The sequence below is a fragment of the Desmodus rotundus genome, chromosome 6 (assembly GCF_022682495.2).
Source record: "Desmodus rotundus isolate HL8 chromosome 6, HLdesRot8A.1, whole genome shotgun sequence".
Lineage (NCBI taxonomy): Eukaryota > Metazoa > Chordata > Mammalia > Chiroptera > Phyllostomidae > Desmodus > Desmodus rotundus.
The window spans coordinates 158695075-158796455 of NC_071392.1; the positions used below are offsets into that span (position 1 = coordinate 158695075).

The 101381-nt window shown below is 58.5% G+C and overlaps 1 protein-coding gene and 1 long non-coding RNA gene across 5 annotated transcripts; one reads left to right on the forward strand and one right to left on the reverse strand.

Moving 5' to 3' along the window:
- Nucleotides 1-6569: 6569 nt before the first annotated feature.
- On the forward strand, nt 6570-77715 carry CARD11 (caspase recruitment domain family member 11). Of its 4 annotated transcripts, none has more exons than XM_053927115.2 (25): nt 6570-6785; nt 46334-46464; nt 49565-49777; nt 51356-51493; nt 52462-52787; nt 55515-55694; nt 56508-56660; nt 56979-57104; nt 57596-57793; nt 59116-59292; nt 60121-60172; nt 61124-61206; nt 62232-62332; nt 63308-63360; nt 64985-65117; nt 65533-65734; nt 66105-66231; nt 68303-68543; nt 69106-69202; nt 69332-69427; nt 70858-70993; nt 71961-72140; nt 73049-73173; nt 74511-74626; nt 75836-77715. In XM_053927115.2, exons 2-25 carry the CDS (start codon nt 46458-46460, stop codon nt 76038-76040), a joined length of 3465 nt encoding a protein of 1154 aa, XP_053783090.1. In that variant the 5' UTR covers nt 6570-6785; nt 46334-46457; the 3' UTR covers nt 76041-77715. The 4 variants fall into 4 exon arrangements, with proteins under 4 accessions (XP_053783090.1, XP_053783093.1, XP_053783091.1 ...); XM_053927118.2 differs by having other exon boundaries at nt 62235-62332; XM_053927116.1 differs by lacking the exon at nt 6570-6785 and adding an exon at nt 34960-35089.
- LOC123478354 (uncharacterized) lies at nt 65725-66956 on the reverse strand. Its single transcript, XR_006653534.3, has 3 exons — nt 66623-66956; nt 66431-66531; nt 65725-65770 (listed from the first exon to the last, which is right to left on the reverse strand). It is a non-coding gene; the product is annotated as an uncharacterized lncRNA (long non-coding RNA).
- Nucleotides 77716-101381: the final 23666 nt, after the last annotated feature.

Below are 101381 nucleotides of genomic sequence, written 5' to 3' on the forward strand. Positions count from 1 at the left end.
GCTCTTACTTCCCATAACCCTTCAACGCTCTCCCTTCAACGCTCACCGTGCGATTTCCCGCTTCCTTCCCCTTTGCTCCCTCAGCTCACCGGTTCTTGCAGCTGTGAAGTTTCTCCACGTTCTTACACACTGAGCTCAGCCGTGTTCATGTGAGCACTTCACACGGACACGGTTCTTTGATTAAGAAACTCAAAGGTCAGAATCACAAATTCTGCCAAAACCTCTATGCATTGTCAAGCTCAAAGCAGATAACAGTGCCCCTAATTTTATACAATGCAAAATATTCAAAGGCTTCGGCCAACAGAATTAGCTAAGTGCACGCTCAGAGAGGCATGTACTTCCAAATAGTCAGACACAACTGTCAAGCCCTGGTGTCCACACAGGCAGTGACCGGTGTGTCCCACGCTGGCGGCAGGGGGGCTGACTTCCCCTCCGGCTGCCGTGGTCTCAGGAACGCGGTGCGGAGCTGGACCTCGGGAAGCAGACGGAAGCGCGTGGCACAAACACACACCCAGAGGGCCTCATAAAGCCCTGACTCTACAGCAGCTTGGGAAGCACTGGTGTGGAGACGACGTGTTTAAAGTGGCTAATTCGATAAGCTGCAACATTCGTGCTTTTAATGAGCCCTGACTTTGCTGCTCAGACATTGTGTGCTGAGAGCAGACATAACTCAGAGCCTTTTGTATGGCTCGGGTGTTTCCCGTTGCTTTCTCGAGAAGCCAGGGGGCGAGGGACGAGCAATTGGCAGGCACGGGGTTGATGAACTGGGATGAATGTGTTCCATTTTTGAGCAGGGGGCCAAAAGCAAGTATCCGGCCACCCTGAAGCTCTGTGCAGAGAGGAAGGAACTCGGAGGTGATGGAGCACCTTTCAGGCCTCAGGGAACCCAGAGCGCTTTACGGCCTCATCGGTTCCATGCTGGTAACACAGTTTCCAGAGACAAACAGAGCATCCATTATGTTCTCGCTGCAACCCCTGTGCAGACTGCCGGCTCTGCTCATTACTTGTGGAGAGCCCCGAGCGCGCACCGCCCTGTAGTAGGGATGCAACATGCCGGTTACCCAGATGCCGACTAACTGAGAATCTGGTGGTCAGGCTGCCACCCCCCGCTGGTGAGGAAAGGGGCAGAGCCCAGCGAGTGGCGAGTGGGCCAATGCCACTATTTCTCGACATCTGCCTGCCACACGAGGTGGCGCCTGACGGCCTTTTGTGGGCCCCCTCCTGGGCCTGGCCCCGAAGGCCTTAGTCCAGGGCACCGGTGGCCCCAGCCCCAGCCCACCACCGCTCCACCTGGTCTGTGCAGGAACACCTCCCCCTCAGTGCCGTGACGGAGTGAGTGAATTTCAGGATCTCTCCTCCCCCTGAGATAATAGAAATGGCCGTCATCATATTTCATAGCTCGAGCCATTGAAAACTGTTGAATGTACATTACCAACCTACAGATGGGAACATTTTCCTCTTGGAGCAAAGCCATGCTTTCTGCAAGAATTAAAAAAAAAAAAAGTCAAGGGCCGTTTGAGGTGTTCAGCACACGGGAAAGGAACTGGGCCTTTCCATGGGTAGTTTTTCGTCGGTGTGGGGAGATGCAGACGCCTCGATGCTATTCTGGAATCATCTCCGCACAGGCAGGTGGCGTGGAAACAACCTGGAATCAAGAGGAATGAGCTGGAAGGGGCAGAGACAGCAATAATAGCATAAAAGCATAAAGTTCGTAAAACTTAATTAAGGGCCTGGAAAGCTCTGGTTTGCTCTCGATGCTATTTTGGGGGTACTAATATATACAATGGCAGTGAGGTGTGGCATCTGGGGAAAAAGCAATATATTAATTCTCAGATCAATAGTTTGTGAAATGCCTTTTTGCTGTCCCAAGTGTGTGACTGTTCCGCTGATAAGGAATGATTTTCCCGGAGTCGGAGGCAGCAGGCAAGATGAGATTGCTCTCCGGAGGGAAGGGTGGAGGGAGGGGGAGCAGAGGAGGGGCCGTTTAAGAGACACAACCACAAGGCCCTCCGAGCCCCCTCTCTCATTCCATCCTGCTCTCAGCCCCGCCCAGCGCTGTCTCAGAGCACAGCGCTGTGACTGGGGCTGGTGAAGCCAGCCGCTCGCTTCTCCGCTGTCTCTGACCTTTCGCCGGGGCACAGACAACTCAGTCTGCTGTCTGTAGCTGAAATTTTGGCGGCGGTGGCGGGGGAGGAAAATTGAAGTCGGGGAGTGTTGGTAAACATATCAGGGCCTCTTTGGAACACAACAGAGGGAAGGGGGCGTAGCAAACAGCTGACGGTCTCGGGAATGGAGCTGATTTTGTGAACCCCGCCTGGCTCTGCAGGCACGATGCAGAGCCTGGCATTCACGTCCCTCCCGTCTCTAAGGTGCCAGTTTGGGGTGGACCTGTCCTGAGAGGAGGCTTGTTCTGCGCGCCTCCCCCAGGCAGCCTGCAGCCCAGGGGCAGCTCCCTCTGTGGGGCAGCTGTCGCTCCAGACTCCAGCTGGGTCCGCATCCTCCCTGTCCCTCTGCTCGCCCGGCTCTCCCCTGCCAAGAGCCCGAAGCTCGGTCTGCTTCTCCTTGTCTCTGCTCAGATGGGAAGAAGGCGGGCAGACATGTGTGCGTGGATGTGCGAGCCCCAGGGAGACACGGAGGGCACTGGGGCCCCTCCCAACATTTGGGCAAAGGGGACAAAGAGAGGATGCCCAGGGCCCCAGACGCGAGTTTTGGGCCGTCCCTGCAGAAGCCGCGCCCTGCCGTATGCCCTACAGACAGGCCTGAACCCTGGGCTTTCCCAGGCTGGTCCCGAATTCCCTGGTGACGTGGACCGCGAGCAAGAGCCTACAAGGGCACACAGGATGGCCCCCACAGCAGAGGCTGCAGGTGGCCCTCCTGGGTGAGGCTGGGGCGGACACTCACCCACACCAAGAGAGAGCTTGGTGTCACCCATGAACTCCAGCAGGGTGGGGGGCAACCAGGCCAGGACGACGTTGTCCTGGACCCCCAGGTGTCAGAGGTCAGAGGCTTGGGGCTCCACGAGTCCCTCTCAACCCTCCAGGTCCCACTCTTCTCCGCCCCCTCCCCTTGGACCCACTGTTGCAGGGGGAGCAACAACGGTTGAACATAGAACTCGATGTTTGAAGTCCACTTGCCCGAGAACGTGGAGGTGCCACTTCACTCCGTCCTTGCCAGGGGACAAGCCAGCGCTGCCAGTGACAGCCCAGATCCCACCTGACCCTCGGCAGGGTTCTCCCCTGTCTCACAGATGTCGGGGTCTTCTCGTCACCCGTCGCTGCTGCTTCTTCCCTGAGCTGTCCCGGGGACACGTCTGGGAGCCGCTCCCTCGCTATCCATCACATGGGCTCTCCTGGGCCCCCCACTATGGAGAATCACGTCACTCTTTGGCTCCGACAAACACCATTCTGCTTTCATGATGGATTCCTCCTTCTAGGCTGTCTTTTCCTGCCCAGAATGAGTTGTCAACGTACACTGGTCTTTCTGAATTGGTCACTTACGTCTCAACTTGTCTCCCCGACTTTCTGTCTCGCTGGGGGTTTTATCCTACTTCGGCTTTCCAGCCTAGGAGACAAAGGCGACAGACCTCTTACTCTGGCCCTTCTTTGAATTGTATTTATTTAATCTATTATCTTGGGGATCCATTTGGAATTTCCACCGCCTGCTCCTCTTTTCGGGCTGCCCATTTCAGAGCAATCTGCACTTCTGTGGATGTGGTTTCGAGGACACTCGTCAGGGGAGTGTGGGGTCGTGTCCCACTCCCTTCCCAGCACTGCCACCCCCTCTGCCCCGTGGGAGACGGTGGTTCTGCACTCACACTCTTCCCGGCGCTGGATGCTGCCCGTGCGTGCGAAGGTCCAAGGTCGATGGCTGGGCTCTCGGAGCACACGTGGCGTCTCAGCAGGCCACCCAGACTCCAGGACAGCGCTACGCAAACCCTGGCCTGCGGCCCATGTCCTTCCAACGCCCGTCCTCGACGAGATGAGAACGAAAGTCGAGACCGAGCGTTGAGAAACCTATACAGCATTTTGACGTCGCCCCAATAACCAGGCGTGATCAGCGGGCTATAATCTTGCGTATCTTCTTTAAAAATCCCATTTTCTAGTAATTCACTTTTATTATATGTCATAAAAGTACGCATATCACCAGTCCGTAACAGATTAGAAATTTGGTGAAAGGTGGGGGTATCGGGGATGGATGTCCTTCGGCACGGCTGCTCCAGGGGGCACTGCTTTGGGGGCCAGGAGGAGGGGCCCTCAGAGGCTGCTCCTCTGCTGAAGGTCCCACCAGGCGTGGTGTCCCTGGGTCTCTGTGGAGTGTCGGTCATCTGCCCACGTGAACGCGCGGTGGGTGGCAAGCCGTGGCTCACAGAGAACGTCACACCGGGTGCCGCTGGCCCAGGAGAGGATCTTCATTCAAACGCTGCAGTACAGCTCCTTCTGAACACCTGTGGCTTTCATGCCGTCAGAAAGCGAACAGTTGTAGGTCCCTACCCATCCTACGTCAGAGACCGTCTGTGCTCAAAGTGCTCCCAACCACCTACCTAAGTGTTCCAGTAACACAGTGAAGAATCGGTGTTTAGGTCTAAATTAATTAAAATTAAACGAAATTTAAAATTTGGTTCCTTATCACCCCAGTCTCCCGTCACCTGCAAGCGCTCGGCAGCGGGATGTTGCCCACGTCTGCCCCGCTGGACCACACCATTCCCTGTCTTCACCGGGCCTCGGTGAGGCAGAGCGAGCTTACAGCTCGCAAAACTCATGTCAGGGCACAGTTTAAACCCCTGCGTGCGTTTCACCCCCTGAAACTCTCCGGTTAACGATGCACGCGAGGCGGGGCTGGCAGGTGCAGTGTGCCGATGTGTCCCCGGTCCCTGGGAAACGCGGGCAGGCTCGAGGACCAGTGACAAGAGGAACAGGCGAGTACGTCTGTGGTGAAGCGAATCTAGCAAACGTCCACCGTGGCGTCATCGGTGGGACATACGGGTGTTCACTCTACCACCCTCTTCCGAATGTTTAAAATCCTAATTCTAAGGTGTTCGGGGAGGAAGAGGCACGGCTCCAGGGAACTAAACCTGCACGGAATCCCCTCGCTAAGTCTCAAGAGCAGACTGTCGCTTGAAAGAAGCCAGACCCCGAGGAGAACCTGTGTGTGGCTCCATTTAATGAGTGTCTCAGTTCTGCAGGTGATAGCTCAGGTCTGCGTGAACACAGAGGTCAGCTGTGGCCCTCTGGGTGGGCGGTGGCAGAAGGGGCCAGAGGAGGGATTTGTGGGGAGCAAAGCTGCTTTTTGATACAAGTGTGGTTTCACAAGGGTGTGTTAGCTTTGTGAGAATTCCTCAAGCTTTCGGCAGAGTTTGTGTGCTTCACGGCAGGGCACACCTATCCTCCCTGCTTCGTGAAGGAGGCCAGCATTCCCTTCCAAAGCCACACTGCCTGGCGGACAAGCCTCGAGAGCCCGGGGTCGCACCCGGGCCCCGGGACACCTAGGGATGAGGACCCGCAGGCTGTGGCCCTTGGCGTTCACCTTGGACCTTTCTCTGCCTGTGGCTCTTGGTTCCGGTGTCCGATAGTCTGGGCAGAACGCAAACGTGGGTCCCCCTGCTTGCCGGCCCGTGTGCGTCCACACAACGGGCCCCTCAGACCAGCCGAGGTCTCAGAGCCACCAGTGCTGCTGGGCATCAGTCTTCCTGCTTAGCTGTTCAATGGATGCAACGGCTTTTCTTGAGGACTTAAACCAGGAGTCAAGAGGGTGTGTCCTCTGGCAGATGGGGGCAGGGGTGGGGGGAGAAGGGGGAGAATGGAGAGGTAAACTGAGGCAGAGTAGGCCAGGAGGTAATAGACAGTGGAGCCCAAGATTCTCTGGTGCCAGTTCATCCACATTTTTTCCTTGACCCATGTGAACCCCTGGCCCCAGCTCCCCGCATTGTCTGTGACAGAGTGGCTCAGCCTGGGTCCCTGCCCTGGCTGCCGGAGGAACAGTATTAAAATGTCAGCACGCAGAAATCAGTTTCTCCTGCAGGCCCAGGGCCCTGGGACTGGGTGCGCGCCCCCCCCCCCCCCCCCCCCCCGGCTCTGGGTGAGGAAGGGAACAGCCTTGGTCACCAGGAAGTTTCCGGGAGAAGCCCTTGGAGGCCTGCTGATCCCAGGCCATTCCCAGGAAGCTTCCAGAACAAAGGCTTAGGCAGGCAAGAGGCCTGGGCTGTTCAAGGCTGCAGGATTCATTGCTCCCCACAATTCTATGGGACCCCCCCCAGAAGGGGTGTCCCCTCCCAAGGCCACATCTGAGCTCTGGCAGGTTTTCAGAGCTGGGTGGGGGCAGATGGCCCCAGGCGGGAGTCCCCCACCTGGGGCAGTACCTTACCTGAGTCTCCCCCACCTCCCTCTGGGTCCACCAATCCCGGCCCCGTATCAGAAATCCCACCCCCGCCCCACCCCCACCACACCCACCTGGTTACCGCCCTCCTCCCAGGCCTGGGACCCAAACTCCTCCCTCCCCCTCTTCCTTATCTCTTTTTCTAACCTTTTGCATTTTTTTAGTCTCATTTCCTGTCGGGTTTTGCATTTCCCTCCCCCACCCCTCCCAGTGTGTGACACACTTTCTCTCCTTTTCTCTCTCTTTTGCCTCTACCGGTCTCCTGTCTGACTCCTGCCTGGGCAGTGCGCTGCCCGCTCCCGGCCCTGCAGCCCCCCGGCGGGCAGGCAGGACTGAGGGCTGGGCTCCCGGGAGGAAGCCGGCAGCCTGCACGGAGGAGGCGCCCCGCGGTTGACAGAGCATGAGCACCCCAGGTAGGCGCGGCGCCGAGCGCGGGGGTGGGGGGACAGGGTGGGAGTGGGGGGAGGTGCTGGGGGAAAGCTCAGTCGTGGCTGGGGAAGTGACAGGGGTGGGGGAGAGGAGACTCGAGGTTACAGGGCTCCCGGCGGGGGGATGCCTGGGGGCGACAGGGCTGTGAGGGGTGGCGGAGGGTGTCGGGGAGTGGCTGGCTGGGCTTGCCCAGTGCTGGGCCCCCAGACCTCTCTCCCATCTCTTTCCCCCTCTCTCCGCTGTCTATCCCCTTCCAAACGTTCTCTCTTACACTTCCACCTCCCCGTGTCTCTCCTCCGGTTCCTCTCAGACCCTCTCCAAGCATCTCCATCTGGCAAAGTCCCCAGCCCCTTGGAGAGGAAAGGGATGAATAAGGGCCCAGCCACAGAGGCCGGGCAGGGCTCCCTCCCGCGCACCTGCCCCAGAGGGAGGAAAAGAATCTTTTCTAACACCTGAGAGGACAGGAAGTTTCCAGACCACAACCAGGCCTGACTCAGAGGCTCCTGAGAGCTGGGGCCCCTGGTGGGGAGGGAGGAAAGGACAGCCCCTCTCACAGAGAGTGGATGGGAGGCCTCAGCAGGGCCCACGTCCCCACCGAAGCGAGACTGAGGGTGAGGTCACCTCCCCAGGACACTGCCCAGGCTGTGGGCTGTGTGCAGAGCAGGGGATGGGACTCTCCCAGGGCCACAGGGCCGCAGCTGTGCTGAGGGGGCAGCCTGCCCCATAGGAAAGGGTTTGTGGGGGCTGCAGCATCTGTCTGGGCTCCTGAGTGTCAGCCGGGGGCCCCCTGCACATGCTCGGTCTTGGACCAGACAGACCTGCATGCCCAGCCTTCTCTCAAAGCCGCAGGTTTACCGTTGATAAAACTTCTCCCAAAGAGTAAAGGCCACCATCCTGGCAGGGAGGAGGGGTCCCTGGTGCCTGCTCTGTGCACAGCAGGCACCAGAGTTCTCTCCACGTCACGCTCTGTCCTTTCCAAATCTCCGCTTCTGTCCACCTGGCGGCAGCTGCAGAGTGACGGCTCCTCGTGGGCTGGGGTGACCTGAGGGCAGGGGGCGGCGCCTGGCACCCCGCCTGTCATCCCAGCAGAGCAGTTTGGTAGGTGTTATCAGCACCAGTTCAAACCAAAGGCTGGGGGCCCACCTGTCCAGCCTGAGGCCGCAGGGGACTGTCCTGCGTGTGATTTTTCAGATTATGGTAGAACACACACCACATAAACGTGGCATCTGCACCTCTGACCAGTGTCCAGTTCAGGGACATCACGCACATTTGCACTGTTGTGCGAGCGCCCCCACCGTCACTACTTCCACCTTCCCACACGGAGACTCTGTCCCCAGAAGCACTCACTCCCCAAGCCCCTCCCCCAGCCCCCGGCCCCACCCTCTGCTTTCCGTGTACACATCGGCCCACTCTAGGTCCCTCCTTTCAGTGGGATCATACCTCCCTTGTCCTTCTGCGTCTGGGCGATGTCACTGAGCATAATGACTTCAGGGTCCATCACCATCATAGCAGGTGGCCGAGTGTCCTTCCTTTTCAAGGCTGAGTGACCGTCCACTGTCCAGGTGGACCCTACGTTTCTGCCCATTTATCCTCTACGTGATCTTCTAAAATGACCTGCAAACCTAACTCTTCTCTAAAGCTGGTGGCCCACGTGAGAGTCAGTCCATGTGCACCCTCTAGGGGACGCTGTGGGGGACGCGGAAGGAGTGTGAGACCCAGACGTCCCTAAGCAGGTTGTGCTGTGCAGGCTGTGTGTGCCCTGGCCAGCGGGTGGCTCAGACCCACACTGGGTGGAAGAGAAGTTCGGGCAGAGAGGATGGTGGCGGGAGGCCAGCTGAGAGACGCTGGGACCCCGAGGCCCTGGAGAGTGACAGATGCTTCCAGGCTGGGATGGTGCTGTCAGGGCCGCCTCCTAACGTCCTCCTCCGCTCTCCCACGTGGTGTGTGTCCACCTCCAGAAGCAAGCCTTGCTTCAGGTTTGGCGGGGGGGGGGGGGGGGGGGGGGGGGGCGGGGAATGGTGGAGGCTGAGGGCGCCTCGAACGACAGCTCCTTGTGCCACCCCACGCAGCAGGCCAGAGGGACTACTGACTCTCAGATGATGGGGAGGGAAAGGAGCATCGAACGCTGAGGCCTGGAGCGTCCTCACATCAGTTTAAAAACAGCCTCTGTTCGGTTTGGCCTGGCCCTGTGCTCAGCGTTGGAGCCGGCGCCCCCTGGGAGCGGGGCCGGGGTTAAGTCCCCTCGGGCCAGTGTTCTGGAGGACCACCGCCCCGACACAGCCTGGCTGCCGTTGTTTCTCACGACCAGGTCGTGGAGACTCGAGTTTAAAACGAAAGTCAGGTCAAGGGGAGAGGGCGGTAGGAGGTCCGTGTGCCACCTTCTGTGTCTGAGGCCGTGGGGAGAGTTGAAGGTGCATCGCGCTGTGGCCGCAGGCGTGGGTCCCAGTGGCCACTGCTGGCCTGTGCTCATCCTGTGACCTTGGACAGGCCTGCAGCCACTCCAGCTCTCGGAGAGTCGTTTCTCCCCAGTGCAGCCGGGACGCTAATGTTGATTATTTTCAGGCTCGTCAGTTACAGGAAGCACAAAATGAGAGGACACGAGATGTGACATATCGTTGCCTTTGCTGTCATTCCCGAGGCCCCGCCGGGGGCTGGCAGGCGGCCTCCCCGCTCCGGCACGCTGGGCTCCGTCACCTAGCTTCCTGGTCTGCGAGCCCAGCCCCCCGGCACGGGGCAAAGGGAAGCCTGCCCTGCGGGCTCACCACATGGTCCCCTGGGTCTGGAACCCGTGGGTAGTGGCGTCCATACTGGAACAGAAAGAAAAGGAAAAAGCAACTTCCGTGGAAGTCCCTTAAAACCACTTTTCTGCTAAAGAAAGCTTCAACAGACACATTCCCAGATGCCAGTCCCCTCCCCGCGCCACACCACTTGGGCAGAGCACGCTGGTGGGGCGTCCCCAGCCTCCCCGAGCTGCTCCTGCTCTGGGCCAGTGGTTCTGATGGGGTGGTGAGTTTCAGGGGTAATCGTTTGGGCTGTGATCTGCTCAGGCCTCAGAGGTTTCAATGCTCGCTGTCTGGTTTGTGGAACGGGTGTTGGTGGCCCCATGGCTTGGGCTCTCTCTCCCCTGCTCTGGTCCTGGGGTCCGGCTCCCCCAGGCACGTCGGTTGTGTTGCAGTGCTCCCCCACCCCCCGCCAGCCTGTAGTGTGGAAGCAGCTGCAGACATGTGGGTCAGCCAGACTTGTCCAGAGGCAGACAATGAGCACAAGAGCAGGGGTCCCCCGACCAACGACAGCTGGGTCTCCAGAGTCAGGAATTCTATCTAAAGACAAATGCATCTTAAAAGGTCTGAGCAAAGAGAACGCGAACCCACCAACCCATACGCCTCGTTTACGGTGAAATAGGTGGGAGGTCATACAACAGGGACTTGCCATCTTCACCTGTCAGACGGGCAAAGATCAGAAAATTTGATAAAACCGACCGGCGGCAGGGAGAGGGGCGGCAGGCGCTCTCGTGCATCGAGGGGGAGGGAGGTGCACCTGTACGATGGACGAATGAGCCCCGTACTCCGAGAAACCGGGGGCACAGCCGGGCCTGGCCTCCTCGCCGGTGGTAACTGTTGCGTCATCGTTTGCTGTGGGGAGAAGCCTGAAGCCACACAGAGACCCCTGAAGGGCAGCGTGGTCCCTACAGTGGAATTCTGTGAGGCCGTTAACAAGGTGCAGACGGGTCTGGCTGGGCTGCGACGTGTGGGTGTTTCTAGAAGGAAACAGCAGCTCTTAGAAGAAGAAACTGCTTCTGGTCGGATGTCTGGGGGACGGGGCTCGGGGGCCCCATCCAAGGGGAAGAATCTCGGTATTTATGTTGTATCCTTCTCTCTGGTTTGTTTTTACTATGAGCGTCTACCATCTTTATGAGTAAGAAGCAAGCAGGAGAAGCAAGGTTAAGAAAAGAGGGGCCAGTGTGGGTGCCCCGACTCCGAGTTTTCTGCCGCCAGCCCAGTTCTAGCTTCCCTGTTTCCCGCCAGAAGGACACGATTTCCTGCGTAGCATCTTCCAGCTCCAGGCAGGTGCCAGTAAGCGAAATCCCAGGGCCCCCCGCTCCCACTGAACAGCAAACCTGACTGGTGAAGGGTTCCCAGCATCGAGGCACGGCGCACAGCACGCTCCCCGAACCCAGTGGGTTCCGTGGATGAGGCCCTCCTCCTCCCCGCCCCCCGCCTGCCTTTGAACCTCACAGAAGTGGAATCACACACAGGCGTCTCCTGTCTCCAGCTCGGGTTTCCTTCATGTTCTGTGTGGCGGTCACGGGAGGTGGGGCGGGGGTTTTCCATCGCTGCGGGATTGCGGGATCGCGTTGTGCAGATCTGCCACAATGTATCACCCTTCCTTCTGCTGAAGAGCATCGTGCTGTTTGCAGTTGGGGGCTGTTCTGGCAGAGCTGCCGTGACCGTGCCCACAGGAGCCTCGGTGGCCAGGACCTGTGCTTTTGATCAGAGGGCGGACAGAAGCCCCGAGCCAGCGTCGTCCGAGGACTGGTACACAGTTGTTTCAGTGGGTGAATGTTGGTGTGAAGTGAAACCACCTTTTACCAACATCGGTGCTTTGTTCCCTGCCTCTGAGTAAGGTTTATGTGATTCAGTGACGTTTCCTAAGAAGAAATGTCCTTTTTCAAAAAGGGATTCAAGTACGGTTGGTTCAAGGGGAAACATTCAGTTGAATAATAACGATACCTCGCACTTGTCTTCGAGCCTCCTGTCTTCAATGCTCAGATGCTGCTTGAAAACCAACTTGTTAACCTCCATGGGGCCTGGGGAGCGGGGCCCAAGGTCATCCTTTCTCGCCGGTGAAAGATGGAGGACATGGAGGTCCTCCCTCCTTGTGGGAGTTCTCCGTCTTTGAAATGCGTGGCCTCCCCCACACTCGGGGGAGGCTCTTCCCAGGGCCCCTGGAGACACGTGGGTGTTGAGTCCAGGGAGGTGGAAGGGCGCAGAGGAAACTGGCTTCGGCAGGAGGGGTGGATTCCTGTAACTGCCCCGAGTCGGGGGACCACCACCAACAGCAGAAACTGAGGGCGCGCCCAGCCAATAGAACTATTGCTTTTCCTTCTCAAGTCTGAGTGTCCCAGTCCAAGGTCCCGGGGTCAGGGCTCAACGTTGAACTTGGGAGACACCGTTCGGTCCGTGACTGCGTTCCGGCTGATCTCTTTGAAAGTGCCGTCTGCCCTCTCTGTCCCCCACATGAGGGCCTCCATAGCCAAGTCCAACGGTCCAGTCTCAGTCCTTAGAGGGCCTGACCTCGCAGCACCCCTGGACACAGCCAGCTCCCCCTTCCTGCTGGAACCGGGGCTCCCTCACGCTTCTGATTCTCCCCATGTCTGTGGACACCCCCTCCTTGTCCCTCTTCCGATTCCCACATGTCCTCGACCTCTCGGGCCAGAGTGCCTTGCGCCTCCTCTTTCTTCGCTCTCCTTCCCAGGAGACACCGTCTGGTCTCACTGCTTTGAAAGTCACCCCTGCACTCACGACCCCCAAGTGCGCGCGTCCCCTGCCTGAGGCCCCTCTTGAGCTCGAGGCTTTAATAGCCAACTGCCTCGACGTGTCTACCTGGACTCACAGGAGGTCCAGAATCAAACTCCTGATTTTCCACCCCACGTCCTCTCTTCCATCCTACCCGGTGCTCCACGCAACACCTCGGCCGGTCCCGTGATTCCGCTCCCAGAGACAAAGCCGCATCACAGAAAGCCCGGGGGCCCTGGCTCAGTGGGGAGGCGTGTGGTCCTCAGGCTCCTCAGGCCGGCGGGGACTTGCTTACCCTGCACGTGGGGCACAGAGCGAGCTGTGGGCCGACGGGCTGAGTCCCTTCTCCCCTCTGATCTCAGCTTCCTCGTACGCGAGGTGTGACGAAGAGTCGAGGCAAAGGGCAGGTGGCACATGGGTTTTGTCTTGAGGGCCGGAGCCAGGCCGGCGGAGAAGAGCCCGAGCTCCGTGAAGAGAGTCCATGATCGATTGCCCATGTCTGCTGTGGGCGTGAAACTGAAAATTGAAGCCTGGTGCCTCCTATTAGTCATCTCCGCCCTCGCTCGGCGGGGCCGAGAACCCTCCAGCTTTAAAAATCCATGATTGCGCCGTGACCTTGAGCAAATCACTGTCCGAGGCTCCGTTTCTTCCCCAGCGAGAGGGAGATAGATAATCCCCGCCTCCCTACCGCTCGAAACTGCTCTGAGGAGCACGGGAGACGGTGGGGGGAAAACTGCTTTGGAAATAACAAAATGTTCTATAGATGGGAGGTTTTATTGTTATTAATTGACCTCTCTAGTCATGAATTCCTGTTAGTCACGCCTTCCTCTGCACCGTCTTATGGGGCTGGGCAGAAGCCGAGCTTTCTCTCTGCCCTCCCTCTGGTGAGACAGTGGCGTTCGGATGCTCTGGGGACATCGAGGAGGGGGGTCACCATGGACACTGGGTGTGTGGGGTGCATTTCTTTTAACGACCCCCAACTGGGCAGGGGAAAGCCCAGCACCGCCTCCAGCACCTCCCACCTGCCAGCCTCGTGCTCCCTGCAGCCTAGGCCGCAGTCCCCACCACGTCCCTGTGCTTCTGCACAGAGGGGGGGGGGGGGGAGCTCTTCCCAAAGCGGGTTTTCGTGTCCCCTTCAGGGTCGTCCTTATTCCCCCAATCTGCGGAGTTCGAAAGTGTTCCGGGTGAGCAGTGGGAGCGGCAGGTGCCCCGGGGTGTTGCCCAGCACACCTCGGGTTCATTTCTGCCACGGGTGCCTGGGCCTCCCGTGGAGACAGCCAGGCATCTCTGCTTTTGTTACCTAATGACAAAAAAAAAAAAAAAAAAAAAGTGCCTAAATCGACAAGTCTCCCTTCTTCCACTGCGAATGCCACAAACGCCCCGTGTTTTCCGCCAAAATCCCAAACACGGTCTCTGTTTGCAGCCCCCTCTGGGTGTGAACTGTTCCCAGGGGAGCCATCTGCCCTCCCATTACTCTGTGTGAGCAAAGCTTGGGGCATTTCTTCTTGCCAAGGGTGTGTTCTGCGCGGGATACATTGCCTGGGCTCCTATTTATTAGCAGGTATGTTTCACTGTGATGTGTTTCATTTCCTCCTGCCTGTTCCTCTGGCTTTATTCCGAGGCCTTCGTCGTGAACGATGTTTGGTGCGGTATGAAATGAGAAGCATTCAAAACTCTTCTAAGACATAAAGGGTTTTTTTCTGGTTTGATTTTTTTTTCTAGTGGCAGAAGAATAAAGGACTTGAGTTTCCTGTAGGACTGGAAACAGTGAATCAGATTTTTGTTTTGCTTCGAACCTGAAAATCTCAGGCAGGAGCTGAGGGGCTCCGGACAGAACGGATGGCTGTGTTTCGGGGTTGGGGGCGCGGCTCTTTCCAGGCAGGCCGTTCCATGGCAGAGGGGGTGGCCACCCACGGTGCCCGCTCTGAGAGGGACAGAAAGGCTGCCTGAGTCACCGTGCCGCGCAGGGCCGAGTGGGCCCCGACACCTCCCCGTCGCCTTTCCTGTTCCTTCCGTGGGCCTTTCAGCAATTCAACACCTGGTGTTATTCGCAGAACAACAGGCGGAATGGGCGTGGGCTCGGCCGCCCACCAGCCGTGCGACCTGGGATGAGCCCTTGACCATCTCTGTTCCCTTCTCCTCACCTGCGAAGCGGAGACAGCAGGGCCCTTCTCACAGGAAGTTAAACTAGCTACCGTCCAGCGAGTGCCCAGCCAGTGCGGTGCGCACCTCACTCAGGGACACATGCAATGGTGCACACTTGTCAGCGGAGGTGGGGCGCCCTAGAGCAAGCTCTGAAGGGTCCCCTCCAAATCCGAAATCCGGTGTGAGCCGTCTGCCAAGCCTTTGCTTACATCCCTCTGTCTGGTCCTCGTACATTAACATCCATTACCACCATTGTCCACTCACTCGTGGTCCCAGTGTCTGCCGGTCACGGGCGCTCTGCTTGGTGCTCAGGCAGGAGGATGGAAAACTGGGCTCCCCCTACCCAACAAGGCTGTAGTCCAGTGAGGAGGTAGTCATCGGCAAGAGAAAGCATTTGTGACGAAACTAAGGCAGTCTGCCGGGGGCCTCCCAGAGGCTGGCAGCTGGAAAGGGGTTCCTCGCAGGCAGAGAAGAGCAGAGGCCTCCCAAGCAGAGAAGCAGCACAGTGCACGGCCGTGGAGGTGGGCTACGTCCTGGTTGGAAAAAAGTCCTGAAGATGTGGGGCCAGGGGCAGGAGAGGCCACCGAGAGCCCCCAGAGGCTGTCCCAAGGAGGCAGAGGCTGTCCCGAGAGTGAGGGCCAGCCACTGGGGGCTGGGGCAGGAGCCACCAGCCAGGGTAGGGGTGCAGGGTCAGAGGGCAGCGAGGAGAGCAGATGGGAGGCCCGAGGCAGGGCCTGGCAGGGCCTCTCAGGGCCCACAGGCCAGGGTCAGTTTTATTATGTCAAACAAACTTCGCACTGAGGTGTCCCACATACAGGGCACACACACGTCCCAAGTGGGAAGCTCAGGGGGTGTCCACAGTGCGACCTGCACCCAGATCGAGAAATACGACGGGACCGCTTAAGAAAGGACGGTGCTCAGCCACCGTGATGACTTTGCCGTCGTATTGATTTGTGGTGTAAGGGTGTCCCCAGTATCGCTCGGGACACTCATGTGTTTAAGCAACATCGGTTGTGTGTGCAAAGTGCCAGTCGGAGTGGGCGCCCTGCACACCCGGCCCTGTCCCTGTGGTCGCCTGTAGCGGTAGTTCTCTCTCTCTCTCTCTCTCTCTCTCTCTCTCTCTCTCGTGCTTTCATTGCCAAGAAGTCTGCTTTTAAATACTTCACATTCTGTCGGCACGACTGCTGATGGCTGGTGAGCTGGCGAACCGGTCTGGGCCATTGCGAATGAGGCTGCCGTGAGTGTTCTCATTCTCTCCTTTGGGAGACACTTGTTTGCGTTCCCACCCAGGAGGGTCTCAGAGGACACTTGCGCTCAGCGCTGCCGACCCGAGGGTCCCAAGAGCCTGGTAGCAGCTGCGCCCCCATCCGCAGCCGGGCATCCCACGTCTGTGCTCACATCCAGTATTGTCTGTCTCTCCGTTTTAGCCACTCTGGTGGGTGTGCTGTCAAAACAAATAACTCTAAGGTTTAAATTTGCGTTTCACTGATGACTAAGCCGGGTACCTTCGCGCATGGTTGTTGGCCACTGGGATCCCCTTCGGGAAGTGCCTGGTTTTCTCTCCGGTAGCCGGGTTGTCATGGAATTGTTGTAGCTCATACATGACAGGTGGGAGTCCTTTGTCAGGGAAGTGGGTCGGAGGTACTTTTCTTCAGTTTATGGCTTGCCCTTGAACTTTCTTAATGGAGTCTGCTGATGAGCAGAAGGTCTCGTTTTAATACGGGTTTTTGTCCTTACGGCGAACTCTGGTCTGAGTCTAAGAAAGATACGCTGACCCCAAGGTTTGTGTTTCCTTCTGAAGGCTTCTGTGTTTCATTTTCCTCATTCAGATCCGTGATTCCTCTAGAACGGGTGTTTCCTTTTAAGTCTGCTTTGTCGAAGTATAATTTACATACGATACACTGTACCCACTTTCAGTACGCAGTGCAGTGAGTTTGGATGAAGGTAGGCACCCACGTAACCACAACCCCCATGGCGATGCGGGCTGTTCCCATCGCCCCGCCACGTGGCCTTCCCCCCACTGCTGCGCAGGGTGTGGTCCGAAGGCCAGCGGCATCGCCTCGCCTGGGAGCTGGTTAAACACACGGGGTCTGGGGCCCCCGGCCTGGACCCACTGAATCAGAATCTGTGCGGCCTCCCAGGTACTTTCTACGCACACGAAAGGCACGGCTGCAGTCCGAATTCCGTGGGAGAAAGGTGAGAAGCCACAAACGCTGTTTCTGGTGTTATGGGTAGCATAGCCTGAAGCAAGGCCAAGGAAGCCATAGATTACCCAGTTTGGGATGAGAGAAGGACTGAACCGGGAGGAGCGGTGAAGTCATCCCAGGAGCACCTACCATCCCCAGCGGCGTGCAGCCCAGAGGAGCCCCCAGTCTGCCCCTCCCCGGCATCCCCGCCCCGCGCTTTGTTTGCCTGTGAGTCACGAGTCTCAGCCAGGAGGGCGTGCTGTGTCCCCGGTGTGAGCCCGCTGAGGATTCCTACATCTCCGCCAGGCGGACTCGGCGGAAGTGCCTTCTAGCTCTAAGAACCCATGACGGCTTCTTTCCCACGAGGTGAAATCCTCACGACGTGAGACTGACCATTTCCAGCGCGCAGTGGGGAAGCATTTAATGCTGTCACGATGTGCCGCCATCGCCTGTGCCTGGCTGCAAACCGGCGTCCCGCAGCCTCAGCAACCGCTGACCTGCTCTCCGTCTCTGGACGCCGTGTTCTGGGGTTTCACGGGAGCGGCACGTGTTCTGGGCGCAGGCTCCCGCCCCCAGAGCCCGGGTTTCCCGGGTCTCCCCGCTGCGGCCTGTTAGCCCCGCTGCCTCCTTGTGGCCTCAGACCAGCCCACCGTGTGGATTCAGCACAGTTCGCTCACCCAGTCACCTGTTGACAGACGTCTGGTCGTTTCCACCTGCCGGCTGCTGTGAGTGGCCTTGTTGTGCCCATCCCAGTCCAGGAGCTGTCAGACCATCTGGTGCTGGGTCCCCCGGGGACCGACTCAGGAGGGGAACGGCGGGGTCACTCTGTGTTTGACCTTCGGAGGACTGCCAGGCCCTTCCCAGAGCTGCTGCGGCATTTTGCATTCCCACCACGACTTCGCCCTTCGTCACAAAGTGCAGCAGAAGTTCAGAAGGGAGGCGGCGCACCGAGGGGAGCACGGGGCTTTGGGGGGATGGCAGGACCTGTGAGTGCTGCGGCGAAGTGGGGGAGGGCAGCCAGGCGCCTCGGGTGGGAGTAGGTCGCCTGGGTCCCGCGACAGCCCAGCTGAGAACCACTCTCACAGGAGGTTTACATGGCTGGCAGTGTGAGGGCCCTTTAGCGGAGGGCGGCCTCGGGCCCGGGCCGCAATCCCTGACCCCCCCGTGCGGCTCCTCCGCCTCTAAGTGGTAACTGGAAGGCTGCCTTGAGAGGCAGACAGGGCGGGCGGAGGGCAGGGCACCTCGTAATGAGGTCATTCTTTCATCCTGACCCCTCCACGCGGAGGCGGGGCACCCAAGCTGTCATCCGTCTGCTTCCAACGGTCTTAAAAGATGTGTGCCCAGCGGGGGGACAGGAAGCTGGAGACTGAGTGCAGTTGGAGTGGCAGCCGGCCAGCTCCCGCTTCCTCTCTCTCTGGCTTTAAAACGAACTCCGGCCTTTCCCACGGCGGGTTGGGCACGGCCAGTCCTCACCAAGTGAGCTCGGCGCCCACGTGGCACTCTGCAGTGGCGGGAAGGGGCAAGGAAGGGAGGGACAGCACGAAGCTTCTGTGGGCAGCTCTCCAGCTCTGGACCCAAGGGCCAGTGGCAGGACTTAGTACCTCACCACAACTTTGGGGGCGGGGGGCAGTGTCCGGCCCAGGTTGGGGGTGGGTGCCATCAAATGGGGGAGGGTCTACAGGGCCTTATGTTAGCCCCTCCGCTGCCACACCCAGCACAACAGTCTGGGCAGCGTCAACTACTGAAATTTATTTTTTCTCAGTCCCAGGGCTGGGGTTCCGAGCTCAAGGCATCGGCCAGGCTGACTGCTCCTGAGGCCTCTCTCCTTGACATCCAGGTGACCTTGACTTCTAGAGGACTTGCTCCCTTGTCCTCACACGGCCATCCCTCTGTGCCTGTCTGTGTTCTAATCTCTTGTTCTTACTGACACCAGCCCCGTGGGATTAGACCCCAATCCAGTGATCTCGTTCTAGCTCAACGCCTCCTCAAAGACACGGTCTCCAAGCACGGTCACATCTTAAGTTCCGGGAGTCAGGACATCCACAGGTGAATTTGGGGGGAAATAATTCAGCCCGTTAACGCCTCCTGAGGGGCCTCGGGTCTGGAGTGGCTCCCACGCCAGCTCCCACCTTCGCAGGCGAGGCAGGTCCCCAGGGCTGACACAGCTTCCAGACTCTGATTCCAGAGCCCACCCGGGGAAGTCAGCCAGTGCACCGAGACTCTGAGACTTAAGACAGCACCCTTAGGTGCGGATTGCCGGGCCGCATCCAGGAACCACCGTGGCGGTCCCTTTAATTAAAACTCACACCGTCCCTGGACACGTGGGTGACTCCTCCAGTCCGTAGAGGAGAAAGGGATGGCCCTAGCCAATCGAGCTCTGAGAGCACCCACCTTCCCAGTGTGGGGTGTCCTGTCCTGATGAGCCTGGTAGGTGGGTGAGGAGGAGGGGCCCGGGCAGGTGAGGTCTGTTCCCATGTGACAAGGGACAGGTCTGGAGGGGGCCTTGCCCTGCCCTCCCCGACTCCGCCCTTCTTTCCTTCTTGCCGTTGTTCACCGTGCACAGAGCTTTTACTCCTCAGGTCGGCCTTTCGTGGTCCAGCACCGCACCACAGGGAGGCAGCTCAGCTCATGGGGAAGTTTCTGGACATTGGAGCAGTCGGCTGGGGTTCCCAGCTGGCCTCTGCCAGTAGGCGCTCTGGGAATGTGGGCAAACTCCCAGCTTCCCTGAGCTCCTCCCCTTCTGTGGTGCCTCATTGGTGTCTACAGGACACGGTCCACGAAATACCAGCCTTGCGTGGCTTCCGGTGCGCTGGGCGCCGATCTCGCTAACAGCTAGGTCCGTCATTGTCTGCGGCCCCAGCTCCCTCCTCAGCCCTCTTTTGGGTTTCACATTAGTCACCAGCCCAGTCTTCTCCCTGGGTAGCCGGGGACACCACACAACTCATAGTCCCAACCAGGACACTTGGTCTGCTGAACACACAGAAGATCGGCTCCCTCTGGCGCACAGTCCTTTGGATTTTGGTGCAAAAGTGGATTCAAGTGACCACCACAGTCTGGATGCAGAAACAGCCCCATCCCCCCAACAACAGCCCCCTCCCTCTGCTCCTTCGTGGCGCCCTCCCCTCACCCCCACCCTGGCACCACTGATGTGTCCGACACTGGCATCTTCTGTTTTCAAGCATCTCATGGCAGCAGAATCCCCGCCCCGTGGAGCCCTTTGGGACCGGCTTCCTGTGCCCAGCGCACTGTCTCTGAGGTTCATCCATGTCCTTGTGTGTCCCAGCCGCCTGCTCCGTTGATGGCCCCGCGGCATCCGTGGCGTGGTGCACCATGCTGGTCACGCGTGGGGGACGTTGGGTTGTTTCCAGGTGTGGGCGGTTAGGCACGGAGCTGTCATAAACATCCACGTACCGGCTTTTGGGGGAACATCCACGTACAGGCTTTTGAGGGAACATCCGTTTTCATTTTTCCGGGGCAAGTGCCTGCGCGTGGCATTGGTGCAGAAGTTTGTCTTTAAGTCTGTAAGAAACCACCAAAGCTGCTTTCCAGGGCAGCGCGCTGCATGGCCGTCGCGCCAGCAGCCGTGCGCGTGTGAGCGGCCTGGCGGCCCCCCCACCACCAACCAGTGTCAGAGCCGGCAGGGTGTTTGATGTTGGGGTGTCCCCAGGAGCATCGGGGTGTCACGGGTGCCCCGTCTCATCACGGCCTCACTCTGCCTGTCCCCCAGGGCTAACGAGGGTGATGCACTCATACATCCTTCTGGTAAAGCGTCTGTCCAAGTCTTTCGTTCATTTTTAAACTGGGTTTCTTCCCCCTTAGTGCTCACTTTGGAGTCCCTTTCGTGTTCCGATACAAGCTCTTTGTCAGGCGGGCGATGTGTAGGCCTTTCCCCCGTCTGCAGCGGGCCTTCTCCTGTCTTTATCCGGCTCTTCCGCACAACAGCTTTATTTAATTTTCACGAGGAAGTCCAGTTTGTCCATTTTCCCTCCCGGGAGCTGTGTTCTGCTTGTCTTGTCCAAGAACTCTTTGTCTAAGCCATTGGTGCAAACGTTTCCTGTTTCCTCCTAAAAGTCGTAGCGTTGTATGTTCTATACTTAAACACACGATCGCCTTGGAGTCTGTCTCTACACGACGGGGAAGGTATAGGTTACAGTCGTTTTGTGCATATGGATTTACAGCTAGCCCGTCACAAGGCATTGAAAAGACTGCCCTTCTTCTACAAGCAGCGCTTGAACCTTTGTCAAAAACAAGTCGGCGGGCCGCACTTGTGTGGGCTCATCTCTGGCGATCGTCTGTCTGTCCCTTCTCCAGCGCTGTCCTCTGTCGACGCTGCAGCCCCGGAGTGGTTTCGAAAGCCGGTTGTCCAAGCTGTTCTGACTATTCCAGTGCCTGTGCCTTTCCGTGCGAGTTTCAGGCTGGCTTGTCCCTGTTACAAGCCCTGCTGTGACTTTTACCGGACCGGGGTCAAATGCAGAGCGAGGTCAGCACGGGCCACGTCCTCGCCGTGCGGAGTTTTCAGGTCCTGAACACAGTGTGCCCCCCGCTCACTCCGGCCTCTGACGGGTCCGCCCGTGTTTGTTCGGTACGCGGACGCTGCGCCGGTTTGGGGAGACTTGCGCCTGAGTGTTGCGTTTTGTTTTCTCAGAGCTCCTTTCAAACAAACCAGGGCGCTGGAGAGAGTAAGAGGCAGTGCTCTGCGCCGACTGCGCAGGGTGGTCCCGGGCGAGGCGGGGAGGGGCGGCGGGGAGGGCCCTTGGCCCCGGGTGTCTTCCTTGACGCACGAGGCTCAGGCTGGACACAGAACGCCCGAGGGCACCTGACCCTCTCCGTGCACAGTAGGGCCCTTGCCTGCTAGGGACTGGACACTGTACTCTCAGAATCACGAAGTAGCCAGAGATTGTACTGCTGTTTGGGTCTTATACTTCATTTATTCCTTTTTTTATCCTCACCCAAAGACGTTTTGTCGTTGCTTTGAGAGACAGAGAGAAGAAGGGGGTAGGGGTGGAGACAGAGAGAGAAAAAAACATCTATGTAAGAGAGAAACATCCATTTGTTGCCTTCCATACGAACCCCAACGGGAGCTCGAACCCACAACACAGGCATGTGCCCTGACTGGGAATCGAACCTGTGACTTTTCAGTCTGCGGGATGACACCCAACCCACTGGGCCACCCAGCCAGGCCAATGTTTTATTTATTCTTCTTTCTAAAACTTCGTGCCTGAAAACATTCTTTTAAATTCTCGAGGACTATAGCTAGAGCCACCGTCTCTGACGAGCGTGTCATCGCCCCGGGTGCCTCCTATGGAGAGCAGTGCTGACAGTCTGGTGTCGCCCACCAGACCTCTCTCGAGGTGCGTGAAATCAGCTGCAGGAAAATGCACTGTAGTTTGGGGGCACCACACACCTTTTTCCTTCACTTGAAAGTATGTCTTGGAGCTCTTTCTGCATCCGTACAAACCCCACCCCATTCGTGACACCTTCAATGTCTTCCCGGTAGGAAAGCACCGAGTTTCACGTGGTCGTTCCCGTGTTGATGGGCATTTAGGATTCCTTCCGGTCCTGCTCTTCCTCGGTGGCACACGCCTCCGTGCAGAGAGGTGGCTGCGTCTCCCGGCGAGGCGCCCACGTGGAATTGCCCAGTGTAGGGTGCGTGCGCTGCGTCACAAGGGATATTGTTAGATTTCCCCCAAAAATTGGCTGGACGGTTTATATTCTCTCCAAGACAGTATGAGAGTATTTTTTTCCCCTGCACCTGGGCCAAAACTTTGTACCTGCCAAGACTGAAAAGAGTCGCCACTGAGATTGCCAGAAGACGCTGGAGGTAACGACAGCTGCGCTTACAGACGGCTGACAATGTCCAGGGCTCACACAGCCCCACGGCGACCCCGCGGGGTGGGGTCCCTTGTTGTTCCTGCTCCACAGCGGAGGGAACTCAGGTGCAGAGTGGACTCTCATCGTCGTCTGGGCTGTGCCCTTGATTCCGGAGCCTGATGGGGGCATCACAGTCACGGTCACAGAGGCCCCTATGGCCCACAGGTCGTCTTCCTTCTTTCCTTTCCTACCACGTTCCTTGCCTTCTTTGTTGGTGCTCTGCACAATGTCACGGGTGTGTTCCTAGCCCACAGCTCACACTCCCAACTTGGCCGCATGGTGTCCCGCAGTCCACTGTAATTATGTTGGACCCCAAGGCATGCAGGGTCTCCCTAAGGACACTAGTGGACTGCGCCCCACTTAGGAAAGCTTTCCTGTCCCGAGACTTGGGGCATGTTTTAAATTCTTTTCTTCTAATGCTTTTGGAGTTCGTTACTTACTTTCTAAGTCGTTCATCTGTGTTGAACTTATTTTTGCAAAGGGGCCTGATAGGAATATCAGTTTCTGCAAATTGTTAGCAAATCATCCCAACGGTCACTGCATACTGCTTTTAGTGCTCACGCTGACCTGCCGTGCACCCTGGTCACGCACCCCATTTTCACACGCAGTCGAGCTGTTCCCTAGATTGTGTCCATCGATCTGGGTGCCTGCTTGTGCACCTCGACGGCCTACAGCTGCACAGTGACTTGATACCCAGAGGGGTAGACGCTGTCTTGGGCTTACCCACCTTGCTGAACTCTCGCTCGTTGTGGCAGTTTATGGTCTCGCGGTTGTTCCTTTTTAAATAATTTTTAATGTAGGTTTTGACAGTATTTTTGGTGCGTAGGTTGGAGATGGTATTCTTTCGTAATTTTTTTTACTTTGTATTATTATCAGCAGATTTGCCACATGTTATTTCTGCTTCCCATTACTGCGTGAAATTTCTCCTGTGGCTAATACATACATAGTGGTAAAATCCCTGAGCGCACTTGAAACCAGCCCGTCCTCTCCGCGATCGGGTGCAGAGATCTGTTGATCCATTAGAGCAAACGTTGATTATTTTCACTCCTCTGACCGTACACATTTGTCGCCTTCCTGGGGGCTTTAGGAAGTCTCTCACTGTGGCAGAGACTTTGCCGGTTTCTTCTTGCCTCTCTCGTGGTTCTGCTTCACGAGCGTCGGAGCCGGGCTGTGAGGCACGGGGACATTCGTGGGGGCGCTGACTACTCTTCGCAGCGTAAAACTCCCCTTTGCCCCTTCTAGTGTTTTCCCCGTCAGGCCATTTTCTTGTTAGTCCCTCTCTATTTGCTGTAATTTTTGATACAATGGACTTACGTTTACAATCCCGATCATCGTGACTTGTGTTTAGCATCACTTTTTTAGCTTCCTGCCTTTTGTGGAATTGATCACGTCTCCTTGTTCTGTTTTTCCTGCAATGGTTTGCTCTCCGCTGTTTCTTATCGATCTTCCGCCTGGTCGTAGTTTTCCTCATTGACAGGGGTGACTGCAGTCTCCGCCTATTACGGCAGAGCGATTTCTCCCTCTGATTCAGTCTGTGGCTGCGTCTGGTATCTTGGAGGCTCTGTCATGCGGTGTGTGTATATGTCTGTAATTGTCATATCCGATCGATTTTTTGACCCTTTGAGCAACGTAAAATGTCCCTCTTTGTGCCATAACAATTCCTACTTAAAATCTTTAAATCTATTTTGGCTGGTGTTCCTGTAGCCACCCAGCTCTCTTTGGCTGCCATGTGCCTGGAATATCCGTCTCCCGTCGTTACTAAGACCCCCTACCAATGACCGCATCGTAACTTAAACACCCCACTGAAGACCTTACCTTCAAGCACACTTCCGTTCTGAGGGACAGGGGGTTGGGGCGGCAACATGGGTTTGGGGGACACAGTTCAGATCCCTGCAGGCAGGCACCATCGTTTCTTACATCCTGCATCTTCCCCTCGGGACGTTTTCCGTTCTGCTGATGGGCATTGTCTGGTGGTGGTTTCATTGTAGGTCTGTGGAAGAGAAACATTTTGAGTCCTTGCGTGTGTAAATGTGTGTGTGTGTGTGTGTGTGTGTTTCCCTTCTTCCCTGGGGTCCCTGTTTAGCTGAACGTAGAATTTTAGTTTGCAAATTATGTTTCCCTGGAGCTCTGGCGATGCCGCCCCACGGCCTTCTCCGTCCGGGGTTGCACTGGCTGGCCTGACCCTGTTTCTTGTGGGCAGCACGCGTGGCATCGGCCAGCCCTCGGGATTCCTCCCGTAGCCTGGCGTTCCCACATCCATCACCACGGGCTCCCTCCTCCTGCCGCCTCCTGGCGCTCCGCACGCCCTTTTCAGCTGAACACTCTCGACTTTTTCCAGTTCAGGAACTTTTTCCTAGAATTTCTCTGACTTTGTCTCCCTCTCCATCCTCTGTGTCTTCTCCTCCTGGGTTGCCTGCTAGAGGAATGCTGGGACATCTGGCCCTCTCTCCGAGTCTCCTGACCCTCCTTTTGTCCTGCCCAGCCCTTTTCTCTGGGTCCTGGGAGGACCGCCCAGTTCAGCCTCCTAGCCCAGTAACCCAGTCGCGCGCTCTGTCTGTCCTGCGCACTCAGTCCACCCGCTGGTTTTTGCTCCGGGGACATTTTGGATCTCGGTTGGGGGGGAGGAGGGGCAGGGTCTCTCGCACCTTTCCGAGGACATTCCGTGTGCCTGTTGTTCAAGTGACTTGTTCTGCTGCTCCCTCCGTGAACAGATCCCTGGTGGGAGTTCTGTTGGTCACACTTTGCTGTTTCTCTCCAATGTCGTGTCTCTTGCTGAGGGGACGGTACCCACACCAGGCGTTCTCCACGGCCCGTCTGCCATGGCTGCCTCTCTTCCTGGCAGCCTTTTTTGTGAGGGAAAGAAAGGACCCCGGGCTTGTTGCGGAGAAAGGTACTTTTCTTGGCTCAGAGTCCCCCTGTTCCTCCCCGCAGACACCGCCCCGGCTCTCAGACCACCAGGCCTGTGGGGAAACAGCACCATGGTTTGCAAGGCGTCAGCCGGCCCAGCTGCGCCCGTCCCTGGCAGGATTCTGTCGCCTCAGGGTCCCTCCTGTGTCTGGCACTTTCAAGCTTGGAATTGGCCCTTTCTGTTCGGACTTAGGTTTGCTCTTTCAGTCTTAACAAAAGACTCCCCTGGGTAGGGGAGGGAGGGAGGGGAGCACTGCGTGGTACACGCTTGTCCTCCCTCATCCAACCCTACGTTACTTTTTCCCGTGCCTGTGTTACATCGTCGGGTCACCTTGAAGACACAGTTAATCAGAAACCCAAGGCTTTTTTCCCTTTTCCTTTTGTTTTTCCCACAAGCCCCGGCCATGCCAATTCTCCCCTCTCCTGTCCTTGTATACTTTTTTTTTTAAGGCGCATTTCAAGCACTTTGCTCCCATCTTTACTGAATTCCATCTGCGGTTTGGGCCTCACATTCTTGCCTGTCGGGTCCCTTTGAATAACGATGAGTGCATTTATCATGTTCACTGCCTCCTCCGACTCTGCGGGACGTGACGCTCTGCAAAGATTCCTCTTTCTGTCTCCGCTGACCTCGCTGCCGCCGGAACCGGGGCCAACGCAGGGCCCAGCGGCGAGCCCTTGGCCTCTTGCAGGAGGCCCAGCCCCGGCTTCGTCTCTTTATTCCGCCAGCACGGGTGCAGCCAGAGCTGCCGCCGCTGCCCTGTAGATGACGCTGTTCAACAGCGGTGAGCTCTCCCGCCAGCAGAGACCGTCTGCCCACGAGCATTGTCTTAGCCGCAAGGGTACCATAGAAAGTTAGCCGGAAGCTCACGCAGGATGTGCTGTTGAGCCTGGCAGGTCAGCGTGAGTTGCCAGCAAGCTGGAGTTTCTCGGGGGAGGGACTCAAGGCGACACCCTGGGGGAGGGTGTGGAGTTCTGCACACACACTCCCCCTGACAAGGAAGCGTTTTGAGTCAACGCTTTGCCTGTCTGACTCAGCCCACCACCATGCAGCAGAGGGCGGGAGTTTGGTCTCGCAGGTCGAGAAAGGCCTTGCCCAGTACCCAGCTGCTGATGGGGCTTCATAAAACGGTCAGGCCCAAGCCCCGGCCCCTGCATCGCCCATGCTCCCTGCCCAAGCCCAGCACCAACCCCCACCACCATCTGGGAAGGGCCCAGAAAACGCCATCCTCTAAAATTCCACCTGAGAGGAAATGAGGGAAGTGGCCCCCAGCACGGGCCACCCACCCTGAAAGATGAACGGAGCTTGGTTGCCTGGGGGATGGGGTCCCCCCTGCACCCCCTCTACAGACACCGAGCCAACGTGGAGCCGGATGCACCACTCCGCCTGTCGGTCACAGCAATGGCTCCGTGGCAGACGAGGGCATTCTTCGATGAGCAAGGTTTGGCCACGTGCTTCCCGCCTGCGCCATCCTGGGAGAGTGTGGCATGGTGAGACACTACAGACGGGTCCCCGCTTCCAGAACAAGCACGGGAAGTCCTGGCATGAACACGAGGTCATCGGCCTTTGCCAGGTCGATGGACACGGGCCCTGAGATGGGGCTTCTCACAGTGTTGGGCTGGCCAAGTGGTCCGTATGATTTTTCCATAAAATAGGAGACACATTTTTCATGTCCACCAGTAACTTCACTGATTTGGATGTTCTGAGGATGTCGATTGTCTCCTGCATAGTAGAACGTTGATTGTTCTCAATGAATGTCTCGATTTGATCGCTGTCAACTTCAACTGGTCTGCCCAACCCAGGAGCATGGTCCAGCGAGAAACCTCGCAAACCACTTCTGACACGTTCGCTCAGTCACAGCACCTTCTCCACGCACTGCACCAATCCTTGTTTGGTTTCAGTGATGTTTTTACCTTTCTTGAAATAATAAATCATAATATGCCAAAAATGCTTATTTCCTTCCATCTTCAATATTCACAGAGGCTACCCAAAAATTCAGCAATTTTGATAATCTTTTTTTAAATGCACGCTGATAGGACAGCTGTCACCATACAATCTAACAAGAGTGTTTCAACTCAAGTTAAAGGCAATTAAGCGCTACTAGGGCCATCGTATGGAAAAAACCAAACAAGCTTTCTGGCCGACCCCATATACACCTGCGAGTTGCTTCACGAAACGGGTTCGGCGCTCAGACGCACCGGGAGAGGCCGCCGGCTGCACCTGCCCTGGGGCAGTCAGGCGGGAGGCGCTGAGAGCCCTGCAGGTTTTACACTGCGTCACACGGCCCACTCTGCGCCTTTTTTTTTTTTTCTTTCTTTTCTTTTCTTTTCTTTTTTTTTTTTTTTTGCTAACCGCACTTAGAGGGAAATGCTGACCGTGGGAACCCAACTTCCCTTACTCTCTTTCGAACTCGTCCGGTGGGCAGGTAGCCCGTCCTTCACTCTGTCAGAACACTCAACGCAGTGCCGCCGAATCTCGTGCCACAATTTCTCAATTCAGCGTCCGTTTCACACTGACATCCCCCACCGCCCCGCAGGCTCCTTGCTGGCAGGGTCACACCTACTTCATTCTCCTCTCCGAAGTCAGTGCCGAGCCACGCCCGGCACACAGTAGGTGCTCTGCCGCCTTTACTTCGGTCTCCCAGGGGCAGAAGTCTGTGCAACGCGCAGGATCTTTACTGAGTGCCCTGCGCAGGCCTCCCGCCAGACAGCGCTCTGCACAGCCGCAGGCCTGTCCCTTCCACACCTCTGTGCTGGCCGCTCTCCCTGCCAGGGCCCCTGGCCCCCGGCCCTGATTCAGGTGGCTTCTCATCATTCGGGCCTTGAATGGAGACTGACAGGCCTTCCCTGACCGCCTCACCTACGGGCCGCTCCTCCGCACGACCGGCATGTCGGCACCTGGCTGAGTCTCCCCCAGCACCAACCCCACCTGGCGTCGGAGTGATTTATGGGCTCTGTCCTCCAACCACACGTACTCTGTGACAAGCACTGGGCTCTCACGTCTGTTCACTAAAGCCTCCCCACAGCCCTGGAGGCAGATGTTCCCTCCATTTTACAGACGGGGAGACCGAGGGGTCCCGACCTGGGGTCAGCCTCAGCGCCTGCTGGTCTGGCAGAGCGGGGGCAGGGGCCGTGCTCGCCTGGAGTCCCCACTGGGCCCGTGTCGGTGCCAGATTAGTACTTGTCAATAGTCCGAATATCCATCAACAGAAGAACACGCAGTTTAACGTGGGCTGTCTGTGCCAGGGACACTCTGCAGCCGTGAGGGGCAGCGAAGAGCTGATGCGTGTGGACCAGCCAGGGACCACGACGCTGAGTGAGAGAAGCCGGACACGAAGGGCCGTGAATCGTGTGACTCCACTGACACGGACTGTCCAAGGGGGGATCCACAGAGACAGAAAGCAGGTCAGGGGTGGCGGGGCCTGGCAGGGAGGGCAACGCCCGCGTTCTGGAATCTCACGGTCGCACAACCTGTGAACACGCTGAAACACACGGAGTCGCACACTTGGAACGGTGAGTCTTATGATGTGGTCTCTGTTACATACGCATGCAAATGCGGTGCTGAGGGGGCGGATCCACGCGGAGGCAACCGTGAATGCCCAGCGCTCCCCGCCTCTCTCGGGGACCCACGGGAAGTGCCGCCCGCGTCCATTGCACGTTTTCGCACACTTGCAAACATGCCGGGCAGTTTGCCAGCTGTCATGTGGCTGCGCCGAGCACCACGGGGGGGGGGGGGGGGGGCCTGACCCCTGGGGGCCTGCGGGGCAGACAGGCGGCTGCACGAGGAAATGGCAAGGCTATGATCCGGGGGCAGGGCCTCCTCGCTGTGAACTCGGATAGAAGCAATTGCATCTTTATTCTCATGGGCTCTGACGCGTATTTGGCATCTCCTTCCAATCGTGCGGCGTCTGCGGCGTTGGAACTCCGCCGCCCGCAGAAAGCGCAGCCATTTTCACCGTGGGGGGCATCTCCACGTGCTGTCCGCTCTGCCCCGGTCCAGCCCAGGGAGGTGTCCACCCGGTGCCAGGCACGGGGGGCTGCGTTAGAGAGGAAGCACGTAGAGTGTCGCCATTTTAAACGACCGGATGACTCGTCTCAGCCTCGTGGGTCCCTTGTCACCTTCCGTGTGTCCCTTCATGTATTTAGAAACATGATTCTGGAAATGGTCCCAGACACCGAGTGGATTTGGAAAAGTTAGGAAGCACTACCCCCGGGGGAAGGGCGCCCTGCACCGGAAACATCCCAGGTGGTTCCTGCAGGGGCGATTAAGGGCAGGAGCAGGTGGAGGCCCAGGTGACCGTGAAGGGAGCATGGGGGCCCTGCTCGTGCAGAGCCACCACTGGGCAGGATGGAGCTCGTCGTGGCCGGCCCTAAGCCGGCCCAAACCAGCGTGCGTTGCCGTGCGTTGGGCGGAGGGCAGGCGGGCAGAGTTCTGCGGTTCTGGGAACAAGGACAATGTCTTCCGAAGGAAAAGATCCTTCTAACCAGCTCTGGACGGTTGTGCCGGCCTAGGAGGACAAGCAGATGCAGGAAGCTCCAAGACACTTTCCGAAATGCACAGCGGGGGCTGGCGAGCCCTCCTCAGCCCATCTGGAGTAGGGGCGCGCTTGGCGGCGTGGGGGCGCACTCGGCGGTGTGGGGGTGACAAGTGGCTCCCCGCTCCTGCGGAGGACACAGGCGAAGGAAGGCACGTGGCAAGCCGTGTGTCAGCCGGAACTGTAAGGTTCTGGTTTTATTGGCCTGTGTCACAACCTTAATGTTACTTAAATGTAGTTGGTGGTGTTTTTATTATGGTTTTCCCTTCTTTCCCCCACGGCTGCTAATATTTCGTGTCTCGGCTCCCCACTCTCTGTTGCCACCCATTATCCATTACTGTCACTGCCGTGCCAGGATGTCCTTGGAGGGGACTCTTAATGGAGCTGTCCCGGTTAAAGAAATTCAATGTGATTGAACTGCAGCAAAGAATCAAAATCCAGATCCCTGAAAGGGATGAATAATAACGAGGTATTAGAGCATATTGGTTATTTATTACTGGCAGAAGGCAGGAAAACATTAGCATGGAAAACGCTAGAAATTAATCACAGCTGGTGATAGGAAACCTGAAAAAGTCACCTCCGTCTTGTTATTCCCCATGTGTCCCCCGGTCCCCACCGTCCTTCCCTGAGAGGTTTGCCTCCCAGCTGGCCCCCTGCAGGCACAGAGGGGACAGATTTCACCAGGAAAGTGGCAACTGTCATGTCGCCTGGTGTTTAAAAGAGGGTGGCGGAGGACGAGTGTCTGAGAGCTGCCCTAGGTTCCAGCCCTGGGTCTCCAGGCTGTCCGGTGCGCTGATTCTGAAACCTCCCTCACAGAGTCGTCCCGGGGGTTAAACGAGATGCTGCGTGTCCCTGTCTAGTCCAGTGGCTCATGGTGGCTATTGGGGACCGACAAGGGGCACAAGGCTGTGTCACTCAACATGCTATTGGTGGGCCAGCATCACATGAAAACTGCGGAGTCCCAGGCCCCGCGTCTGACCCCCCCCCCACCATGTGTTGGAGTCTGCCATCAGCAGGATCCCTGGGAAGACAATGGACATAACGTTTGAGAAGCCCATATGCACGTCCTTGTACGCACAGGGAGGTTTTCAGTGAGCGGGAGAGAGGGCGCTCTTGTGTTACACCAAAGCCGGGAAAGAGGCTCATTCATGGAGAACAAATTCATGGAATATTTGCGAGGGAAGGTGCCCGGGAAGTCCTTGAATCCTCCTCTTTACAGACGAGGAAACCGAGGTCCCGACAGGTGAAGCATTTGCACAAGGCCACGGAGCAGGTGTGGGGCTGTGGTATAAAACCACCCACAACATCATGACCTAGAGCCACGGCGGCAAACGGTTCAGCTCACCAATCTGCGATCTGAGCAGAGCTCAGCAGCAAAAGCGCGTCTCTGCTCCAGTGCCGCCAGCTAGGCCAGACCCCCCCCACCGCCGGGGCTCCAGGGTCCCCTCCCGAGAGGGCACACGGGCATGGCAGCAATGTCCCAGGGGACAGGCAGTGGATCCACCCGTGTCTGTGGACCAAATAGTTGCACAGACTCCAGAGGGGGAGACGTAGGTCCCGCCTCCCGAGGAGAGGGGCAGCAGAGAACGTGGGGTCAGATATTTAAACCTCCACGCGTAGTCTTCAAGAGAATTGGGACTTAAGCATAGATTTTCTAGCACAGAGCTCTCTCTACAATTCCAAATTCGAACTTCTGTCTTGATCTGTCCTTGGGGAAAAATTAGACCCTGTCAGCTTCATTCTGCATAGAATAAAAATAACCCCCTCTTTTTGTTTGATGGTGCTCGCAGAGTGCGGGGCCTAGACCCGCCTCCCACCCCAGAGAGAGTCCCCCGGGGCTGTCACCCGGGAAGCTGGGTTTTCAGAGTGGGGGGGGGCAGCAGGGGGCAGCGGCCCAGCCTGCCACTGCGTTTGTCTCAGGACTGTCTCTCAGCGAACGCAATTCCGCAATAAGACCTGGCTGGCACCCAACTTCTCCGGGTCCTGCTCCCTGCTCACCTGCCCCCACCCCCCTGCCCCCCAGCCTTGCCCCGCCGGCGCATCGGCAGCTGCGGGAGCTCCGAGGCTCCCTGGCTTTCTTCTGCCAGAGAGATGCTTTTAACCCTCCCAGAAACCCCACCAGCACGGCGTTATCAGTCCTATTTTACAGACACACCATTCACAGACTATGCACAGATTCCTAGCGTGGAGAAGCCAAGGCAGGGTTCGCCGCAGAAACAGGGTGGGTCCTGATTGTGGAGAAGCATTCACCCGCCAACGTCTGGCTCTTTCAGTGGCTTTTCCTTCAACTTCTTTGCAGAGGCTCTGGGCCCCTCCACCCTCCGTTCTGCCGAGGAGAAGGGCAGTTGTTGAGAGAAGACAGAGCTGGCCTCCGACCAGGCCAGAGCGCCCAGCACCTTCCCACAGACCCTAGGGGGGCAGGGGCAGGGGGTGGGCCGGGGGGAGCTAACAGGGCAGCATGTTCTGCTTTATACAGTGGGCCTTCTCCTCCGAGCTGCCTCTCCAGGCTGGCTTCCATGGCGACTTCATTAGCAGCAAGCTGCTAATTGAATTTCCTATTTATGATCAGAAAATAAAACCATTGGACCTCTTTGAACGAGGGTCTTATGAGTTTTGACTCCAGCAGCTGTGTCAGCAGTCAAGGGCCTGGGCTGCTCAGGCCCGGGGTTTCCAGGCGAAGATAAATAAAGCAAACAGCGAGGGAGGAGGGGGCTCCAGGGGCCTGGGGGTGGGGGGCAGACCCGGCCCCCTCTCCCGGGAGCAGCAGTGGACAAGGGCTTGCAGGGGCTGGGGCTTGGGGCTCACACAGCACACCCCCAGTCCCAGTCGGGTATGCTTTGTCTCCGGGGTGTCCAGGCTCCCGTGGGGCTGCTCTAGAAAAGCCACCCCTCGCCCACTGCCTCCAGCTCCAGCCTCCCTCACTGGGTGGGCATGCAGGAGGCGCTGGGAAGCCACAGCCTTTGACATGTGAGTTGGCCACTGCTGCCTTCTCTAAGGGGTCTCGGAGCACCCTTTCCTCCCGGGCCCAAAGTGGCCCCCTCTTCTTGGCGGCTGCCCGTGAGAACCAGCCCGTTCTGCCCTTCCATGGTGGCATCGTCCCTTGTGTGTCTCTGTGGGCCAGCCCGGCGGGAATCTCCTCACCTGTCACGGAAAGCTGGGCGCTCAGTCTCTCCCATAGGGGACGTTTAGAACCCCAGAGTCAGAAGGGACGTCAAACCTTCCTGGGTCTGGCACCCCTTGCCCCACTCCCGTCCCCGGTGCATGGTTGGGCATCTTGGCCCTGAAATCTTCCCGTGAGTGGGCAGCTCCACTCAGCTTGCTTTTGGAGAGTTTAAGCTTCCTAATGTCTTCACTGCTGCCTCTCCCGTCTGAGCTGGGGAGGACGGACCAGCTTGCTCTGTGGGAAGGAGGGAAAAGGGGGCAGGGAGAAGGCCAGGTGCTGGGGTGTAAAAGGATGGTCCCCACTCTGCCCCTACCCCTGTCCGGGCCTCTGCATTCAACGCCTCCTCCTCCAGACCCTCTTCTGCACCGTGGAGACGATGTGACCTCTCCCACAGGGTGGCCACAGTGGCCACGACAGGAGAGGAGGCGGAAAAAGGGCCCACGAGGACACAGAGCAGGCACAGGGACACTCAGGAGAGCTGCGATCCTACCAGGCGTGCGTGGTACCTCCCGGCACTTCTGTGACAAGTCCCCTCAGCTGGCAGCCGTGGTGAGGGTGGTGACGTGGCACCCAGGCCTGAGAGGCCACCACCTTGTGCTCTGACCGTGTAAGCCTGCGTCTTCCCGCCGCGCTTCCTCCCATTCATTCACTTTGGAGCACTGTGTGGTGGCTTCCTACCAGGCTAAGCGCAGACCAACCCCAGCACCCAGCGGTCCCACTCCCAGGTGTGCACTCGGAAGAAGGACTTGGGCTCAGGCAAAGATGTGAACGAGAATGTCCCAGTGAAGGAATCTGGGACACCACCCAAGTGTCCATCAGCAGGGGACAGGTGAACAGACTGGGGCAGGAGGAGCCAAGGGGCGGGCTGCGGCACCCCGGGCTGCGGCACTGGCTGTGCGCACTGACAGAAAGCATAGTCGTGGCACCTCGGGTGGGGGGCGGGGGAAAGAGCCCAGAGGGAACTTTCTAGGGTTGTGGCCGTGCTGATTCCTTGATGGGGGTCTCGTTTCAGGGGTGTCTTCTTTCTCAAAACTCATTGAACCGTATGCTAAGATGCACGCAGCTTACTGACCATACCGAAATTTTTTTAGAAAAGACAAGGGACCAGTACGCTCCCTCGGGACCGCTGCAGGCTGGGGAACAGAGGGGAGTCAGGCTGACGTGGCTGATTTGGGCTGGGCGCGTAGGGCCGTGGCACAGGGGGTGAGAAACTTGTGTCTGGCTCAGTGAGGATGGAGGGGCCTGGCCAGCTTCTAGGCAAGGGGCGGGGCTAGTCTCTGGACCACCTGGATGTGCAGGGCGCTCCGCCTGCCCGAGGCTCCCTCCCTCTCTGTCCCTGACAGCGTGCAGACTGCCGGCCGCCAAGGGATGGGGTGCCCGCCCTCCCTGCAGACGGGGGGGTGTCCGGAGGAGAAGCACATGGTGCTGTGCTCGGCTCTGAGCACCTCAGTGGGAGGCTTTCAGAAGAATCTTCCAGGGATGTGCTAGGCTCCCCACTTCCCACCAACCAGCTGCCTCTGGGTGCAGTTTGGTCAGGGGAGCATGCTCTCCCGGGCGAGATCTGGCACAGCAACACTGCCGGCAGGACGGGCAGATCTGGGGTGAGGCTGGGCTCCTGACCTTCCCTCCCTCCCTGCCACCCCTAGTGACAGTCAGAGGCCCCAGTTCTCTGCCGCCCCTTGTGGTCCCCATCTCTTCTCCCGACCTCTGCTCTCCATGGAAACTCACCCACAGCCTCTGCTCAGAACCAAAATAAAAAGGGAAGTAGAGCAGCCCACCCCAGCCCCCACCTCTGCCCCTGCTAAAAATAGAGGCGGCCTCTGAGTGGGGCGTGTGGGCTTCTGGGGAGGCCGCAGCTCTGCAGCCTGGCGTCTTCTGGGGCCTCGCAGGCACCGCGCTGGAGGAGAGGGGGTCTGAGAGGAGCTCAGAGGGACCCCGCTGGCCCGGGCAGAGCTAGTTTGCAAACCCGTGAGTACATTTCCCAGGAAGCCAGTGCTCTTGCTGTGGGGCAAGTGTGTGCCGAGCTAGAGGAGACACGTCCTTGAGCACAGGGACCCGTCTGCAGCAGGTCGGACGGCTGTGGGGACCCCCCCCCCCGCCACCAATCTCTCTGCTGTCGTCCACACCACGCGCTCTCCTGGCTTCACGCATGTTCCTTTTCATTCCGTAATTTCTTCAACAACATGGGGCCCCTCCCCCGGGGGCTGGGCATCCAGGTGGCGCTGAGACTTGGCCGGCACAGGGTCCGCAGCTGAGCCCGAGGGGGCTCTCAGCAAATGCCTGATCGTCGGTTTGGACAGAACGCTCCTGTTCTGCTGGCTGGTTTTGCTAACTTTCTCCCAGTGAGGATGGTGCCAAGGCCGAGCCTCAGGCTGAGGGCACAGGGGTGTTCCTGGGGGAAGGAGTGAGATTCCTGTGGCCTCAGCTGCGTGGAGAGGAAGTAGGTGCAGCGTCTGGTTCCAGAAGCCGGGCCCCTGGCCTTTACATGAGGCCCGTAGCCCTGCTCTGTCCCAGATTCCTGCCCTCCCCGGGGAGCACCTTTCAGTCAGGTCCCCAGGGGTTTGGTAAGATTCCGTCGGCGAAGAAATAAGCCAGTTGTGAACCATCCAATAGTCCGACCCAGGCCAGCCCTGCCTCCCAGCACAGCCGCAGGAAAGCCGATCCAGCAGGGAGCCCCAGATCCCTGGTCTGGGAAGACAGGCCCAGCGTGAGGCCAGCAACCCACCCCGGAGGCAGAAGGACCATGCCCCAGAGGGAAGCTCACCCCCACCCAGGATCCCTGGCAGGCACCTAGGGAGGAGCCCGGTTTCCTAATGAAACGCTTCAGCCAGTCCTGTGGGCTTGAAGAACCCTTTGCAGCCCTGGGCGGGGGTGGGAAGGGGGAGTGTTGCTCCTTAGGGACCAAGTCTCTTTTCGGAGTCAGACTGACGTCACGGGTTTGAGGAAGTGCACTGGGGCATGGCTCTGTCCTTTAACACAAGAAGCACTGGTTAATTCCTGGTGTCTCAAGGTCACTCAGCAGATTAGCATTCCTGGAGGCAGAAGTCTCACTGAGGGTCGGAGGATGCCCTGGCCTGGTCTGTAACACCCATGAGTGACCCCGGGCGGCCAGCCTCCAAGCCGGGCTTCCTACGGGAGTCCTCGATCGCAGGCAAGAGCAGAGCGGTGACCATAAGGGCAGCCAGGTTGTTCCAAACAACCCCCCCCCAGCCAACTGCTCTCGGGTGCCTGGGGGCAGTTTGGATGGTGCCTTATTTAATTGCTGGGGGTTTTATCATTTGGCAACCCCCCCCCCAACCCCCAGGCTTCCTGGTGTGCATTCGATGCCTGAGCTTTCGTGGCAAAGGAGCCGCGGACTGTCTGTGAGCAGGCAGCTTCCCGGCTTCCTCTCTGCTACTTTTGGAGACGCGGTAAAGTGTTTCCATCGTGACTGTGGAGGAAGCGTGAAAACAGCGGAAAAACACGGTCTCGAATTTTGGGTGCCCGGTCATAGAGAAAGTGAAAGGCAACACCCACCAGCCTCCAACCCCGGCAAATTCACTAAACACGCTTCCACACAAAGAGAGGGTTAAGAGGGAGGCAAGCTACGGAGCCCTCCTTAGAAGGGACGCTGGTGTATTTTGAGATGTTTTGCGACACTCTCCTGTTACGTGGAAAATGTGAGTCCTCGTATTGTTTTGCATCTCGAGCTCGCTCACGGCGTTGGAACAGGTGAGCCAGCCGGCCTTCGGGAAATCAGTCAAGTTCATGGGCAAGTTGCTAAGCTCTCGGGAGTTGTCGGGAGGAGGGGCAACTGACACCCGGATGCTGAGACAGGCAGGAGCCTGCCTTCTCTTTCACACCCCTGCGCCACCGCCTCCCGCCCTTTGCTGTGACTTGCTTCACTTCTCTGCTCTGGGCCGTGCACCTGTGCGAGCTAAATCAAACCTCAGTTCCTGTTCCCTTTTCTCTGCCCTCTCGCCTACCCCTCGCCCCACCTGCCCTTGCTGCCTCTGTGGAGCCGTGTCCTTGACCGAGCAGCCCGCAGAAGTCCCTCTCCTGACGCCCACGGCTTCCAGAACCTCAGGTTTGAAAGCCACCAGAAGGCCACGGTGATGTGGGTGAGGCTGCCCTGGGGCTCTGGTCCCCCCTCGCCCCACGTTGTCCTCTCCCAGGCCTGGATCTTCTAGTTCTCCATCCCCACAGGGCTGCTTGCTGGCCGGGGTTAGAGCTGGTTCCGAACCTGACACCACAGGTGCACTCAAGAAATCGCAGCTGTTTTCGTGTATTTTATTTTACTGATCGAGGTGACAGTCTCGTAACAAAGTTCACCGCTGTAAGTGGACCATCGGTGGCTCTTCGCACCTTCAGAGTGTTGTGCCAACGCCCCCCTACCTCGTTCCCAAGCATGTGCGCACCCCAAAGCGAAGCCCTGCACACCCGAGCGGTCGCCCCCACCCCCTCTCCGCGAGCCCCTGGCCATCGCCAGCCTGCGTCCTGTGTCCGTGGAGTCACCTTTTCTGGACATTCCACCTACACGCAGTCTGCCCTGTATGCCTCTGGGGTCTGGCCTCTCCCTCCGCAGTCCGCGATGGACGCAGGGTGTACCAGGGCTTCGCTCCTTTTTACAGCCGCGTAGCGTTCCGTTGCGTGGATGAGACGTCTCTATTTTAAGGTCACTGGTGTGGCAGGTTCAGGGCTGCCGGACTGGGACGGGAAGCTGGGCGGCAGGGGGAGCACCTAGCTCAGCGCCAAGATGCAGCAGAGATGCTAGAAGCGACCACGAGGTCTCTGCCCATCGCAGGTGTCCTCTGTCCACCTCTGTCCAGGCAGGTGTCCTCTGAAGACGAGCTGGTGACAAAGCGTCTGTCCCCTTCCTGTTACCTTCCACCTTGAGGGAGCGGCATGCAGTGCTCCCTCCCAAGGACTCTGGCTCATGCCAGGCTGACAATATCCAGAATGCTGCTTTCTCGTGAGCCAGACGGAGCCCCAGTGCCAAGAGCAGGCTCCCCTTGGTGATGCCAAGGCCTTCGGGTCCTGGCAGTGACCCCGGGAAGGAGTACACAGCCCAAGTCCATCATTGCCCCAACACGGAGGCGATGTTGGGGGGCAGCGCCCAGCAGCACCCAGAGCAGCTGGCCTTTCTGCACGGCGCCCGGGTTGGGTGGCTCTGTCCCTGCAGGTCAGAAATCGCAGGGACGTGGATTCCAGCCTCTGGTCCGTGACTGATTGAGAGAGCAAGACAGACTGGCGCCCACTCCCGAAATGCAGGCGCAGCACAACGAGCCGGGGACACACGAAGGGCAGGTGGCCCCGTCCTCGGGCTGTCACAGGAAACGCTCAGCACACCTGGAGGTGACGGTCTCACCCGCAAAGGGAGGATGCTGCAAAACAGGGAGGGGAGCCAGCGCGTATCCATCGGAAGTCACTGTATAAATATTAAACGCCTGTTTGTACAAAAGTCTTGCATCTCGACCAGACCTGAAGGCCTTCGGAGAAAGAGGCGCTGCCTCCCTGTGCCGCTGGGGAAGCCAGAAGGGCACACAGAACAAGCACCCTCCTCGAGCCGTCCCCCTGCGCGGGCACCTCCCCGATGCCACCCGTCACCTCGGAGAATTCGAAAGCTGGAGGCAGAAACACTCCACCCCCACACGGCCACCCTGTTCCCGTATAAGGAAACCTGAGTCTGCATTTTCTGGATACTCACCTTCGGGCCGGTTGGAACCTAACGTTAGCAGAGTTATTTGCAGATGCACAAAAATGTATGTGGAAGTGTTGCTACGTCTGCCAGTCCCCACGACATCTGATGAAGCGGGCAGCCCCGCGGCTGGAAATGCAGTTTAAATTGATCCCCACGTCGATCCTAAGTATATTTTTGGTGTGTCTTATACATGCAGAAGGGCGAGACCAGGGCTTGTTCCCTACGCAGCTCGCCAACAGGACCAGCTCTGGCCCCGGAGGGAACTTCATCTGAGCTGCAGGGGCGGCCCGAGCGTGGCTCTGCGTCCCCCAGCTCACTCTGCGTCGTCTGAGTGAAGGCCGACCTTTAAACTACGGGCCGGGCCGGGCATCTGGGGCTTGCCTCTCCCTGCCTCCTCTCCTCTGCTCCGAGCGCCCTAAAGTCGCCGCTGTGCCTGGTCCTCACTCGTTCTTCTCTTTTGTCTCCTGAACCTCATTTCTGGGAGTGGAAATAAGAAATGGCAAAGGGTGGCGGCCAAACACGACTTCGCAGAGCGCCAGCTGGCACATCGTGTGCCCTCCCTTCGCTGAGTTCTTCCTGGCTGACTGACAACCGAACCATGGGATGCTTTTACATAAAACCTTAGGTCATTAGAGCATTCCGTTCAGAAAACGCTTATTGAAAACGCACCACAGGCTGCAGCGCCCGGTCGCGAAGCATCCGGAGACTGGCAGGACGAACTCACAGAGGGACCGTGGACTCTCCGGCCCAAGTGACCACACGGTGGCCAAGGCTGTGAAGAACAGGCTGATGGAAAGGGATCTCAGGCCCACAGATGAGGCGAAAGGCTGTTTTTGAAAGCCCAGAGAGCCCCTGAATCAGAACCAGCTAGCGCCCGTGGTGATGTCATGGTCCCCATGGCGAAGGCGCAGGTGCTGACCAGGCTTCTGAGGCAGCCGCAGGAGAGAAGAACGTTTCCTGTGGGTCAAGGCCCGGGTTCTCCCAGGCCAGCCACAGCCCCGCCCTGCACCACGGGAGGGAGACGGCCTCACACAAGGGCCTGGGCTTAGCCGGAGACCTTGGGTACTATCGGCATGCTGTGTGCGCAGCTCTGGAAGGCAGACAGGGCAAAGGCTCCTAGGAAGCCAGTGTGATAAATTGATATACATTTCAGGACAATATAAACCCGTCATTCCTAATTGTGCTTTTTTTAAAAGCTCTCTGCAGGAGCGGTGGAAAGAATGAGACCCGCAGGGGGAAAGCCGTCTCCTTGGGTGACGCAAGAGGTGTGCACCTTCCTGGAAATCCTCCATCTGGGTGCAAGTCGGAAACCGCTAGGGAATAATCATGGCCATGGGGCAGGGCTGGGGGGCAGGGAGTGGGGTTGATGTGGCCCAGCCCTTGGTCTCTGGGTTCCCACCCCCACCCCTGGATCCTCCTGACTTCCTGCTGATGCTGCCTCTTTTCCTAAAATGTAGTGAGTCAAGACATTGTTATTCCACAGAAACTACTGGTCCTCTGCCCGAGGCACTGAAAGTAGTGGATGGAGCCCCTTGAGGAGTTCTGGGTATAAACACTGTGGGGGCCTGGAGCCTGGGGAGACGGCAGGGAAGCTGGGCGGAGCCCTGGGCTGCCAGGAGGACATGCCTGGGATGCTGGCCGAGCAGCTTGGCTGTAACCGGAGATGGGGGGCTTGGGGGACACTGGGAAGAACAGGGGCTAAGAGAGAAGAGGCCGATGCCAGTGGACGTGGGGAAGCCGGGGACGTGAGCTGAGACGAAAACCGAGGGTGCGCACTCAGGAGTAGAGGCCGGGCCGTGGCAGGAGGGGGGGATACGTCCTCCAGCCTGTGCGCCGCAAGCCAGGAATGGCGGCGCGCACTGGCGCCGTGTCGTCTGCTAGTCACCGTTTCCTGGGCTCTGCCTTCCTGCCTCGGAGCGTCGAAAGCCCCCGGAGTCCCACCATTTGTTCCTGTCCCCACAGCGCTCCATTCACTGGCCACGCTTGGTCTGTATTGACCACCCGCTCACCCTGGTTTTGTGTCTAGGAAAAGGAACAAGGACGAATGGACACACAGGGCAGCAGCTGCTCAGGCCGAAGGGCCGAGATTCCTGCAGCTGGACTCAGATGACCTTCTTAGGCACCTTGGGTCTTATTTGTCACAACATATCTGTTCGGATGGTTTTCCTAACAGCAAAAAATTAGAATGAAAACCAGAATTTCATCCGTATGAGGGATTCTATTCTTCTGTGGACCAAGGGCTTGAAGGTTAGCTCAGACCCAAAGTCCTGGCAGCATCCCAGGCAGCTGTGCCTTTGTCTTCGCGGTCACAACATAGCTGCTGTGCTTCAGAGCATTGCATCCACATCCCAGGTAGGAAGACAGGGACAAATAAGAGGCTCTTCTCACCTGATTCTGCCCCCAACCTAGATGTCTTACCAGAATCTTCCACTTGCATCTCATTGGCCAGGATCATGTCACACAGCTGCCCTAGCTGCAAGGGAGGCTGGAAAGTGTTTCAGATTGGCTCTGTTATGAAGTAAGAGAGAATGGGTATGGGGTCGGCAGCTGGCAGTGCCTGCCACTCCGCTGTGATTTAAAATGGTAATTGCTGTTTTCAAAATATGTATCAGTGAAGCTCTACTGATTGCTGTACACATGGTAATTGATGGGAAATATTATCATCTCAATATTTCGGTTGAATGAGCTGAGCTAGACAGAGGTGAAAAAGTTAACGGGCTGTCAGGGAAGAATCCTGCCGGGGAGTTTTCCAGCTGCTTCTCCAAGTGTCCTTTAGTAGCAACGAAGGGGAGAGGAGGCGGGACACGAGGAAGGGACGCCTCTGATTCTTTTCCATAAAATTTTACTTCCCGGACTGTAACCCCAGAATGGCTGGGGTGCTGGGGTGTCCCCACACTTCCTCAGTCCTTCCTCACAGGCACCAGATCGTTCTTTTAAATAATCGTTTTCCCTTCTTTTCTTTTTTTTTTTGTTTTTTGCTAGAACTCCTTTCAATTAACTGGAGGTTTCATTGGAATAATTAAATCTTCGATCTCAAGCCGCTCCCCCCAGTCGCGAAGGCAAATCAATTAACCGCAATGTGTTCATCTAACCAAATGCTGGGTCCGCTCTGGCCCCACAGCTTGCACAGCAGGGACACCTCTTGAGAGAAGAGGAGTCTGTCCCTCAAGGGCAGTTTGTTTGCGAAGGGCTTGGCAGTCCCTGGATTCGAAGTAAGAGCAGCCTCCTTGTTTGTTTTATGCAGGGTTTACCTTTTATTTATTCACCCAACAAACACAAACCGAACAGCTGCTATGAGGAAGGCCCCGTGCTAGGCTCTGTAGGGAGGCCGAGATGAGACGGACGTGGGGCGGGTAGCTGGGCCGCTCGGAACCTGTTTTCTCTTCTGTAAGATGGGGTGGTTCTGTCACATGAGAGGATCCATGGGGTGTCTGCCTACCGCACCTGCCATGCACCATCCCCTAGAGAGCTGTTAGAGGGTATGCCCCAGCACAACAAGGGGAGAAGGCAGTAAAGAGGAAGCTGTGGAACCCGGGAAGCACGGAATCTAGTCAGTTGGATTAGATGCTGTGCTTTATACATGTTATCTGTGACAATGGCTGGTCGCCTTAGGGTCAGATGACATGGGGTCAGTGAGGGCTGAGTGGGCATCTCTGCTCGGCCACCCAGTGGCTGTGGGATCCCCCCCGACTCTCTGATCCAACCGCCTCGTCACAAAATGGGAACGATGAAACCTGCCTTACCGTGCTGCTGGGAGGGGCCACCGCTGCCCTGCCCCAAGTACAGCGAGCGCTTCTGGCTTATGGAGGGTGAGCTGTCACAGAAGGCAGAGCGCGGTGCGTGTGCAAAGAAGGGAGGGGACTGGCCCTTCAGACTTTCATGCATTGTTTCTATTTCCAGGTACCGGCATGTTATTTTTTATTAATTTTTTTTACCAAGATAATACACAAGTCATGCAAAGTTAAACAGTAGAGTAGGCTTGTAATGAAGCCATCGGTTCCCGACCTGCCCGTCAGCGCCCCCCGTCCTGATCCCCGGAGGTGACCTCCTCTACCTCTTCTCCTCACTGCTTTCCTCTGTGACTTGCCGCCTTACTCCTGCTTTGCGTGGACACGTAGTGATACACCTGTTCTAAGACACTATCTGTCGGCACGCCGCCAGGTAGACAAGCACTTAGCTGTCTCGGACACCCCCCTGCGTGCTCTCCGCTCCTCCATTCTCCCAGTGCCTTTAGGTCCATTTTTGTGTTACGGTTTTTTTATCCTCACTCAGGGACACGCTCATTGATTTATGGGGGAGGAGAGGGGGGGGAGAGGGAGAGAAACACTGATGGGCTGCCTCCCACACGTGCCCCAACTGGGGACCGAACCTGCAACCTAGGCATGCGCCCTGACCGGGAATCGAACCCATGACCTTCTAGTTTACGAGATGACACTCCAACCAACTGAGCCACGCCGGCCGGGGCTGTGTTACATTTCTGTGACTGGGTAAATATTGTTTATATTGAGGCAAGTTGTGTGCTGTAGTTATATTTCCTTTCTTATCTTTTTATTCTTTCCTGGAGTTAATATTGCCTCTCTTTTTTCATTTCCTAAGATTTTTTTTTTATGTACCTGTCCTTAATTTTTTTCCCTCTGACTCTCAGACCCGTCCTTTGCTTAACAATTATTTCCTATGCTCTCAAACATGTGAGATAATCATTCCATGTTTTCACCCGGCAGCCTCCCTCTAGCGGGCCCTCGATGGTCCTGCCAGAAGCTTGCAGCCACTTTTTGCTGCCTCCCTCTCATCCTGGAACTTTCCTTGACGCTTCATCCCCTTAGAGCCTCTGTTTCCTGGGCTCCACACCTTCCTCTTTATTGTTTGATTCCCTCATTTTGCTGGAGAACATCCTCAAGTAGCTTCCTAAGAAGGGCTACCAGGAAATAAATGTTTAGAGTGCTTGCCTTTCTGAAAATAATATTGTATTTTCACACATAATAGTTCCGGTGGCTTTACACATTTGGGTTTAAAGGCATTTTTCATCAAAAACGTGAAGGTATTTATTACCTTACTGCCTCCAAGATTCTGGTGTTGCTGTTGAAAAGGCCAGAGGCCAAACTCACTTCCAGTCCCTTGCAGGTGACCTGATGCTTTCTCTCTGAAGTTCTGGGGTCTCTTACCCACTGGTGGCCTGAAATCCCGTAACGATGTTCGAGAAGGTGCTTTTCCGCGGACTGTACTGAGTGCCCAAAGACTCATTATAACTGAAGATTCGTACCCTTACATTTGGAGAATCCTCTAATATTATTTCTCTGATAATTTTATCCCTTCATTTACATTATATCCTCAAAAGATACACAAGAAAGGGAATCTCTAGGATTCTCTAGGATTCACAGAGAATCTCTGTGATCTCTAGGATTTCTGTTTCTTGGATATTAGACTTTATAACTCAACCTCATCCCTCCTGATCTTCCTTCTCTTAACTTTTTATTAACTTTTTGGGCGATTTCTTCAACTTCATCTTCCAGACCTTCTGTTGATGATACATTTCTGCTACCTCGTTTTAATGGCCAAGAGTTCCTTCTTTGTTCCCTTTTTACAGTGTTATTTTATGGATGCAATATCTTACCTCTTAATGGATTTTAATTATCGAACTGTGATTTCCCAAGTCTTGTCTCACCCCGTGCACTCTGCTCTCTGCGGTTCCTCGCACTCACTGGGTCTCTCCCTTTCTCCTGGACACTGTCCTCAAACCTCCCGTGAGGATGTTTGTTCTCCGGGGGGCGGGGGGGGGGCGGCCGAGGCAGCGTGGGCCAGTTCTGCGTGTCAGCTCCTGTGCCTCCCGCAGGATGAATGGGCTTCCCCGACGGCGCCCGGGCCCCACACGAATCACTCACTGAGCGATCGATTCCTGGTTTGAGAAGCTATAGTTCTTTTTAACCCCGAGCCAATATCTGCCGTGTTAGAACTTGGTTTTACTTCTGTCTTAAGCTGGTGCATTAAAGTGATGTTTCAGGGAGTTCTGTGCATACACGTTCTGGTGAGAGACAAGCAAACGGCAGGCTTTTCGAGGATCTGTATGGGAGTGATTAAGAGGAAGTCAGAGAAGCTTGAGTCTCAGTCCCGCCTTCTTCCTTGCTAATGCCGGGACTTGGCCGTCTGCCAGGCTTGGTGTCCCTGGCGGTAGGGGTGACAAAAGCCATCAGAAGAATGCTGCGTATCTCTGACAGCCCTTGAGCTTCGTTAGTTATGCTTAGCAAGGTGCTTGGAACACACACGAGGACCTGTGAGCACCAGGGACACTCTTCTAGCCGGCTGACCGTTAAATACCTGTAAGCGAGCTTCTCGGGAGACGTAGCCTGTACATTTTTCCTGACCTCAAGTTCTTGGGGGTGTAATCAATATTCTGAGGGCAGGAATTCTGCGGCCTCGTGCCTGGCCGTCCTGTGCCCCAGATTTCCCAGCCTATGTTGGTATGTCCGGGTGGTGCTAACCTTTACAAACCCGTTTTCCCTCTGTTGCAGTTAAAACCCATCACAGTCACATTTTCAAAAGCCTTTTCTTCTGATTGTGAAAGAAACACATGTTCCCTCTTTTTAAAAAATGCAAATGCAGGAAAGTATTGGGGACGGCCCTGCTGGTATCATCTGGGCACTTGGCCTGGAGACCAGTCCCCAGCCCTCCCCGCAGCACCCACAGCAGGCGGCTGCTCCATCCCAGCCCAGCACAGGGAGGCCATGGGGACGCCAAGGAGACGGTGCCCTCCAGAGAAGCGTGTCACTGCCACTTCCCGGGGCGAGAGCCTGTGACAGCTCACTCTGATCCAAGCTGACACCCGACAAGAACAGCTGCTGTCAGCTCTGGGGGGGCTAGTGTCACCTGCAATTAATCCTCAAAGCCCAAATCAAGTTCTTGATTAAACAGTTGCATCCCAGGGTCCCCATTGTGGGGCACCTGCCTAAGGCCCCCAGCACAGGGACCCGGCAGCTGTCAGGACAGGTGTCAGGCCTGGCCTCACCTTCCCAGGTTTGAGCCTCACCTGTCCCTCCCCTGGGAGCCCACAACCCCACCGAGGTCCTGGAGCTGCCAAGAGGACATCGACAGCCTCACTGAACGCCGTGAGGCACGCCACCTCGGGGAAATTGCCAAGTGCGCCACGGCGCGTTCCTGCCCAAACCCGCAGCAAACCAGGGGCTGAAGGCACAGTTCTCAGTGAAGGGAGCTCTTCCAGCCTCAGGGACGTGGTTACTGCCTTTGACCTTGTGCATTAGGTGCTGATTAGGACATCTCCCCTTGGCGCGTGCTCCTCCTGGTGCTGCAGGGAGAGATCCTCCTGCCGTGAAGGACCCCCAAGGGGACCTCTGCCCTTCTCTCTGTGCCAGAGGTCTCGGACCTGGAACCAAGGCCCTTCCCCCCGCAGCTGCTGGGCACAGTCCACCACACGCATCACGCGGAGAGACGCGCTCCTCGGGGTCACTGTGACCCTTGCAGGGCTGCCTGGCTCTCCGACCCCCACCTCTGCACCAGTCAGATTACCTTTCCTTCTCCAGACCCCGGCCACCGCCACCCCCGGTCCAGGAGGAGACCAGCTCAGGGAGGGACGGACCCCAGCCAGGAGGTGTGATGCCCAGACCTCAGTAACAGGAGAGAGCTGCCGTCTGGAGTGCCGACTACATGCCAGGTACATCACTACACCCTTCCTGCACGCTGAACACGGGCCAAGTGGGGTTGCCTAAGTCGTGGTGGCGAGGGGAGACCCCAGCAGAAGGGCACGGGGAGCAGGATCTGAGGCTAGTGGGCGCTCGGTGGACAGTCAGAGAAGGTCAGCACGCTGGGGCACAGTCAGGGTGAGACCGTGGGGGCTGGCAGGAGGCAAGCCACACGGGGCCTTGGGGTCGAGGTGAGGATTTGGAACTTTCTGGTAACAGCAATAGGGAGCCACACAGTGGATGTTTCTAATGAACAAGTGACGAGTGATACCAGCAGCTCCCACAGAGGGTGTCCCTGGGCGGCTCGTCTCCTTGTCCTGTGAACAGATGGCTCTGCCTGCAAGGCCCGGCCCAGAACCTTGAACTTGCTTTTGCTTGAACTTGTTTATAAAAGACCAGTGTGGTCTAGGGTTTGACCCAAGCACACGCCAGACCGTGCCAAGGGTGGAGCCCGATTGCCACCAGCTCTGGCTAAGCCCCGGGGAAGGAAGGACCGTCCAACACGGATGTTGCCACTTTGGAAACGGCAAAGGTGGGCACGTTTTCCTCATGAGTGGAAGTGAGCGGTCTGCTCACTACCGGGTGAGTGCTGGAGGCAGGCGCATCCTCGTGGCGCGAACTGCAGACCCCCGAGCAGCCCAGGTGGCCAGCGGTGTGGTTGCAAAAGGGCTCGAGGAGGCTGGAGCCTGTTTGTGAAGCCAGGTTGTTGTCTATGCAAAGTCTGCTGGACTGAATGGGACGAAAGCCTCACTTTTAACCCCTTGAAATCAGTTGTTGCCCGAAACAGCAAATCCTCACGGCCAATTGGCCACATGTAGCACAGGATCCAGCCAAACAGCTCAGGTTAACCGGGAGGTAACTGAAGGTCAACAGCAAGAACCAGGCACCACGTGCTAGGACCAGCGCCCACCCATGGACAAGGTTAACGGGGACAGGAACTGGAGGTAGAGACCCGGAGAGATGACCCTGCCACTTCCCACAGCCCCGGGTCTCTCACACAGCATCACCCAGCTGAGTGATGGACCCAGCCATGGCCCAGCTCTAACCCCCCTGCTGTCCAGGCGCCAGCCTCCAGCTTGGCTCTCCACAGCACACCCTCAGACCACATGAACCCCCAGGCGGAGGTGCAGCCCGGTGTGTGGGCCGGCCCCCCTTGGGCAGGTCAGCCAGCAGGGGCCGGAGGGTTTATCTGGTTCGAAAGAGATGTCGGGGCTGCGGCTTGCTGAGAGGGAGTGAGGAGGAGGCAGGAGCCGGGGTCGGCAGACCCACTTCCCGAGGCCTGGCTTCCATCTGAATCTTCTCAAGCCTGGGCCCCCGGCTGTTGCCATGTCCCTGGGGCCACCCACGCTCTCCCCGGGGGGGGGGGCGGGGGGGGGCTGTGGATCAGGCGTTCTCCCAGCCCCTCAGCAGGTTCCCTAATTTGCTAGAACAATTCCCACAACTCAGCAGAACACCACACTTCTCGTTGCACCTTAGTTTAAAGGACACAAAGGAAAAGCCACGTGGGCCGTTACGTGGGACAAGGTCTGAAGGGTCCCGAGTGTGGGAGCCCCTGTCCCCAGGGAGTGGAGGTGCCCCCTCCAAGCACATGTGTGTATTCACCAACTTGGAATCTCCCGGAACCCCACTGTGTAGGGGTTCTTACTGAGGTCTCATGACATGAGCTGATTAAATCACTCTCCATCAATGACTGAACTCAATTTCTAGCCTCTGTCGCCTCCCCAGAGGTCGAGTGTGGGACTGAAAGTCACTTCCAATCACACGCTTGGAGTTCCGGGCCACCAGCCCCCATCCAGAAGCTCTGTAGGGGCCCCTTAGCGAAGAGTCGTCTCAGTACCACACAGAAGACACGCTCTTACCCCACGGAGCTTCCGTCGGCGCTGGGAGCTCTGCGCTGGGAACCAGGGCGGAGACCGAGCGTGTTTTTATTAAACTGACGTCTGTATGCTGAAAGCCTGAGTCCTGCAGGGAAAGGGGGAGACCACGAGAGGGCACGGGGTTTCCTGGGGGGTGATGCGAAGGTTCTGCAGCTAATTGGGCTGATCGCTGGGCAGCTCGTGAACGCACCACGGACCCTGCGCCGTGCACTTTAGAAAGGGGACTGTCTGGCACGTAAATTATATCTTGCGAGAGCTGTTTTCAAACGAACAAATTAAATCCATACATATCAACCTAAATGCATCTCAGAAAAAAGCAGAGAGAAAAAAGCGAGCTGAAGAAGGAAATGAGGAAGCCTACCACATGGCATCATGGACGTGAGATTGTCAAAAATAAATAGTAACGGCAGGAGATGTATTTGGGAAGGTGAATTCTTTGCAAGGTGTGAAAACGTGGATTGGAGGGATGAGCTCCAACTGCCCCACTTCCTCTCCCGTAGTTTTTTAGATGCTGTGGCTTGTCCACCCATTGTCTGTGGTTAACAAGTATACAAAAGAGTATGTGCGGGACTGGGCCAGCGCAGCTTTACAGCTGTGGTGCGTGAAGCACGGGGCCAGCAGAGCTGCTGTAAGTCCTAACCCGCACGTCCTTCTCCATGCGGACGACGCTCAGCCTGCTCTGCCCACCCCGGCCGGCCTGCCGTGCGCCCTCCCTTCCTCAGGGGGTGGACGCCATCATACCGCATTTTGCTGTGTACGGTGCGCTCCCGTGGATAATGCTCACCTACATTTTTGGTCCAAACTTTCAGGGGGAAAAAAATCTTTCATTTTAATTTTTTAATTCATTTTTTTATTTATTCGTATTTAGGAACAAAACCAATTATCGTGATCCAGGGTATTATTTTGTTTATGGGTATCACTGTTGCTTTCTAGAGTGACATTTTTAACACACAAGCATAAATAAAAGAATTAAAAACATTTATACAGATATGGAATTAGCACTACCCATGTACAATGCACATCCTTATTTTTCCCTCAAAAATTTGGGCAAAAAAAGTACGCGTTATACACAGCAAAATACGGTACTTTCTCTACTGCACTTTTTTAACCCGATGTGCTCTCGAGGCCGGCCCTGCAGCCTCCACAAGGCCACCCCAGGGAGGCCGCTGGTGACCCCGCGGGCTTCTGTGCGCAGGAGGAGGGCCCGAGATGGACGACTACATGGAGACGCTGAAGGACGAGGAGGACGCGCTGTGGGAGAACGTGGAGTGCAACCGGCACATGCTGAGCCGCTACATCAACCCCGCCAAGCTCACCCCCTACCTGCGCCAGTGCAAGGTCATCGACGAGCAGGACGAGGACGAAGTGCTCAACGCCCCCACGCTGCCGTCCAAGATCAACCGGGCAGGTAACCTCGGGGCCACGCTGGGGGCGAGGGCAGCGGCAGCAAACCCCTCCAGGTAGCGGTACCCGGGTGAAGTGTCTTGGCATCGCGCAGTATTCAGCCGGGGTCCGCGGACCTCGGTCCGGCCCTGTCCCCACCCAAGCTATGTACAGAACTGAGAGTGAGAGGGTCCCCGCACTTGGGTAGGGGGAAATGACGTTCATTTCACTAACCCCACCTGAGACGCAGCATCCCCTTCAGTTGTGAGTGCAGGTAGGTGACACATGAAGCGACTAGCCCTTCCTGTGACTTTGTCAACAATGAAAGTCAGAGACATCTTCACATCACTTGCCGCTGTCTCAGAGCTCCCCGAGCACCATTCACACCCATCTCTCCCCGAAGTTAGAGTAGTTATTAGATTTGCCGAGAGATTGTGTTATTTAACGCATAAACAAAGAAGCACTTTTATTACTGAATCGTAAATTTAATATTTGGTCACTGTATTCGATTATAATTGATTCATTCCCTTGTCACCCAATGCATTTTATCTGTTTAAAAATGTTACTCTGCGAAGGGGTCAGACGGCCCTGGGGACCCGTGACACTGTTACATTCGTGAAAGGCAACACGTCCGGTGTGTGAAGCTTGTCCTGGTTTTCTGTACGTGTGTGCGTACACACACTTGTGCATTTGTCTCTGTGTGTGGGCACCAGGTCGCAGCATAAAATAGCTTTCTGTGGCTCCATGTAAAAGGTTTGAGAATCCCTTTCCCACCACGTGGCCGGCAATAAGCAGCCTGTCCGCTGTGACCCCTCTTTGTGCACACGACAGACGTCCCTAATCACAGCACGCTCTCCCACCGAGCTCGGCTAGACGGGCACACGCCTCTCGACACCGCACTCCGAGCCGCGCTGCCAAGCCATCCGCTGACACAAGATGAAACTCATCTTATTACGTCTATCCCAGGGAAAAGGCAGAGTGTTAGGGCCTCCAGGGAAGAAGTGTCTGAAAATAAAATGTTTAAGGAAGAGTCAAGAAATGTAAACATTAAGTGGAACCAGTCGGGTAGAAAAGAAAACTGCTGGGCAAATTACATTTAGGTTAAAGATGTTTCCAGACCATCTGATAATCCCAAAGAAGAACAGGGAGCTAGGCTGCTTCCTGTGACTTCTCCAAGCTCGCCACGCAAATATTTGTCTTTCCGCTCTGAATCCCAGAGAACCACATTTCACCCGTAATGGCTCTTGCGCTTGGAGCCTCCTTCAATCACGGGAGAGCTGACGTCAAGTACGGTTCATTTTAAAACCCTGGTCAATTGGGAAGCTCTTTGAAACTGTGGGTTTCCTGAGGCGTAATTTCATTTATCCCGGTTCTACCGATTTCCGAGAGCGAGGAAACCAACACCCGCTGACCCTCTGCTGAGGCCTGGCGTTTTGATTTGCACTGTCTGGGCTCCGCGCTACAACTCAGGCGTGACAGCATGGGGTGACACTGTCTTCATAGAGTTTGTTGAGGGATATGAGTCCAGGATGAGACTAGACACGGAGATGTGGGTCCAGCGACACACGGGTCTTCTCACTGAGGGACGTGGCCTCTTCCCTAGGCCGACTGCTGGACATCCTGCACACCAAGGGCCAAAGGGGCTACGTGGTCTTCCTGGAGAGCCTGGAGTTCTATTACCCAGAACTGTACAAGCTGGTGACCGGGAAGGAGCCCACCCGGAGGTTCTCCACCATTGTGGGTGAGTGGCTGTGCAGTCCGGGGCATCCGGGCTCTGGTAGGAGGCGGGGTGTCTGTGTCCACCGGTGGGACAGTTCTAAGACAAGAATCTGGGCCATTAGGACAGTGCCCCGTGCCACATGTAGGCATTCAGCCACTTAGCTCTGCCCAGTGATGAACAGGGCAAAGTGAGGCAAGAGGCAAGAGAAGGGGGGTGCTCCTGGAACACCCCCGTGAGCACTGGTGGGGTAACAGATGCTCTTGTGGCCCTCTGGCTCTTGTTCTCGCCTACTCGCTTGCCAGCATCCCTGAGCCAGAGCCCTTGGTCATCTTGTCTTGACTTTCCTTCCTCAGTATCCTCGCATCCATCTTCTCTCCGTCTCCACCACCAGCCCCGCCCCCTGCAGCCCATCAGCCCTGCACACTAGCTCCTGCTCTGCTCCGGTGCTTTCTCCTCGCCTCCCACAAACCCCCTGGGGGTGAAACCTCTCAGTGCTTTCCCACGACTTCGTCTGAAGACCCCGGTCTTTAACGCAGCCCACAGGACTCCCATGGACCAGCCCCTGGGCCTCTCCCCGGGCTCCCCACACTTTCGTCTGCCTTTAGTTCCCGAAATGGGCCAAGTCCCTCCCTCCTCCCACGGCCCTGTGGCAATGTCCCACCTCTCTGGAAGTGTTCCCTCTGACACAACCTTTCAGCTCAACTCTCAGGAGCCCCTCCGAGCATCTGCCCACCAGGCTGCATCTGGCACCCCTCTTACACACTCTCACTGCCCCCTATACCTGTAACTCCGTGGCATCCACTCATCTGCAGGTGTTTTTGTGTGAGATCGTTTGCTTTCATCACGGCTGTCTCCCTTACCAGGCCATAAGCTCTGCTGGGACCGAGGATGCTTCGGTCACCCTGAGTCCGGGTGCCTCGTGGGTGGGAAGGGCTCAGGAGGAAGCTGCTGGGTGAAGGAGTGCACACCTGACCCCCCCTTCCCCGCAGTGGAGGAGGGCCACGAGGGCCTCACGCACTTCCTCATGAACGAGGTCATCAAGCTGCAGCAGCAGATGAAAGCCAAGGACCTACAGCGCTGCGAGCTCCTGGCCAAGTCGCGGCAGCTAGAGGACGAGAAGAAGCAGCTGACGCTGACACAGGTGGAGCTGCTGACCTTCCAGGACCGGTACTACAAGATGAAGGAGGAGCGCGACAGCTACAACGACGAGCTGGTCAAGGTGAAGGACGACAACTACAACCTGGCCATGCGCTACGCCCAGCTCAGTGAGGAGAAGAACATGGCGGTCATTCGGAGCCGAGACCTGCAACTGGAGGTGAGAGCCGCCAGGGCACAGGGCCAACAGGCGGGCGAGTGCAGCCAGGTGTTGCCGGAGCCTCGCACCTGGCTGGCAGAGCTCTGGAAGGCCTAGATCCAGCAAGCGGATGCACACACCCGCCCCCTGGGGCTTAGCGCAAGTCTAGAGCCCAGCCGCACCTTGCGCGTGTATGCGCATGCGCACACTGAACGGCAGCTGAAGGGGGGGCCTTCCACCCAAGGCCCCAGGCACGTGTGCAGACGGGCGCAGATGAACCCAGTGCAGCTTCCCTTCTGCTCAGGAGCCCAGATCCGCCACATGCGAGTGCAGACATACACACATGCACCCACTGGGGCTTCCCTCGTGCTCGGGGCCCTCCCCCCCGCCCCTCGCGCTGCTGCTACGCGCATGTGCAGACGGGGCACCCCGCCGGTGGACCAGGCAGTGAGAGGGAAGGTGGAGGAGCCAGAGGCCCAATGAGGGCGGGCTCCCAGGAAAGTCAGCCAAGAGCTGCGCACAGCACCTGCTCCATGGAAGCGTGAGGGCCTTGGGCAGGACGCCCTTCCCATCTATATGCGCAAAGCTCGGCGTCATGCAGTGGGGGAGCCAGTCACTTACCCTCGAACAATCCGCCGGCCAAATAATCGATGTCATTAATGAGATCATTGCCCCGTGGAGACAGGGAAGGATATTTGCTTAACTCATTCATTCCCTGTTGTATTGAGCACCCCGGTCCCAGCCTGTCTCCCAGGGATACCTCTTACGGGTCGGCGCTGCCATCGGCAGCTCATGGTCCAACCAGAAGACAAGGAGAGAGAGGCCTGGAGGGACTGAGTGCTGTCACCAAGAGGAAAACAAAGGGTGTGAGGACAGGGAGCGGGGCACGCTGTCTCCAGGCAGATGGCCGGGAAGGCCAATGACAAGGGGACGTCTGAGCGGAGACCTGAGGAAAGGGAGAGGAGGGCCCTGCCAGTCTCAGGCGCAGAGCTCAGAGCAGATGCAAAGGCCCCAGGCAGGGGGCAGGCTCGTGTTCTTCCGGAGCCAGATGAGCAAGTGGCACAAGAGGAGGTGGGGGAGCCCAGGTCCTGGGGACACGGTGAGAACTTTGCGATTTATTCCAGGTGTGATGGGAAGCCCCTGAGGGATTGAGAGCTGGGCAGTGACAACTGATTTATCTCTAGAAGGATCACTCTGGCTGCTGGGTGGAAAATAGACGCTCAGAACAATTTATTAAGCGCCTGCCCTGTGTAAGGCACTGTGCTAAGTGCTGTGGGGACACAGGGATAAATATCCTGATTTCTGGTCGGACCACGTGCAATCCAGTTAAAGCAGACAGACCAGGGAACACTCCGCCAGAATTCAAGTGAACTGAGTGGGTGGCCTAGGCGGGCTGTAGAGTGTTTTTGTTAAGAGCAGGAGTTTTTAAATCCTGTAGATACGAGTTCAGATGTGGCCTCGGGCTTCAGGCTTTCCCACGTTGACTCGGCCTCAGTTTCCTCACTTGTCAATGGCAGGAATGAAAAGAGCACCCACGTCCTCACAGTGCAGAGATGAGGCCCCCAGAGCAGTGGCTGACCCAGCAAGCACCCGCCGCACCCACTTGGGGGCGACTGGGGCCTGGACCCAGCCCTGGGTGTGGGGTTGATCTTCCAAGGCCTTTTTTTCCACGATCACTAAGGAGGAGCGATTTCTCTGCTGTTCTCCCCAGCATTTGGGGGCGTTGACCTGTGGTGGGGACTGAGAAGTTTCAGTCCTAGAACTTTCTCTCATATGGCATTTCCACGTCGATGCGCTAATAGTGAGAAAGCACGTCTAGAACGGAAAGGTCCGCCTGGCCGGCATGGTCCCTAGGTCATTTTTCAGCCCCAGGCTGCTCCCCTGCCTGCCTTGTCCCATCTCCCCCCAGGCCGTGGGGCCACTGTGGCCCTTCCCTCACTAAAGCCACCGCCCTCGACGTGTGATGTATCTTGAGAGCAGTCTCTCCATGAGCCTGGACTGGAAAAAGGACACCCGCCCCCTTGGTGCCTCCTGTCCTTGCAGCCCTCGTTTTGGGTGTCTTCCCAAGGCCGATCGGTCTTGCACTCAGGGACAAAGGTCAATGGCACCTCCTGGCCCCAGCTCCTGACACTCACCCCTTTGTGGGGTAGGCCCAGCACATCTCCACCTGTCCTGGGTTCTGATGTCCTACCCACCTCCTGCAGGTGCTTTAAACCAGAGAGCCTATCAGCTTAGACTCCAGCGGGTCTCAAGGTGACCTTTTAGCAAGAACGTCGTGGGCTTAAATAAAGCCTGGTGTGAAACCCAGGAGGACAAGCCTGCATAAGCAGCGCCGCTCTGGGGGGCAGAGTCAGGTGGGCCCAGGGACCCTTGAGTTCGGAGGACCAGAGTTTAAAACCCATCATATAGGGGCATCGCAAGGGATGACACACCTCGGGGGTACCAGCTGGGGATCTTGTATCCCTCTCCACAACCTGCTTCACCCCACAAAGTTAGCTGGGAGTTTTCTAGGGGACATAGAGAGCCTTTGCGACTGTTCTCAGTGAACGAATCAGGAGCCTGTCACCAACCTGGAGGTGGTGGCTTGTCTTACTGGAGCAGGTTTCTTTGAGCCCTTCTCTGCCACCACCTGGAAGGAGAGAAGGGGCAGGCTGCACCCACAGCTCCGGGGGACTCGGCGGGGGGGGCGTTCCTCTTCTGGGTGTACCCTGCCGACCGCCTTCTCCCCGGCACCCTCGGGTGCTCCAGATCGACCAGCTGAAGCACCGACTGAACAAGATGGAGGAGGAGTGCAAGCTGGAGAGGAACCAGTCCCTGAAGCTGAAGAACGACATCGAGAACCGGCCCAAGAAGGAGCAGGTGCTAGAGCTGGAGCGGGAGAACGAGATGCTGAAGACCAAGATCCAGGAGCTGCAGTCGATCATACAGGTGAGGGCAGGGGGCGGCAGGGGACTGCAGGACCGCAGTGCTTCCGGGCACCCTGGGCCACCCCAGCGCCCTCCTCTGCACAGGGCGGGCGACCACACCACCCGCTTCTCGGACACGTGACATAATACTTGTGCGGGGCTTCCTTAACCGACACACTCCACGGAAATCACTCACAGGGACAACGGCGCCCGGGCGCCGTGACGGGGACAGCACCGGGAAGGCCGCTTGTCCTTAAAGATCCCAACAAACCCAGGGACCAGCTCCCCGTGGTTTTAGTAAAACTTCCGGTGCCTCCCTGCCTTTGTCATCACAGTCGCGGTGGGGACAGAGGAAGCCACTGTGGAGTGACATGCTAGAGTACAGACATTAAGGGAAAGAAAAAAGGCAGCTGTACCCTTCCTCCAGGGTTGGGCCTGGCAGCCCGGTCCCGGAGCCTCTGATGCAGAGTGCAGGCTGAACCCCAGGCTAACAGGAGCCGATCCGTTGCCATTTCAGGGGAAGCCTCCAGAAGGCAGATATGCCCCACCTTCGTTGTCACCTGGGAGGCGTGTGGAGGAGCCCCCTCACTGGGCTCCGAGGAGGGTGGGGCCGAGCCAGGGGCGTTCCCAAACACACAGTTTGTGCTGCTGTCCGGGCAGTGGGATTCTTAAATAAGAAGCTGCTCACGGACCCCGAGAGACAGACGCATGTCTCTGCTTTCCTGGCACAAAACCTTCTGGTCTCTCAGTGCTGCTGCTGGCTTTTTCACCCACTGCCTTCCCGGTCCCCCGACCCCCTGCCCGGTGACCACCGCTTCCCCTCCGCCCGCCCCAGGCTGGGAAGCGCAGCCTGCCAGACTCGGACAAGGCCATCCTGGACATCCTGGAGCACGACCGCAAGGAGGCCCTGGAGGACCGGCAGGAGCTCGTCAACAAGATCTACAACCTGCAGGAGGAGGTCCGGCAGGCGGAGGAGCTGCGCGACAAGGTGGGAGCCTGCGGGCAGTGGGACCCCCCTGACCCCTGGGGTAAACCCCCTCTGTGTCCAGCATCCAACGTCAGCGCCCTTGTCGTGGTTTGCGTCAGCACCTGTCTCCCCTTCCTAACCGCGGCCGCAGGAGGGCACACACTGTCCCCCACTACAGCCCCTCCCGCATAGTAGGTCTAAAGCAAGTCCCAGCTCATGGGCTGGCCTACTGCCGTGGTGGCTGCTGGTCCGATAGCTGCCCCCGGGACGGGACGTCCCGCCCCGCCAGGGGCTTGGCGGGCACGGTGACCTCTCCCTGTCTCCCTGCTGTGCCCACAGTACCTGGAGGAGAGGGAAGACCTGGAGCTGAAGTGCTCGACCCTGGGGAAGGACTGCGAGATGTACAAGCACCGCATGAACACGGTCATGCTGCAGCTGGAGGAGGTGGAGCGGGAGCGCGACCAGGTGCGTCCGCCCGGCCCGCAGCCGGACTCACTCCCTAACCGGCTCTCTCATTTCTGTTCCAAAGACGGGCTCCAACCAAAGGCGTTCAGAGATCATCGAGTGCTGAGGGGCCCAAGGGGACATGGCAGGGCCTTAAATGCCCGGTCTCTAGAGTAGGACAGCTTCGCTCGGGCCCTGTCACACAGGCGTGTGACTATGGGCATGTGGGCACGCTGGCGGCCTCAGCACCCTCATCTGTAAATGGGGATCCTGCCAGCACTGCCTCATAGGGACAGTAGGGACAGGGCTCCAGGAAACAGTGCCTGGCTGGGAGCAGGGGCGGACCAGGTGGCCTCTAGGACGTGGACTGAGGGGGAAGCTAGCACCTCATGCCCAGGCACTGGGGCTGAGGAGAGAGCTGGAGGTGACACGCCCGACACCGGGCTGGGAAGCGGGTGTCGGGCGGGGGGACCAGGGTGAGGAACCGAGCGGCCTCATCCTCCTGCCCGCAGGCCTTCCACTCCCGGGATGAAGCGCAAACACAGTACTCCCAGTGCCTGATCGAAAAGGACAAGTACAGGAAGCAGATCCGCGAGCAGGAGGAGAAGATCGACGAGATGAGGATCGAGATGGTCCGCCGGGAAGCCTGCATCGTCAACCTGGAGAGCAAGCTCCGGCGCCTGTCCAGGGATAGTGGCAGCCTGGAGCAGGTGGGGCCGGGCGGAGAGGTGCCCCTTCCCCTGCCTCGCCCAGCACAGCCCCGCCCTTGAACTTCCGCGTGGCTGTGTAGCGATGAGTAGGTTTCCAACCTTTCATACCGAGGTTGGAAACTGCGGTGCAAAACCCTGGCTCGGCTCCTCACCGAGTAGCTCAGCTCCTCGGTCAACTGCATTGGCATTGCCCGCATCGCGTGGACGACCAGCAGGTCTAAGATTCCCGCTCCCGCTGGTGCCCGTCCTCGTGGGCAGGGTGGAGGTCAGCGTGCATGGCAGGGCCCCAGGTACTCAGAAATGCAGGCTGCGAGCAGGTGGCAGTGCTGCGCCTGTGGGTCCCCGAGCGGTTGGCTGCAGGTACAATGGGAAGCGCCTTCTGCACAAGAGCTTGTTTAACTCTCAGCATTTCGAGAAAGGCTTCCTCCAGGAGACGCCCTTGATTACCAGCCGCCAGACCCCCACTTGGAGCGCTGCCCCCCCAACCTCACCCAGCCAGGCCCTGCCCTGCTGGCCTCAGCTGAAGCGTAGCGTCCTGGGCTGGGCCTTCTATGTCATGCACTCAACCTGTGGGGTGCTTTGTACTGAAGCAGAAGCTCCAGGAAGGCCCCTCTGTGTGTGCAACACCTGGGGCCACGAGAGATGGGGCCACGGGGACAGCAGGAGCAAAGGCCCACAGGTGTGGCACCCATGGCATGCTGTCGGCAGCCATGTCTGGCGGTTTTGTCATCGTAGAGGGGGAGGTGACAGGCAGGGGATGCACCTGGAGGGGGCAGCAAGAGGGAGCAGAGCAGCTTGTAGTCAAGGACCTGCGTGCCTGTTGCTCTGGGACCGAGAGGGGTTTTGTGCGGGCAAGTAAGGCAGGGAGCTTTGGCTTTGGAGGCAGTGTGGCCTGAGGGTGTTGGGGGCTTTGGGGGTCGGCCAAAGTCATGTGATACCCTCGCCCCTCAACCTCAGATGATGAATAAAGACCACGGAGGACAGTACCTGGCACGGTTTTATCCTCAGTCTGTCCCTCTGCAATATTTTTATACTTGTAGCGTGGGCAGGGGGCTAGAAGTTGGGGACGGGCTGGTGGCCCAGACCAGCGAGTGGGTGGCCATGCCTTCACTGCTCTGCCGTGGCCGGTGGCAGACGGGACAAATGCACCTGAGGAGGAGAGGAGGCTGAGCCAGACGGCCTTGGCATCCAGGGAGACACAGACCGTCCTGAGCTTCAAGCTCGGTTGCCTGGGGCAGCGACAGCACCATCACAGAGCGATTTCGCCAGCTGGTGGCTGCTGCTCATGCTCCCTCACGGCACCGGCTTCCCTTGGTCTCCAGAGCCTGCCCAGGAACCTGCCGGTGACCATCATCGCTCAGAACTTTGGGGACGCCGGCCCCCGGACCAACGGTCAGGAAGCCGACGACTCTTCCACCTCAGAGGACTCGCCGGAAGACAGCAGATACTTCCTGCCCTACCACCCCCCCAAGCGCAGGATGAATCTGAAGGGCATCCAGGTACTTGCAGGGGCCGGGGGACATGGGGTGGGGTGGGGGCTGGAGCCCCTGCAGGACGCAGCATCGCAGGTGCTTCTGGTGCGGGTCCCAGCCCCAGACGGGCCACCCTGCAGATGGACGCTGTGCCCGTGTTCGCTTCCCCCTGTGTGGTGACCAGTTCCCTTGTTTTTTCTAAATGTGGTCGGAGAGAAAGCGAGAGCGAGAGAGAAGGGTATTTCCAGCTCCCTTTGTGATTTCAACAGCTGGGGTAGCCGCGCTTCCTGAGTGATGGCCGTGAGGGGGCCGGCACTCCCGCCGTCACCTGTCGGCCTCGCTCAGTGTCCAGTGTGCTCCGTGGCACAGGGCTGGCTCTGGACGAGGAGGGGGCGCGTGAGTGAGTGAGTGAGTGAGAGAGCAGGTGAGTGAGACGATCTAATGTGAGGGGCCGTGACCCGCCACCGTCCCCCTGCACTCATGGAACCAGAGACAGCCCGTCAGAGGCCAGCGGGGGACCCTGCACCGGTGCCACACTTGGCCTGGTCCCCGTTCTTTCCTGAAAATGCCCTGCACTGCCTGGCACTCCCGCATGCACCCCCCGCTCCCTGCCACTGTGGGCCCCGTCCCATCTGAGCCACGTCGTGCGGCCTCCCGAGGGACAGCTTGTCTGTGCCAGCAGCTGTCGCACCAGCCTCGGAGCCAAGCCACTGCGATGGGCATCGTGCGCCTCCTGTGACCGTGGCCCGTGACAAGCGGGAGCTCGGGCTCGTCTCCACTTGTGTGCTCCGCCACTGATGATGTGTGTCTCGGGCCTGGTTTGATTTGTCCTCTGTCTCCCCCCCCCCCTTCCAGCTGCAGAGAGCCAAGTCCCCCATCAGCCTGAAGCGAGCATCAGATTTTCAAGGTCAGTGAGACGCAGGGTCCTCTCCCATCCGTCACTCTGGGCTCTCCGTCTGTCCATCCGCTGCTCCCACTGTGGCACTCTCTCCTGTGGGGGAAACCTGGGAGAAGCCCCGGGCAGCGGGGTGCCACAGAGGAGTTGATGTTGCTGTCACCGCAGCCACATCACGTCCGTGGTTCCCCCTCCCACCACCCCTCCCTGTGGGTGTGTCTGGAGCCCACAGTACTTCAGCGGAACTCGGGGTTTCTAGCCCCGGCTCATCAGCTGGAGGGCAACTCCGACTGCCCCCCAGAGCTCGGGCCCAGCCCTCCCAGGCACGTGGGGTATGGCCTGTCCCTGAGCCCCTGGTCCTCAGGACACACTGTCTTTGGAATTCCTCTCACGGGTCCTCACCATGGCCCACGGGTGGCGACTGGCTAGTGAGGGTTTCCCAGGTGAACCAAGCACCTACTGTGTGCCAGGTACCAGCAGGTCCAAGTAGACACTCGTGGAGCCCATATGCTCAAGGCCATCAGTGAGAGATGGGAGGTGCTTCAGATGCCCAGAGGAGACTTGGAAGGAGGGAGGCTGGAGAGGGACCTGTCAGGGAGCAGACATTCAGGCGAGGCCTGAAAGGGGAGAATTTCGGGGTCTCCAGAAGGACCCCCAGGACAGAGCCGGGAGCAGAGACAGGGTGTGGAGCCTACACTCCACCATGCTGGAGCTTGGAGCAGACCGTGCTGGGAATGGTGACCAAGGCCGCAGGACAGACAGACAGGCCTGAGGATGGGGACCCATCCCTCGGAGGGGCGGTGCAGAGGGCGGGTATCAGGGATCCAGGATCCAGGGCTGCCCTGGAGGCTGTTCTCACCACCCAGGCAGGACAGACACCCCCCCACCCTCAGTGCTGAAGGGGCTCTCAACTCCCTGTCTCCTTCTCTTTCCCACTGTGCCTCTCCCGCCCTGTGAGGACAGGGAGGGGTCAGGAGGAAGAAGGCACGGATGCCAGCCCCAGCTCCTCCCGATCCCTGCCCATCACCAACTCCTTCCCCAAGATGGTAAGTGAGGTCCCACCTCCCCTCCCCCTCCAACCCAACCCCCCAGTCCCGCTCCCTGCTTTCCTCCACCAGACAGCCTGGGGCCGCACCACCCTCCGCTGGGGCTGCAGCCCCAGCCCTCCTTATGTTTATTTAAAGATGTTTCCAGGCCTCCTGATGTATTTACACCTTCTGGCCTCCTCTTCTCTCAATTTAACACTCGGTGGGAGGAAGAGATGGGCCTCCCAGGAGCTGTAGCGCACTGCACAGGCTTCGGAGGTTCTGCCGCAGCATCTCAGCCCCCTGGCAGCTCTGGCAACCTGGGGGGGTGGGATCATGGGGGGCGGGGGGATGCCAAGCAGCTGGAGCCCCGGACACCCCTGAGCAAAGGCTCGGCCCTGTTCCAGCCTTGTGCCCCCTCCTCCAGCCCTGTGCCCCCCACCTCAGCTCTAGCCCACCTGGGCTGGGCCAGCCAAGGTCTCAGACCCCACCCAGTGCCACTCTCCCAGCCAGGCAGCAGAAGGCTCAGGATTAGCAATTCTAACCCCAGGGGAAGCCCTGAGAAGCTTGTCAGCTCTGCTTCCAAAAGCAGGCCCTGGAGATTTGATAACCGATGAGCCTGCCTCATGGCAGCTCTGGGGGGCGAAATCCAGGCTCTTCTTGAAGGCAGCCCTTGCCAGAAGCCAGCAGGCCTGGTTTGAAAGGGCCCCTTTGCCCCCTCCCCACACACACACCAGGCCCACGGGTCTCCATCTGCTTTAGAGCAGGGGCCCACAGGTGGCGCGGCAGGAGACGTGGCACTCAGCCTGTGTGGGGTACCAGGCTCCGCCTCGGTTCCCTGGCTTCGGCCATTCCCACCTGCGTCCTCCCCACCCCTCCTGATGCAAGTGGTGTGCCCCAGGCTCGGCAGCCCTGGCAAGGTCCCCACTGGGCCCCACTCCCCCATCGGGTGGGCCACAGCTGAGTCACATTTAGCCCCCGGGTGCGTATGACACTGACACCCGCGGGGGCACGGACACGTGACACCTCTGCGTGTGTGTCTGAAGCAGCCCCACCGGAGCCGGTCCAGCATCATGTCCATCACCGCCGAGCCCCCAGGAAACGACTCCATCGTCCGGCGCTACAAGGAAGATGCGCCTCACCGGAGGTGGGTGGCCGGCGCCTGCTGCCTGCGTGTGCCACCCTGCGCTTACTCCCTCCCAGTCCTCGGGCCACCTGCAGAGGGAGGCGGCGGCGTGCCCGCTGCTCAGATAAGGAGGCTGAGGCTCAGAGCAGGGACACGGCTCTCCCAGGGCCGCCCAGCTGGCTCCTAAAGGACAGACCTGCATCCCTGTGCCCTGTGCCACCCAGAAATCAGGTTCTTTGTCCCGTGGCTCCAGGGCTCAGCGTTTTCTGCCAGGGAGTGAGAGACCCTGTGAATGGCCCCGACCCTGGCTCCCTGTCCCCCTTCCTCACCTCTTGGAAGCCACCAGTGTCCCCAGAAAGCAAAGCCACGGGAGAGGCACACCTGGGCATGAGGTGTGTTCCAGTCAACCGATGTTTGGCTCATCACACTCCAAGTCTGAGATCGAGGGGTGGTTCCAGAAGGGCCACCAACACCGGGTAGCAGGTGGGGTGGGGTCCACATCTCCGGTCCTGCCTGGGGCTTGGCTCGGGCCTGGTGACTCTGCCGTAAGAACCACACCCAACCAATTTGGAACAGGCTGGCACCCCACGCCCGGCCCAGCCCAGCTGAGGGCACTGGGTTGCTTCAGCCCATCACATGGTGCAGCCCAGCTGAGTCCCCGAGGACCTTAAATCCACTGTGTCTCGGGAAGAGAGTGAGTGGCAGGAGCAGGTAGCATGTTGGGAACTCTGCCCACCTGCTTGTCAGGCCCCTCCTCACTCCGTGAGCGTGGCCTCTGCCGGGGACGCCCACCTTCCCGACAGAGCATCCAGCCTCATCCAGCCCTCCCTTGGCCAGTCGCCCTTTATCCTCCTGCTGACCACCCTCTCCATCCACCCCACCCTCAGAACCAAAGCTGGAGTGTTCCAGAAGCTTCCCCTCCCTTGAGCTCCTGCGCACACGGCATGGGAGTGCTCACGCTCACGAGCCCTCCCGTCCCTCCCTCGTGTCTTGCAGCGCCGTGGAAGAAGACAACGACAGTGTCGGATTCGATGCCTTAGACCTTGATGGTAGGTGCCCAGCAGCCCTGAGACCGCAGGTGTGTGGGGCCACGGCCACCTGACATTCAGCCAGGGCCAGGCCCGCCTGGCTGGAGCCCTGCACACAGTAGGTCCTCAGGAACACATGGGATGGATTCTGAGAGCGGTGCTTGGGTGCTGTTTGCGCTCACAGAACTCGGCCTCATCCTGGGCCCAGAGGCACCCGGAGGGCCTGTCCTTGGTGCTGTGGGCACGAGGGACCGCCGGCTGCCGCACGCAGGTCAGGGTTCGTCTGGGTTTTTAAGGGAGAGCTCTGTGGTTGCAGCCGGCACCATGGCGTGCTTGCTCTGTGTTCCTCGCCCAGTCCAATGGACTCCGAGCGACTTTGCAGAAATGCTCTTGTCCTCATTTTGCAGAAGAAAGTCTTAGAGGAAGGCCCGTTAGGTAGAAGGTGGCCCGGAAGCAGGGAGACAGACCTCTTCAGTATCCATTTATTAAGCTATTAACCAACCTGAGCAGGACAAGTAGGAATGGGGAGGAGAGTTAGGGATTGAGGTGGGTGGCAAGGGGTTTTTCTCATCCCCTGGAGGGAGGTCCGGGGCAGGCGATCGCCAGGCAGACCGAGAGCACGTAGTGGTCCTAGATCAGCTGCCCAGGCAGAGCTGGTGGGAGCCGGGGTGTTGCCTGGGCCAGACGGCAACGCAGAGAGCCCCTGGTACAGGTGCACGGGACACACACTTATGTCCCGAGTCCTTGCCGTGGCAGACTGTGGTGCAGCCGAGGGCCGGTGGGAAAGCCAGTGCAGAGTCCAGACCTGGAGCCGCTGACTGGCGGGCGGGGGAGGAGCAGGAAGGTTCCGGGCCTCTGGAGGCGGCTCAGCGCCTTGGGGTAGTGGCATCATCCCCCGGCCTCCAGAGCTGCCAGCACGACTGGGACTGTCCCCCACCATGCCGTGCCTCTACCCCTGGCCGCCTCCGGCTGCCAGAAGATAAAATGAAAGACGAGTGGCCCTCCTTAATCAGGGACCACAAAAAGCTACCAAGTGTTAAAGAGAGGTTAGCACCTAATGGAGGCTGGGTAATGAGAGAACCAAAGGAGTTCCAGAAGGGGGAGCTGGAGAGAGTTCTGGACAGCTGTCCAGGCGTTTCTGCAGCGTCGAGACAGACTCCTTCACGGAGGAGCCTCCACTGTCAGCCCAGCGCAGGGTTTGCAGGGCCGCAGCCCGGGCTGAGCCACGTGGGTCCCACTGAGTGGGCAGCGGGGGCTTCTGCGAGGGCCGGGCTCTGCTCTCCCTGCCACCCCCAGGCCCAGAGGCCGAGAAGCAGGTAGATGGTAGTGAGACCTCAGATGGACCCAAAATGAAAACATGAAGCCCAATTCAGGAACGGAGCTAGCAGCTGCCAACGGCGGCTGCCTTTTCCAGATACAAAAACGGGTTCTTAGAACCCGGAGGGCTGAGAGCTTCCTGCGAAGGGGGTTCCTGGGGGCGGGGACTGGACCCTCCACCTCCGGGGGCCTCTGGGGCACTGACTGATGCGGCCCCTTCTCCAGGCTTCCTCGCCCAGGGGAAGAATTTCCCACCAGGGACCCAGGGCCCACCCTCACTGCTCCCCTTGCCGCTCCTGGGTCCTGAAGGGTCCCTGTTCCTTTGCAGACGACAGTCACGAGCGGTACTCCTTTGGCCCCCCCTCCGTCCACTCCTCCTCCTCCTCCCACCAGTCCGAGAGCCTGGATGCCTACGAGCTGGAGCAGGTCAACCTCATGCTCAGGAAGTTCTCTCTAGAAAGGTACTGAGGTCACAGGAACGGGAACACGGGGGGCGGGGTTGGAGACAGGGTGAAGGCCACTCACCCCCTAAATCCCCCACGAAGGAAACCATCACCGTCACCCCTGAAATCTAGAACCCCAGTCCGGGAATCCTAGCATCCCCACATCAGAAGTCACTTCCCCTGACCCCAGATCAGACCCAGGGAGGAAGGGGCTGGCTGGGGGCCGCCAGCCGGGTGCAGGCAGTCCAGGCGACCCGTGGCCGGAGTGCAGCCCAGCTCCCCACCTGTGTCTGCACAGCAGGGGCCCCGAGTCAGCTCGTTCATGGCAGCCGCGCCCTGAGTACCCGACGGCCCAGGCGGCTGCACCCTCTGGTCGGCCTGGTACGGGCATCCCAGGGCCAGCTGCCAACTCCTGTTTTACTTCCTGACCCAGACCCTTCCGACCGTCCGTCACCTCTGTGGGGCACGTGCGTGGCCCCGGGCCCTCGGTGCAGCACGCCACGCTGAGCGGCGACAGCCTCACCTCCCAGCTCACCCTGCTCGGGGGCAACGCACGGGGCAGCTTCGTGCACTGGGTCAAACCGGGCTCGCAAGCGGAGAGAGCGGGCCTGCACCAGGGCCTGCAGCTGCTGCTGGTGAGGGGCTGGGGCCGGGCGGTGGCTCTGCGTTGCCTGTGGAGGATAAACGCCCCCTTCCCCCGAGCCAGGCTGGCCTTCAGTGATGGGCGGAGGGAGCGGGAAGGTGGTGGGGCTGTCGCCTCCTGCCCAGGGGTCCCTCCCCAGGCCCTTTAAAGCTGTGCGTGCGCACATGCACCCACAGCTGCACACGGGTGCTCCGGGAGGTAGGCAGGAGGCGGCCAAGCCCGGGACGCAGGGCGCTGTCTGCCCTCCGAGTGCTGAGCGGGCCAGTGCGGGGAGACAGCCTTTATTTCTGCGAGGAGCCACCCCGCCCCGGCGGCCCAGCCAGCCGTGGAGCCTGAGGGAACAGCGTGTCTTTGATATCTAGCTGGAAGGCTGCATCAAAGGCGAGAAGCAGAGTGTCCCCTTGGACACGTGCACGAAGGAGGAGGCACACTGGACCATCCAGAGGTGCAGCGGCCCCGTCACACTGCACTACAAAGTCAACCAGGAAGGTGAGGCCGCCAGGCTCTGCTTGGCCACGACCCGCAGGACACCCGGGGCAGAGGGGGGCCATGTCCTCCTAGGGGTTCGTTGGGAGGAAGAGGCCAGGCCCAGCCCCGTCAGGAGGATCTGACAGGGCAGGTGTGGGCGGGTGGGCAGGGAAGGGTAGGCAAATGTGAGCACACACACATACACACCCACCCAGCTCACCTGGGGCTGCCCACCCAGCTCACGGTGGATCCCACAGGCCCAGCCACACAGCGGCTGCTGGATGCAGGCGGAGGAGGCCAGGGCTGGCTCTGGAGTGGCCGCTGTGGAACCAGCAGGGCTGTTGGGCCACGCTGAGAGCCCGTCCTGCACCATGGCCCCCGGGGCCCACAGCAGCCAGCCCCCCACACACACCAGCCTGGCCCCCAGCAGCTCCCTCCAGTCTCCTTGCTCAGCCAGGACTCCTGGGCAGCGGGTGCCGAGTTCTGTCTGCCATTCCCCACAGCCAAGTCCTCGTTCGTACCTCCTGGTCGTTTCCTGCGTGATTATCTCTGCAGCTGGTCTTATTTTTAACCACCGGGGCTCATGAATGTTTCAACAGAGCATAAATAGCCGCTTTCCTCCAGCCCTTCCCCACTGCCGCCTGCCTGCCCTCAATCCTTCCCGGCAGTGCCTCGTCGGTGCGGGGGATGGTAATGATGCTCTGAACCGAAAGGAGGGCCCCCTCCTTCCTCCTCTCCACCGGGGCTGGCTTCTCAGCCCAGCAGGAAGTCCCAGGGTGGTGCCCCCCAGAGTTGTGCAGCAGAATAGCCCCGAGGTCTGGAATTCAGCGAAGGAAAGGCTCTCTCCGGCAGACCCGTCCGTACGGCTCTCCTCCCAGGTGGCAGAGAGCTCAGATAGTAATTGGCATTCACACGCCCCCGTGGGTGGGAGGGACTGACCAGGAGTCCCCCATTTCTCCCGGAATCTGATGGGACCACCCTGCTGGCTCACGTGTCTCAGCATGTATGGGGCAGACGTTCGGTGAGCGATTTCTGGGCCGGACTGGCGGGACCGTGTGAGCCTCACTGTATTCGCGGGGCTCCCTGCACACGGGGCTGACTGGGGGGCTGACATCATGGATTATGTCACAGGCACACATCCGCATTCGTGGTTCTTGCCCTGCCTACTTCCTTCCGAAGGGATTTGTACAAATTCACACTGCAGAGCAACAATGTTACGTAAGGTTAAAACAACACATGCCGTGGTCCCACCACTTCACAAAACCCCCTGGCAGTCTCTGCTCAAGCCAAACATAATGCATAATCAGTGACCTGATCGTTCCCCATCTGTGACTACATCCGAGAGAAGTGCGCACCTATGTCCACCGGAGACACAGATGTCAAGGTTTATATAGCACAGGAACAGCCAAAGACAGCACCAGTGTGCACACAGGAGATGGGAAATGAGCACCGTGTGGAATAGTATACAGTGATGAAAAAGCACGGTGCTGCATTGCAGCATGGGAAGTGGCTCTCACAGACATGGTGTCGGAGCCAAGAGAAGCCAGCCAGGGACAAGTACCTGCTGTTTGCTCCCACGTGTGTGAAGTGGGACGTGGCTGGTCTGCAGATCACAGGCAGGGTAGCGCCTCCCCACGAAGGGTGTCGGCAGAGAAGGCACAGGAGCCAGGGCTCCGGGTGGTGCTTGCCCGCTTGTAACCATTCTGCACGTCCATCAAGCTAAAGCCTTAGGAATGATGCTGTTCACCGTATGCACGTTACACACTGCCTGGAGGGAAGAAAACCAGCAAAACACAAGCACGGCGTGATGGTGGGGGACGCGTGGAGATTGTGGCGGAGATCCTAGATTTGTTGCAACTTGGCACAAAATTTAGCTCGGAGCTTCCTGGCAGCCAGGACAATGAGGGAAACCCACAAGTGACCCAGCTACTCTCGTCCTCGGGAAAGACAGACATTGCCCTGGCCACTGGCTCCCAGAGGGACCGGCCCATGGGTGGGCTGGGGTGTGTTACTGTGGGTGGCAGCAGTGCCAAGTGAGTGTGCGTGCCCCCGGAGCATCTCGGCAGCACCACACGCCGTGTCCGCCCCGCAGGGTACCGGAAGCTGCTGAAGGACTTGGAGGACGGCCTCATCACCTCCGGCGACTCCTTCTACATCCGGCTGAACCTGAACATCTCCAGCCAGCTGGACGCCTGCTCCATGTCCCTGAAGTGCGACGACGTCGTGCACATTCGGGACACCATGTACCAGGACAAGCACGAGTGGCTGTGTGCGCGGGTCGACCCCTTCACGGACCACGACCTGGACGTGGGCACCATACCCAGCTACAGCCGGTGAGGCCGGGGCCCGGGCGGGCGGGGGGCTGGGCAGCTCAGCACAGGGGCTCACGCCGGGTCCTTTGCCTGTTGAACAGCGAGGCCTCAATTCCACCACCCCTCTCCTGGAACCCTTCCCAGCCTCCCCGGGGATGCTGCTGTCTCCCTAAACCCCGGTGCTCCCTCTCTCGGTCACTCTGGGACAGCTGGGCTCTTGATTTTCGCCCTCGTGTTCGCTGGTCCTCTGCCCCTTGACCTCGGTCCATAATTCCATGGCAGCCACCGGGGGCTGAGCACCAGCCGCCCCCTGGACAGACGCACAGGTGTCAATAAAACACCTGTAAACTCCAGCTCCACTGCTCAGCCAGCCCTACAAGGGCAGGCGGCCCCAGGACACCCAGCTTCCAGATGAGGAAACTGAGGGTCACAGAAGTTACCCAAGTGACTGTGCCTCAGCAGCACTCTGATAGCACTGGGGGCCGATGGTGCCGCGTCCTCTGCTGGGCACCCCCTCTCACCTCCCAGCCCTGAAGCTCCGCCCCTCCTTTCCCTGAGGCTCTGCCCCCTCTCACCTCCCCAGAGCCCAGCAGCTCCTCCTGGTCAAGCTGCAGCGTCTGATGCACAGGGGCAGCCGGGAGGAGGCGGACACCGCCCACCACACCCTGCGGGCACTCCGGGTAGGTCGCCAGCGCCCTGCCTTCCTGGTCTCTGGAGGGATCACAGGGGGGAGCTGTTGATCACAGGGGGACACGGCTCTGGTTCTCGGGGGAGCCCGTGGGTCTGACAGATGGATGAACTGGTTCCAGAACACTCTGCAGCCCGAAGAACCACTCTCCACCAGTGACCCGCGGGTCAGCCCCCGCCTCTCGAGAGCAAGCTTCTTCTTCGGCCAGCTCCTTCAGGTAAGGCCCTCCCAGCACCACCTGACTCTCCCACCCCATCCACAGTGGCCCTGTCACCTCCCCCGTCCTGGTTCATCTCACAGCAACGGGTCGGGAGACAGTCTGCACCTGTTCAGAGCAGACCCCGTTTTCATAAAAGATCTGAGGATGCTTGTGGCTAAAAGCAACGTAATCCAGCTGGGAAAATACTAACAGAAAACCCAGAAACCATGTGTCAGGAAACAAAAACAAATATTTCAGACACCTGCGTCACTCTAGTCCCTCAAACTGAGAGTGAGATTTACCTCTGAGCATCCCGGCAGCCCAGGAGAAAAGGGAAACCCAGCAGAGTCTTCAAATTTTCTCTAACCACCAAAACATTTTAGCTCTTTGGGACCAAACTACTTTCCCCTTGTACTTAATTCTAAAAGGACTGTTTTCTTTTCATAGATCATTTTCCAAGGAAAACCAAATAGCATAGTGAGTGGTGTCAAGAAGTGGCTTGACAGAAACACTGGGAGGGTGTCCAGTCTGGCTGTCTCCTCTGTCACCAGGGGACAAAAGCTGAGGGGTGTCATATTAACATGTGGCCCCGTGAGCATGTTCTTGTGCTAACAAGGTCCTGGGGAGCTAGTGTGTCACCCCACTGCTCCGTCCTGGTGTGGGGACATAGGAAACCCAGAGACATGGTGTGGCCCCAAAGCCCAGGCAGATGTGAACAGGCAGCAAAAGGGAGCCCCGATGAGGTCCGAGTGTCCTGTGGGCTTAATGAGAATGCACATTATCGCTCACGTGTCACGCCAGCTGAAACCTGAGGCTCAGTTGACTGCAAAGCAGACGGAGATCCCCACTCCGGGGTCTTTCTCCCTGCTGAGCAGCCCAGAGAATACAGCAGGAACCTGGGTTCTGGCCCCACCGGGGGCAGCCCTTTCTGAATCACCTCTGAATCACGGAGGTGGACAAGCGCTGCCCAAGAAGCGCCGAGGGCAGCAGGGCAGGGGATGTAAACAGCAGGGTCCTAGGAGGTGAAGTCCTGCCCGCGCCCACCAGGCCGGCCGTCTGGGCCATGCGGCCAGCGAGGCTCCCCGCCAAGGCCTGCAGTGGCTGGGCGCTCCCAGTCCCCACATGCCTGCGGGGCCGCACGCCTGGGTAATGCAGGTGGGGCTGCAGGAGGAACCGTGGGGGCCCACTCGGCACCAGTACCCTGGGCTCCAGGCCTGGGAGGGGGATAGAGTGGACGCCTGTCCACTTGGTGAGCTAATGACACCCAGACATAAAGGACCTGCAGGCCTGCCAAGGGCCTCGTGTTTTCCCCGGGGTAAGTGGCAATCCAGGCCCCCGGGCAGAGCTAGGCCCTGAATAGAGGTCTGCTCAAGTCCAGGCTGAAGTGGCTCGGTCGGGTCAGACACAAGAACGGGGACGACAGCCACCTCTACCCCGTTGTCTTCCAGTTCGTCAGCAGGTCAGAGAACAAGTACAAGAGGATGAACAGCAATGAGCGGGTACGCATCGTGCCGGGGAGCCCGCGGGGGGGCCTGGCCCGGCCCTCGCTGGACGCCACCAAGCTCTTGACCGACAGGCAGGAAGGTATGGCGCTGACTGTCTGCCTCCCTTCCCCCGCAGGCCTGGCGGTCTCAGGGGTCCCCACAAAGCGGGGCTGGGATGTCTGCTCCCTCCACATGGGGGTGCCACTGGGGGAGGATCTTCCTGGCCTCAACTGGGGGGGACCCCGCCAAGCTCACCCTGAACTAAGGCCCGCTACACTTGGTTTGAGTCCAGGCACCCATGCTAATTGGAGCTGTTTGCGGTGGAGTGTTTGCTTATTGATTTCCCTCCCCGGTGTGTGCTCTTGCCATTTATCAACCCAGCAAGGGGCCACCAGGGCACAGTCCCCTGCGCAGGGCCCTGCTGCTGGCCAGAGGAAGGCCTGGGGCTTTGGGAGTTCAGACAGGCCAGGGACAAAGTACACAGCAAGCCTCTGGTTTCCTCCAGCTGCCCGGGGCTCCCACGCTGCAGCCACGGAGGGTTGAAAGGTGGGAAGGAGGCCCTGTTGCTCCCTGTCTCTGTCCCTGGTGGCTTCCCAGGGCTCCTGGAGTAAAGCCCCAGCCCCGCCTGGCCAGCCCTGCCCCTAGTGGGCTCCCGCTGTCGCCTCACTGCCCAGTGTCCACCCAACGGGTGCTGCTCCGGCTCCCTCTCTGCCCAGGCCCCTCCTCGGAGTAGCCAGCACTGACCCTCCTGCTCCAAGCCACTTCCTCAGAGCTCAGCACCGTCCAAAGTGCCAGAGTTTGTGACTTGCTCCTTGTCTGCCTTCTGCCACCACAGCCCTCCTGGCATGGAGCGTCGAGAGACAGGGCCTGGCCCACAGGTCACTTCCTGGGTGGTCCAGGGGCGTCCTAGGCCCCACGGGCTTGCTGTTTGGTCTTCCAGAACCAGCCCCTGTCTCAGTTCTCCCCAGAAAGCCTCCATGGGGCCAAGGGGCACCCGGGCTTCGTGCCCCACACTGGGGCCAGGCAGGCAGAGGTCTCACAGCCAGCCCTTTCCTGTCCCCTCCCAGAGCTGGACCCTGAGAGCGAACTCAGCAAGAACTTCAGCCTGATCCCCTACAGCCTGGTGCGCGCCGTCCACTGCGAGCGCCGCCGGCCCGTGCTCTTCACGCCCACCATGCTGGCCAAGGCGCTGGTCCAAAAGCTGCTCAACTCAGGCGGCGCGCTGGAGCTCACCATGTGCAAGCCCGGTGAGCGAGCCCCCCACGCGGCCCGGGGGCCTTGCCTGGGCCGGCCACACTGCCTCTCGGGACTGGGGGAGCCGGAGGACGGTGGAGTGGCTGCGCTCCCTCCCAGCCCGGCGTGGACTGGAGGTCTGCGTGCCTGTGCCCGCCTCTCCCAGTTCACGGTGGCCCAGAGCCAGGGCAGCAGGCCTTCCCTCCCCAGCTTACACTGAGGGTGATGGGGTGAGGGCCGTGGAGTCGGCCAGGAAGCTCAGCGTGGGGTCTCCACTCTGAGCCCTTACGTGGGAGGGAAGCCACCCCATCACTGAGGGCTTCTGCATCCTCATGTGGCAGGGGGACAGTGATGGGTGGATGATGGGTGAATGGATGATGGGTGAATGGATGAATCCATGGATAGATGGGTGGATGAACTGATGGATAGACAGATGAGTGGATGGATGGATGGATGGGTGGATGGATGGACTGGTGGATAGACAGATGAGTGGATAGATGGATGGATGGATGGATGGACGGACTGGTGGGTGGATGGATGGACTGGTGGATAGACAGATGAGTGGATAGATGGATGGATGAGTAGATGGGTGGGTGGGTGGGGCAGGAAACCCTTTGCAATAGGCTACTGCTGACCAGCACTACAACAAGCGCCCGAGCTACTTTGTCCAATGACCCTTGTTGCTGAGAAGCCAAATCACGAGTATTCAGTAACCAGCTATTCTGGGAGCTGCCGGGAGGAGTGGCCTCACCCCCGAGGAGCCTCACGGTCTGCTGCAGGAGACGGGGTTTATTTAAACATGGCCAGAAGGGGACCAGGACAGGGAGTTCTGTCCAGCCTGGAGGGGGAGGCGGAGTCTGGGCCAGACAGTCGACCCCGAGTCACCTTGTGCCTCCCTCGGGACCGGCCCCCATCTCCGCAGATGTCGTCACGAGAGACGAGTTCCTCCGGAAGCAGAAGTCGCAGACCATCATCTACTCCCGGGAGAAGAACCCCAACACCTTCGAGTGCATCGTGCCCGCCCACATCGAGGCTGTGGCAGCCAAGGTGTGGCGGGGCTGAGGGCTGGACGGGTGGCACCTGCCCCGCTGGCTGTCTCTGTGCGATGAGCTGTGAGATGCCTCCCGGCTCTCACCTCCCGTGGACGGGCCTCCCCCTTTCCCTGCCTCTCTCCACGCCCTCGCCCCTGCTCTGACCTCATGTTTTGAACCCTCCTATTTCTGCCGGCTGCCTAGTACCAACGCCCCCGGGCATGTAGTGTCGGGATGTGTGTGTCTGGCCGTGATACCAGGGCCAGCATGTCAGGATGAGAGCCTGGGAGAACACAAGGGTGGCAGATGTCGTGCTGGCCAGACGAGGGGACAGGGGGCGTCAGAAGGGCTGTGGCAGCGTGCAATTTAGAGTCTGCTGGAGCTGGGCCACGTGGCCCTCACGGGCCCTCAGCACTGAGTTCCCTCCCAGACTGGGGCTTTGTGAAAGCACAGCTCCCGGCCTTGGGCAGTGACCTTGGGGGCGGCAGGCACAGGTGCCCAACCAGGGACTCCACATTTGCCATCCAGCTGATGGTCACCTGGCACCCTCCCGGCGCGGTCACTCACACAGACAAAAGCCCGGGCACAGCCATCGGCCTTGAGCTGTGTGGTTCTGAAGTCTGGTTGGGGAATGCAGACAACGGACTGGCTAGAAGATGGTGTGCGGGTGGGAGCCGAGGCCACGTTCACTGAGAACGTAATGCCGTCCAACAGATGTGCCTGTTACAAGGCCGGGCAGTGCTGCGCTGGAGGTGGGAGGCGGGCAGCAGTGACCGAAGGAACTCGGAGGTGCTGGGACAGGTCCTCTGTCTGCTGGGGCCTGCTGAGCTACACCGGCACGTCCGGTTCTGTGGCTGGCTGCGCTGCCTGCCTGGGAGCACATGCTGTTTTCCATATTCGCGTTCTGTTTCAGTGCCAAGGTAGCCCAACAGGGGGCGCCCCCTTTCAGAGATGGTGAGCTCCTGGGCGCCAGGGAACCTTGCAGACACCCCCAGGAACCTCCAGCCGCCTCACCTCTCACACGCCCTCTGCCCCTTGCCCAGTAACAGGAATGCCTTCACGGGCTGCAGAGAGTAGCAGGTGTCCTTGACTCCAATTTCACGTTTATTAAGACTCTTCCCCGCTGCCGGTCTGCCTCGGCCCAGCGCCCGTCCCTGCGAAACAGAGAGGGACCGAGTGACGCACGAGCGGGGGTCTTGTTCCGGGGAGATGGGGTTTTGCCTCGGGTCGGTGCCTGGCTCAGCGGCCGCGCTCCGGGCTCTCAGCCTGCCTGTGTCCCAGGCCCCAGCCCAGGCCCCGCACCAGCTGGGGGAGTGGGTGGGCCCGCCGCTGACCGCCGCCCTGTGCCTGCAGAACAAACACTGCCTGCTGGAGGCCGGGATCGGCTGCGCCCGGGAGCTGATCAAGTCCAGGATCTACCCCATCGTGCTATTCATCCGGGTGTCGGAGAAGAACATCAAGAAGTTCAGGTAGGGCTCCGAGCCGCCCACCACAGCACCCTAGAGCACCCCCTCTTCTCCCACGCCCGCCGCCAAGGGCAGCCGGCACAGTGGCCTGGCGGGCGACAAGGACAGGTCCGGGTTGGACCCTGCGTAAGGCCGCGCGAGGTGTCGAAGGCTTGGCTGTGGGGGCTGGTGGCGGAGGAGTCGGACGACACTGAGGTTCCGGCCCCATCGGTGTGTGGCATCACCCCTGACCCCGAGTCTGCTTGCACACGGCAGTACCTGAGACTGAGGGCCGAGGCCACTCCCTTCTGTCGCCTAATGCTGACAGAGCGCCCGCTGCGTGCCAGGACCTAGCGTAGCTGTGAGTGAGCAGATGAGACCCAAACCCCCACGTGACCCCCGTGCAGCCCAGATGCCGGCATGGACGGGCACGAGACGTGGTACAGCTGCTGCGGGGTCTGGGGGCAGGCTCCTCAAGGATGACCACAGGGTCGGCGTAGGGCCCAGCCAGCCCTCTCCTGGCCTGACCCCAAGGACCTGAAACAGGGACTCGGACAGGCGCCTGCACACCCGTGCTGCTCACCACAGCCACCCAAGTGTCCCTCAAGGGACCAACAGATGAGCGAGATGGGCCCATTGATACCCTGGACTATTGATCAGCCTTTAAGGGAAGGGAATTCTGACACGTAACACATGGGTGGGCCTGAAGTGACCGGGGGACCGTGTGCCCAGTGAAATCACCCAGACCGTATGAGCCCATTTCTGCGAGACCGCCAGAGGAGTCAGATTCACAGTGACGGGAAGTAGGAGGGTGGGTTCCGGGGGTGCAGGGCAGTGAGAGTTTACTGGGGACAGAATCTCAGTTTGGGATGATGAGAAAGTTCTAGAAACAATGGTGGGGACGGCTGCACAACCATGTAAATAAACCTACCCCTGAACTACACATTTAAACGCGGTTAAGATGGCAACTTTTATTTCATGTGTATTTTTGCCACAATTAAAAGGTAAAAAGAAAGGTTTTTTTTTAATCCCCACCTCTTGGACTTTCCATAATGAACAGAAGAGAGGGCTCAGGGTACCAAGTGCTGGAAGGCGGGAGCCGCTATGGAGAAGCAGCACAGGGAAAGGGTGGTCAGCGGGGTCATCTGGTGGCCCGAGGAGCGGGACGTGGCTGGGCGGGACAGTGGCCGCACACCCTGGGGCCCGGCCTGCAGCCTCGCCCTGTGCCCGCAGGAAGATGCTGCCGCGGCCGGAGACCGAGGAGGAGTTCCTGCGCCTGTGCCGGCTCAGAGAGAAGGAGCTGGAGGCCCTGCCGTGCCTGTACGCCACCGTGGAGACCGACATGTGGGGCAGCGTGGAGGAGCTGCTCCGCGTCGTCAAAGACAAGATCGGCGAGGAGCAGCGCAAGACCGTCTGGGTGGACGAGGACCAGCTGTGAGGCCGGGCGCCCCGAGTCTGAGCGGGACTCGGGAGGTGTGTCCAAGGCCCCACTGGGCAATGCTGTGGGGGCGAGGGCTGCCGTGTGGCCCGCAGAGCCGCCCCAGCCTGGGAGCTCCGTCCTGCCCAGTTAGAGCCCCCGCCCAGGGAGCCCTGGGGGACAGGCACCTCGGGAGACGCCTTGCAGCTTATTCTGCGGAGGCTGACCCCGCTCGGCGGTCCGGCGCTGCTGGCCTTGGCGGGAAGGCAGGGCCCCACTCAGGACACAAAGCCAGGCCGAGGCCGGCGACCCCCCTGGAGCAGAGCAGCAGTCGAATGTCATGCGTGGGACAGGTGCGCTGCCGGCAACGCAGGAACCCTGCAGGCCAGGCACCGCCTGCGTTGGGGGCGCACGAGGTACACGTTCCTGGGCAGAAGGGGACGCGCGCCAAGCCATTATTTTTCTTGCATTAAAATTTCTCCACTTCCTTATTTTCAACCATCTTTTTAATTTAGTAGTTCACAGCTCTCGTCATCTGCCAGACTGCAGACCACTGCCAGCCAGCTCGGCTGAGGCTCCTTGTTGTGTCGGGTGAAGGAGGGGTGGCCGTCCATCGCCATGGTCCCAGGACAGGCCCGACTTACACTTGGGGTTGGGGATGGTGACTAAGACGCGTCCTGCTTTGGACGATTCATCATAGCCACCGTGGGATAGGCCCGTGTTGGGAGGTCTCGCTGTCCATGCCCCCACAGCCCCGCCACCCCTCCCCACGCTGACATTAGGCCTCAGGCTGGGCGCCCCTTACTCAGCTCTCCCACACGTGTTCTCTGTCCCTGGGCAGGGGTCCCTCGTGCGGCCTCCTTTCGTTCTTCAGCCAGGAAGGAGCTTCAGGGTGAGGCCCTCTCTGCATTTGCTCCCACTGCCCATGAGTGGGACGGGGGGTGGTTGCAGAAAAGCTGTGCTTCCCTCCACCACAGATAGCAGAGGCTCTATGGGTTCTAGAACCGTTCTCCTTGACCGCCTTGGTGCAGAGTTTGAGTACAGACCCAACAGGGCACAGGCAAAGCAGGCCAGCTCAGCCTGACACCGTGCTGGGTGTTCGGCAGTTGGTAGGTGGTGGGCTGGGGTTCACACCCAGGTTGGTGTGTTTGTGGGTGCAACCGCTAGCTGACAATCCAATATCTGCACTCCCTTCCTTACTAACAGAACCCCGATTTTCATTCTGGGAAACTAAGCTAAAAGGTCATGGTTCCCCGCCTTCCTTGCAGCTAGGGCAATCAAGCAAATGTAAAGTTTGGGGGAGAGACAACACAGACCAGCAGCCTTCCTCCAGTTCCTGGTCTGGAATACAGACGTGATGGCTGGAGCTCCAGCAGTCACCCTGGATCAATGGGTGACCCTGAGGGTGGAAGCCCTGTGCAGAGGAGCCTGGAACGGAAAGGCAGAAGGAGCCAGAGTCACTGGTGGCTCTGTGAGCCCGGGACTGCTGCTTGGGTTTCTTTTACACAAGACTGAAATGTTCATCTTGTGTTAAATGGCTGTTATTTCCGTTCTCAGTTATTTGCAGCCTCGAGGAATTTCTAACTGATACAGGAGCCATCCTTTCTTTTACAATTTCAGACACCGGGGGCGTGAGTTGATCCTCTGCTGGTTTTGCCACGTGGTCCAGATATGAATTATGAATAAAAGAACTCAATACATGTCTCCTTTAAAAAAAAAAAATACTGTGCATCCTGGAGCATTTTCTAGCATTTCAATCCTTAGAAGGCAAGTTAACACAAAGTCCCGGGAGGTGTGAGTGGCCCTGGGGGCCCAGGGTGGGGGCTGGTCCTCTCCTCCCTCCACAACCCATCTCTACACCCCGACAGAGTGCACCAGGGAGGGCGACGCCTTTGAAAGCAAAAGGCGTTCCTCCAAGAGCCAGTTAGTGGTCCCCAGAGCAGCCAGGGAGCTGTGACCACGCCAGGCCCGAGGGGCCCTGACTCCCGGGCCCAGCGGCAGTAATTCAGGGCCACGTCAGTGGCCACCCGACAGGCAGGGGCAGGAAGGGCTCCTGCTTTCCTTAGTTACCCAGAGCATCCTCCCCACGCTGAGGCTGTTGCGTCACCGCTTGGAAACCGCGCTCCCTTGTAAAGTGCTTGGAGCCCAGGGGACCGACGTGCCTGGGAAAGGGTCTGGGGACCAAGACTTGCTGATTTATTCGTATTTACTTATTTAACTTCAGAATTGTCGGGTTTGCCTGCAGAATAACCAAACTCAGGGCTCGCGTATAATTTGGGGGCTGGGGATGGAAGAGGGATGAAGATGGGCCGTGCCTGGGGAGAGCTCTGAAGAGAATTTGTGATGTGGGCGGGGGTTCCCCAAGTTCTTTTAACCAGGCCCCAGGCGCAGGGCTGTGCGTTGTATAGGGCTGGGTGGAAGGAGTGGTCAGGAGTGAGGGGCTGTGTGCCGGACCTCCCCCTGGGAGAGCTGACGAAGTCTGCAGGAGGCTGGGGTTTGGCCCCCAGGGAAGCAGCCCATGGGAGGATTTCAAAGAGGACCCCTGACATCATGTGTTGGAGCCCCAGGCTCCGGTGTGACAGCTGCCGAGAGCCCAGGAACAGCAGCCCTGGAGGCGCTGGGAGAGGAGCAAGGGCCGGGCTGTGGGGGCGCTGACCGTCCTGTGACACTGCACCAGTGACCGCGGCAGAGCCTGCAGCCGAGTGTGTCCCCAGGAGCCGGCCCAGGGCTCAGGGAGCTGCCCAGAGACGCACCACGGGCCCGTCGCCCACACAGTGGGCCCCGAGCCTGGGCGCCACTGATAACGCCTCAGACGACGGATGCTTGGTCACCTCCAAGGCCCCCAGCGTGCAGCTTGGAGCCCCAGAAATCCCTGTGTGGGTGGACCTACGGTCTTTGGGGAAAAGTCCTGGTTTCTCAGATCCCCAGTGGGTCTCAGGAGCCCCCAAAGATGAAGGGTCACTGCTCTTGGGTTGGGCAAATATTGGCAACTACTTTTTGAGTTCCCGCTCTGTGCCAAGCACTTTGTAAGTGTTCTTTTACTGATTCCCGTCTTCTCCATTTTATACAGCAGAAAACTGAGGCTCAGAGAGGTTAAGTCACTTAACCAAGGTCACACAGCTGGTAAGCTAGAACTCTACCCAGGCCCGACTGATTGGCCAGCAGCAAGCTCTCCCTTTGCTGGATCTTCCAATTCAGAGGCCCCATTTGGGGCCCTCGCGGTGCCTGTCCGGCCGCTCCTTGGCTCCGCTGGTGGCAGGAGAAGTATCCAGGGCAGCGGTGGGCTCGGGGCCAGTTGCAGGGTGATGACCGCATGGGGAGGACGTGGCTTTCCTCTCCTGAACAGAGGCAGCCTGCGCACACCCCAGCAGCGCCGCACCAGCAGGCTCGGTTCCTACCGAACCAGGCCACGACTGGGGGGTGGGGGGAGACAGGGGAGGGGACCATCTTCCAGCCCTGGCGTCAGGCCAGCATGCTGCCCACAAAAGCTGCCACATCTGCTGGCCTCATTTTCCCGTGTGTCCATCTGGGTTAGCGCCCCTCTCCCGGCCCAGCTTGCTGCCTCTCCCAGATGTGTCCTTGCCACGGTCGACCAGGACGCCAGGGCTGCATGACGGGGAGACGGTCTCCCAGCACCCACCCCAGCACCCTCCCCACCCCCTGTTACTACCCAGAATGTTCTGAAGAGCCCCCAGCAACTTACAAAAGCCTTGCCGTGAGCTCTGAGGGCCAGGACGAGAGAAATCTCCAGAAGGGGTGGGGGCCACACCCGCTGGGGCTGAACCCTGGCTTTGTGGTTTAAACCCCAAGAACCCAAACTGACAGCAACTAGAAGTTCCCCCCAGACCCTCTAACTGTCCTCCCTCCCACCCGCACACACCCATGCCAGCCGGGCCAGGCCTCACCTGCCACCTCTCAGGCCAGCTGCAGGGAGCCGGGAACCTTAGAGAAGAGAGGCAGCTCGCCTCGGTTTTTAATCTGGAATCTCGTATCTGTTTTCAATAGATAAAGCATCCGCGGAGGTCAGAAGCCACACATTATAAAAGCCCATCCATTTAAGATTCTCACCTCTGCCTGTCCCCATCCCCGAAAGGCACAGAAACCACGTTTCTGAGTGGTCACACGTGCCCTTCCAGAGCCTCCGGGCACAGACAAGCGATGGAGATTCTCATCCCCTTTGTCAGGCGGCAGCAAACACATTAGCCGAGCTTCGCTTTTTTTTTTTTTAAACTGCACTCGGGTATCTTGGGCCTCTCATTCCCCGGCCGACTGTCCCACTGTGGGAAGTGCTGGATTCCCCCCGGCCGCTGGGGAACGCTCCCTGTCTCCTCCCCCGCGTCTCCCACAATCCAGCCATTGCGGGCAGATGCGGGCAGAGCTGGAAGCTGCCAGGACCTGCCCCCTGGGGCCAGGGTCCCGAATATCTGTCACCCCAACACCACCTGACGACTGGCCCAGGAGTATGTGGGGATGGCCTGGACGTGCTGGAGCAGGGGGTGTGCCAGGTTTGGGGGGCAGTCCCGGCGTGTTCCCTGTTCTGGTTTTCTGTTACTGAGTAACAGATGGCCCCAGCCCTTAGTGGCTTCACACAGCGCCCGTCTTCCAGAAGTCTCTCCAGTGCTTCAGGAGAGCAGGCAGGGCTCAACTGGGCAGCAATTCTCGTCACTCGGGGTCCTCTCCCATCCCTGGGACAGCCTCGGTGGCAGGTGGGGTCAGTCGCACCTGTGCTCTGGCCCAAGCCTGGCACGTGGCCTCCAGCATGGCCGCCTCCAGCGAGGGACCTTCTTACACTGGGACTCAGGCTCCCAGAGAGAGTATCCCCAGGGGACTCATGGCCCAGCCTGAGGGGTCCCAGATGACCAGCCCAGATCTGGGGGGACGGGACTAACTCCTGCGGGAGGTCGGTGAGTCACAAAGAATTTGCAGCCTCGTTGAATCTACCTGGGCCCACCTCCCAATTGCATATCTCTTCCTGGTGCCCGTGTGGTTGCTCAGGGCAAACAGGTGACAGGTGACCCCACAACGCAGGAGAGGCTCAGCCTGCTGGGCCGCTGTCTGGACCGCCGGCTTCCCTGGGGGGCAGGAGGCGGGTAAGTCATGTGGCTGCTGCTCCAACAGTGTGGGGGCGGACAGGTGGGAAGAGGAAGAGCCCGGGGGGCTAGGGTGGGGTACAGCTCCGTCTGTCCCCTCACCAACCACACCACCCCGAGGACAGAACATGCCCTGGAAGCTCTGGGGCAGCGACGTCCACCTCTTGCATCTCGTGCACACACAAACTAATTCTGAAGTGCGGCGCCACACCAAAAATACATCTTTTGCCACTCTGACAAAACCATAGATTTGATTTTGATTCATGCACCCGTGACGTCGGTTGCCGCGTTGGCTGCTGTCCTTCTTTGTATTTACAGTCTGAGGAAAAAGCGGTCGGCGCCCCGGGCTACGTAGCCGGGTGTTGCAGGTCTGAAACTTCTCGCCAGTGAGAAACCGCCGCTGTGGAGAGGTGGGATGAGTCTCTACTACACTGTTCGGTATGGTCGCCACAGGCCACAATGGCTAATTAAGTTTAAGCAATTAACTTAGATTAGAAATTCAATTCCTCCGTCGCAAAAAGGTTTTTCTCAAATGTTCAAGAACCTCATGGAGCTGGTTGGTGGCCACTGTACCGGACGGCGCAGATGGAAGTTCTGTTGGCCGGCACCGCCGTGGCCCCTGCCACGACTCTGGTGCAGGGCTGGGTCCCACCACCCAGAGGTGTATCAGCCCCAGCCCCTCTCTCTGGGCGCTGGCAGCCTGCAGGGATGGACGTGTAAGTAAGCAAGTCATTGCATTGCCGTTGGAGGTGCCCCGTGGCCGGCAATGGTGTGAATAAATGAAGTGGGCCAGGGTAATGCAGTAGGGACAGGTGGGGACCACGGCAAATTGGCAAGCACATGATCCGTGTACAAGGAGCACCTGGCACTCCACCCCAGTTGCTTGGTGCCACGGAGGAAGCAAGCCCTGGCTTGCCAGGTCTCCTGACTGTTCAAGTGAACTGCAGGCTTCCCTCTTCAGCCTGGTTGCCTCCTCAGTACCAAATGGCTGCCACAGCACCAGGCATCACATCCTCACAGGCTGGCCTCTGAGGATGCCTCTACCTGCCCCCTGCGGAGGCCCCTACCCTTCCCAGACTTGGAGGCATTTGGGCAAGAACTGTGGTAGGAGCCGGGGGGCAATTTTCCAAAAGAGGAGACAGCGGCTGTCAGGTGAGCAGCTGCTGAGAGGGGGGCATTGATCGTATTTTACAGCATTTGCTCCATAACATTTAAGAAACACACGTCTTGGAATTCCATTTTTAGTTTCTGGACTGTGTTTCTTGGCTCGGGATGCTTTTGAGAGACTGCCCTTGGGTCACATCTTCAGGGGGGCTGAGACCTTACGGGACCAGAAAGCTCTCAAGCAGCTGTGAGCCCCGGGGATGGCAGGGCAGCCAGAGAGCAAGGCGCCCCGGGTGTGCTGAGCCAGTGGGCATCTCTTCCCACTGGGTGACCTTTGTGGCACCTTGACAGCAGCACAGCAGGTGGGGTGGGGGGGGGGGGTTACACTTTGGGAATTGGCAAAAGCTGTGAATGGGGTCTGTCTTCCCCTAGAGAGAGGCTGTGTGTATCCCCGCCCCCCGCCCCCAGCAGCCATGTGGTCCAGTCACCGCAGTCTTTCTGCCTGTCTGCCTGTCAGGTCTCTCTCTCTCTCCCCCCGCCCCACACCGCCGAGTTGCTCGTTTATATTTGGTTTCCACACCCACATGACTTGCAGCTCAGAGCCAAGCAACCCCGCTCCCAGGTGGCCCCCCACGGTCCTGAAGAGGGGCCCTTTGGAGCAGCCTGAGTCAGGGGTCTGCCCTGGTGTGACCAGTTGTGCACCCAGGCGGGCTGGGACGGGGGCTGGCCAGCCCCGGAGAAGAGGTGGTGGGTGAGGGCAGCCAGGTGCGTCCCTGCCTGCCAGCCCCCAAGGCCCTCCAGCTCTGTGAGTCCCGGTCTGCTCCTGGCTGAGCCTTCGGAAAAGGGGGAAAATCCCAGAGAGACAGCAGAGGGAGGAACATCCGTGTTGGCAGGTGGAGACGCAGCTGCAGCTCCGAGAGAGAAAGGGCAGCGCTTGTCCCGGCCCTCCCTCCCGGCAGTGCTGGCCTCCTGTCATCTGGCCCTGTGGCCCCACTCGCGGAAGACGGGTCTTCATCTCCGTGGGGGCCCTGCTACTTGCTCCCACACGCCTCTGAGTTCCACCTCCAGTGAGCGGGGCAGGGATCACGTGCCGCCTTTGCTCTGGGGGCCCTTGACCTCAAAAAACACAGAGTAGCCACCTGTCATTTCCTAACCGGGCACCGATATGGCCACTGGCAAATAGCACCCCCATTTAATAGAGGGGGGAACCGAGGCTCAGAGGGGGCTAGCCGCCAGGAAGTGGGGGGAACCTCTGGACGCTTCTCAGAGCAACCTGGAGCTTCTCTGGCGCCAGTCACCTGGAGTTCACTTCCAGCTCTGTTGTAGGGGTGAGGGTTCAAGGTCAGACCAAGTCCAGGAAGATGGTGAAGAGGGGTGGGCCCTACGTCGAGGGGTCTGTGGGAGAGGCCTCAGGGATGCATGCTGGTGGGGCCCCGCTTGGCTCTCCCTGTCCGTTACTGGCCACTCATCCAGCTCCCCCATGCCCTCCACCGCCCCTGGTGCCAGCCAAGCCCTGGCTGGCAGGAGCACCAGGCCCTCCCCTGGCACAGCCACCCGGAGGGAGCCAGGGCCAGAGGCAGGAAGTCTGGGGCTCACTTGTGGCAGTGAGTGGGGGAGGGGCCCGGGGGGAGAGCTACGAGATTGTTGGCTTTCTGGTTTGTTTGGATGCTAAAATTAGCTCTTGGAGAGTGAGGGGGCGGAGGGCTCAAGGCTTCTCAGCACAGGCTGCCCGAAAGCCCAGGTGCCCGGCTAAAACAGTACCGAAAGTTTCCGAGCCACCGCGCTGACTGGAAATGAACCCAACACAGGAATTTCTCTCCTGTCACATGTCAGGTTTGGCTCTGATGGGCCGGATGACGCCGAGTGTCTCCCCAGCACCCACGCGGCCGACTGGACGGGACTGCATGTGTGCACGAGACTGTGAGATCGTGTGCACGTGTGTGTGAGGGGGGTGGCGAAGAACAGAGAGCAAGAAGGACAGAGACACACACGCGGAGAGAAGAACCCAGACAGGAGACCGCGGGCTCCTCCAGGACAAGACGAGTTTGTGCCTTCTGGGTCCCCGGCCCAAGGCTTGGCCCCAGGTGGCTGTCAGGCACCTTGGGGACCGCTGTGCTCCGTGGGCGCGGCTGGGCAGCGAGGGGACCCTGGGCCGCTGCAGGCTGGGAGATGCGGGATGCCAGCAGGGAGTGGCAACATCTGAGTGACCTCCCAGAAGGTCACCTGTAGAGTCGGACGACAAGACCTGGGTCACTGCCCCCTGGGGTCACTGTGAGGACCCCGTGAGCTCCTGCAAGGAAACCCCAAGGAGGCATCTCCAGCTCAGCTGCTGCTTGGCTGCCTGGGAGGCCAGGGTCCCTTGGCTTCTCCAGTTGGATTTACCCAAATTCAATGTTCAAAACCAAACAAGTGCAACATCTTCCCCCTGAAGCCCTCTCCTCATCCCGCTCTGTACGTGGCGTCAGCCCCACCAGCCCCGGTGAGCCTGCCTGGAGGGATCACCCCCTAACAGGCGTCAGGACCCCCGCCTGCCGTGCTTCTCACCACCTTCTCCCCATGAACCCCTTGGGCATCTCCAAGTAATGTCTTTAAATATTGGGTCGGCCAAAAAGTTTGTTTGTTTTAGTCCACAGGATGGCTCTAGTAGTGCTTAGTTGCCTTCAACTTCATTCGAAACAATTTTGTTAGATTGTATTGTAACAACTGTCACATCAGCGTGCATTTAAAAACCATATCAGAATTGGTGGATTTTTGTGTAGTCGTTTTAATATTGAAGACGGAAGAAAATATGCAACATTTTTGGCATATTATGCTTTATTATTTCAAGAAATGTAAAAACATAATTGAAACGCAAAAAAAGAAGACTTGTGCCGTGTGCGGAGAAGGTGCTGTGACTGAGCGAACGTGTCAGAAGAGGTTTGCGAGGTTTCGTGCTGGAGATTTCTTGCCGGACAATGCTCGCCGGTCGGATAGACCAGTTGGAGTTGACAGCAATCAAACCGAGACATTCATTGAGAACAATCGACGTTCTACCTCATGGGAGAGATAGCCGACATCCTCAAAATCAATGAAGTTATTGGCAAACATGAAAAAATGGGTCTTTTATTTTCCAGAAAAAACCACGCAGACTTTGGGGCCAGCCCAACACATCAAGTCAAACACACAGGATTGGTATTCCAGCAAAGCCGCAGAACCGTCTAACCCTGTCCTCCCGAAGTCGTGAGGAGTCTAAACTGTTTTCTGCCGCCGTGGCAAGGCACAAAGATGCCCCTGTTTCCGTCAGGGAACAGGCCAGACCCCCGCCCAGGGCCCCCTCAGCCTTGCGGAGTGCGGACCTTCAAAGTTTGAGCAGGGGGAGGGTCCTTACCCAGACTCACCTAGAGAAAGCCCATCTTGCCTTGACCTTGGAGGCCCCGGCAGCTTCAAGAGAACCGTTTCCGGGACACTCACAGCCGCCCTTCGCACCAGACGAGAGCCAGGAAAGGTAAGCTGCAAACGGGAGTCAAGCAAGACCAGCTGCGGCCAGTCCTGGTGCCCCAGGAGCTGGGCGAGAGGCGGGGTGGGGCGGGGCAGGAACCCGGTGGTGAGGGGGCATCAGCGGGGCTGCAGGGCAGGCAGGGTGCTGGCCTGGGCCCACAGCAACGTTTGTAGGACCAGCTTCCCGCAGCACTTCGGGTCACCATTGGGCGCAGGATGGCCGGTTCAGGCCTCGGACACTGCCGTTGGAAATGTGGTTTCTCTCCACACCCCTGCAGCTGTCAGTGGTGTGGAAAGAAGTTCGGAGGAGTGAAGGGAGGGAGGCGTGTCCCATGCCCGAAATCTGGAGAGGGACCGACTCAGCAGGCACGCGTGTCTGGAAACCCTCCGTGCAGCCGCAGCCGGTGGGTCGGGAGGCGGGCGGGTGGGGGGATGGGGCACGAAATGTCTCTGTTAAATGCCAACGGCCGTTCATACTTCATTATTATCAGCCTCCAGGATTTACAGCCGTCGTCGGCTTGAATTACCATCAACTGCTGTGTTTGTCGAGGGTTTTTCTTTACTTTGTCTTCCTTTTTTATCTCTGGACTCTGAGTGCGCGGCAGCACCCGTGCACGCGCACTGGGTTCCGCGACTGGGTCTGGAGTCTGCGAAGGCTTCCAGCGCCCTCTAGTGGCGAGAAGGGCGCCACTACTCAGAGCCTGAGTGTGGGTGGGTGTGGATGCGTGTGTGTGTGTTTTGTGGGTGTGCCACATGTTTGTGTGCATGTGTACAAACGTGTGTTTTGATGAGATGCAAGTGTTTGGGTATACCCATGTGTGTGTGTGTGTGTGTGGATGTGTGTGCACGTGTGATGGAAATCTCCCAGGATTAGCTTTCCCTGGGCTGCGGGGACACGGCCTCGCCCTGTCACCACAAGGCACGGACACCCTGCACCCACTTCTGGGCCATCGTGCCATTCATTTCCCTTCTGTGGAACACCACGGAGACGAAGGGCGGGTGCTTCTTGGCATCTTCATGGTAGGTGACCTGGGCCGTCCAAGGCTTGGCACACCCAGGAGGCCCCAGACCCTAAACATCAGGTAGATGAATCCTGCCTCCTTCGCGCTGGCCCAGGCAGCCTGTGTGGAGCAGACACTTGTCTGGGGACCCGTGGTCACCAGCCCCCACTAACAGGCTGTGCCCCCGAGCAGGTGTCTGAAATGGGCGTGGGTCTGCGTGACACGGGGAACGGTGGTGCCTGGACCATTGGCGCTTCCACCCCGACCACAGTGTGAGTCCCCGCGCCGGGGAACACGTGCGCAGGCCTGCGTAGTGCACGACACCATAATGTAAGAACATAAGGGGTACCGGAGGTGTGCATTTTCATGTCATCAGCTATTGGGGCCAGCAGCGCTGGTTTCCCGTACATCACAGCAATGCGACGTTTCCGCTTGCAATCCTTTTCTAGGCCTGAAGGGGCCGTCCATACACCAAAAACTGCGCAGGCGGAATTTGAAGTCTGGATGACAAAGGGACGATGGGACACTCATCCTCCTTCCTGTCTGAGGACGGGGACAACCCACATCTTTCCCAGCACCCCCCACACTCCATGGGGCCCACCGGCCTGACGACGCCTCACCCAGGACCACATCCTGGTGACCCAGGCTGGCCTCAACGTTCCTACTCACTTGCTGTGTGACCCCAGACAAGTGCCTGTCCCTCTCTGGGCCCGAGTGTCTCTACCTGTACAATCGAAGGTGGGAGCTGATTTGTAATGGTTGCTGAAGGCGCCACAGCACGCAGTCTGGGGTTCCCTCTGACCCCCACACTTGCTGCCACACAGGCTCAACTGATGGCTTTTCCTGCCAGATCCGGACAGCGAAGAACGGTTTCCACCTGAAGCCGATGGATTTACACCTCGCTCAGCAGCCGCGGCCTAATCAGCCCGCCCCGCTTACTGAGGGAGTCAGCGCTGCCTGCCTTCCCCCACCCCTGCCCCCACCCCACTGGTCCCCACCACACTGCCTGGGGACATCTGAGCGGAGTGGGGCACGCGCCACCGAGAGCCTCGCCCCCAGATGGGCCAGACGCTGAGAAACCCATCCTGCTGAGCCCTCCAAACACCCTGGGTGAAGGTGCCAGCGCAGGAGGAGGAAACTGAGGCTCAGGGAGGGCAGGAGACCCGCCGCTGGGATTTGCCACCAGGCCTGGCTCACCTGGCTGTGCGGACTCTGCGGCGCCCACCCGCAGAGCGCCCGTGTGAGTGCGCCTCCCCCAGAGGGAGACCACGCGGAGCAGCCCTCGAAGGCCTACGTGAAAACGGCAACAGGCAGCAGCGGGCAGACATGTCTCATTTGTGGACACCTGAGTGAGTGGCAGCTTCCCAAAGGACCCCAGATTCATGAACCCTCCCTCCCCCAACATCTCCACACCTGGTCCTAGCACCTGATGGAGCTTCCAGCCCCCACTAGGGGGCGGAATGGGCACCCTCGGTACCCTGAGCCTGCTACAGGTGTACACCTGAGCCAGGCAGGTATGACCAGGTGAGGGGACCAGGCACAGAGACGTATGACCTTGCCCAAAACTCCTCCAGGCTGGCAGGACCTTGAGACTCTGGGGAGCAGATGCCACCCCAGGACGCCCACCATCATGTCCTGTGGGATTTGGCTGCAGCCCCACCCCCACCCCACAGAAGGAACCCCATCCGGGGGCTGAGCCCACCTCTGCCAGGGCACCCGCACCCTCACTGCGGGCTAGGACATAAATTAAAATTCAATTTCATTAAGCCAGCACACAATCAATCCCTGGCTCCAACCAACAATGCCAGGCGGGGCGCTTCCTGCGCGGCTGTAATTCACCCGGCCTCCCCCGCTCTTGTTCGCAAACTGCTAGAGCTGCACTTTCCGTCCAAATTTATGGCGCTGGCCGCGTCTGGGGCCTGAGTTACAGCTGCAGGTCTGATGGGGACTGCATTATTCTGCATCTAATCCTCGCGCCCCGACAGCCTGGGGAGGGCGGCATTGTTCTCCGCAGCCGGGCCCCAGCCACCCACCCGCCCCGGCCGAGGCCCACACTCCACTCTGAGGGCTCGGCCCACCTTGGCACCAACACCCAGCTGACCACTCCCCTCGTAATCCTGTAAGCCATAAAGGAGGGCCTGCTGGAACCCCATTTCACAGATCAGCAGAGCGAGGCCTGGGCCTGCTAACAGCAGAGCTCATGGCTTAGCCTCTGCACCAGTGAAACCCTCGCCCGCTGCCACAGCCCCAACAGGCCACAGAGCAAAGACACGCTGGCACCCAAGGAGCCCTGGGCATGTGGAGAGGAGCAGGACAAGCCCGTGCGTCCTGACAGGAGCCATCCAAGGTGTGCTGACACGCGGAAGCAGCCGACTGGAACGGGTACATGCAACGCGTGTGAAGTGTGTGTGCACAGGATGAAGGTGGGGTGGCTCAGCTCGGGGCTGTGGACCCGGACGGAGAAGGGGTGCCCGCGTCTCCCCTTGTGTGGCGGGATTCGCGGTGAGCACACAATGCATCCGTAGTGACAAAACCACCACCTTTTCTCAAGACCCGCATTCCCCCCGCGGAGCATCTGGCTGCCTCTAGAAGTTTCCACACCCCCTCTGGATACCAGATGTTCGTTCACACTGGCCTAGGTGAGGAGGGCTCAGCAGTCGGTGCCCCCCTTGCCCTCCCTGCTGGGACCCTGGGCACCTCCCACAGGGACTGGGGTGCCCAGCCTGGCTCCCTGACCTCTGACCTCTTTGTCCACCCTTGGGGGAGGGGAACGCTGACTCTGGGACTAGGGGAAGGGGGCTGGCCAGAGCTGAGGGTGAGCCTGGGAGAAGCAGGGACTTGTCCGAAGTGCAGCCCTGGGGCAGCGTCTGCCCCCTTCTTCTGAAACACCGTGGGCCCCACGTCCTCGCCCTGCCTCCGCTTCTGCCCATGGCCTCTGGGAAATGGGCTGATGATGGTCCCCAGCCTGTGCGGGAGGTCCCAGGGTCTCGGAACATAGCACACCCCTGGCTCCTTCCCCCTTCACATCCTTCGCACCCGCACTGATCAAACCCGCGTTCACATACCTGGGGGCTGCCACATGTGAACCTGATTCCCGCCCCCCAGGGACTCAGCAGGGGACAGAGACAGGTGTTTAGGGACTGAGACAGGCACCCAGGGCGAGCCGGGCCAACCCAGGCAGAGGTCCGGCCCACCCCAGAGCAGGGCTGCTCAGGAGCCAGCCCTGGAGATGGGGGTGGAGGGAAGGTGGCAGCAGCAGGCACAGTCCCTCCTTCTCCATCGTCACCTTCACCCTGAGTCCAGGCTCCCCCCCCCCCATCACCTCGCACCAGACACAGACGGGGTCTCTGCAAGGAGGCCCCTCCCAGCCCTGCGCTCCTCTCTGCAGCCTGAAGGCCTGAGGGAACTTTCTAGCCCACGCAGATGTGGCCTGGTCCCTGTCCAGCACACCCATGGCCAGGGCATCCCAGTGCCCTTGGGACAGAGTCTGCCCCTCTGTCTGCTCTCTGCTTCCCGGGCCAGCTGGATCAGCTCCACCCTGCACGCACATGCATGCATGCACACACACGTGTGCACTCTGGCACACGCACACACGCACCGCAGTCACACTCCAGCCGGCGAGCACTCCGCAGGTGGCCTCTGCCCCGTGCCAGGCCCCTCCCGCCCCCCGCAGCCGGCTCACACCCCACTGGAGGTCAGGCGGCACTGAGTGACCAGTGGGCTGTGCCCCTGTGAATGGACCAGGGAGACCCTCACGCTCCCTTCTCCTTCGCAGACCAGCGCAGGACAGGGCGCTGGGGTACACGGAAGCTGTCGGGGCAGCACCCAGGGACAACTCGGCCTGAGAGACGCTCGGACCCACCGCCAACCAGCAGTGACTGGAAATGAAGCCTCGACTCCCTGGGGTGAGGGTTGAGCGTCCTTGTTACTGCAGTACAGATTCCTCCCCCAGAAGTCCCCTGGCCACCGTCCCCTCCTCTCCACAGCCCCTGACCTCCTTCCAGTTTGCCCTCAGCTCCAGCGTTAGCACCACCTGGTGGACAGTCAGGGCCCTGCGAGCCACGTGGGCAGGGTGGGCTCAGCACATGGGGCGAGGGGCAGCCCCCCTCCCACACCAGCACCGGCCCCTCTGAGGTGACATCCCCGGTCTTCGTGTCCTTCAGTGGGCTGTGGACAGCCCTGATGGGGCCAGGGTGCCCTTTGCTCGCTCATTTGGCTTCTTTGTGAGTTGAAATGCACTTTTCTTGTTCCTAATTAACTCCCTGCCACCCTGCTTGCAGTAAAGGCTGATTTATCTCCGCCTTTCCGCATGCAGAGGACAGGGGACAGGCTAGTGAGTCTCAGCCGTGCGGGCTCCAGCACAGGGTCTCAGTGAGACACGGGTCCCCCATCCTGTCAGCGTCCTGCTGGCAGCTCCGTCCCCCTGCCGCTGCTCCCCGGCCGCTGCTCTGTAAATTCACGGCTCTCTTATAATAACAGCCTCTGTCCAGTAGCCACACCTGTCGGCCTGGCTTGGGCTCAGCCGAGTGACAGTTGCTGCTGGCTCCGTGGACAAACCAGGCCTCAGGAGGGCGGGCCACGGGGAAGCCAGATGGACCCGGGTGACCCCCAGCTGGGCCCTCTGAGGCCTGAGGCCGGTGCTCTTGGTGCTCAGCCAAGCCCAGGGGTCACCTGTGGGCGGTTCCCAAGGCGTCCTCTGCCAGGGTGACGTGCCTGCCCACCCCAGGGCAGACCAAGTGCCTGCAGCCAGCAGGCCTCAACCAGTGAGGGTGGGAGGAGGGAGCTGGTCACCAGAATCGGGGAGCCCCGACGTGGACCGTTTGCCGGCTGCTGGCGTGCAACTGCTCCCCCCGGCTGAGGCCGGGCTCTCAACATGCTGCCTGTCACCCAGAGTGAGGAAGGACTGCAGCCCGCAAGAGGTCCCGGTCGCCCCAGCCCGACACGCCCCCATGGGAGGGAGTGGATTCACGCCCCAGCTCTGGGGGAGGGGGGGGGAGTGCTGAGGCGGGTCCATGCAGGCTCTCGGAGGGTCGCAGCAAGGCTGAAGCCCGACAGCCAGAGCTATAACCCCATTGGTATGAGTTAAGTCATGTCCCTCCAAAAGAAATGTCGACGTCCCACCCCCAGAACCTCTGCGGGGACCTTATCTGGAAACAGTTTGCAGATGTCCTCAGTTGAGATGGGGCCTCCCTGGAGGGGCAGAGGCCCGGTCAGAGCTGCAGTGTGGCCGTGGCTCCCCGCCAGGCCTCCTCCGTTCACAGCCTTCGGACCTGCACGTGCACACGCACACGCACACCGGTGCATGCACACGCACACACATACAGGTCCATGCACACACGTGCGTGCACACAGGTGCACGCACACACACACAGGTCCATGCACACACATGCACATGCAGGTGCATGCACACACGCACACACGAATGCACACACTTCCTTTCGACCCCGTGCCCTCCCTTTTGGGAGGGTGGAGAACTTAGAATGTGAAATCTTACCATCACTTTAAAAATATGTGGTTCCAGAAAGCTTTGTGGAGCCAGCATGATCCGGAGCCAGGTGCCCCACTCCTGGGAAGAAGACGCTCCTCCCTGGGCAGACAGAGGAGAGGCTGCGGCAGGCGGAGGGGTCGGTGCTCCTGGCGGCTGCAACGAGGGGCCCTGCAGCTCGCCACACTCACAGAAGCCCCAGCAGCTGGACACCTAGGGACAGACGGCACCCGGGGACGTGGTGAGGGACGGCACCGTGCCAACACGGAGGGCAGCGGGCAGAGGGGCAGGGGGGGCGGGGGGCGAAGACTCAGAGGGGGCGGGGGACAGCGAGCCGGCTGTCACAGAGGAAACCCTCTTGGGAACAACTGAAGGGGGGCTCAGACAGCATGGTGTCCCCTCCGGGGGCGCCAGCATCGGGGCGACCCAGGGCCGCACGTCTGTGTTGTCCCTGCCACACAACCGCCACTCCAGGCCCAAGGAAGGGCACGGGGCCTCCACCCTGAGTTCAGGTGACCACGCTCACCTGGAACTGGCCGAGATGACATCTTCTGGCTTCGGTTGACTTGCAGAAAAGCAGCACTCGTGGGGTGAGAAATGCACCCCGCCGCTCCGTCCTGGACCCGCTCCCCCCCCGCAGGGGAGCCAGGAAGCCAACAGAGCTCAGCTGTGAGGCCGAAGGCCGGAGTGGCCACAGCCCTGAGGCTTGACTCCAGCACCCAAGCTAAGCGCCAGCAAGAGGGACAGGGCCCACCCCTGGGAGCTGTGTCAGCAGGCTGACCTTGCTCCCCTGGGCTGCTGGTGTCCTGGTGGGGTGGGCAGCCTGGAGGGGGCGTGTTGCGCGGCTAGGCGGATGAACGGCCTTGCAGACCCAGCCAGGACCAAGGCCAGTGGGCAGGGCTGCTGGCTGGGTGGAAGGGGTGGCCACAGGCCTCCCAGGTCTGGGCCCCAGCCTGTCCACCTTCCCAGTCTGCTGATAGCTGGGGCCGGGGGAGAGGGGTCCAGGGGGAGGTGTGAGGCTGGTCACACCTGTCTGGTTCTGGAGGATGAGACCCAGGCGCTGATGAGGACAAATGACAGCCTGGAGAGCTCATTTGCAGCTCACAGATAAGGTTTCCTGCATTCCCCCCACCCCACCCCTCCCCAACAGAGCCACTACTGGATTTTCTTGTGGGGCATCAGCGACACCTGGTGGTTGCAAGAGGGAATTTCAAGTCATGTTGCCTGGGATGCCAAGGACACCCCCAGCAGGACCCCATCCGTCTTTGGGCAAAGGTGGGACCACCCACTGAGCCTAGCAGCAGCTCAGCTCATGCTTGAGGACCTCAGGACAGTGGCAGTGAGGTATAGCTACAGGGACCACACCTGCCAGTCAGGTGTTCATTGGTTCATTTTTTCATTTCCCCCGAAAGTGCATCAAGCACCCACCGCACGCCTGGCGTTAGGGGCAGAGAGGTGAACCGAACCCTGGGTTCACGGACCTGGAGCTGTGACAGGGAGGCGATGACAAGCAGGTAAGTAGTCAGACATTTTCATAGTGTTAACTGCCGTGAGGATTCTCCAAGTTCAGGAGCGGAGCCCAAAATCTTTCACAGGGCCTTCAGTGAACCCCGTGTCAGCCTCATCCCCTGCACGCACCTTGACGTGGGTCCTGCACCTCAGCCTTACAGAGCACCCTGAGAGTCCTGGTCTGCGGGGGCCGCCCAGGCCTCAGGGCCTTTGCACACTCTGTTCCCTCTAGCTGTAGGCCCTTCTCACCTCGTCCCTGTGACAAACCCATACTTGCTCCTGATAACAAAACTCAAGCATCACCTCTTCCATGAAGTCTTCCCCGATTCTCCACAGGCAGAATCAGCCCCCCTCCAACGCATTGTTTACGCACCTGGTATGGACTCGTACAGAAGGTCGGACAGTGAGATGCTGTGACCACGGGACTTGGAGCTGGGAAGAGCGCATCCCACCCCGACTCGGTGAAGTCCCACTTTCGTGGCCTGGGGCCCAGTGCTTGGCCTTCCTCAGCCTCAGCCTCCTCCTTGCCAGTGGAAACGAGGACTTACGAGGACACGCACCTCCTACTTGCTGGACTTTAAACCTCGAATGTGGTAGAGTGCTCCACGCATGGAAAAGATGGGGTAGCCCTTAGCTGCAGTTGTGGGTGCTATTGTCCCCAGAGGCCAGGCAAGTGCTGTCTGTCGTCTGGCTGCCCCTCGAGGCTCTGGGTGTCTCACTGTATCTCGTCGTAAGGAGTGGGCCTCTTCCTGAGCCCCAGAATTGTGTCTGCGGCTGCAGGCTGGAGGCAGGGGAGTACCAGGTGTCCCCAGCCAGCAGCAGTAAGGGAAAGAGGTGGCCAAAATGCTACCCACCGGCTCCCCGCCGCTCCATCCCCATCCATACAAGCTGGAGACCACCAAGGAGGCAGAGGAGAAGTCAGGAGTGTGGTGGGGGGGTGTTGCTGATGGGCTGTGGAGAATGAAGTAAGAGACTCTTGGTGTGGGGTTTTCACTCTCCCTCCTACCTAGGTGCCGGGGAGAGGGAGGAAGGAGGGGATAGCTGGTCCCTGCGCGGCTCCTGGGCCCTCAGGACAAGGCTGGGCTGCTCTGCAGGAGGGGAAATGATGAGCATGAAATGGGATTTGAGGTGGAAGTTTTAGATTCGACCAAACCAGCCTTTTTATTGCCCCAAAGTGCCGGGGGAAATGAGAGAATCGGCTGGAGCCCTAGGGAAGGGACAGGAAGTGGCGACTGGAAAGAGCAAGGCCGCAGGCAGTGAATCACCAGGGAAAACCGGATCCGTTTCCGGCACATTTCCAGAGAGGCCAGAGGTTCAGCAACAGCGGCGCTTGCTCGCTCGTTCATCACCCCCAGCCCCCCAGCCCAGGCCTAGAGCAAGTGGCACCCTGCCCAGCACCCAGGCCGCCCAGGTCCGGGTAGTCCCTACCCTCCTCACGCCCCCCCCCCCACCCACCGTGGCCTCCCAGACTCGCTCTTGACCGCAGACAACCCATGCCTGCACTCTCAGCAGCAGGCTCAAGACCAGAAGCACCCCTCGACTGGTTCCATGCTGTGCTGCCATCTGAAATTCTTAACACCTTTTGAACAAGGGACCCGCACTTTCATGTCGCACTGGGCCCCCCAAATAATGCAGCTGCACCTGGCATCCATGGCTCCTTGCTTCCCACAGTCACCCCCCAGGTCTCTGACCCCAGCAGGCTACCCCACCCTCGTCCATCCCCAGGAGCCAGGCTCTGAGCCCACCGCCCAGGAATGCCTGTCTGTGTCCTCTGAGAGCCTCAGTCTGCCCAGGCCACCAGGCCAGGGGCCCCAGAGACCAGGGGAGGGCTACGGTCAGCCACGGGTCTGCCCATTTTGGGGGAAGGGGGCGGCGAGGAGGGCACTGCTCCCTCCTCGCAGGGGGAAACCTGCGGGAAGGTAGGCAGGATTCCCAGACAGCAGCAGTGGGACAAGAAGGCCAAGGGCAAGGCCAGGGACAGACCCACAGCCGGAATGAAGGCAGTGCCTCCCTCTGTGTCTGGGTTGTGGGTTCAGGCCCCAGTTGGGCCATATGGAGAGGCAACCGATCCATGTTTCTCCCTCATTGATGTTTCTCTCCCTCTCCTTCTCCCACCCTCCCCCTCTTAAATAAAAGCTTTAAAAAAGAAAAAAAAAATCGCTGACAGTTCCCCAAAAGGTTCTCCTTCTGGGGCTTGGGGAACAAGTAAGTAGAACCAAGTTCAGATAATGAAGTGTCTCAGGACAAGGTCATGGGTCCCCTGGCCAACTCTTCCTTAAAAACATGCTGACTCTGAGGGAGGGAGGGTGCCAGCAAGACGGCCAACCACCTCTTCCAAACCATGCCTGGCAGCACCCCGGAGGGCCCCCTTGTCCACTTTCAAGAGAAGTGACAAAGCCCCTCCTAAAGAGAGGGCCCTCTGCAGTGTCCTCAATGTCCCTGGGGACTCTGCTATGCCTGCCACCCACCCTCCCATCCATCCATCATCCATCAATCATGCACCCACCTGCCCTCCCATCCATCCATCATCCACCCACCACCCATCCACCATCTATCCACTCTTTTATTGTCCTCCCTCGCTCCCTCCCCACCCCGTCCGTCCAGCACACGACTGCAGTCCTACTGTGTTCCCACAGGCACAGGGGCTCCAGCCCTGCTCGGACGGACACAGACCCCGCCTCACGTCCGCAGTGGGGAAGACAGACATTCAACACGCAGTTACACAAGTAAATGTGACCAACGCCAGGGAAGAAGGGGCGGGGCGCCAGGGGAGCAGGTCCTGGGGACGGGGCCTGCTTTGGGCTGAGGGAACAGCAATCTTTCCTGAGTGGGCGGGCTTGTGGGGAGGCAGGAGGAGGAGGAAGGGATGGCGACCCTATTCTTAGTCACGCACAGGGGCTGCGCTGGGGGGTAGGAGGGGGGTGACACTGTCTGGGGAGCGTCGGGTGCCCAGTGAGGTTGGAAAGCCGGGATTCAAACTCTGGCCACTCCTTCGGCGGGACTGTGGGCGAGAGACTCCGCACGGCAGAGCGTCAGCTTTACTGACTGCCGCGGGAAGACACCGACCGTGACACCCAGCATGTGTGGGGATCTTGCTCAGCGCCCTCTCCCCTGGGACTCCACACACGTCATCTCCTCGCGTGTTGACTGGTTTCAGCCTCATCCTACTAACGTAGCACCTTTCTTATCCCCACTTCTCAGATGAGGGAAAGCGAGGCTCGGTGAGACGTGCCGTTTGCTCAGAGTCACACAGCCAGCAGAGGGAGAAGCCGGGGCTGCAAAGGAGACCGATGCCCTGAGCCCCAGCTCCTGCCTGTCAGGCCGTGTGGCTCCCGAAGACGCAACGTGAGGTAAATCAGAGCAGGGTGCAGCAACTAATGACCCCAGAATCTTTCCTAGGACGCAGTGACAGCCAAGTTAAACCCGCCGAACGTCTGCTCAGAAGGTATACTTCTGATTTCCATAGCTCTGGATTTTCCGGAAGACATGTTTATCTTCACGATACCCGATGCAACTGCAGTATGGTCAGAGAGTGCGGTCTGTCCGATTTCAGTCCTATCACTGAGTTTCCTGCACAACGCACGCTGCGTAGGTCACACGTGTTCATGGTCGCGGAGCAGAAGTGTGTTCCACCCACGCCCTCACCCCAGCGTGGGCGGTGGATTCCTCGGCTGCTCCGGGAGGTTCGTCGACTTCTTTGCCTTGGACGCTGGAGGCTGTGTTACTAGCGGCAAGTTCGGGCTTGTTGCAGCTTGCCCGTGAACTAGGCCTTCCACTGCACAAGGCTCTTTACCGCTAGCCTGACTCCAGCCCTGAAGTCGACTTTGTCTCCTCGTTGCGTAGCTTTGCCAGGCTTCCTCTGGTGGCTATTTGCCTGGTAAACCTTTCTCCATTCTTTCTTTTACTTTGATCTTTTGGGGTGCATTAGGTATGTCCTTTAGAAGCATACAGGGGAACCTCGTTTTTATTTCATCCGGTCTGACGGTCTTTATCTTTTAACCACCTTAGTCATTTATATTAATTTGGTGAATCATATATTTGGGTTTCTTTCCACTTTTTTATCTTGTTCAAGTTGCTCTGTTTTTATTCTTATGCTTCTGCTTCCTTTATTTTTTGCCTTCTTTTGTGTTGATTTTTGTTCCCTCATTCCACCGTTTCTCTCAACCTGTGGAAACCACACTCTATTCCTCTTCCTTCTGTGCTTTCCCTAAACACTTTAGCGTGACTGTGTAACTTGACAAAGTTTCACATTAGTCAAAATATTTATTCTCCTCTCGATTCAAAGACCTTAGAACACTTCAATCAAAACACTTCCTGACACGTGCCTTATGTGTCCGTTACTTTTAGTTTTGTGTTTTCTTCACTCCGCAAGTTAAAGTTATTGTTGTCTGATACAGTCAGTGATAAGAGCTACTCTGTGTTCACAAAGTGTCCACTATTTCCTTTCTGTATGACAGCCCTTCCTTCTGAGATTCTTGTCCTTCCTGAAGCACGTCGTGTGAGATCGCTGGGGCTCACCTAACCAAGGACCGCCGACTGGGTGATGTAACAACAGGAATTTACTTTCTCACAAATCTGGGGGCTAGAAGTCCAAGCTCAAGGTGTCGGTGGGGTCGGTGTCTCCTGTGGCCTCCCCCTTAGGCTTGAAGACAGCCATCTTCTCCCTGTGTCTTCACATGGGCTACCTTCTGTCCTTGTCTGTGTCCAGATTTCCTTTTCTTACGAGGACACCAGTCCTACTGGGTCCAGGCCTGCCCTGGCGACCTCACTGTAACGTAATCATGTCTTTAAAGTCCAATCTCCAAATATAGGGAATTCTGGGGTACTGGGGGTTAGGGCTTCAACATATGAATTCAGCCCCTAACACACAATATATAAAATAATCTGTTTCTACTTGTCCGAAATGTCCTCATTTCTCCATCTTTTTGAAAGATATTTTTGCAGAGTTTGTAATTCTTCGTTAATGGTTATTTTCTCTCAATGCTCCTAAGGTACGACTTCCCATGTGGCTTCCGCTTTCGTCACCGAGATAGCAGCTCTGAGTCTGCGGGGCTCCTGTGACGGTTTCATGTGTTGGCACGTGCAGTGTGCTGCACAGGGGGCCCTGCACCTAGGAGCTGAGATATTAGCAGTAGCTGTTACTCTTTTCTCTCTAGCTGCTTTGAAGATCTTCTATTTGTCTGGGATGCCCTTCAGTTTCACTGCGGTGTATCTGGGTTTGTGTTTCTTTTTATTCCTCCAGCTCCGCATTTTGTGTCATGTGTCAGTTTGAAATTCTCAGCCATTATCACTTCAAATATTGCCTCTCCTTCATTCGCTAGGTCCCCTTCTAGAGCGCTGGTTAAATACATAGTATCTCCTTCTAGAGTGCCGGTTAAATACATAGTATCTCCTTCTAGAGTGCTGGTTAAATACATAGTAGGGATTCTTCCTCTGCCTTTCCTGTCTCCGATCCTCCCTGTCTTCGTAGGATTCTAGGTAATTCTTTTAGATCTACATTTCAGTTTATTCTCTTCCTCTGTGTCTGAATCTGCAACTTAATGTGTCTATTACAATTCTGTTTCAATTATTACAGCTTTCATTTTTAGATGTATCCTTTGGTTCTTTCTCACCTCTGCTCAAAGTGTTTCCTGAATCACCTTTACTTCTCTCAATTGCATGAGGAGCTAACTCGGGTCCATTGCTGTACACTGCCCCTTTCTTCTTTGTTCAAAAGTCCCATTTTCATTCTAAGAAACATTGCTTTCTGAGGCCTGTTCACTCTTTCTTCACTTCTACCATAAAACCAGTGTTTGGCTTTCTTTTCTTTTCTTTTTTTTTTTTTTTTTTGAAGACTATCTTCACAGAGAAACCAACCCTTTTCACATCATTTTGAAGGATGATGAACTAGATATTGTGTTGACTCGTAAGTGACACTAATTTATGCCTCAGCAATTGACAAATGCCACATCATGGGCATTCGAGTCCTCAGGGAGTCCGGATCTCTGAGGTGACTCACTGAATACCACGGGCAGGCAGAGGCGAGGGATGCATTCGTCTGCACTCACCCGGTGCCCTGAGCCCTCGGCTCCCTGACTAAAGTGTAAGTTTCCTGACACAAAGGCTGCAATTTTTCACCTTCAGATTCCTCTCCAGAAGTCCTCAGTGCCTGGCCGTTTCATGACTATGCAAGAAAATTATCTGTAGAACTAAATGAGATCCTGTTCGCTAATGTGTTCTAGTGCGTCTCCCGCCCTGCAGTCAGAAGCAAAGTGGAAGAGGGCAGGGTTCTCACCAGCTCCTGCGTGGGACCTCGGTAAGTGGTTTGCGGCTGGTCTTTATTTTATCCACCTGCACATGGTGAGAAGGAGGGCTCGGACAGGGTGGTCTTTGAGACCCGTTAAATTAATTCAACAAGGTGACCCCTGGACTGAAGTGGCCTATGTAAGAATCGAAGCCTGTAAAGCAGGGGTGTCAAACTCATTTTCCCCGGGGCCCACATCAGCCTCGCAGTTGCCTTCAAAGGGCCGAAGGTAATTTTAGGACTGTGTAAATGTAACTACACCTCAACTAGGGGCAAGGAGCTCTTCATTCGGCCCTTTGGAGGCAACCACGAGGCTGATGTGGCCCCCTGGTGTAAAGGCTCAAGGTCACAAAATCAAAACGCTAAGGACAACCAGTCACAAACAACCAAGTAGTTGCCAAGCTATAGCCAATCAAATCATTTCCTTTTCTTTGCTTCTGTGCTTTCTCTATGAAGTCTGTGCCCTGGCTGGGGGCGGGGGTGGGGGTGGGGGGTATTCCTACTACACGACTGGAATCCATTTTTGCTCAAACTCTTAAGATTCTTAATATGCCTCAGTTTATTTTTAGCAAACCATGGTTCCCACATCTGGCCAATTACCTGGAGATGAAGAGATACAGGAGCTTCTGACTCACACTAAAACTGTAATAACATCAGCCAACACTTAGCAGGAACCTCCTTGAGCCCAGGCACTGAACTAAGGGCTTACAAGTTCATCTCAGTTCATAGCTTCACAGCCATGGGAGGTAGTTGCTATCCTCGTCTCCATTTTACAGATGAGCAAAATAAAGGTAAAGCCAAGTCGGGGAAGAGGAGGAGCTGCTTAGGAGATTATTTGGTCCATTAGTAAGGAGGGGTCGAGTGCAGGTCCCAGCTCTCGTAACCAGCAGCTCCAGACCACACTCCAGATAACTGCGCTACAGAGGGCTTTGGGGGCGGGGGGGGGGGACTTCTGGTGATTCTGATGATGAGCCAGTTTTGAGGAAAGCAGCCCAGGGGCCCATGACGCTCTCAAAGGGTGCATTTGTCTGAGATGAATGGCCCATCCCCCTTCGGTGCTTCTGGAAAGAAAACGGTTTAGGAACAGCTGTCTTTCTAAACACAAAACAAGCAGACTTCTCATCGGCATTCCCCAGCTTTCGGAAAACGCAGAGCGCAGGGAGCGAACTCCCAGGTCTCACAGGTTGATCCAATCTGAGAACCCAGGGCGACGTTCTGTACACCTGGCACTTTGGGTCCCGCCCCGTTTCGCAAAAGCTCCAATCCAAGGCCCGTCCTCCATGATTGACATGAGGACAGACCAATTACGATTGCCCATGGCAAACGGCTGTTCCGCCTCCCAATGGCCCAGCCTCCCTTTCATTCTGAAAGAAAGAACTTTGGCCCAGCGGTCCAATGAGAAGAGCCTCCACC

What these genes read in the sequence shown, in the direction of transcription:
- CARD11 (XM_053927115.2), top strand. An exon ending in GCGAGCATCAGATTTTCAAG is followed by an intron (nt 60,173 to 61,123) that starts GTCAGTGAGACG and finishes CTGTGAGGACAG; the next exon opens with GGAGGGGTCAGGAGGAAGAA. An exon ending in ACCATACCCAGCTACAGCCG is followed by an intron (nt 68,544 to 69,105) that starts GTGAGGCCGGGG and finishes TCACCTCCCCAG; the next exon opens with AGCCCAGCAGCTCCTCCTGG.